Source organism: Elephantulus edwardii, unplaced genomic scaffold, assembly GCF_000299155.1.
Source record: "Elephantulus edwardii isolate Elephantulus edwardi_28Jun2011 unplaced genomic scaffold, EleEdw1.0 scaffold00077, whole genome shotgun sequence".
Taxonomy (NCBI): Eukaryota; Metazoa; Chordata; class Mammalia; order Macroscelidea; family Macroscelididae; genus Elephantulus; species Elephantulus edwardii.
This window is the reverse complement of record NW_006399827.1, coordinates 13,990,624-14,125,275: the sequence shown is the minus strand read 5'-3', so window position 1 is coordinate 14,125,275 and position 134,652 is coordinate 13,990,624. Positions and strand designations below refer to the sequence as shown.

General features: G+C 46.6%; 5 protein-coding genes across 7 annotated transcripts; 2 read left to right on the top strand and 3 right to left on the bottom strand.

The window, feature by feature from the left end:
• Positions 1–4,697: 4,697 nt before the first annotated feature.
• Positions 4,698–15,497, bottom strand: IGFBP4 (insulin-like growth factor binding protein 4). The gene is made up of 4 exons (XM_006889419.1): positions 14,862–15,497; positions 7,532–7,689; positions 6,573–6,707; positions 4,698–4,832 (listed from the first exon to the last, which is right to left on the bottom strand). Exons 1-4 carry the CDS (start codon positions 15,208–15,210, stop codon positions 4,698–4,700), a joined length of 777 nt encoding a protein of 258 aa, XP_006889481.1. The 5' UTR covers positions 15,211–15,497.
• A 14,228-nt stretch (positions 15,498–29,725) lies between these two features.
• Positions 29,726–63,113, top strand: TOP2A (topoisomerase (DNA) II alpha 170kDa). Its single transcript, XM_006889418.1, is given in 35 exon segments — positions 29,726–29,746; positions 31,917–32,072; positions 32,525–32,615; positions 33,632–33,695; positions 34,586–34,731; positions 34,831–34,928; positions 35,377–35,589; positions 36,013–36,186; positions 36,364–36,465; positions 36,885–37,022; positions 39,832–39,970; positions 41,297–41,454; positions 41,731–41,856; positions 42,180–42,290; positions 42,428–42,533; positions 42,618–42,727; positions 42,906–42,998; positions 44,638–44,752; positions 44,849–44,970; positions 45,589–45,737; positions 49,093–49,324; positions 49,483–49,617; positions 49,771–49,971; positions 50,161–50,356; positions 53,029–53,120; positions 53,218–53,382; positions 53,517–53,600; positions 55,044–55,226; positions 55,452–55,542; positions 58,853–59,018; positions 59,122–59,244; positions 59,341–59,384; positions 61,863–62,024; positions 62,436–62,638; positions 62,985–63,113. Coding segments are annotated over 35 exon segments (4,638 nt in total).
• Positions 63,114–67,993: 4,880 nt separating this feature from the next.
• On the top strand, positions 67,994–68,911 carry GJD3 (gap junction protein, delta 3, 31.9kDa). Its single transcript, XM_006889480.1, has one exon. It carries the CDS (start codon positions 67,994–67,996, stop codon positions 68,909–68,911), a length of 918 nt encoding a protein of 305 aa, XP_006889542.1.
• A 4,073-nt stretch (positions 68,912–72,984) lies between these two features.
• Positions 72,985–118,437, bottom strand: RARA (retinoic acid receptor, alpha). Of its 3 annotated transcripts, XM_006889415.1 has the most exons (9): positions 118,347–118,437; positions 97,362–97,911; positions 80,795–80,943; positions 79,497–79,638; positions 77,439–77,599; positions 77,011–77,187; positions 75,626–75,830; positions 74,400–74,558; positions 72,985–73,747 (listed from the first exon to the last, which is right to left on the bottom strand). In XM_006889415.1, the coding sequence occupies exons 2-9, from the start codon at positions 97,540–97,542 to the stop codon at positions 73,530–73,532; spliced, it is 1,392 nt and encodes a 463-aa protein (XP_006889477.1). In that variant the 5' UTR covers positions 97,543–97,911; positions 118,347–118,437; the 3' UTR covers positions 72,985–73,529. The 3 variants fall into 3 exon arrangements, with proteins under 3 accessions (XP_006889477.1, XP_006889478.1, XP_006889479.1); XM_006889416.1 differs by lacking the exons at positions 97,362–97,911; positions 118,347–118,437 and adding an exon at positions 85,823–86,332; XM_006889417.1 differs by lacking the exons at positions 79,497–79,638; positions 80,795–80,943; positions 118,347–118,437 and having other exon boundaries at positions 73,530–73,747; positions 97,362–97,542.
• A 5,707-nt stretch (positions 118,438–124,144) lies between these two features.
• On the bottom strand, positions 124,145–134,466 carry CDC6 (cell division cycle 6). The gene is made up of 11 exons (XM_006889414.1): positions 134,292–134,466; positions 133,001–133,279; positions 132,673–132,872; positions 132,261–132,436; positions 131,790–131,896; positions 130,712–130,851; positions 129,908–130,008; positions 128,705–128,769; positions 124,843–125,045; positions 124,566–124,706; positions 124,145–124,234 (listed from the first exon to the last, which is right to left on the bottom strand). Exons 1-11 carry the CDS (start codon positions 134,464–134,466, stop codon positions 124,145–124,147), a joined length of 1,677 nt encoding a protein of 558 aa, XP_006889476.1.
• Positions 134,467–134,652: the final 186 nt, after the last annotated feature.

The window sequence follows — 134,652 nt, the reverse complement described above, 5'->3', positions numbered from 1 at the left end:
CCTCAGACATACAGGGGACAGGTCACTCTGTCAGTGAGGATCTAATTAGAGACCCTTTTCTGTTGTCTTAGGTGTATCCAAATCTTGGTTCCACTCTCCCTCCTCCACTTACCATCCCCACTGTGTCCATTTCCCTCCTGCCTTTCTCACCTTCCTCCGTTGTCTTTCTCCCCTGATTCACAGATCACCCCCTTCCTGCCCTTCTCCTTGTGACAACCCAGTCAGCCTCCCAGGTCCACACAAACACGCCATCCTGGGTCAGAGGTGAGATTGCCATAGCAATTTGGAATGCAGGGGGAGTTTCTCCAGTAAAGAATGTTTCAGGGTCATTTATCACACAGCCATATACCCCCAGAAAGGGGGCTAGAGCTGGCCCCTAAGGCCTGCATACCTCAGAACATTCCTGAAGCAGTTTGATAGCGAATCTGACTCAGAGGGCAGAGGGTATTAAGACAGCAGCGTTTTCCTGGAAGGAGTTGAGGGGACTGCAGGGGCCAGACTTCCGAGGCTTAACTGGACAAGGTCCAGCTCTCTGGAGATGGCCCTACCTGAGTCTGGACGTTGGAGCCAGTCCAAGTCCCCATCTCTCTGTCCCACCCTCAGCCTGTCTTCTTGCCAGTGGAAAACCCAGCCCCCAACCCTTAGCCCACATCGACATCGGGGCTCAACCTCCTCTAATGAGCTGGGAAATGGAAACCAAATGCCGGACGTAGACCAGCACCACTGGGCTAGGGGATCCTGGCAGGTTGCCCTCTTCTCCCTGTTCTAGGCCACAGTGTGGGGGAACGGCATTTCATGCAAAGGCAGGGGAGAATGGTCCAAAACTTCAGTTCTTAAGTTCATCCAGGTGTGACGGTCCCATCAGAACAAAAGAAGTTGCTTCTCCTCCCTCCCATGTCTACCCCTGTGGGAGTGAAATTGACCATTCAAAAATATTAGAGGCCAGAGCAGAAAGGCCTAGATACAAGCTGGTCCAGCAATTATCTGTCTGGAGCCAAGTCTTTCCTGGGGTGAATCTACTGGAGACACCTCCAGGGCAGTCCACGTCTTCTGACCTGGAAGAGGGTGTCCGCATGGACATAGAGCTGCTTGTAGTTCCTTCTGTTTTGACCTTAAGATCCTGGGCTCTGTGATCACTGAGGGCAAATGGCAAGGGTGTGGTCTGTTTCTGGGGGACATGGAGTTCCTCTCCCAAGAGCACATGTCCTCTATTCTCTGCTGCTCTCCAGCTTCACACACTCGTGCAAGTGAGGTCCACCCATTCTCCATGGAGAGGGAAACCGGTACTCGTTGAAATGTCTGATTCTCTCCTCACATCACACCGCACACATAGAGGAATGAACCCTCCAGAGCACACTCACGTAGATGCCACCAAAGATACGGCTCATCCACAGGCATCCAGACTAACATATCACACCTAGCAGCGTGCATGCTCTGCAAATGCCACACTCGTTCACATTTCGGTTCAGAACTGGTTCCAGCACGTTAACAACAACAACTTTGCCACACACACTCCGCACATAATGTGTTTGTTAGATGTTTGAGTGTGTGTGTGGTAAAGTGGCATGTGAAATATGAAGAAGGAGCACCTGGATATACACAGAGGCACATGGAAGGTAAAGGACCTCCTATTGCCAACTCCACATAGAGAACAGGGCCTGGGGGCCTGGGAACAGAGCGACTCAAACTATTTCCACTGCCTTTGGCTTGGGGACCTAGAACTTAATCTTAAGCCTGCACTCAGCTCCCGCCCCAAACAAGTGCCTTGGCCCGGAGCCCAGAAGGAGGGCTTCATGAAGCCAGCACCCTCAGGCTGAGGGAACAACCCTCAGAGCCACTTTGTTCTTTATCTCCCACCTCTGGCAGCAGCTGCTGTGCCTCACAGAGACCAGATGGCTGCAGGATGCTGTCGCTCCAGAACTGGAGAAACGGAGAGTGAGGCCTTCGATTCAAGATGCAGACAGCACAGGTGCCAGTGAAACGGAGAAGTCTGCAAGTGCCTCTGGAGCTGGAGAGGGGGGCCGAGAGGAAGGAGGTGGCCAAGAATCCAGGAACCGCTGGGCAAGAATGGGCTCCCCAGAGGGCAACACACAAGATGTACAGTCTCCAGGCTTCTGGGACTTCCAGGAAAGGGACCCCCATTCAAGAGACTCAATATCCCCCAACTTGTCATAGAGGTGGGGGTGACTTCTAGATTTGCTAGGAATTCAGTCCTATTATATGGACACAAATCTTGAGATGAAATTGGGCTGGCACTGACAGCGAGCCCAACACAACAAAATTCAGGGTGCCCCCCACTCCCAACCCCTTAGAATAAAAATATCAACACAAACCGCCACCCCAGGCAGGAATCTAAGGTAGTCAGAGCTATGGAATGTGCTGGAGAGCTTATCACTTTCCCCCAACACCAGGCAATGCCTGCCCATACACACAAAGTTAGCAAATCAAATCCAGATACAAAGCCAACTTTCGGCAGTCCTTTTACAGCTGGTCGCGGGACCAGCTCTCACCTCTCCCATATGCCCCCTTTCCTCCCATTGTCTGCCCACCAGGGGTTTGAGGGCAGACAGCATAGATGCAGGCAATGGGGTGCTCCCTCGGAGGAAGTAGGCTGCCCAGGAAGAGTGGGTCTGCGGGCCCACTGCAGCCCTTTGACCAAGCAGAGCAGCTCGACAGACCACAGTGCGTACCTTCTCAGCTCTGTGCCTCCTCTCCACCTCTGGGAGATGTCTGTCTCTTTTTGTTTTGTTTGCTTGTGTTTTGGTTTCCTTTTGAACACTTGATTGCGGTTTGGGTGAACGTTTACCTAGCAGATTGATTTCCCATTCAACAATGGATCCACGGTTTCTTTCCTGACTTGGCTTGCAATACTTTTAGTGTAACAGCACTCTTCCTACTTCCTCCCTGAGTTCCTCATCTCCACCCACCCATCTTTCCTGACCTGCCTTTCTTCTACACTTTGTTGTCAGCAAATGATGTGCGTTGCTTGATTGATTGTTCTGAAGAGACATTTCCTCACAGGTGTTACTGTTCACTATTTAGGCCTCTCTGTCGTTTGGTTAGAGAACCTGCATGACCTAGTCCATAGGCAGTTGTGCTACTAACCCAGAAGCTGTGCCTTTCCGGTGGTTTGAATCCACCAGCAGGTCTGAAAGAGAAAGATGGGCCATTTACAGCCTCCAGAAAACCCGCTAGAGGGTCACTTATGAGTTGGCTCTGACTTGAGGGTAATGAGAATGAGTGAATGATTTGGTTGAAAGGTGATCTCCACGAGTGGGTTCAGTTCTAGGTTTCAAGAATGTCTAAGGGCTATCATCTTGGAGTTCTACCAGTCTTAATTGGACAAGTGAGTCTGGTCCTTTCTTGTGATTGTGAGGGTGTTGTGTTTTGGTTGGTGTTTTTGTGGTATTTTGGGGTTTTCCTACATTTTTCTACCACTTTGTCCAGGACGTTCTGTTGTGACACTAATCAAAGCCGTCAGTAAAGGTAGCTTGGCACCATCTAGTTCTTCTTCAGCTAACAGAGGCTGTGGTGTGAGTGAGCCAGTCCTTTGCACTTATAGTTATTCTTGCCTCTTAATTATAAATAAATTGACAAAACGCAATTGTCTTAACATTTTTTTTGTTTTGTTAAAAAAAAAAAGAGAGAGAAAGAAAAGACATCATTTCCAATTGGAAAATCCCTATGTTTCTTTCCATCCAATCAAGCCAGAAAATGCCCAAAGGGCAGGGAGACCGGGGAGGAAGGTGCGCAGGGCACAGGTGCAGGAGGGAGGCACAGCCTCAGGTGCCACAGGTAATGACCTCATCACTGTGACCACAAGTGGGGTAGGGAGCAGGACCCCAAGTACCTCAATCCCCAACTCTGTGGGGCTTCTACTCCATCAGGCATATGCAGATGACCTCATTCTTCCCTCCAGCCCTACCTGGTCAAAACTATGAGCCCCCAGCCCCCCAGCCCTCTGTCCCACAGGTCTTCTTCTGGTCCTCTTCCCTCATCTTCCCCAGAGTCTCAGCTATCAGGCAGCTAAGCAGATGGCACATCGCCCTGACCCTAAGGTAGGCTTAGCCCTGCAGGTCCTTCCACCTGGAGGGATCTGAGGAAGAAGAAACGTGGAGCCTTAGCTTTGAGAGGGAGTCTGGATCTTGTGACCACTGACCCATCTACCACCTCTACAGACACTATCCTCTGACTGAACTGAGAAGAGTATTAACAGTCAAGAAATATATCTACTCTTCTCTCCTAACTCTAGGAATAAGAATTTCATCCCACAGGTCTGCACTCCCCTTATAGGAGCATCCCTCTCTTATCAAAATCAGAGGAAATCAGAATAAGAACCCTCAGGACTGAAAACTAGAGCTGACATATAGTATAAGATAATAAATGTTTTCAGATTGCTGGTTGGCTGGCTAATTGAATGAATGAATGACCAATTTGGAAACACAACAGGGCTCCTCATTGTCACTCTCAGACTTCTCAGGCTGCTTAAACCCAAAGAGGACACCCTCTGGCTCTGGCTCACCCCAAGGGCACACTCAAGCCCATGAACACACACATCCACACATACATAAACCCTAAAGAAAAATGTCTGGGCTAGAGGCAGAACCAAGACTCAGACCCAGGTTCTGGATCAGCTCTGCAGCCCCCAGGGGACAGGGGTAACAAGGGGCACTGAGCTCCCTGCCTGCAGGCAGGGCTCACTTGCGGAAACTATCAGCCAACTGGTGGCAATCCAGCTCCCCCTTTGGCTCCAGGCCCCCCGGAAGTTTCACTCCTGTCTTCCGGTCCACACACCAGCATTTGCCGCGCTGCCCATCCAGAGCTGGGTGGCACTGCCAAGACAAAGGTATTATGGGTCAGTTCCCAGGTAGGAAAAGAGAGATCTCAAGTAGCCTTCCCCAATCCCAGTTCAGCTCCCAAGACAGTTGCTCTAAAATGACCTCTGAAGGCCAAGTCTTCCTGACCATGTGTCTCTGGAGCTTGCTGGAGAAAAGACAACTTGGCCAAGAAGGAAAAGTCCAGAGGGTTTCTGGGAAAAGAGCCCTGAGAAAGTTCTGCAGCCCAGCTAGGCAGAAGCATAGATCCATGGGATTTAAGGGTACATCTGCATCTGAAAGCCTAGGGTTTAGGTTGGAGCTATTTCAAGACTGTGTTCTGACTAGGTTTGGAACTTTAAGAATGGAATTATTGTTGAAAGTAGGATCCAAATGAAAGTTAGGATCAGGATATGTCTTACAGTTGAACTAGGAATTATGACTAAAACTGGAGTGTGGTATAGGATGTAGATTAGAAAAGGAATTAGGGTAAAGACTGAGGTCAAGGTCAAAACAACTGATCCTGTTGGACTAATGTTTGAATTTGGATTAGATAGAAGAGTGAGAAAAAGTAAATCTCGGAATCAAAATGAGAGTTGGTACAAAGGTTGAGTCAAGGGTCAAATTGGTCTAGGAATTGAGTTAAGTGTCAGAAATTTCACTGAAATAAAAATTGAAACAAGGATAAATTGGAGTTGAGACAGAAGTTAGAGATAGGCTCATCACTGGTTTAGGGGAGTCCTCTCTGTTCCTCCATTCTTTGCACAACATCTTCTACCCTCCTCTCCTGCTATCAGGAGACATAAAGTCCTGGAGGCAGCCTTTGTCCTTCTAGCTCCCCCAATGTTAATTCAGGTTGTAGATTTGTCTGTAAGGCATGAAAGGTACACTGTGTGGGTCTCTGGCCATGAGGATCTAGCAGAGGATATCTGGCCCAGGGTTCCCCAGGCCATATTCTGAATGAAACACCTGCACACAATGTTTTGAGATCGTGTCCTTCAAGTGACCCCATTCTCCCCAGTGGTCTAAGGGTAAGGACTTGATACTGACTCCATTGGATCCAATTTTGAAGGGCCAGAACTAGGGTTTGAGCTTGCCAACCCTGCTGAACATCTTGGCCTCCTGGGAATGTGGCGGGGCCCAGAGTACTGAGTGTACCAATAAATATGGACATTGCTGCCTTCATGTTCTCTCCATGCTCTCGCTTCTTCCTCTGTATCCACCCAAAGTTCCTGTCTCCAGCTCTTGGATCTGATTTCACCTCCATCTTTACTGTGCCCTAAGCAATTTTTCTGCTCAGTCTGGAGAAAGGGTCAGGTCAAGCTTCCTTCCTGGTTTCTCATGATTTAGTCCCTGTATTTCCAGACATTCAGTGGCTATGGAGAATTACTCATAGGAACTGAGTAGAATGAGTGTTGGGAGAAGAAATTGGCAGATGTGTTGAGATCTAAACTGCAGACCGTGAGTCCAGGCAGAGGTAGTGGAAATAGCACTAGATGGGAAGGCAGGATAATCAGGTTTAGTCTTAAGTCACCACTAACTCACTCCATGACTTTGGGCCCAAATTTACCTCTTATTTGGGGCTCAGTATCCACTAAAATGAGATAGGCAAAGGGAAGGGATGTTCTGAGGCTCAGGAAGGACTTGAAGATGTTTGAATTGTGGAGGCTTCCTTTCCCTAAGATCTCCATCTTGGACCACTCTGTAGATTAGCTAGGAATGACCCTGTAGCTGGGCCAGCAGGAAAGTAAGACCCACCTGCTTGGGGTGGAAGTTGCCATTTCGGTCGCAGTTGGGGATGGGGATGATGTAGAGGTCCTCATGGGTGCGGCTCTGCGAAGCGGCCAGCCGCTCCAGGGCCCGGTGCAACTCACTCTGGCAGGAACCCTGGGGCTTGGAGAGAAGATAAAACTATTCAGCAGCGGGGAGAGAGGTGGAAAGACCAAACCTGAGAGTCAGAGCTAAACTAGAAGCAAGAAGTGACAGGACCATGTGCTGAAAGATCATGAGAAACCCAGTGGAAGAGGGTGAGGAAAGTGTGCTTTCTAAGCTGGAGGGTTAGACAAAATGATACTTTTCATAACTATAAGATCCCAGATGTAGACGCCTCAGGGAACGCTGTAGCGCAGTCCTCAAGGAGTTGTGTGGCCAAGCCATAGGACACAACTATCTCGTGGCTCAAATCCACCAGGGCTCTATGGGAGAAAGATGGGTAGTCTCCTCTCTCTGCAATTTACAGCATCAGAAACCCAGTGGAAGGTCACTATGAGTTGCAACCAATGCAACGAGGATGAGAAACAAGCTCAGTCCTTCAGAAGGGACATTCATCAGATGTGGGGGAAAGTTCCCTAGGTCTCCCTGCTATGGCTACCAGTTACCCTCTAGTTCCTGAGCTTGTCTGGAGTGAGAGACTCAAGAAAAGGGCCAAGTAATACCAGAGGGATCAAGGCAAGTGTGGTTTCTCAACCGGCACTGAACTATTGCAATACTTAACAACTGGCTCAGCAGTACTGATGAATATAACTAATGAGCAGGAAAGAAATGAAGGCTCTCCTTGGGCCCAGAAGATACATACAATATGCATCTCACACACGGTAGGCATCCAAAGAATGTCTACTGACTGAAGTATCTGGATCTGGTGAGGTTCAGGGGAGTATGCAGGTGTGTGTGAGCGCAGCAGCCTGTGGCCATGCACACTAGGGCTCAGAGGTCCTCACCACGGGCCGGACGTCTTCCCGGGCAGGCCCGATAACTTTCATCTTGCCTCCATTGGTGTTCCGGTCTCGCAACTTGGCAAAGTGCTTCTGTAGGCACCTGCGGTCATGGGCACTGCAAGGGCTGAAGCTGTTGTTGGGATGGTCACCCTCATCCTTGTCTGTGGTAAGGTCGAACAGGGAAAGGTCAGTAGGAGGGAAGGGTCAAGCACTATATCAACATCAAGGCCCCATTATCTTGGGAAGCTTACACCCTAGCACTGGAGAAGAGTGGAGGCCACTGAGGGAAGGTGATGAGAGCAACCCCCATCTCCCAACTTTCTTGGATCCCTTCAGGAGAACGTTCCTCTTGAAGTTCTTGACTTGTCCCTGACTCCACCCAGTCCATCCCTCAGATGAGTCACCAGCTGCAGCTGCCCAGATGGCAAGAGGGTCCCCTGGGTCCTTTACGGAGGTCTAAGGCAGGAAGTTGGCTCCTGATCTCCTCCCTCCTCCATGCAGCTCCTCCCACCACCACCCCTCTCTCAGCCTGCCTCTCCTTCACTGCTCTTCTCAGCATCTGGCTGAGCCAGTCAGGGGATCCCCTACAACTGTGGGCTCTGTTGACCCTCTTCCAAATGACCAGAATCAGAGTTTTCATGGTGACGTGAGATCTGTCCCAGAGGCTCTCCCTATTGGCTGGAAGGAAGAGCACAAGTGGGAGAGGATGTTTCCACTGGTCTATGAAAGTGTATCGCTTCCACCTCCCCCCCAGGTCTCCCCTCCACAGACCTTAGACCCCACTCAAAGTCCTTATCGGTTGTTCAGAGGTAGGAGGCAGGAGGTGGCGGTGGTGAGGATGGACCCTCACCCTCCTCCCTGGGATCTCCGGAAGGCCATCTGACATTCTAAAAAGAACTAAATCATCTAGGAGTCTCAATGGTAACTGTAGCTCCTCCCTCCAGGAAGCCACAACTGAAATACAGGGCTGAGCTAGGGCAAAAGGCTGGAACACCTCTCTGCAGCTCAGAGCCACCTCTGAAATGCTCTGTCTCGGCAACTCGCTCCAGCCTGAATGCAAAGCCCCTGCCAGCTTTCCAGATGTTGGCAGCCAGACAGGAGGCTACATCTGGTTTGCGTCAGGATTTTTTTCCTGAGGAGTTAGCAGGTTCCTCCAAGCATGGCAGCAGTCCCAGAGCCGCCTCTGGGTCAAATGGTATTTTTCCGCCTAGCCAAAACTGGAGGGGGGTTGGGGGGGGTACTTCTCTTTTTATTCTCTAAATGTCAGGGGTATGGAGGAAGTATGTGGGTAAAGAGAAATGAGGCAAGGAGAACTCTAGACCTTCAGAGAGTCTTTGTCAAGATTCCACATCACAGGTTATTTATAAACTTGAGTCACCACAATTGGGAAGAAAGTTTTGTCACAAGTAAAGGGCTGGCTTAGAACGAAGGATCAGAAGGAAGGAACAAATGGAGCAGACAGATGTAAGCATTCCTTCTGGACATGCAGCTCCTCTGAAAGGACAGTCCACAGATGACATCAAATTCCTGAGGGTCATCCAAGGAGAAGGCAAGTTAATGAGATCTCTTAGCTGAGATGGGTGACAAGAAAAGGGGCAGATGACCTTCCCAAGTTCAAGACTGACCCGAGAGGACAATAAGAAGATGGAGAAAGATCTCAGATTCCAGCTCTTCCCTGGAGACCCTTCCAAAAGGCATTTCAAGTCAAAAAGACTCCCCCACTCTCCTGATTTGCATAAAACTAGGAAGCTTGTGGGTCAGGACAGCATTTCTGGGGTTTAGGCTAGCGTTGAGGAAGGGAGAGAAAGGGGAAATGGAACAGCACAGGTTGAGCCAAGAAGTGAACACAGGCTCCACCTGAGTTACCTGGGAGGGTTGGAGGAGACTAAGAAGCCTGTTTGCCATAGTCCAGCAACTCACTCTATGGGGACATTCTTTGAACGTGGAGAGGTTTGCTTTGGCTTTTTTGGCTGTGTCTGGTTTTGTTTTCTATTAATGACCAAAAAGGCACAGTGATAAATTTGCACTCTTGACAAATGGGCAGAATGTTTTTTGGTTCAAGAAGTAAGGAAGAAGGGGAGCTCTGGTGGCCTAGTGGCAAGGAGCTGCAACTACAATCCCAGAGGCGCATGGTTCGAATCCACCAGATGCTCTGCCGGGTAAGGAGGGACAATCTCCTCCTGTACCAGTCAGATCTGATTTGACGGTACACGCACACAAAAATAATAAAATACAAATAAAAAAAAAAGAAGTAAGGAAGAGCGTCCTTGCAGACAGGGATGCCTCAGGAGGTAGACAGTTGCCCTTACAGAGGTGGAGAATCCAAAGGGGAGCCAGGTCTCAAGAATATAAAATCATCTGGACTAGGAAGCTCACCTACAACTCTACTTCCTAACGGTGCCAACCTGAGTGCTTCAGGGACTAGTCATGGATAGTTGAGATATTCATCCCCTAAGTTAGTTTCTACTTGTCAGCTGCTACCAAGTTGGGCACCAATTCATGAGACCCCCCATGCATGACGAGATCAAGCTACTGGGGTCTGCAGGATTCACATGGCCTGGTTTTTAGAAGTAGAGTATGAAATCTTTGTTTCTAACCTGTTTTAGAGGATACCACTAAAGAGGAAACCTGGGCAGTGTGGACGTAGCAGGAGCCTGGAAGCACAGTTTATGCTCTCATTAGTATAATATATACACATCTACCCCATTCTCCCAGTTGCATAGAAGCTATTCCAACTCCTGATGACTTTATGTGTGTCAGATTCGAACCTGCTCCAGAGGGTTTTCTTGCAAAGAGTAAGCAAGCAGCTTGTCTGACCACCCCCTTTATTTCTCTACAGTCAGGTCTCTTTATTCCTAGTTCCTAAGCTTAGAGTAGAACACAGTAGTTTGAGAGAGAAGACTCCTTCTTTACTCTCAGGAGGACGCATTTACAGAGGAAGTTTATTTATACCAGCACAGTCAGACAGGCTGAGTCTCAAGAGTCACAAACATATACAGATAATCGCGTGTCCAAACACACACTCACCCACATGTGCACACCCTGTGACCTCAGGCGAGCGACCCTGGGTGGACTTACAGACCTACGATAGGATTTTGCAGTTCCCGCTGCTCCCTGACTTATTGATTCTTCCATTTAATCTGCAACTTTTCTTTGTCCAGCCTTGTTTAACTGGCAGACTGAGGACCTGCCCCAGGATCCACCTGTAGCCATTGGATTAGAGACAGTGAGGATCGTGGTCACTTGAAATCATTAACCTTCACAGTTCAAAAGCTGGTTAAAAGCTTGCTGTCGCCGTGCTCAATTCCAACTCAAGACAACTTTGTGTATCAGAGTGCAACCATGCACCAGAGGCTTGCGTTTAATGCTCATGCAGGTAGTGTGTGTCCTCTCAGATTTAATGCTGCTCACCCAGGTAGTAAGTGCCCCCTGGAAAACCTTAATCTCTCAAGCCTCTGAACAGGAGTTGGAGTGGGGCCTGACACCTTGAAAAGTCCAATTTCTAAAAGGTTTGCTGGGGGAGTAGTGTTCACAAGGTAGACCAGGTCATTTCCAGGGGACCCCTGCTTGGAGCTAGGCCAACAGACAGTCAGCCATTGGGAAACACTGATCTCTACTCAAATAGCAAGGGGGGGAAAGAGCCCAAAGAGAGTAGATGTTTCATAACGTTAGTACCATTTTTGAAAAATTCCTGGTTAGAAAAGGAAGATTTCCTCTTTCCTGCTGCCTACTTTCACCTCATGATTCCTCTTTAACCACAGTCCTTGCTCCCCAGAAAACTCACAAGGTTAGAGTGAGAGTTGGATAGGTCTAGCTACTCAGTCACAGCCTGGAAGGTCACCCACTTGCCTAGCAAGAAAGGAAAGGCCTTTTCCTTTTTCCCTGAACTCTGACTAGAGAAGCCAAGACATGCTAAATGGGAGGCCCAAGGGGTGTCGCTGTTCACTGAAATGCCATCTTGCTGACCTTAGACTAAGAAGTCACATAAGAAAAAAACAGGCCTGTCTTTCCTATGGTTACAGCCAAGAAGCACCAAAGTTCATCCACCTCTCTCAGCTCCTCTTAATGCCCCACCATCCTCATCACTGCTCTCTTTCACTGAGTTTTTACTCTATGCCAGACACACAACCCTGAAGGCCAAGTCCTATAATCATCCCATTTTACAGATGAAGAAAGACCCTGCACTGCAATCCTGAAGGCATACGGTTTGAGGCCACCAGCTGAATAGGCAATTTCCTCCCATGCGATTAAATGTCTCTGAAAACTCGCCAGAGGGTCAGCTATGGGTGGGTTCCGACTCGATGGTACACAACAACAAACTGAAGTGGAATGGATGGAGAAGGAGGTCAAACTAATCTCTGCAGTCTGTCTTTAAGGGGGGAGGGAAATCCTTATTTTTAGGCATCAGCAATCCGAACTTTGCTGCCAAAACTAAAGAAAAAACGTCAAGCAGCCATGCTCCTCCTTTCCCCTTCCCCCAAGGCGCAACATTTCTGGGAAGGCTTTGTTCCCATGACACGACTGGATTCCCAGTATTGAAATAAGGGGAGATAATATTTGCTGCATTGACTAAAAATTAACCCAGCCTGTATGCTATCTAACCCTGTCCTGGAGGGACCCAGACAGACCACAGTTAAGGAGCTCCTCAGTCTAAGCACTGTATCCACTCCCCCTGCCCCAGCTAGATCCCACGAGTTGAGGGTCAGCACCACTGATACAACATTTGTGGAATTCTGACACACAATTTCCATCCCCCCCTCGCCTCTGGTGTCCTCAGCTGTGTTAATCCACAACCTGGCTGTCTGGCTCAGGATGCTGGGGACAGAAGGACCAGTGGAGGAGGGTGTGATCTGGAGAATAAATGGAGAAATCTGACCCCAGGGTCAAACAGGAGGTCAGGCCATAGTACATCAACAGAGGAGACATGCCAAGTGGCCACCTTACCCCAAACCACCTGCTGAAGCTCAGCTCCAAGAAGATAAGGTAAGGGAAAAAAGAACCTGACACCCTTACCAAACCATTCCTCGGGCAGGAGGGCCTAAGCCTTGGCCCGAGGAGGGGCAGTGGCCTATATCAACAATGGAAGGCTAGACAGGTTGGTAGACAGGGCAAAATTCTAGCCATCTTGCCTCAGAAAAGATCTTGCAAGGTTGCCGCACAGCTCTAGGGGGCGCCCTTTGCATGATGCAATGTAACAGAGTCTATTCCTGCAATAACTACATGAGAGGGCATGGGCAGAGAAGGTCAGGTAGACCCTTCCAGATTTTCATGCTTCCCCGTCCAGCCCTGCATGGGTGGAAGACAAGGCAACGAGGGAAGGGAAGGCTTGTTAGAGACCTTTGCTCTGTAATCCAAAGAAGAGCTAAAAACACCCTATTCTTAGGTGTCTATATTGTCCACAGGGCAACAACAAACTGCGGGTGCCATGCACTCCAAACACCCCAGAAATCAAATTTTCCTCCACTACAGGATAGGGTACACCTATCTAGTCAGATAAGAAAGGGTACCCTCTAGGACTCTTCTGACCCATTTAAAGTTGGTAAGAGAGGGTGAGGCTACCAGCCACCTTTATCTGGTGCCAGATCTCATTGGTCAGTGGAGAATGGAGATACAAATGTAAAGTGGTCCATTATACCAAATGAACTTGGTCCTCACTCCCAGCGTGGTCTGGTATCAGTGACCCTCCACTGCCACTAGTTCTGCTCCAGGATAACTGTTTACTCTCCTCTAGAGACCCCCACTTTCAAACGTGCTGCATACCAGGCTGGCATTTCTTCTAGAATGTTTTCTGCTGACCCAACTTCTCCCTGCCCAGGGGCAGGAAGGGTAAAGAGGGCAGAGAGGCCTGAGGCCTAGACTCCTGGGGTCCACCTCCTTCCTGTTTTCCCTGCATCCTTCAACTAACAAGCTGCAGAGGATTGAGGAAGTAAAGCGGTCTGGGACGCAGGGCAGGAAGCTCGGGCCAGAGTCCCAGCATCCGGACTGCAACAATGGAAGCTTCAAGCACCAGGAAAAGAGACAGACGGAGGCACGGAGAGAGCAAACCAGAGCCAGTGGTAATAAGAAACAGAGGTGGAGATATAGAAGGGAAATCAACAAGAGAGCCTCCCAAAAGTGCCAGAGAAAGAGAAAAAGAACAATGGCGGAGACACAGAGAGAGTAAAGTGACAGAAGTAGAGTGACAGAAAAAGAAACACGGAATAAAATCATGTTAAGAGAAATAAAAAATTAGTAGATTATATTGTGGGAAAGAGACCTCAAAATTACTATTAATCAAACTAGAGGTTATAAAACAACTCAAGAAAGAACCAAAGAATAAGAAAAAAAGAAGAAATAAAGAGGAAGATGATAAAGAGAAACTAAGAGACCCTGGGAAATGAGAAAAGAAAGTCTCATAATGAAACCAGGGCAAAGGGTCTTCTAAGTAGGTGTTTATGGTTTGGTTTCGGTTTTTTTACTTTTATTGGTTTGCATATAATCATATACATCATGTTTTGTACATATACTTTGTGTTTTATACTTTCATATACATTGTGTTTATACAATTACCATTGCTCTATGCTCTAAGGTTTTGCTCCTTTGCTCTCTTTCTCTCTCACACACACTCTTTCCCCTTCTCTTTCTATCTTAATCTCCCTCCATCTCCCCTTTCTGCTATTCCATGTCCGTACTAGTTTCCTATACTTCTGAGCTGGGAGCCAGGACTGGTTTGTCCTTTGCCACCTTGAACGGCACCTGCAAAGAGAAAGGGGGGGGGGGGTACCCGTGCACCAGCGCAGGCAGAGACCCCTGTCTTCTCACTAACTTTCAAATAGTTAGCTGAGCTGCCATAAAGCTTTGGGATAGGGCAATTCTGAGGTACCTCTAATATGCACAGCCCACTCTACCCCACTCCAATGTCAAAAGCTGGCCCATAACTCCTCAGGCCCCTGAGGTTTCACTCACAGTGGGGGTGAGGGGAAGTCCCTGAACTGGGAAGGCTGTCACCCTGTCACCCTCAAGACCACTGACCTGCATGCGGTTGGCTGGACCAGGTCACTGAATTTGCCACTCTGGCACCAGCAGCCAGGCCTAGCTCTTCTCAAATAAGCATTCCTGGTAGATATGAGATGAAAGGAGGGGGCAGAGTTTTCTCTGAGGGTGGCAACAGGCTGCTGAGGACTCAGCACTAGTTTCCTCGGCTGAGCCTGCCCCATGCTACTCTGGCCCTTCACACGTACTTGGCTTCAGCGTCTTAAAGGGCCTTCCGGGCCAGCTAGAACAGAGAAAAGGCTGCAGGAAGGAAGGCAGCCTCGATTGGGCATGGGTGGGGCGGGATTGGGGGTGCCCTTACCGGAGGGCTGCAGGCTTTCCTGGATGGCCTCGATCTCCGCCAGCTCCATGCACACGCCTTGCCCGTGCATCAGCGTGTGCAGGGGCTTCTCCACCCCTCGGGGCGGGTAGCAGCGCAGGCCCGTGCCGCAGCGGGCGGTGTACACCCCGCAGGGCATTCCCTTGCCCAGGGCGCAAGTGGCGCAACAGCCGCAGCCGGGCTCCCGCACCAGCTCCTCGCAGCCCACGGGGGGGCGGCAGCGCGCCAGCTTCTCCTCGGTGCAGGGCGGGCAGTGGATGGCTTCGTCGCCCTGGCTCGGGCCGGGCCCGGCGGCCAGCAGCAGCGCGGCCACGAGGCAGAGGGGCAGCATGGCCGGGCGAGGACGGGGCGCGGCGGGGAATGTGGGCGCGCGGGCTGGCGGCAAAGGGGTACACAGCGGCAGCGCCTGGCGCACCTGGAGGACCGGACCCGGAGGCGCGGGGAGACGGGGCGGCCCTGCCGGCGGACGGGAACGGAGCTCGGGAAGTTAGCAAGCGGCCCGGAGGATAGCGAGCCTGGCCGCCGAGGAGCTGCGCTGCATCCTCGGCCCGGCCCAGGCGGGAGCGGCAGGGGGGCAAGGGACTGAGCGACTGCCCGAGACTGGCTCCCCCGGACTTTATACCGGCCCCTGGCCACACCCCCAGCGCCTTCCCAGAGGTGGGGAGCCCGGGAGGGCGAGGGGGAGAGGGAAAGGGGGAGGGGGCGCTGTCCTGAGTCCCAGGCGCCGCCGCTGCAGCCACTACAACATCTCAAAGTCCCTCCTGCCAGAGCGAGCAGCGCAGTTTAAAAGCCTTGTTAGGCGCCAAGATCCGGCCCGGAGGGAGGGAAGGCAGACGGGGGACGCAAAAGCGCTGCTTTGGGGCTCCCCTCCCTTGGAGGATTCCTCCCCAGCTTCCCAACACTTCCCGCTGTCCCCACACTAAAAATGAGAGGACCTAGTCGTGACTCTCGGCTCTGCCAATTCGGTCCCTCTGAACAGAGAGCTCTTTGCACCCCACTCAAGTGTTTCCAGGCTTGGAGACCCTTGGAGACCGAGCGAAGCAGACAGGGGAAAGGATGCAGACCCTCCACGAGGGGCAGTGACCCTAAGGCCTGGTGACTCCAAGACCTTACTAGATTTAGTTGTACCTTCCCATTTCTCTTCACTTGCTGCTCCCCCCTCCCCAGCCCGAAGTGGCCCCTACCTCTTCAGGACTCACTTGGGTCCTAACAGGGAATGGACCAAACTTCCAGAGGGGAGGCTGTCAAGACCCTGCTTTCCTGGCCAGACCCACTTCTAGTGGGAGACTGGCTCTGGGAGATGCCCCTTCGGTATTCAAGTTGCTCACTGCCCTCTCCAGGGGACACCATTCCTCCTTAGATGTGTGAAACTGTTGAGACCATTTTCCAGCGCATGGCAGTCAAGAGTTTTGTGAAAGGTGTGTCTCTTTCCAATTCACAGGGTCACTACTGGGCTAATACTGGGGTTATCAGTCCTTCTTTGGGATCCCTACTGGGGTCTCATACTTTAATATTTCACAGTGTCCCTGGGATTGAGAGAGACCCTAAGTAGCATTAGCAGCCAGGACCCAGCTCCCCTCTCAAAACTGGTTGCCAGTGGGTCAACTCCAGCTGGTAGTTACCCCATGTGTGTCAGAATGAACCGAGCTTGTAGAGGTTTTCAATGGCTGGTTTTTTTGAAAGTTGATCACCAAGTCTTTCAGATTCTCCTGATAGTTACTCATTCACCACCACAAAAGCGTCTGCTGTTCTGCACCAGGTTTCAGGGTGAGGGTGCCTATCCAGGCATAATTGGCAACCTATGAGGTGGGGTTTTTTTCCCCGTTTTGGGGGTTTTTAGTCTTTTTTATTTTCTCAACTTAACCTAGAAACCTATGAGGCAGCAACTGAGGTGTGGATCAGTGATCCCTTCCTGCTTCCTCTCACTAGGCCATCGCTACTCCTTTCTGCATAATTCAGATGGCACAACCTTGCTTGCTAAAAGTGAGAAGGACTTGAAATGCTTGCTGCAGAAGAGCAAAGACTAAGGCCTTCAACATGGATTGCATCTCAACACTGAGAAGACAAAAATCCTCACCACTGGTCCAAGGCACAACATCGTGATAGATGGAGAAAAGACTGAAGTCATCAGTTATTCCATCTTACTTGGATCCACAAACACCACCCTTGGTACCAGCAATCAGGAGAGCAGGAGATGTACCGCATCAGGCAAATCGACTGTTAAGAACCTCTTCAAAGTACTGAAGAACAATGATGTCAATTCGAAGACTAAGGTGTGCCTGATCCAAGATATGGTCTTTTCCATCACTTATTATGCATCTGAAAGCTGGACAATGAATAAGGAAGAAGAATCAGTTCCTTTGAGCTGTGATATTGGAGAAGAGTATTGCATATTCCATGAACTGCCAAAAGAACAAAACAGTTATATCTTGAAAAACAGATATAAACAGTTATATCTTGCAGCCAGAATGCTCCTTGGAGGCAAGGAGGACAAACTTTTGTCTCATATACTTTGGACATGTTCCTAGAAGATGCTATTATTCCTTGTAGAAGGACATCATGTGTGGAAAGGTGGAGGAGGATCAGTGAAAGAGAGGAAGACCCTTAACCAGGTGGATTGACAGTGACTGCAGCAATGGGCTCAAGTGTGTCAGAGTTTGTGAGAATGGCATAGAGTAAGGACAGAGTTCAGATCTATTGTTCATAGGTTCGCTGAGTTTTACTTGACGCCACAGCACCTGACGACAACAACTTCTTTCTACAAGTGCAAATTGATCAAGTGAAGTGATAAAGGGAGACCTAGCCTGGAAACAACCTCTAGGGACAAGATCAAAAAGTTGCAAACTGGCGGCACCTAGTGGCAGCCATCAAGACTGCACAGGGCAAGGGACAAGGTTCTGGGATTCCCTCAATTCCAAGTCCTTTCAGCATTGAAGAAGGGGACACAAAGCCAGGTTCCTCAGGTTCTTGAGGGAAGTCCAACCTGTCCCTGATTCAGAAACTTCTTCCAGCTCTTTTTGATCTCACCCCATCATTCCTGAACACAGTTCTGACACCAACTCATTGTGTGAATTTGGACACTGCTCCCTGGGAGCTCATGTCTCTATGATGGAGACAGATCCTTCACATTTAGCCTACTTCTTGAAGCCTTTGTGAGAATAAAATGGAACAAGGGAAAATGAATCTGATTCCAAAGCCAGGCTTGTCCCCAGGCAAACCTGAGAAGGGTAAAAGGAGTAGAACATGAAGAGATTCATTCAAGAGAAGCAGCAGGCTAGACAGAAACCGAGGGATATGACTGGGATGAGTGTGGGAAGTCTGGAAAGATTTCCAGGTGAAACAGAGACCCACATCTTCACCCTAGCACCTCTCCTCAGCCCCTGGTGTTCTTCAGCCCCTCCCTTTTTGTCTAAAATAATTCCAGGGAGGCAGGGTGATTACCTTCCAGAAACCTCTCCACCATCTACGTAACCTTCATCAACTAACAGTAAATGTAAAACCTGTGAATATTGGAAATTGTATAAGGCATAAAGAAGCCTATCAGAGCAGGAAAACTTTGTTAATAGAGTAAAACTGCATCTTGTCACAGGCAGAAAGCTTATAAGGCCTGGAAAGAACCAGTCTCCTTAAGTTCTAACTTTCACAGGACACGTTCCACTGAGTAAACCAGGTTTTGTGCTAATTGCCAGGAGTATAAGAATTCCCTCAAGGAGCTCACAACCTAGTGAGAGGAGACAAGTCCAAGAGATATGCCAACTCCTTGGAAGATATTTAAATAAGGTAGTGTGGAGACCCAAAAGTACAGCAGTCCATTCTACACAAAGGCATACACTCCTGATTGAGGAGACCTTCAAGCAAGAATCTTCCATGTGCCATCCTGACCTGGGTTCTAATCCCAGCTCTGCCAGCAGGCTTACTGGAAAACCTAAAACAAGTTACTTCAGATCTCTGAGCTTCAGTTTTACCATCTATAATATGGGGGAGAGATGAAGAAGGAAATATATTGAATTATAAAGTCCTTTCCAGCCCTGGCATTCTGGGACTCTAGTATTTCTGATGTCCATTTTCATGGTCCAAAGCCCCATGCTGGCATGGTTCCCCACCCTCCAGAGTCTGCCCTGTTTCCAGACTGTCACCAACAGGTCTTCTCTCTGTCATTAAATGGCATCTGTCTGTACAGAAGATAAGCCAAGTCAATGGTGTTGATCACTGTGAAAGAGAGCTCTGCCATCGCTATGCATAGAGATGATGAGATTCACCCAGGGCCACACAGCCAGTATGTGACTGAGCCAAGACTTGTGCCAAATGTATTTTCTGCCTGCTATGGACTTGGCTCCCTGCGTCATGCTGGCTAACCTGCCAGATAGAGCCACAGAGCACACTCTGAGTAAAGAAGCTAGATATTAAAGACTGTTTACTGCATCGTCCTCCTGACACCTGATGTGTCAAAAAGCAGGGTACCTATTTGTCAAGATGTCTCTGAACCTGCCAGATTAGGAGGTGAAATCAGAGCAGACCCTTTGTCTTTCCCCTCCCTCCCTGGAAGTCCTTAACTCTGTTCCTGTACAGAAAACTGTGGGCAACAGAGTGCTATCTACCCTTTGTTGTTGTATACCGACCCACAGCTGACTCTTAGACAGATAGGAGAAGATTACCCATCTTTCTCCTGCAGAGCAGTTGGTGGAGTCAAACCACATGTCTTTGGGATTGCTACACAGCTTGTTACCACTTGAGTTACCACTAAAGTTCTCTATTCGTCGCTTAGAAAATCCAGAGACTACACCAAGGAAGCTCTGATCCCAGAGAGATCTTTGAAAGGGCTCTAGACTTAGACCCCACAAAGGAATCCTCAGATTCTGTAAAACCCCACAGAGAGGGGCTAAAATCCAATGAGAACCCAGTACACACACACACACACACACACACACACACACACACACAGGTTCTTATTCCCCAGCTCCATGCTTCTCATTTTCTCCATCAGCACTAGGATTTCACACACAGCATCAATCTGCATTCTGCTTATTCAGACTTCTCTTTCTAGACTCGTCAATTCCAAAACTAGGTTCTCTGGATCATCACTCCAACCATTATCCCTCATCCCCTCTGCTCCACCTCAGCCTTCCTCCTCCTCATACCTAGAGGACATCCTAATCTGTGGGAATCTCCCAACCTTGATAGTGACTGACCCCTCTCCATCCGAGAAATGATAAGTCACTTGCAGAACTGGAAAGAGAGTACCTCCGAGTATACCTTTCCTCATCTATGAAATGGGATTATAGTAATACCCAGATCATAAGATTGATGTAAGACGTTGCATAACTTGAGGGTTAAGAGTTCTGGCTTCCAGTTACATATCATTTTTTAAACGTACATAAAAAATATAAAAGGATACCACTACACACCCACCAAACTGTTAAAAACTTTAGCTACAATACCAGAGGTTGGCAAGGATATGGAATAAGGACTCTCTTAGAATGCTGGTAAGAAAACAAATTTGTAGAACCACTTCAAAAACACCAGCAGTTATATTCCTAGATACTAAATATATGTCCAACAGATATGTGTGTATGTATTTCAAAAGATATATACATAGCAGCATTATTCAAAAGAGTAAAAAATTTGAATCAGTAGTAGAATATAAAAAGTCCATGTGCCTACCATGAGATACTATGATATGAACAACAAAGACGGATCATACAAATGTAATATTGAACAAAAGATTACTGCTAGATAGTATTTCTATTAAATTCAAACTCATTCTTTCACTGTCACTGAGTTGCAACCAACTCAGCTGATGCTCCAGGGGATTTTCAGAAGCTGTAAATTGCGTGGGAGGAGATTTCCCAACTTTCTCCAGTGGATTCGAACCACCTATGGATTAGCGGTATGGCACCTACAGACTACACCACCAGAGCTCTTAAATTCAAAGGCAGGCAAGAATAATCTATGAATTTAGAAATCATGGCAAAAGTTATCATTAGGGGAAAGGTGGAATTAGTGACTGGTAGAGGTCTTACAGAGTACAGGTAATATTTATTTTTTATTACATAGATATATTTACCATGTGAATATTAACTGAGCTAAATATTTCTTATTACTGTACTTCTCTGTATGTGCATCATACTTCAATTTAATTTTAATTTATATATCTCTCTGTGTGTAAATATATTTATATCTGTCCAGAAAACAAAGATTCTTACCACTGACCGATAGGCATTGTCATGATGGATGGAGAGGAGATTGAAGCTGTCAACAGCTCCATCTTGCTTATATCCACAATTAATACCCTTGGTACCAGCAGGCAGGAAATAAGGAGATACAGTGCACTGGGGAAATCTGTACCTAAGGACCTTTCCCAATTATTGAGGAATAGTGATGTCAGTTTGAAAACTAAGGTGCATCTGATTCAGGCTTTCCGATTACTAGCTATGCATCCAAGAACTGGACAATGAATAAGGATGACGGAAAAAGAATTGATGCCTTTGAGCTGTGGTGTTGAAGAGCACTAAACATCCCATGAACGGCTAAGAGAACAAACAGAGATGTCTTGGAGAGGATGCAGCTGGAGAGCTCTTTGGAGGTAAGAACAATACTTTGAGCATGTTGCAATGAGGTGCTATTCCTTGGAGAAGGACATAATGCTGGGAAGGGTGAGGGTCAGTGAAGAGAGGAAGACCCTCAAGCAGGTGGATTGAAACAGTGACTGCTGCAATGGGCTCTTAGGTGCAGGAAGTGCGGAGACGGTGCAGGACAGAACAGGGTTCAAATCTTTTGTTCATCGGGTCGCTATGAGTCATGCTTGACTCAACAGCACCTACCGACAACAATAACAACAACATAAGTCTATATCTGTGTGTAAAAATATATTTATAGAGAGAATTTTGGTGACCTAATGGTAAGAAGCTGTGCTGCAGTACCAAAGGTACATGGTTCAAATCCACCAGCTGTTCCATAGGAGGATGGGCACTCTCCTCTGTGTGATTTATTGCCTCTGAAAACCCTCTGGAAGGCCAGCTATGTATTGGTTCTAACTAAACAGCACACAACAACAAACAAAGAGCATATGTGTGTGTGTGTGTGTGTGTGTGTGTGTGTGTGTGTGTGTGTGTACGCACGCACACGCATGCTGACTCACAAGGCAACTGCCTGGCCTAGATTCCTGGCAGTAGATTTGTGATGAGTTATCACACCTTTTCATGCGTTGGTGTCCTCATCTCTCATATTAAATGAATATTATATAGGAAGTCATGGTTATTAAATGAATGGATTTCTATAAAGCACTTGAAAATGTGCCTACCACCTATTAATGCCCAGTGAATATTAGTTATTAGCCGTGACCAGCCAAGTGGGTCCAAGAGTCCTAGGGCCAAAGGGCCAAAATGCCTGTCCTGAACACTCTGGCTTTCCCATTCGCTAACTCTGTAGCTTTGGCCAAGTGGCATCTCCCTCTTACCTTCACAAATGCTCAGATGTAAAAAAGGAATAATACTGGCCTAACTTGATCGAGCTTTGTGAGAATCTGCAGAGACAGTGCATTTAAAGCATTTATCACAGTGTTTGGCACAGAGTAAAGCGCAATATAGATTAGTTGTTATGAGGACTGATCCCCCAAGAAACCTTATAAACCCATTTTATAGATGGGGCCCCAGGCTGTAAAAAAAGACTAGCTTAAGCTCATATGCAACCAAGTGTGATCCCAACTAATTTCTGGGATGTTAGAGCTTCTGTTCTCTCCAAGTCCAGGCTAGGGCCCTCTACAGATTCCAACTGGCACCCCCACCCCACCTCCAGAGGCACCACAGCCTTGGAGACTTTTCCCTAAATTCAAACAGCATCTTGCCCCTGCCAAGCTGCCCAGCTACTGCTGAAGTCTTACCATCCCTTCTCCAATGGTCAAGGCTCCGTGCGCCCAGGAGCTGTTTTGTCTTCCTACACGCCCAGCTCTAGTGCCAACCTGAGGGTTCTGCTGGCCTCGTTCAGGGAGTTGGGGGTGCTGATTCTACCCAGACTCACTCCACTAGCACACGTGTAAGCAAGCTTGGTGAAGGAGGGAAGAGTCTCCAGCCCGAGGAGGGAAGAAGGTCAGGAATGCAGATGGAGGCTAGACAGACACACTCAGCAACCCCAAACACTAACTGTCTCTTTCAGGATTCCACCTCCAGCCAAAGACCAGTTTCAGAACTGGCAGGAAAGTGACAGGTCCACAACAGCTGGAGATGTAACTGGACTTCACACTCCATCCCCCAGGTTCTCTTGTGGTCACATTACAGTCATCTGCAGAGACGCCTTCCTCTGAGCCTCAGTTTCCTCATCTGTTTGAGGAGGTTGGACTTAGTAATCTAAGAGCCAACGTAGCCCACATCCCTTCTTCATGTCCGTCCCACCTTGCTTCCTCATGCAACCTTGTAGGTACGACTACTCACTAGGCCCCTGAATGTCAGATAAGTGGCAGCCTGGTGGAGAAATTCCCAGGGGCTTTGAAATCCTACCCAGGGGCAGGAGGGTAGCAGAGTAGAAGACTGGGGAGCTATGAGCTAGAAAGCTCTTACCCTTACTCCCCGCCTCATCTATAGATCTATCTGCTATTCATTTCCTTGCTCTCTGGCAAGGGTTTTCTAGACCACAGGGTGAAAAAGAAGAGTTTGTTAGAAGCTTGGAGGACTAGAGGCTTGTCTTCAGTAAAACTTGCTGCCAGCAAGCCAATTAAGAGTCATAATAACCTTCTAGGAAAGAATAGCCAATAGGTTTAAAGACTAGAAACCTTTACAGAAACAGATTGTCTCATCTTTCTCTAGTGGAGCAGGTGGTGAATTTGAACCACCAACCTTTTGGTTAGCCAATTTTTCAATCTGTGTCAGTCACCAGGGTTCCAGGGGCTCTTCAGAAATTCCTGGCCTCCAAGCGCGACCCTGTGGCCCAAATCAACACCCCCCTTTAGGGGAAAGGCCAGATAAGAGGTGAGGGGTGAAGAGTAAAAAGTGTGTGTGGATAATGAATAAGGTGTAGGGTGAGAGGAGGCAGCAGGTGAGTGGGGCTTGGGTGGGTAGAGTGGAGCAGGATGCCGCTTCCCTCGTCCCTTCATCATAAGTAACAGGCAGAAGGGATATTGAGGGGCAAAAGGGATATTGAGGGCTCTTGGTGCCAGGGGCCTGGGGTGAAAGTGATGACAGGAATCTCAAACTATGAACCCAGTCTCCTTCTGAAGCATGTTCTTTATTCAGATCCAATTACTGACTTCTCTCACTATCCAAAATTAGAGCATTCCTCTGAAACCTTCTTTAAGCCGAAAGGTGTAAAGCAAAGAAGAAATTGCCATTCATGTATAAGGGGAAAATATTTGACTCAAAATATCACCAATCAAATCATACCAACTAACATGTAAAACTTAAAATAACACTGACACCCAGGGTTTACAGGCACAGTTCCAAACTATGATGCCTTGAGCATAACTCACAGGGATGCATGGGATATGTAGTTCTTCTTTACGGGCTCGTCGCAAAACAAAAGCTAGACATTAATATTGTTTTCATCTCTTTTCATAAAATTGAAAATTCTCTTCAGACTTAAATCAGCAAAAACAAGTGCTAATATAGGCCTTTAAGTAAAATAAAATGGTATAAAGGAAAAAAAATTCATGAGAATGCCTGTATGGAATATGATAGGACTTGGAACCTCATAGACAATAACTGACTCTATAGGTGACTTAATCAGAGCCATAGCTCTAGCCGCAGGACCATCTTAGATGTCCATAATTGACTTCAGGGTCAAGGGCACTTTTCACACACATACACACACTCTATTTCCCATCAGTACTCTTGTCTTTGCCCTACTGTCCTTCCCTACAAGTTTCTCAATCTTAAATGCATTCTCACCTCTATGGTTCACCTCTGGCCCCTTTACCTCTCCTTCCAGGCAAGATGGAATTGAATCTCCTGGTCCGTCAGTTGCCTGGGATGACCAGGACCCAAGGATCTCAGGACTATCTGGCTTTGAAGTGTTCTCAGTACCATTCAGGAGAAAAGTAATACACAAAAAGGGGTTTCTGTTTGTTGTTATTGTTATGTGCTGTCAAGTAGCCTTCGACTCACAGCGACCCTCTGTACAGCAACTCTGAAGCCTGCCCTGTCCTGAGCCAAGTCTCACTGATTCCGACACACCTAACCTCATAACCCCAATTACTGTATCAATCCATCTCATCTGGGAACTTCCTCTCCTGTGCCATCCCTCCACCCTTCCAAGCATGATGTCCTCCTCCAAGGACCTGTCGCTCCTGGCCACTTGTCAAAGTATGTGAGACAGAGCATCAGAATCCTAGCCTTCAAGAAGAAAGTTGATTTCACCCTCTCTAAGACAGTCCTATTTGTTTCCTTAGCGATCCATGGTATATCCAAGACTCTTCTCCAGCACCACAACTCAAGGCCATTGATTCTTCTGTCATCCTTAGTCATTGTACAGCTTTCCGATGCATACTAGTAAGTAATTGTGAAGACCATGGCCTGGATCAGGTTCACCTTAGTCTCTAGACTGACACTGTTGCTTTTTAAAACTCTGAAGAGGTCCCTGACAGCAGATTTTCCCCAATGCAATTTGTCTCTTATTTTCTGACTGCTGCTGCCAAGACAGTTTATTGGGGAGCCAAGCAAGCTATAATTTTTTTAATTTATTTTAATGAAAGTTTACAGAGACTTTGGATTTCCATTCATTCATTGTTGCACACTTTCCTCCCTGCCCACCCCTCCCCCATTGGCTTTTCTTTTTGAAAAGTAAAAAAAAAAAAATTTCCTTGTAATATAATCTCCCCACCCAGTCCACTCCACTATACAGCTTTCATTCTGGACTCTTCTCATGACAATAATACCTAATGACATATTCCTCCTAAACAGTTCTCTCCCTCACCTGTTTCAATGCAGTATACATTATCCCCTCTTAGATCCTCCCCCCAACTCTGATGTCAGACCTGCTTTACAACGTGGCATTATGCAGTATTTGTCCTTTTGTGACTGAGATATTTCACTAAGCATAATGTCCTCCAGGGTCACCCATTGTGTATAATATTTCATGAGTTCCTTGTTTTTCAATGCAGCGTAGTAGCCCATTGTGTGAATTTACCACAACAAGCTATAATTGTTAACAACCTCAATTTCTTCTCCACTGTAATTAATTAATTATATTAATCAATGTCAATTAATGTTATAAAAAGTTTGTTAATGATTATATGAAAATTCATTATGATTTGTAAATCTTCACTCAAATAAATAAAAGTACTATCCTGGATACCCAAGAACAGAAGAGCTCTTAGGAATACTAGAACTCCTGGCCTCTGAGGCTACCTTGTCCCTCCTGGACTGCCAGGCCACATGAGTGCTCAGGTGAGCTCCTCAAACACAGGAGCCAGTGGGACCTCCTGCGTCAGTCTCTTCCAGGACAATGAGGCCAGTTCTGTGAGCCCTCTTCTCTGCCCCCTACTTCCCAGTTCAAACCCTCCTAAAGCCTCCCTCCACACTCCCTTTTATTTATTCTCAGAAGACCTTTCGCTTGTCATTGAGCTTTCTAGCTACCTTTTCTCCTGCTGAAGGAGCTCTGGCTTTGTAGTAAGTTAAATGTTGAGCTGCTTTCAGTTGAAAAGTTAGCAGTTCAAATCTACCATCTGATCCATAGCCATTGGGATTTGGTTTGGGTTCTCAAGGCGACCTGTTATCACAACTTGAATGTTAGATGCTAGACATGGACAAATGTGTCTCCTTTTTGCTTTATTGCTCTAGTCTCTCCTTCCTTACTTTTTTTACCCACTCATCCTTCCCTGTGCCCTTTCCTACAAATAATGCTATTCATATGTAAGACACTGTGTCCTACATTTCATGGTGTGGTCTGAAACTAGTGCTTAAAAGACACTCAGTAATACTTGTTAGTTCACCTCATTCCTGTTCTCTCTTAGGTTTAGCCTCTGGGCCTAAAGGGATCACCTTATCTCATGTCCTATCTCCCTTCTCAGCTCAAAGTCTAAGGGAATAAAGTCTCAAATCTCTAACCCTTCTGATCCTTACCTGGTTTATAAGCATGATAATTGGGTGTTCTTGCTTCTATATGACACGTGCCACCCTTTAAACCTTGTTACAACATAAGTACATTACCAGTCTGATGTGAATTTAAAAAAAAAAAAAATTCCTAACCCCTGAAAGATGTATCAGGCTTGACTGGTAAGAGAGGCTTGGATGGGCTTCCCAGAGCCCTGGATGACTTGGAAAAGTGACCTACACTGAAGTAGGTCTCTCTTACAAAGCAGAAAAGACTAGAGTCTCCAAACTACTGCTCTCCTACCTCATGGCCTTTCTCACCACCTTTTCTTCTCCAAAACAATATTCTCAAACAAGTCTCTTTAATCTCACCTCCCATCTTTAGCTTTAAGGAGACAGTGTGTATCACTACTAGACTGGGAAGTATGTAATCTTGAATGCATTAACTTATTTGTCAAGGAATCCTAGAAAAACATCTCTCTTATCTTTAGATAAATAATTTCAGACACCACCTCACTTTCTCTTTTCTGTTTGCTCAAGATTTAATTTTCCATTTCCCCCATTCCTTCATCTGCTCCATTTCCCCATAGTTCTCTGGTGATGCTTTCCTCCTTTCTTTAGGCTGCCTCTAGTATCTCTAGTGCCATCACCTCCACACCTTATGCCTCCAGGTAGTTCCCAGAGAGTTCAAGTAGCTTCTTGACAGAAAGGGGGGAGGGAGGGGGCATCTACAAAAGCACCCCATGATTTCCCTGTCTCCACTTTCAGAGCAGGATCTTAGCCTGGTTCCCACCTCTCAGCTCAGAGATCATGAGGATAGGGCAAGATAGGACAAGGTTCTGATCTATTGTTCACAGGATCACTTTGAGTCAGAGTTGATTCAATAGCACCTAAGAACAGAGAGATGCTCAAGTGGCCTAATCTTTAAGGAATTGTGCTGCTAACCCGAAGACCACATAAGTTGGGTGTTTCAAATTCACCAGGGACTATATGGGAGAAAGATGGATAATCTCTTCCCTGCTATACTACAAGCTTGAAAATCAGAGGACCAGCTCAGATTTGGTTTCTAACTTGAAAACAATGAGCTGCGTAGTGCTGAGCTGAATGAGAAGAGGTGGAATTAGAGGGAAGAGGGAGCCGAGTGAGAAGGACTGTCCTTAGATTTTTTTTTTTCCCAGATAATGAGGACAGGGATTCTGAGGCAGAATTCTGACTTAAGGCCTTTTGGCACCACAGGGTTCTGCTTCTAGGTTTTGGGAACGGAGACCCACAAACTATGTGCCTCATAAACATTTTGGAAAGAGTAGAACAGTCCCATAGGGTTCCCAAAGCTGTAGATCTTCAATGAGATGGACTGCGTCTTCTTTTTCCCACAGAAGGATACCTGAAGATTTGAACGGCTCTTCTTGGATCTTTTGGTAGGAAAAAAGGGAACAAATATGTTCTGGAAAAAGTGCAACCAGGGAGGCAAGGACGGCGAAGCCTCATCTCACATATTTGGGGCATGTTGTTGGGAGGGGCCAGGGGGAAAGGATGTCATGCTTGGAAAGGTGGACGGTCAGCGAATAAAAAGGAAGACCCTCAAGGTGATGGACTGTCATAGTGACTGTAACACCGGCCTCAAGTACATCAGAGATAGTGAGGTTGCAGCGAGGGTGAGCCGGGTTCAGCTTCGTCGTGCATAGTGGACTCAATGGCACCCTAACAGCTACGGTCAGCAGGAAGCTCTGGAGACCTTGTCTGTAGGGAGTTACGCTGCTAACCTAAAGGGAAACACTTTTAATCCACCGGCTGCTGAGCGGGAGAAAGATGGGCAACCTTCTCCCGTGCGAAACCCCGATGGAGGGTCAGCTAGGAGTGGACACAGAGTCCGAGAGACCATGGTCAGCAGCCACGAGCTTTAATCTCTTTACCATTATAGGTCTCCTTAGCTCATGACGAGGTGATTTACTGGTATTTTTTTCGATTCATCACTATCAGGTAATTTATCAGTCTAGTACTGCTATACTAGGGGAGGAATTGAATGATGTCCTCTATTTTGCATGACCCCTCCATGTCCAGTCCTTCTCGCGTAGCAAAGCTCACTTCCCTGGAGTTAATTCTGACCCAGGACCACTTCTCGCTGTTTCAAAGCTTGTGGATTTTAACTCGAGGTGACTGCTCATCTTTCTCCGGTGCAGCGTCGAGCTGCCCACTCTTCCGGTTTGCAGCCCGATGTGTTACGCACTACAGCCTGCGCTCAGTTTCCTCAGGAAAATGGACCTAAGACTCCTGTTCCTGTCACTAACAATCTGGACACAGTCTTTAATTTGGGGAAGATCAGAAATAGGTTGGTAACGCTGGGAAATAAATAAGCTTTTGCATTCTTTTTCGGGGCCCAGAAACCACCTCAGTCAAGACCATCCCACTTCCACAGCTCTTCGCCTCTTCAGAGCTTTCCTTACTGAACAAAAGAGACTCCTTTTCATTGGTTATATTCCCTGCCGGTCTCTCCGCGAACGACCTGGAGTGGTTCCTTTTGAAACGTTAATCCCGCCTCTCTCGTCTAATTGGCTTATTCGAATAGGCCTCCGAACAACTAAGCCGTTCATAGGTGAATAGAAAATACCAGCAATGATTGGTTCCTCTTGGCGGAGCCGGAAAAAGAGAAACAGCGATTGGCTTACCTCGTTTGAGCGGGCAAGAGGAAGGTTCAAATAGACCCGGTCGAGCGCCCCTAACCGACGCGTGTCTGTGGAGAAGTGTTCTGGTGGTCGGTCTTGTGTCACCCCGTGACTCCCACAGGTTTAATCGCCTCTGGAGATCTCGTGGCCGTTCACGACCGTCACCATGGAGGTGTCCCCGCTCCAGGTACAGCTCGCGGAGGGGCCTGGTTGGTGGACCTTCAGCGCGGTCTGGGATTTTTCTGACGGGCGGCGAGGGGTCAGGGTTTCTGGGCCGCGGTGCGGCCTGCGGCGGGCGCGGAGCCCCAGTTCTCCTTCAGAACTTCCCGAGGGGCTCGGAATCCATATCCTCTGTGGAGCTTCCTTTCGCGGGCTCTGGGTGGTGGTGCGCGGGGTGAGACCCCTCTGTGGTGCGGGGATTAACAGCTAAACGGGCTCCCCGGAGGGAGTTTGGGTTGGATTTTGGAGGGGCGGGATTCAGTTCGCTCGGGACGAACCGACTGCCAGTGTGCGACTTAGAGCACTTAGGCGCGCTTTCCTCTCGATTCTGGAAAATGGGGTTGAATGTCTCGGGTCCTGGGGAGATGGTGGGTCCCCATTGTCCAGCCTCCAGTTAGGTGTCCAGAACGCTAGTTAACGAGGCCAGAGGAGTGAAACTAGTCTCTGAACGGCTGATCTGAGACCTGTTATGTGGTGGGGACGCTCAGTAGAGCTTTGTGGAGCAGATGTTGTGTTTTTTGGTTTGTTTTTGTTGTTGTTGTTTTTTGGTGTGGGATTTTTTTTTTTTTGTGCGTGTGTGTTTTTTGTGGATGTGTTTTTGTTTTGTTTGGATGGATTTCTGGTTTTGTGGATGTGGGTTTTTTAAAAAAATCCATTTATTTTACAGTTTGAAGATTAAATTTTTTTTTATTTTAATGAAAATGTACAGAGACTTTGGATTTTTATTCATTCATTGCTGCACTTTTCTCCCTGTCCATCCCCTCCCCCCAATTCGCTCTTTGAAAAGTAAAAGAAAAATTCTTTCATTGTTATACAATCCCGCCCCCCGAAGTCCACTCTACTATGCAGCCTTCATTTTTTACTCCTGTCATGGCAATAATACCTAATCACATATCCCTTTTAAACCGTTCTCTCCCTCATCTGTTTCAATGCAATATACATTATTTATCCCATCTTACTCAGTTTCCCCTCAACTCCAATGTCAGTCCTGTTTTACAACAGTGGCACTATGCCGTATTTGTCCTTTTGTGACTGAGATATTTCACTCACCATACATAATGCCCTCCAGAGTCACCCATTTTGCATAATATTTCATGAGTTCCTTGTTTTTCAATGCAGCGTAGTATTTCATTGTATGAATATACCACAGCTTCTCTATCCGTTCGTTTGTTGCTGGGCGCTTGTGTTGTTTCCAATTCTTTGCTATTATGAACAAAGCTGCAATAAATGAGTGTGCATATATCTGCTCAGGTGGTCGTTATGGTTTCCTTAGGGTATATTCCCAGTAGTTGAATTGCTGGGTCAAATGGTATTTCTATTTGCAACTTTTTGAGAAAGTGCCACACCGCCTTCCACAGTGGTTGCACCATTTTACACTCCCACCAACAGTGAATAAGCGTTCCAGTTTCTCCACAGCCTCGCCAGCATTTGATGTTTGCTATTCTGGTAAATTTTGCCATTCTTAACTGGGGTGAGGTGATATCTCAATAGTTTTTTATTTGGATCTTTCTTAGAGCTAGGGATTTTGAACATTTCTTCATGAGCTTGTTGGCCATCTGAATGTCTTATTTGGTGAAGTGTCTGTTCATATCCTGTGCCCATTTTTCATTTGGGTTATTTACCTTTATCTTGTTGTGATGAGATGTGGTTTTTTGGGGGGAGGTTGTTGTGTGTTTTTTTGTTTTGTTTTGTTTTTTATTTTTTAATTTATTCTTTTTATGTGTGTACCATCAAATCGGATCTGACTGGTACAGGAGGCAATTGTTCCTCCTTCTTCATCAGAGCATCTGGTGGATTTGAACCGCACACCTCTGGGATTGCAGTGCAGTTTCCTGCCACTAGGCTACCAGAGCTCGCCTGGTTTTTTTATGGGATGTGTTTTCTTGATGATGATCTAGAGCGGAGGTCAAGGAGAGTCCATGCCCAGAGCATGTGCAGCGGTATATGTCTGTTTCAATTACCTGTGGCTGCAGTGAGCATTAATTGCCACATTTGCACAGAACTAAACACCAACCCCTACTTAGAACCTTGCACTTTGGCCCAGTGGGTTTAAGTATAGTTTTTGGTATAGGTTTAGGTTAAGAGTGTCTAATCAAACCTATGATTAACAATTCTTTTCTGTTGTTTGGCATTGGCAGCCCGTAAATGAAAACATGCAAATCAACAAAGTAAAGAAAACTGAAGATGCTAAGAAAAGAGTGTCTATTGAAAGAATCTATCAGAAGAAAACTCAACTAGAGCATATTTTGCTCCGCCCAGACACCTATATTGGGTCCGTGGAATTAGTGACCCAGGTAAAACCAAGCTAAGGACATGCAGTTCTTTAAAATGTGGGCTTTTGCAGATTAAGTTTATGTACTTGATATAGTTTGTCACTAGTTATCATAGCCTTGGCTATCATACTTTGGTGTTAGAAGACTATGGAGCATTATGCTGAGTGAACTAACTCAGTCCCACAAGGATAAATATTGTATAAAACCGTTATTGTAGAATGAGTATATGGATCCAGGAGAGGTGGGAGAGGCTGGAAGCAGAGGGATAGGGATGTGCAGGGGGAGGGGGGACTAATCATTGGTTTGTATAATTTGATGAAGGGGGGGTGTGAGGGAAATTGAAAGAAGAATTTGTTAGAATTTGTATTCGAATTTTGTAAATAAACTAGTGGAGGGGGGAAAGACTACGGTAATCACTAATTAAGTAGCATTAATTAGTAAAAAATAACAATATTCCTTTGCCTTGTTTCTAGCAAATGTGGGTTTATGATGAAGATATTGGCATTAACTATAGAGAAGTCACATTTGTTCCTGGTTTATACAAAATCTTTGATGAGATTCTTGGTGAGTAAATTCTTTCACTTAAATATCTACACATCCACTTAAGATCTACATGTCAAATCATTCTTATCAAATATTTGTAGCCACAGCTACTACTTTTTTTTTTTTTTTTTTTTTTAAATTTTTTAAAAGTGTGTGTGTGTGTCTGTGTCGTCAAATTGGATCTGACTGGTACAGGAGGAGATTGTCCCTCCTTTCCCAGCAGAGCATCTGGTGGATTTGAACCACACACCTCTGGGATGCAGTGCAGCTTCTTGCCACTAGGCCACCAGAGCTCCCTGTACTACTCTTATAAATAATATTTAATAATTAGTAAAATGAGACGGTCTCTCAAGGGCCCAGGAAATTGTTTGGGTTTTTTGTTTGTTGGTTGGTTGGTTTTTTTTGTTGGTTTTGGTTTTGGTTTTTTTTGTTTGTTTGTTTTGTTTTGTTTTGTTTTTTGTGTGTGTGTGTTTGTTTTTGTGGGTTTTTTTATGGAAATTGTTTTTTTTCCAATAAATAGTTTTGTGGACAAAAATTGTTTCGTTAACACCTTGTTAATGCTATTTTGATGCCGTTTGGGAAATTTTTATTCTACACCTTAGAGTGTCTTCCATGCTTTCAGCAGTAGTTAATACTAAAATTGGAAAATACAGAGGTTAGCAGGGCCCACACACCGGGATGGCATGCAAATTCATTAAGTGTTCCATATCTTTTAATATCATATTGAACTTGTGTAAATATATGAAAAAAAAAAAAAACTCAAACTCATTACTGTCAAGTTGGAACTAACTCATAGTTGATTCTCCAAAGGGTTTTCTGAGGCAGTAAATGGCATAGGAGGAGAGAGACACCCATTTTTCTCTGTCAGAACAGCTGGTGAATTTGAACTGCCAAAGAGGCTCAAACTTTGGGTTAGCAATATAACTCCCTACAGACTATGCTACTAGAAGTCCCCAATTATATGAAAGAGGAGGGGTAAAGACTTATTTTGGAAAATACTTAAATTTCTTACATATCACTATTTTATTGTCTTTCAGTCAATGCTGCAGACAACAAGCAAAGGGACCCAAAAATGTCTTGCATCAAAGTTACAATTGACCCGTAAGTCTTATTATTTAGCATTTTGTTTACTATATCAAATTGTTAGTATTCTTAGTTGTACTTCATTTGCTTGCTAGTAATTTGGTCGCATTTTCAGTCAAAAGTTCAGAAAGTATAACATTTAAAATGAATACCTGTGGTATTTCCCCTAGATCTAGCAGTTCTCAGCATTTTTGTCGATTTATCTGATACATATTTTTTTCTGAATCATTTCAAAATAAATTCTAAGTATAATGACACTTCATCCCTACATATACTAAGAAGTGTTAATGGTTTTTCTTCTGATGCTATTCAAATAATGGGCCAGCAGGTGGTGGTAAAGAATAATTTGATCTTAACATTACCAGTTATAAATGTTGGTGTCGCCCTTTATTCCCGGTGGTTAGTACGGAGTGTGTGCTCCAGGCTCGGAGCACACATTTATTATTTAAAAATAAATAAATAAATGTTGGTGTTCCTTTGTGGTGATCAGAATGATTGTTTTACCTTATTGTATGTAAGTTTGGTAACTTGTGAAGTAAATTACATTTCAAGCTCTTTTTTGTGTTAATGATGAAGTATTTGGAGACCCAGGAAATTGATATGATTGTCTTTCAGGAAGTGTTGAGTTAATTTTAACTAGTCCTTTTCTTTATAAGTGATTTCATACACTTTAAATGTTGTCAGTATCTGCTGAGATGATGGTAAAGATTACTTTATCTTTCCTATGATAGATACTCCTGAAATAAAATGATGTAAAGGTAGTTCATGCTGAATTTCAGAAGTTATATATGAAAAAGTTATGAGAAATTGAGATTTGTGAATTTATTCAGGAAAATATTGAGTGTTTTTTTTTTTTTTTACAATTTGCACTATAATCTGTTTTCTTTGGGGTTGTTTGTTTGTTTTAGGGAAAACAATTTAATTAGTATATGGAATAATGGAAAAGGTATTCCTGTTGTTGAGCACAAGGTTGAGAAAATGTATGTTCCTGCACTCATCTTTGGACAGCTCCTAACATCTAGTAATTATGACGATGATGAAAAGAAAGTAACAGGTAGAGTATTGAGAGAAATTAAAAATACATTAGTGGGGGGGGTACATTAGTTACTAGGGGAAATCCATCTTATAAATTATTATCTGTTTATTCACCCAGGTGGTCGAAATGGCTATGGAGCCAAATTGTGCAATATATTCAGTACTAAATTCACCGTGGAAACAGCCAGTAAAGAGTATAAGAAAAAATTCAAACAGGCAAGTAAATAAGTATCTTGTTCTTTGATTCTAATTTTACCATAGCTATTTATGGCACTAATGGTTAATTGGAATAATACTGCTTTTGAACTATTAAATAGTCACAAAGTATTCTTCAGATTCACTATTAAGTCATTTTATAGAACCAAGAAAAAACTGGCTGCCACTCAGTAGATTTTAACTCATAGCAATCCTATAGAACAGAATGGTACTATCCCATAGAGTTTCCAAGGCTGTAAGTCTTTATCAGAGGAGACTGCCTTATCTTTTTACCTCAGAGCAATTGGTAGGTTTGAACTGCCAACTTTTAGGTTAGTAACCTGGTGGTTAATCTACAGTACCACCAGCACACCTAGTTCTTTTTGTAAGACTTACAAATTTGTGTTATTTATTTCAAGTTTGTGGAATGGCTTGAGTTATTCACCTTTCCTATTTTGAACTTCGACAGACATGGATGAATAACATGGGAAAAGCTGGCGAGATGGAACTCAAGCCCTTTAGTGGAGAAGATTATACATGTATCACCTTCCAGCCTGATTTGTCCAAATTTAAAATGCAAAGCTTAGACAAAGATATTGTTGCATTGATGGTTAGAAGAGCATATGATATTGCTGGATCCACTAAAGATGTCAAAGTCTTTCTCAATGGAAGTACACTCCCAGTAGGTATTCTCCTGGATGTTAGGGGTAATGAACTTAGCCATTAAGTAAAAAATTTCCCTTCTCATCTTTTTCTTGCTCCTTCTCACATATGTTCTAAAAAAAAATCAAACTAAAAACCTTATTGCTCTATAGTCTGTAACTGATTGATAGTTCACCCTCCAGCAAGTTGTCAAAGGCTGTATATACTGCACAGAAGGTGGTCCAACTTTCTTTTCTATACCATATCATTAATCATCTTATTTTAAACTTCCTATTATGGTTTCTTTTTCAAAGAAACACCTAAATAAGTCTTCTTAAGTTCTCTTTCATAGCTAATCAATGACCACTATTTATTGCTCTTTTAAAAAAATCTTCATAATCTATTTTTTTACTCTACTTGTCTATCTTTATTTTCAATACCATCTCCTTTAATTCCCACACAGGTAAAAGGATTCCGTAGCTATGTGGACATGTATTTGAAAGATAAAGTAGATGAAACTGGCAATCCACTGAAAGTTATTTATGAACAAGTAAACCACAGATGGGAAGTGTGTTTAACAATGAGTGAAAAAGGCTTTCAGCAAATTAGCTTTGTCAATAGCATTGCTACTTCTAAGGTAACTTTATTATTCCGTTATTATGATTACTCTTCTCATATAATTGTTACTGATGTTAATATAGAAAATGAACTTAGATATTTGACTGTTTTGATATAAATGAACTTGTTAGTTAATGTTCATGTATTCTAACTTTGAGGAACAAAGCTTTTGAATTTTGGGATTTTTCTTCATTAGGGTGGCAGACATGTTGATTATGTTGCTGACCAGATTGTGAGTAAACTTGCTGAGGTTGTGAAGAAGAAGAATAAGGGTGGTGTTGCTGTAAAAGCACATCAGGTATGATATTTTAGCATAATTATTATTACTACTACTATTTGTGTACCATCAAATCGGATCTAACTGGTAAAGGAGGAGATTGCCCCTCCTTTTCCAGCAGAGCATGTGGTGGATTCAAACCAGGAGCCCATGGGATTGCAGTGCAGCTTCCCTGCCACTAGGCCACCAGAGCTCAAAGTCAAGAGAGAAGAGAAAAGTTATAACTCATGAATAAGTGTTTAGTGATTTTTTTTATTACTATTAATTTTAATGAAAGTTTACAGAGACTTAGGGTTTCCAATCATTCATTGTTGCACTTTTCTCCCTGCCAACCCCCACCCCTCCAATTAATTCTCCTTGAAAAGTAAAAGAACAACTCTAATTGTTATATAGTCCCTCCCTTCAAGTGTTTAGTGATTTAATAACAATTTTTATTCCAGGTGAAAAATCACATGTGGATATTTGTGAATTCCTTAATTGAAAATCCAACCTTTGACTCTCAAACAAAAGAAAACATGACTTTACAGGCCAAAAATTTTGGATCAACATGCCATTTAAGTGAAAAATTCATCAAAGCTGTGAGTACTTAGAGGGAAATAAAAATAAATATGCCTTACTTTCTTTACCATTGCCTTTCTTGTTTAAAAAACAAACAAACAAAAAAAAGAAACAGTTCTTCGCACACTGCAGTTCTTCATTTTATCCTTCACTCACTCATTATTGTCGAATGAATTCAGACTCCCAGCAACCCTGTAGGACAGAATAAAATTGTCTTGTCTTTCCCCTTCAGGTGGATCCAAATTCCTTTGGTTAACAGTTCAATACTTAAATGCATGTGCCTCCAGAACTTCTTTCCTAATTTATACTGGATACCACGAAATTTTTACCCCACTGCTGGTCTTATAGGAATTTAGTTAACTTAGCATTTATGTTTTCCATTTATATTATTCAGCTCATAACTCTCTGAACTAAATTCATCTATTTACCTATCATATCTTCACTTGAATATCCTCCTATTGCTGTAAGTCAATACAAAACCAAATTGTTTTTATATTTAAAATTTATCTCTATTTAATGAATATCCCAGCATACAAACTATTTCATATAGTAAGAGGAATCCCGTGCAAATAGTTAATTGGCTCTGCTATTAACCAAAATGTTGGCAGTTCAGTTCTACCTAGAAGGCATCTCAGAAGAAAGGCCTTGCAATCTACTTAAATCAACATTTGAAAACCCTATGAACATAGTTGTATACTGACACACTGTGGTTGCCATGAGTCTTAATCAACTGACAACTGGTTTAATTTTAGTAAAACTAAATAATTTTAACTAAATCTAGGAACCTTCTGTTAACACTCCCTACCCCAATCCAACCAGTAAGAATTACTTGAATACATTAATAGTTTCCTAGGCCGAACTCACTCAGAATATCTTAAGCTCAAGGAACTGAAGAACAAATTCAAACCTCGAGTTGCTATAATCAAGGATGCTTTCGGCAGAATGTTAAATGATCCAGGAAGTATTAAAAGAAGATGGAAAGAATATACTGAGTCACTGTATTGAAAGGAATTGGAAGACACAGAAGAATTTCATGAAACAACATATGAGCAAGAGCCTATGGTGATGAAAGAAGAAGTTCAGGCTGCTTTGAAGGAAATGGCAAAAAATAAGGCTCCAGTAATAGATGGTATACCAATTGACATATTTCCGTTAACAGATGCTGCCATGGACATGCTCACCAAGTTGTGCCAAGAAATCTGAAGAACAACCACTTGGCCAACTGACTGGAAGAGATCGATATTTGTTCCTATCCCAAAGAAAGGTGACACAACAGAATGTGGAAACTACAGAACAATCTCACTGATTTCACATGCAAGCAAGATTTTACTGAAGATTATCCAAAAACGACTGGAACAGCACATCAACAGAGAACTACCAGAAGTCCAGGCTGGGTTTAGAAGGGGTCGTGGTACTAGAGATATTGTAGCTGATGTTAGATGGATCTTGGCTGAAAGCAGGGAATACCAGAGGAATGTCTTATCTGTGTTTCATTGACTATGCAAAGGCATTTGACTGTGTAGATCATAACAAACTATGGCTGACTCTGAGAAGAATGGGAATCCCAGAACACTTGATCGTTCTAATGCGAAACTTCTACTTGGACCAGGAGGCAGTCGTCAGAACAGAGCAAGGGAACACTGTATGGTTCAAAATTGGGAAGGGCGTACGCCAGGGATGCATCCTATCTCCATACCTTTTCAACCTATATGCAGAACAGATTATCTGGGAGGCTGGGCTCTATGAGGAGAAATGTGGGGTCAAGATTGGTGGACAATTTATCAATAATCTGTGTTATGTGGATGACACAACCCTGCTTGCTGAAACTGAAGAGGACCTGAAGCGCCTGCTGCAGAGTGTCAAGGACTGCAGCCTCCAATATGGATTGAGGCTCAATGTCAAGAAGACAAAGATTCTCACCACTGGACCAATTGGCAGCATCAGGATGGATGGTGAAGAGATTGAGATTGTACACAGCTTTAGTTTGCTTGGCTCCATAGTCAACACTCTTGGCACCAGCAGCCAGGAAATTAAAGGGCGCATTGCCATGGGAAAATCTGCTGTTAGGGACCTCTCCAAAGTACTGAAGAGCAATGGTGTCTCTCTGGAGACTAAGGTGCGTCTGATACAGGCCATGGTCTTCACAATCACTTGTTATGCATCAGAGAGTTGGACAATGACCAGGGAGGATAGAAGGAGAATTGATGCCTTTGAGATGTGGTGCTGGAGAAGAGTATTGAGAATACCATGGACTGCTAGGAAACCAGATTTGTCCTGGAAAGGGTTAAACCGGGTGGCTCCTTGGAGGCAAGGATTCTGAGGCTCCGTCTAACATACTTTGGACATGTTGTGAGGAGTGACTGGGATAATTGGGATGGGAGTGTCAGAGACAGTGCGATTGGCACATGACAGAGCAGAGTTTAGGGCTGTTGTACATAGGGTCACTATGAGTCACAAGCGACTCGACGGCACATAACAACAACAACCATAACTTCTTTCCTAATATACTATAAAATAGGTTCTTAATCTTTATTTTCAAGAAAACCCTGCTGTAAACAAACTCCTGCCTATGGCACCAACTTCATCTCATTATATTATTGCTATATTGTCTGAGTTTTCCATTAATAATTCAAACACTTGGGTTTTAAATCATATTTCTTTAGGAAAACTTTTTACCTTCCACCTCTCTGTGTTCTAATTTGGTTCCAGTATAACACTGTATGTATTAAATGCAACACGCTTTTCACTTATTTCTAACATTTATGTGGGTGTGGGACAAAGACTTAAAATTTATATTTCTGATCACATCCTTGAATCTTTTTTTTTCAGGCAATTGGCTGTGGTATTGTAGAAAGCATACTAAACTGGGTGAAATTTAAAGCCCAAGTCCAGTTAAACAAGAAGTGTTCAGCTGTAAAACATAATAGAATTAAGGGAATTCCCAAACTTGATGATGCCAATGATGCAGGTACACATTTAATAATGGTTCTGAAGTCTAAGTCTTACACTTCTACTTCAATTATTTGTATTTTTTAAAACTTATATAATTGTTTGAAATTGCCAAAGTATCATTCACTATAGGAAATACCTAATTTAAATCATTCACTGTTGTTGATTTGAAGCGCTTTAATATTTTCACTGTGTGTGTTTAAATATTAAACACTTGAAGAAAAAATTTTAATCATCTGCAATAGATTGAGTTTTGCTACATATCATGAATTTTTCCTTTGACATTTACTATTCAGGAGAATCCTGTTAACTGAATAATTCCCTATTATTGACAATCAAAAAAAAAAGCTCTAGTGAGGGAGCTCTGATAGCCTAGTGGCAAGAAGCTACACTGTAATCCCAGAGGTGCGCGGTTTGAATCCACCAAATGCTGTGCTGCAAAAGGAGGGACAGTCTCATTCTGTACAGATCAGATTTGATGATGCACAAAAAAAAAATAATAAAATTTTTTTTTTTAATTTCTAGTGGCATAGTTGGTTATGTGTTGTACAGAAGATTGACAGTTCAGTTGTTGTAGTTGTTTCTCTCCCCCCCACCCCGCCTGTATGTGTGGTACAATTACATTTTAAAACAACCAATAGAACGATGAGATTTTCAAATACAATATAGCAGTTGTGGAATTCTTACTATCCTTACGAAGCTTTTGATTTTTAAATAAATTGATAATAGACATAAAAAAAAAGAAGATTGACAGTTCAAATCTACCAACCAATCCTTGAGAGAAAGATGATAGTCTCTCCCCATCAGGATTCCTTTTTCACCTGGTGAAGGGTTATCATGAGTTATACTTGACTCAGTTGCAGAGTTACTATTTTGATCTAACTTTGGCTGTTATAAACAATGGTGCTGTGGTGGTGGTATACCATCGTGTCTGGAACTGACCCCATAACTGACTCTCCGTTTAGTTTTCAGAGACAGTAAACTGCAGAGGAAGAGTTTGCCCCTCTTTCTCCTGTGGAGCAGCTGATGGATTCAAACTGCATGCCTTTGGCTTGACAATGTAATTTCTTACCACTAGGCCACCAGAGCTCCTTAATCTAAATAATATTTTAGCATAAAATCAGATAAATGTTTAGCAGCAATATAAATCCTATTAGAAATAAGTCTTGAGAAATTTGGTTTTTATTTATTTACTGTGAACTTTAATATGTATATTCATTTACTGCTAAGTAAACATTCTGAATTATACATTAGTGTTTTATCATAAAGTTATTAACATGTCTGAGTTAATATAGTTGGGTTTGAACTAAATGTACTGATATTAATTTGTAGTCTTTCCTTTTAGGGGGCCGAAACTCTACTGATTGCACACTTATTCTAACTGAGGGAGACTCAGCTAAAACGTTGGCTGTCTCAGGCCTTGGTGTAGTTGGGAGAGACAAATTTGGGGTTTTCCCTCTTAGAGGAAAAATTCTCAATGTTCGAGAAGCTTCTCATAAACAGGTAAATATAAAACTATGTTTAGTATCTAAATAGAGTTTACAATGCAGGACTTCATGTTTATAACTCATTCTTTCATTGGGTACTTTGCCATATAGTTTAAACAGGTTTTTTTGTTGCTATTTTAGGAAATTGTGTATATTTTATCATTAAAAACCTTCATGTTTTTCTAGAATATAAAAACTGAAAATACTGTAGCACAGAAAATCCAAGTAACTTACTCTTATTTTATTTCTTTGTTATTTTTAAAGTTGTAAATAACACTTTTTCTGGTTTCAGATAATGGAAAATGCTGAAATTAACAATATTATTAAGATTGTTGGTCTTCAGTACAAGAAAAATTATGAAGATGAGGATTCATTGAAAACTCTTCGTTATGGGAAGATAATGATTATGACAGATCAGGTCAGATTAGTTGTTAGATATTTTTTAATTTGTGTCTTTTTTTGTTATTCTATAATTATAAGTGGCATCCACTTTCTAAACAACATGCCTCTGGAAACTATGAACTTTGAGAAATGATGATAGAAAGGCTTCATTCAGGTCTTTTATTCATGAGTTATGCTCGACTCAATGGCAATAACAACAACCAGTTAAATTAATCTAAATTTAAACAGCCTTTTCTTAATCCCTGTATAAAAAGTTTTGAGAAATTACTAGAAAGTCACTCAATGATAATTTCGTTTCTAAGCAATTCTTTTATACTTTGGCTTTCCAAATATTTCTAGGACCAAGATGGTTCCCACATCAAAGGTCTGCTGATTAATTTTATCCATCACAACTGGCCTTCTCTTCTAAGACATCGTTTTCTGGAGGAATTTATCACCCCCATTGTAAAGGTAAGCCGCTTTCCAGATACCATATGGGATATATTAAGATTGCTTCTCAGGCTATACCATTTGATCCTAGAAATGTATGATAGCAGGAAGGAGGCCCACAAATACGGAAAGCCAAAACAATGTATTCTGTGCTACAGGTATCTAAAAACAAACAGGAAATGGCATTCTATAGCCTTCCTGAATTTGAAGAATGGAAGAGTTCTACTCCGAATCATAAAAAATGGAAAGTCAAATATTACAAAGGTTTGTGATGAAACTAACTGAAAATTTCTCCATGTTCTATCAAATAAGGTTATATGGAGTAAGCTTGGTCTCTTGATTTTATAGGTTTGGGCACTAGCACATCAAAAGAAGCTAAAGAATATTTTGCAGATATGAAAAGACATCGTATTCAGTTCAAATATTCTGGTCCTGAAGATGATGCTGCTATCAGTCTGGTGAGTTTTGAATTATATTTTAGAAATCACTGCTTTAGCTAGTTAATTAAAACATTTAAATGTGTTAATGAATATTTTATATGTCTAGTAAGAATATAATGGTAAAAGAGGCCAGATGTTTATTAGAATTATTTTGGAAACTATTAATACTTTTGTCATCTTTTTCATCTTATTTTAGGCCTTTAGCAAAAAACAAATAGATGACCGGAAAGAATGGCTAACCCATTTTATGGAGGATAGAAGACAACGAAAATTGCTTGGTCTTCCAGAGGTAAAAGTTTGAATATATCTCACAAAATTTACCAGTCTTTTTTTACTGACTTTAATGGATCATAATATTTGCCAATTAAAGTCAGAGAATAGTCATCTCTGTAATAAAACTTTAGTAGGCTACCATAAGAATATTTTAGTCTTAGGACATTTTACTTTTTTCATTTATGATCTTAATGTCATCCCACAATTCATCTAGTCTTTGGTCATCAGTATTTAATGTTTTAATTCTATTTTCAAGAGAATTTTGCAATTCAAGTAAGATAAACTCAAGGTCCTATTCTTGGATCGGGTTTGTTCCACTTTCAGCCCCTCCCCCAACTTTGCTCTGATTGGAAGAAATGCAACCAGGGTCCTTTTTAGAAGCAAGGATGATAAAACTTTACCTGACGTACTTTGAACATGTTATCAGGGAGGCCAGTCCTTAGAAGGGGACATCATGCTTGGAAAGGTAGAGAAACAAGACCCTTAATGTGATGCATTGGCGTGATGGTAGTAGTGATGGGTTTAAGCACAACAGATATGTGAGGGTGTTACAGGATCAGAAAAAGGTTTTGATCTGTTGGATGTACCGTCATTATGAGAGAGTATCAATTTGACAGCGCTTAACAACAATGTAGAACAATTTGTTTCCGCTACCACGTTAATGTGTTAAACCTAAAAAAGATGATAAAACCAATGTACATTTTTTTCTTCTAATTGTATAACAAATTTGTTTTACCTTTCTATAAAATATTTCTATATCAAGTTGTTAGGTGCTGTTGAGTATGACTCACAGAGACCCTACAAACAACAGACCTGAGCCCTGCCCTATCCTGTGTCATCCTTATTTCTGGCACACTTGAGGCCATTGCTATAGTCACTGTCAGTCAGTCTCATTGAGGGTCTTCCTCTCTTTTCACTGACCCTTTCCAAGCATGAGGTCCCTGTCCAAGGAATAGCCTCTTCCAGCAGCATGCCCTAAAGTATATGAGACATTAGGTTCCATCAATTCAGTTCTAACTTAAAAATATCCTACAGTCCAACTGAATGAATCCTGTCTGATCCTCACAATTTCTGCTGCACTTAAGTTCATCATTGCAGTCACGGTGTCATTTATTGGAGTTTTCCTCTTTCACTGACCCTTACATTTTCCATGCATATTATAGAATTTTGACTTTTTTTCTTTTTAAAAAATTTTTGTGTGTGTGTGTGTGTGTGTGTGTGTGTGTGTGTGTGTACACTGTCAAATTGGATCTGACTGGTATAGGAGGAGATTGCCCCTCCTTCGCTCTGCTGGATTCAAACCATGTACCTCTGAGATTGCAGTGTAGCTTGTTGCCACCAGAGCTCCCTAATCCTTTATTATTTAGATACTTAGTTATCATTTAAATTCTAGGTCTTGAGAGGTTTGTGTTTTTTTAAGACCAGTTACCTTTTTTACCTTTTAACATTTTTAATTTTAGACTTTTAAGTTTACATTCTTATTTTGTTGATGCTATTGAGAATATAGGTTACCAAAGCATATACCAAGTTTCTACATGTACAATTCAATGACGTGATTAAAGTCTTCAAGTTATACAGCTATTTTTCTAAGTTGTTCTCCCAGGACCTGTTTCTTTATTTTAAACTAGATCACATAATATTCTTTGGTCCCTCAGGATTACTTATATGGGCAGGCTACCACGTACCTAACCTACAATGACTTTATAAACAAGGAACTTATCCTGTTCTCAAATTCTGATAATGAGAGATCTATCCCATCTATGGTGGATGGTGAGTTCCCATTTACTTAGTCTTTTTATCAAAAGATAGATTTCAGTGCCTAGAAATTGTTAAATTTCTGATGTTTGCCATATTTTTCTATTTAAGGTCTGAAGCCAGGTCAGAGAAAAGTTTTGTTTACTTGTTTCAAGAGGAATGACAAGCGAGAAGTGAAAGTTGCCCAGTTAGCTGGGTCAGTGGCTGAGATGTCATCTTATCATCATGGTGAGGTAAGCACACTATAGATTTCCAAATAGCACTATAACAGAAACCCTTTTAAAATCATAACTTTGTAATGTCAAAATTTAGGTATAAAAAAAATCTCAACCGTTTAGAGAAGTGTTATAATAAATTATGACACATCAGTGATGTAGCTTAAATAAATTTGTATGTACTAACATTTAAAAATATTATCTATTGTAAAAAAAAAAACAACATACTTAAAGAAGAATTCCAGGAGGATATATTCCACATTAACTTTGGTTATTTTTTATAATTGGAGAAAGCAAATTTTACTTTATATATGTTCAAATCATTTGATGACTTTACAAGAAATGTTTTTGCTAATGTTTTCTTATTATCAAAATGCTTTTTTAATTCATTTTGTAAAACTTAACTGTATTATTGGAAGGCAAGATCTTCTGAACTTGGAGCCAGAAGTCTTAAGTTTGGGACTGTTTTGATGATAGATAGATAGATAGATAGATAGATAGATAGATAGATAGATAGATAGATAGATAGATAGATATCTAAACTTTATAAAACTTCACAGAATTACAGTGTCATTTGTATGGATATGCCTTTTTAGAAGCTTATAAATCATATTAAGCCGTTCTTCCTCCTTCTAGATGTCATTAATGATGACCATTATCAATTTGGCTCAGAATTTTGTGGGCAGCAATAATTTGAACCTTTTGCAACCTATTGGTCAGTTTGGTACTAGGCTGCATGGTGGCAAAGATTCTGCCAGTCCTCGATACATCTTCACAATGCTCAGGTTAGTATATGTTGAATTTCTACTGAAATGACTTTTTTTTTAATGAAAGTTTACAGAGACTTTGGATTTACATTCATTCATTGTTGCACAATTTCCTCCCTTCCCACCCCTCCCCCCAGTTCGCTTTTCTCTTTGAAAGGTTAAAAAAAATTCTGTCATTGTTATATAATTCTCCCCCCACCCCACCCCCAGTCTACTTCACTTTGCAGCTTTCATTCTGGACTCTTGTCATGACAATAATACCTAATCATATCCCTTTAAAACAGTTATCTCCATCTATTTAAATGCAGTATACATTATTTATCCCTTCTTTTCTTAGTTCCCCCCGCCCCCTGCAACCCTGATGTCAGGTCAGTCCCGCTTTACAACAGTGGCATTTTGTACTATTTGTCCTTTTTGTAACTGAGATATTTCACTCAGCATAACGTCCTCCAGGGTCACCAATTTTGTATAATTCATGAGTTCCTTGTTTTTCAATGCAACATATTATTCCATTGTGTGAATATACCACAGCTCTCTAGCCATTCGTTTTTTGATGGGCACTTAGGTTGCTTCCAACTCTTTGCTTTGTGAACAAAGCCACAATAAACATGGGTGTTCATCTATCTGTTTGGATGGCAGTTCTGATTTCTTTAGGGTATATTCCCAGTAGTGGAATTGCTGGGTCAAATGGTATTTCTTTTCTTTCTTTCTTTCTTTTTTAAATTTAAATTTATTATTAATTTCAGTAAAAATTTACAGAGACTTTGGATTTCCATTCATTTATTGTTACACTTTTCTCCCCTCCCATCCCTCCCCCCTAGTACACTAACCTCTTGGAAAAGTAAAATTCTTTCATTGTTTTACAAACCCTCCTCCAGGTCCACTCCACCATGTAGACTTCGCTCTAGGCTCCTGTCATGACAAAAATACCTGATCACATATCCCTGTTAAACAGTTTTCTCATCTGTTTCAATGCAGTATACATTATTGAACCCATCTTTCTCAGTCTCTCCCCAACCCCAAGGTCAGTCCTGTTTTACAACAGTGGTACCATGCAGTATTTGTCCTCTTGTAACTGAGATATTTCACTCATCATAATGTCCTCCAGAGTCACCCATTTTGAATAATATTGAATGAGTTCCTTGTTTTTCAGTGCAGCGTATTATTCCATTGTGTGAATATACCACAGCTTCTCTATCCATTCGTTTGTTGACAGGCACTCAGGTTGTTTCCAACTCCTTGCTATTGTGAACAAAGCCGCGATGAACATGGCTGTGCATATATCTGCTTGGATGTCAGTTATGGTCTCTTTGGGGTATATTCCCAGTAGTGGAATTGCTGGGTCAAATGGTATCTCTATTTGCAACTTTTTGAGAAAGCGCCATACCGCCTTCCACAGTGGTTGCACCATTTTATGCTCCCACCAACAGTGAATAAGGGTTCCAGTTTCTCCACAACCTTGCCAGCATTTGTTGCTTGCTGTTCTGTTAAATTTTGCTATTCTGATTGGGGTGAGATGATATCTCATAGTTGTTTTGATTTGCATCTCTCTTAGAGCTAGAGATTTTTAACATTTCTTCATGTGCTTATTAGCCATCTAAATGTCTTCTTCAGTGACGTGTCTGTTCATATCCTGTGCCCATATTTCTATTGGATTATTTACCTTTATCTTGTTGTGGTGCTCAAGTATTTTATAAATTCTGGATATAAGTCCCTTATCTCATATGTCATTACCAAATACTTTTTCCCAGTCTGTGGCTTCCCTTTTTACCCTGTTGGAGGAGTTTTTGAATGTACATAGGGATTTGATTCTTAGAAGATCCCATTCATCTACTTTATCTTCTCCTGGTTGTAAGTCAAATGGTATTTCTATTTCCAACTTTTTGAGAAAGCGCCATACAACCTTCCATAGTGGTTGCACCATTTTACACTCCCACCAACAATGACTAAGAGTTCTGGTTTCTCCACAACCTTGCCAACATGTGTTGTTTGCTGTTCTGTTAAATTTTGCTGTTCTTCCTGGGATGAGATGATATCTCATACTTGTTTTGTTTTGATTTGCATCTCTCTCAGAGCTAGGAATTTTGAACTTCATGTGTTTGTTCGCCATCTGAATGTCATCTTTGGTGAAATGTCTGTTCATATCCTGTGCCCACTTTTCAATTGGATTGTTAATCTTGTGGTTCTGAAATGGCCATTTTCAATTTGAAGCACTAAACGACTTAAGCTCACTAAAAATTTACTTGTACACAAAATGTACTTTCATGCAAATGCTTGAGTTACTAATTATTTTGGGATTTTTTTTTTCTTTGTGGTTTAATTGCGGTGGCTTTATGCTTTAAATCAGATGTAAAAATCCTACTTCAACTTAATAGTCATCGTCTTTGTATTCCTTAATTGTTTTGCTACACTAGAAACATGTTCATTTCTTTTTCTTCTCTCTCTCTCTCACTCTCCGCATAAATAAAACAATGGTTCTCAAACAGAATATACTTTTCCCTTATGTCTGGATACATTTTTTATTGTCATAATTAGGAATATCAGTATAACATCAATAGCATTTCATGAGCATAGGCACATGATAATGCATTCTGTAATACATGGGAAAAGCCAGACAGCAAAGAATTATTTAGTCCAAAATGTCTAGTGTAAAAGGTTGATAAATAATGTGTAAAGAGGATATTAAGTCTTAAAAACCACAAGTGAATTTTTTCTTATGAAAAATCAATGGACGGGGGGAAAAAGTCAATGGAAAGAAAGTATTGTTCTCAGTGATCAGTTTTAAACTCTCAGCTTAGTCAACCTTTTGGCAGTATTCAGCACATTTGATCGCTCCTTCCTTTTAGCTGTTCTCCTCTCAGACATCAGGCTAGCTAGCCAGACCATTTATGATATGCACTCTCACTCCCATATCTTGAATTTCATCTCATTGCATCTCTGTCCAGTCACTCTGGCTTCTTATGTCTATTTGTTCAGTCTTTTACTTAATGGTCCTCTGCCTGTTTTCCCTAATATCCAATGATTTATTCCCTCAGTTTTTTTCTCCCTACTCAAATAGAATCCCATCAGAAAGTGCATACCTTTCCTTAACATTCTTTCAATTACTCTTACCTTGTTTCTTTTTCTTAGTATGTATGCTGCCACTGATTATATATTTATTATCAGTCTCTATGTAGAATGTGAACTCTTTGAGAATTGAGACTTCTGTAAATTCTTTGTTGTGTTTCCTGTGCGTTTTTAATATTACTGAAAGCATATTACTTAGGCTAAACTATGGTAATTTTCATGTACCTAGGGGATAACATGCCCTTTCTACAAAAGTTAAATGCCAAAGCTAATATTTTTTTAAATTAACATCTTCTATCTTATTTAGTCCTTTAGCTCGGTTGTTATTCCCACCAAATGATGATCACACATTAAAGTTCTTATATGATGACAACCAACGCGTTGAGCCTGAATGGTACATTCCTATTATACCCATGGTCCTGATAAATGGTGCTGAAGGAATTGGTACTGGATGGTCCTGTAAAATTCCCAACTTTGATATTCGTGAAGTTGTAAATAACATCAGGAGACTGATGGATGGAGAAGAACCTTTACCAATGGTAACTATTCAGAGTACCTTAGTTTCTCTTTGATTTGTTAAGAGGACACAAAAGTATTTCATATTTTAGTATTAAAAGTATTAATTAACACTGTTGTAATTTCTATACTATTTCACATTTAGAAAACATTGTTTTATTTGTTTTTAATATCAATTTAGCTTCCAAGTTATAAGAACTTTAAGGGTACTATTGAAGAACTGGCTTCAAATCAGTATGTGATTAGTGGTGAAGTGGCTATTCTTAATTCCACAACCATTGAAATCTCAGAGCTTCCTATCAGAACATGGACCCAGGTACGTAGTTGGATTTCTTTCTCCCTGAGTGATATTTGTGAAGTTGTAAATAACATTGATTGGAGGAGGGAGGATTTTTTATTTACTATTGTTTATTAAGTATTCAGGAACCTTTGTTTTAGAAATTTATGAAAGAAATCTTTCTTTCTTTAGACATACAAAGAACAGGTTCTAGAGCCCATGTTGAATGGCACTGAGAAGACACCCCCTCTCATAACAGACTATAGGGAATATCATACTGATACCACTGTGAAGTTTGTTGTGAAGATGACTGAAGAAAAACTAGCAGAGGCAGAGAGAGTTGGATTACACAAAGTCTTCAAGCTCCAAACTAGTCTCACTTGCAACTCGATGGTATGTCTCATAATGTGAGAGATACATGTTTCTGTGTTTATGAAAGATTATATCCATGTAAAATTTTAAAAAAAAACCAGTATCATAGACTACTCTTCTGTTTTTTTAATGAATAAAGTAATTTCTCTGAGGCTATTTTAGTAAAGCTTAACCTACTAACCTAATCCTGGCTCTAATCTTGTTTTCTAGGTTCTTTTTGACCATGTAGGCTGTTTAAAGAAGTACGACACAGCACTGGATATTCTAAGAGACTTCTTTGAACTCCGGCTTAAATATTATGGACTACGAAAAGAATGGCTTCTAGGAATGCTTGGTGCTGAATCTGCTAAACTGAACAATCAAGCTCGATTTATCTTAGAGAAAATAGATGGCAAAATAGTCATTGGTAAGTTTCTGGAATAATAACTGCGTATTAAAACTGTAAGCATGCTCAAGTTTTTAAACATTTTTTAATGTTTGTAATGGAGAAAAGGCACAAAATACATTTAATTCAACTGATTGCTTAGATTGATATCCTTTTCAAATACATGATTAGATGGTAATAGTTTGAGAGAGATTCGTTTTCTTAGATTCATCATTTTGAAATTTAAATAGGATTGATTAAATAGTTGATATTTAAAAAGGAAAATAATTGAAACTAGAAGAAGGCCCTGTCTCTAATAGAAAGGGAATAAGGGAGAAAAGATGAGGATCAGTGAAAGAGAGGAAGACCCTCAACCAGATAGATTGACACAGTAACTGCTGCAATGGCTGTAGTATGTCAGCAAGTGTGAGGATGGCACACAATCTATTGTCCATATATGGGTGCTACTCAACTCAGCAGCACCTAACAATGAGAGGCAGAAAAGATTTTAAGTGGCTTTAAGTAAATTATATCCTCAAGGCTGGAGAATCTAATGCCTTAAGGGTCTTTTTTAAAAGAAATTCTAGAGACAATTAAGAATTAAGTCATGGTTTAACTGACCAGGAAGCAAATAGTTTCGCCTGAAGCTGAGGTAAAAGTAGATTTTCAAGAAATAGCTCATTTTGCTGGCAGATGTCAGCCTAAGATGTCATACCGAAGGCGAGAAGATGGTAGCGGCAAAAAAGATGAAAAAGAATCGACCAACTTATAGCTTCCAACTTGTCATAAGTGGAAAATACGTGCTGGGGTACAAGCCTACTCTAAAGATATCAGGCAAGGAAAAGCCAAGTTGGTCACCCTCACCAACAACTGCCCATCCTTGAAGAAATCTGAAATAGAGTACTACACCATATTTGTCAAAACTTGAGTCCATTACTACAGTGACATAATACTGAATTGGGCAGGTGATTCTGTTGTTAGAAATGTGCTAAAACAGATTGGTGAAAAATAAATCATGTAATATTTTTCTTCACTAAAATTGGTCAGTTTGTTTTGGGTTTTGTTTTGGTTTGGGTTGTGTTTTTTTTTTGTTTGGTTTGGTTTTTTAAAGAAATAGCTCTGGCTAGGGCAAACTAAAGAAATAGGGAAGCTAGATAATTTTTTTTTATTTTGTATGCTGTACCATCAAATCAGATCTGACTGGTACAGGAGGATATTGTTCCTCCTTCTCCGGCAGAGCATCTGGTGGATTCGAACCGTGTACCTCTGTGATTGCAGTGCAGCTTCTTGCCACTAGGCCACCAGAGCTCCCTGGAAGCTAGATAATTTTAATGGTTATGGTAACACAAACTAAATTCACAGCCATCAAATCCAACTCATAGTAATTGTCCATCACCATGAATTTCTGAGACTATGAAGCCTAAACTAGCTTTATCTCCTCAGAGAAGCTTATGAATCTAAACCACCTTTTTCTTTTTTCTTTTAAGTTAAAACCTTTTCATTAGTATCCCAACACATAGCAATATACCATCAAGGTTTCTGAAATGCATGTTAGTGGTAATTCCAGAAGAATTTTATGATACTTCGTAACATAACTACTAATAGTTAAATGTTACAATGAAATATTATGGATCTTTTAAAATTACTACATTAACACTCTAATTTTACAGATATTGCTTAAGGTAAGGGTAAAAATGAGTGATATGGAATATGTCTCAAAGAAAAAAGGTAAATGTACTCAATTGACTAGAATTTAGGAAACATTAAACTTAACAGATACCTATGAACTAAAAGTCACCTGTGTGACTTGTTGGTGGTACTCTTTCTATAATTTCCTGTTGCCATTGAATCAGAGTTGACTCCAAGCAGGTTTTCAGAGGCCATAAGTTACGTTAAGAGGAAATTGCTCATCAAATTGGAACAACCTGCCTTTGGGTTGACAGAGCGACTCCTTTTCCACTAGGCCATCCATACTACATTCAAGTCATTATATTCTCAAGAAATATTGGAAGTTCTAATTCTCTATAAAGGGCGCTCTAGAGGTATAGTAAGAAGTTGTGCTTCTAAGTTCAAATTAACCAGCTGCTTCACAGGTGAAAGTCGACATTTCATGCAATCGAGGCCTCTGAAAACCCACTGGAGAGTCAGCTATGATTTGGTTCCTACTCTATAGCAATGAGTGAGTAGATATTGGAAGAGTTCGTTCCCACAGAAATGAGAGTGAGAATTTCATCAAAAGAGATCTGGTTTTGGATGGATAACACAATTTTGTTTAGTGTTATCCTGTCAAATCGGAACTAACCAATAGCCAACACCCCAGTGATTTTTAGAGGCAAGAACTCACAAGGGAGGAGATTGCCTGTCTTTCTCCCACGGACAGAGCAGCTAGTATCTTCAAACTGCATGGCTTTGGTATTGCAGCGTAGCTTCTTACCACTAGGCCACCAGAGCTCCCTAAAATCTAGAAAGTATAACTGGTAGAGTCATCTTTTCTTAAAAACAATAAAGCTTTTAATTGAAATCCTTTAGAGTCTTAACCTCATTTATGATGTGACTGCCCCTTTGTGGTGATGTCTGTTTGTCAGTGTCTTAGGGGAAGGACCAGGAAGTAAAACAGAAAAGATTTACTTTTCAATTTTAAGTGAATACAGTAAAACCTTATTCCTTCCCTCAAATTCTGCCATAAACCATTCTGTTTACATTTTTTTAAACAGAAAATAAACCTAAGAAAGAACTGATTAAAGTTCTAATTCAAAGAGGGTATGATTCGGATCCAGTAAAGGCTTGGAAAGAAGCTCAACAGAAGGTAATCCTTTGGCTAACATTTTTCTCTGTTGCTAAACACTGCATAACATAACATCTCTGGTATCACATTTCCTACTAAAGTTATAATTCTCCTGTAGGTTCCAGATGAAGAAGAAAATGAAGAGAGTGACAATGAAAAGGAAACTGAAAAGAGTGGCTCTGTAACAGATTCTGGACCAACCTTCAATTACCTTCTTGATATGCCACTTTGGTATCTAACCAAGGAGAAGAAAGATGAACTGTGTAAACTAAGAAATGAAAAGGTAAGTTGTTGCATGCCATATGTTGCTTCCTTTAGTATTCAAATAGTAAAAGTAAGAAATGTAGTCCTACTCTGTATGAGAATGCTATTTGGTACGTGTACATTAATTCTTATGTTTCTTAATATCTTACAAAGGAGCAAGAGCTGGAAACATTAAAAAGAAAGAGTCCATCAGATTTGTGGAAAGAAGACTTGGCTGCTTTTGTTGAAGAACTAGATGTATGTAGATTTTTTCCTTTTGAAGTAACTTGTTCTAGATTTCTACATTAATCTCAGGAAATTTCATGTTTTGAAACACAGAGTGCATATAATAGGCATCAAATATAGTTAGAATACTAATAAATTATACTACCTAGAAATTTTTTGGCCAAGGAAAGAATAGAAATTGTTGATTTTTTTTTTTTTTTTCACTAAGAGAAGGATTCATTTGGACTAAGAAGATAAAGTATAAACATGGAGGAAAACAACTCCAGTTCCTCGAGTTAACTTTTTTTAATTTTTTCCTCATTGAGGCATTTATTTGCACTGTATATTACATTCCTAGAAAAAGAATTCCAGAATTTGTTTTTCCTGTGTATCTGCAACTGATTCCTCGTGGTCCATGATACAGTGAAACCAAATAGACTGGTGGGAGCAGGTGATTCTGCCACTTTTCTACATCTTTGAGTTGCAGTTGCACATCAAATCTGGGACTGATAATGTCACATATGTTTAATCTGCCTGTGAGATTAAGAACAATTTTCCCCACTGTCATCATCAGTGATGTCAAATTTACCAATGTTGTCATGCTTCGACTTCACTGTTAGAAACTAAGCTATGACTTTGGAGCCTGTCCTGGTGAGATCCTTTTGAGAGTGTTAACCAGGACGTTCATGTGCACCATTGTGGTGGCACAGAAAGATGGCTGAAAGAGGAAGGGAGGAGCCAGCTCATGGAGTTACCACCTCAAGTCAATTTTAAAAAGAACAAAGCCAACTTTGGAGCTGTTGTTATTGTTGTTGTTAAGTGCTGTCGAGTCGCAGGCAACACTTGGGTGTCTTTCATCCTCTCTCCATAGGGTTTCCGGAGGCAAGCTATTATGGAAGTGGATGCCACTCCTCCTTCCAAGCTTGTTTTGGGGAGCTCCACCCCATTCTCTGTCCACATTGGGTAACCGACCATTAATGCATTTGACACATCAGTGTCACAGAACTTTGGAGCTAGCCAATCATATTTTTGGAAGATCTTTAATTCCCTAAATTTTCTTACTAGTGTTTGTTAATATATTTTAATGTAAGAAATAGCATTTAATTTCCCAAATTAAGCCACAAGAGTTAAGAGACAAATTCATATTGGCATATTTTATTGTGGATGTTCAACACACTGTGTGAATTGGTTGAATAACTGTACATTACTGATATCCTTTCTTTTATGAGTTTTCAAAAAATTACTTTTCTTCATTTCCCCTTTCTATTCTCAGAGAAGCTAAACAATAGAAACTCCCCTTTTCAGAGTATATTTTATTAGATCTTCATAACTAATAGACCTAGTTATGGGACAGTTAACAAAATTATCTACAAACGTAATATGATGGATTTAATTCTTGTCTTCTATAAAGCAATAGTAATTATTTTGATATCTTTTTTACCTTATAAGCTTGCTTTCCTTATATCCCCTGCGTAGATTGTTGAAGCCAAGGAAAAACAAGATGAACAAGTTGGAATTCCTGGAAAAGGAGGGAAAGGAAAGGGGGAAAAGGCCCAAATGGTTTAAGTTTTGCCTTCTCCATCTGTCAGAAGAGTCATTTCCCGAGTGACTATAGAGATGAAAGCAGAGGCAGAAAAGAAAGTTAAAAGGAAAATTAAGGTGATATTCTTGAAAATATTATATTTAAAATATTTTAAACATCTCCATTTCAAGTTGGACTTTTTTTATTTAAAGGTATTCTTGATAAAATTAGGAATTAAATATAAATTATCTTATCCTAAATAAATATACATATCTCACACATGTACATACATTTGACCATATATTAATGCTACTCTAAATATTTTGACAAAATTGGACCATTTTTGTTTTGTTATCTTTCAGAGTGAAAATACTGAAGGAAGTCCTCAAGAGAGCAATATGGAACTAAATGGTCTGAAACAAAGATTAGAGAAAAAAACTAAAAGAGAACCAGGTAATTTAAAACATTTTAAGGAAAACAGTATAAAAATGAGACTAGATTGTTGCCTAATACATTTTACATGGGTGTTCATTACGTTTTTCTTGAGTACCTTGGAAGTAGGTTATGCCTAACAAATGCTTGAGCCTCTCTAATGTCTATGATCTTTGATCCTTTTCAGCAGAATTTACCTGGTAATTAAATGGTTTTCTCAGTAAATTAAATAGAATTAACCATTCTGTTAACAGTTGGGTGTTCCTTTATTGTGTATCTACTGATTTTTACTCAGAAGGTTCTGGTGTCACCTCTGTAAAAGCAACCATTGTAAACATTTAGTACAGTTCTACACTGACACATGGAGTGGCCATGTGTCAGAAGACTCATTGGTAACTGGTAATTATTTATAACATCTTTGCTGAGAAATCCGTTCCATAGCATAAAATTTACCAATACTGTATTGTTGCCATTTTTCATAACACATCACCCTACAGCCTTATACCTAACAGTCCCCGTGCTCAAATCTCAACTTCCCTTTCCACCAACCCTCGATGCCTAACCTAACTTTTCTGTCTTTATAGATTTTTCCTATTTTTTTCCTATTGTGAATATTTCATGTAAATAGAACTGTTCAATATGTGGTATTTTTTGACTGATTTCTTTCATGTAGCATGTTTTCAAGTCATCTGTGTGGCACTGTATATGTTGTGTTTTATTGACAGATAATATTTCTTTATTCATATTTACTCATTCATCAGTTAATAGGCCTTTGTGTTATTTCTACTTTTGGGCTATTATAGAATGCTGCTATGAACATTTGTGTGTGTATTTTTTGTGTAGACTTAATTTATCTCTTAAATATATGCCTAGAAGTAGAATTGCTGGATTATATGATTACTCTATTTAATTTTTTTTTCTATTTAACTTTTTGAGAGAAAAACTGCCAGGCTGTTTTCTAATGTGGCTAACTCATTTTATATTCCTATTAATAATATTTGTGGGTTCCAGTCTCCAACACCTTGTCTATTATATGGTAGCCATTTTAATGGATGTGAAATGACATTTTCTTGTCATTTGGATTTTTAGGTCTCTGTTATCTAAGAAAAATACTGTAATGGTTATAAACACTCACTGTTGATTGAAAGGTTAGAGTTTGAATCTAGCCATTCCTAGAGGAAAACTACAGCTATCAAGTCCATTCAAACTCAGCAAGCCTCCACAGGGGCAGATCTTTACAGGAGGAGACTGTCTCTCTTTCTCATAAAGCAACTAGTGGATTCAGGCTAATGACATTAACAGTGTTACACATTATGACTATGCCACCAGTGAGGTGGTGGTAGGACCAGGCGATAAGGTCCCATTAAGGCTAAAATTGTGGCCATAGGCGCACAATGAATCAGACCCAACTTGATGGCATACCATAGCATTTGTTAATGAGGTTGAGTATCTTTCTATGTGCTGCCTATATGTAAGTCTTTAGAGAGTTTTCTATTCATAGTTTTTGTTCATTTATTAATTGGTTTGTCTTTTTATTATAATAAAGTTCTTTATGTTTGCAATTACTTGCTATGCATCAGAGAGCTGGACAATGACTAGGGATGATAAAAGGAGAGTTGATGCCTTTGAGCTGAGGTGCTGGAAAAGATTATTGAATAGCCCATGGACTGCTAGGAGAACAAGCAAGTTCATCCTGGAGAAGGTGAAACCAGCCTGCTCCTTGGAGGCAAGGATTCTGAAGCTCTGTCTGACATACTTTGGACATGTTGCCAGGCGGGATCAGTCCTTGGAGTGGGATGTCATGCTTGGGAGGGTGGTGGGACAGCGCAGGAGAGGAAGACTCTTGATGAGATGGATTGATTCAGTCACGGAGTAATAGGGATAGGTGTGTCAGAGGCAATAAAATTGGCAAGGCATAGAGCAGGGTTTAGGGCTGTTGTACATAGGTTCGCTATGAGTCGCAGGCGACTCAATGACACATAACAACATTTGTTATCAGATACATGATTTACAAATATTTTCTCCCTTTTTGTAAGTTTGGTTTTTGTTGTTTGCTCATTTTTCAGCTTTTCAATTCTTGTATGTATGAGATTTGAATGAAAGTTTACAAAGCATGTTAAGTTTTCACTAAACTCTTCATATATATCTTTTATAATATTAATTTTCAATACCTACAGTGTACCTTTCCCATTTTCTCCCCTATAATTCTGATTTCTATTAAGCCTTCTATCCTACTCCTACCTGTTTTCAAGACTTTATCTTTGGCCAAAGGCGTCTCTTTTTTGGCGCTATTCAGTTAGTCATTCTAAAGTGTAAATGACTCCTTGGTGTTATTGTTCACATAATAGATCTCTCTGTTGTTTAGCTGAAAGTTGACCCACAAGAGTGAGTTTTGTACTAAGAGCCATAGTCTTGAGTTCTAGTGAACCAGTAAACCTAGAACTTTTTTTTTTAATTGTCCTACATTTCCTCCTCTCTGTCCAGTATCTTCTACTGTGATCCACTTTGGAGTGGTGAGTGATAGTATCTGCATCATCTATTTTTCTGATCTCTGAGTTATCTTTTCACTTAATTGATAAGATTCTCACCACTGGGCCAACTGGCAGCATTATGATACATGGTGAAGAGATTGAGGTTGTTAACAGCTTTAGTTTGCTTGTTCCACAATCAACGCATTTTGAGGTACCAGCAGCCAGGAAATCAAAAGTTTAATTGCATTGGGAAATTCTGCTGTCAAAGACCTCTCTAGAGTACTGAAGGGCAGTAACATCAGACTGGAGATTAAGGTGTGCCTGACCCAGGCCATAGTCTTCACAATTACTTGCTATATATCAGAAAGCTGGACAATGACTAGGGATGATAGAAAGAAACTTGATGCCTTTGAGCTGTGGTTCTGGAGAGAGTGTTGAATATATCATGGACTATTAGGAGAACAAACAGGTTCATCCTGGAGATGGTGAAGCCAGGCTACTCCTTGGAAACAAGGATTCTGAGGCTTCGTCTGACATTCTTTGGGCATGTTGCGAGGAGGGACCAGTCCTTGGAGAGGGACATCATGCTTGGAACGGTGGAGGGACAGAGAAAGAGAGGAAGACCATCAATGACATGGATTGATTCAGTGACTAGGGTAATGAGGGAGGAGTGTCAGCGAGCGTAAAGTTGAACACAGGATAGAACAGGTTTCAGGGCTATTGTACATGAGGTTGCTATGAGTTGCAAGTAACATAGTTGACAGCATGTAACAATAAAAACCTTTGAATTGTACAACTCTTACTCACTAGACTACCAGAGCTGTTAAGAATATATAAATATTGATTCCTATCTCATCAAGGTACCAAGACTAAGAAACAAACTACCTTGCCTTTTAAAGTCATCAAAAAAGGAAAGAAAAGAAATCCCTGGTCTGATTCAGAATCAGATATGAGCGAGAATGAAAATAACTTTGAAGTCCCTCCACGAGAAATTGAGCCACGGAGAGCAGCAACAGGTATGAAAAAGTAATGAGTATGCCAGTTATGCTACAATATATATAAAGTCTATGGATCAAGTGTTTTTCCTACTATCCTCTTTGATTCTTTGCATACATGTTTTAACAGCAAGACCCAAATACACAGTAGCTTTGGACTCAGAGGATGATGTCTCAGATTTTGATGAAAAAAGTGAGGATGAAGATTTTGTCCCATCAGATGCTAGTAGTCCACCTAAGGCCAAAGTTTCCCCAAAGTGAGTTAATACTGGATATATTCTTTGTTGCTTGACACATTTAGACATGTTTGACATTTAAACTGTAAATAACAATATATTATTTTTCTGTTTCAGACCTACTAAAAAAGAACTGAAGCCACAAAAAAAGGCCAAATTAGGTATGTATTTTACATGAGAGTCGCTATGAGTCAGCTGCGACTCGATGGCACTTAACAACACCACCACCTGCTTTACTGAGGCATTCAGAGCACAGACTGGATTCTAATCCTTGTTACATTATTAATTATGTAACATTAGGCAAATCACAGCTGTCCTGGGGCACATTTTTTTCATCCTTAAAATGAGAAGATGGTAATATTAAATGTTCCACATTGATTTGGAGACTAGATGTGCGGGATTCCTGGTAGCATAGTGGTAAGCGGTGCTGCCAATCCAAATGCAAATGGTTAAAATACACCAGCTGTTCCATGAGAGAAAAATGAGCAGTCTCCTCCTGTACTATTTGCAACCTCTGAAAACCCACTGGAAGTTTAGCTATGAGTCATTCCTAACAGTGCATAACAATACATGTGTTTTATAGTTAAAGGAATTGGCAGGTTTTCCCGATCAGTCATGTATTCCAGGAAGGCCATGTACAAGAGGAAGTATTCTGCCACTAAGTCTAGGTTGAAAAGAAGGAGAAAGTTTTTGCTGCACTGTCACAAAAACCACTTGGCACAATAAGAATAGTAGCACCAAAGTCGTGTAAACTTTGCAAAATACCTAAGTATGAAGGCCTAAGCAGCTTTTGAGCCACAGCAAACTTCAGTATGCATGTGAGAAAGCTGTGCTCTAGCATCATTCTGGGCACATTCTGATCATCCTCACAGGGTACACAAAGACCAGAGAGTTGTTTTCCCAAAGCAGCCAGAATAGTGACTTGCTACTTGTGGTTTGGCCTCTGACCCTGAATCAAGTTTCCCTGCAGAAAACACACAAGAAATTTTTCATTGCCACCTCCACTAAAGTTGACATCAGTGGTATGAAAATCTTAAAATATCTCACTGATGCTTACTTCAAGAAGCTGTCAAAGTCCACTGACACCAGGAGGGCAAGATCTTCGACATAGAGAAGGAGAAATAAATTACAGAGCAGCACAAGGTTGATCAGAAAGCTGTGGACACCCAGTTTTTGCCAAAAACCCGAGCCATTCCTCAGCTCAAAAGCTGCTTGTGTTCTTTATTTTCCCTTATCAATGGAATTTATCCTTGCAAATTGACATTCTAGATTTCTTGCAAAGGAGTTAAAGAACCCTTGAGTTTAAAAGGGGGCACTGGTGGCCTAGTGGCAAGAAGCTACACCTCAATCCAGAAGGCACATAGTTCGAATCCACCAGCTGCTCTGTGGAAGAAGAATGAGCAACATCAACAAATTAAAAATAATTCTTGGACTTTTACTAATTTTGATCAAATTTTCAACTTAAAATTTTCTATGATAAGAATATTAAGGATTATATCTCACCAAAGAAGACATTCAGATGGCCAACAAACACATGAAGAAATGTTCAAAATCCCTATTCTCTAAGATATGCAAATCAAAACAACTAAGAGATATCATCTCACCCCAGTAAGAATAGCAAAATTTAACAGAGCAGCAAACAACAAATGCTCATTATGTTACAGAGAAACTGGAACCCTATTTATTGTTGGTGGGAGTGTAAAATGGTGCAACCACTATGGAAGGCTGTATGGTGATTTCTAAAAAAAGTTGCAAAATAGAAATACCATTTGACCCAGCAATTCCACTACTGGGAATATACCCTAAAGAAACTATAACCGCCACCCAGGCAGATATATGCAGATCCATGTTTTTTGCGGCTTTGTTCACGATAGCAAAGAGTTGAAAACAACCCAAGTTGCCCATGAACAAATGAATGGATAGAGAAGCTCTGGTATATTCACACAATGGAATACTACACGCTACATTGAAAAACAAGGAACTCATGAAATATTATACAAAAATGGGTGACCTTGGAGGGCATTATGTAAAGTGAAATATCTCAGTCACAAATATTGCATAGGGCCTGGCCACTGTTGTTAAACAAGACTGACATTGGGTTTGAGGAAAGACTGAGAAAGGGGATAAATATACTGACGAAACAGATGGGAGAGAGAACTGTTTAAAAGGGATTTATGATTAGGTATTATTGTCATGAGAGTCCAGAATGAAGGCTGCATAGTAGAGTGGACTTGGGGAGGGATTGTATAACAATGAAAGAATCTTTTATTTTTCAAAGAGAAGAGCAAATTGGGGGGTGGGGCAGGGAGAAAAGTGCAACAATGAATGAATGGAAACCCTAAGTCTCTGTAAACTTTCATCAAAATTAATAATACAAAAAAGAAAGTGGGGGGGGAAGAATATTAAGGATTATATCAAGTCAATAAGCAGGACTGTCCTTCCAAGATGATAGAAAGAGAAACCGTTTTCTACTAATTTTCCAAAATACTGCTTTTGAAAGTAAGTGTAGGTCCTAGCTTTAAATATTCCAGACAAGTCAAAGTTGGTCTTTGAGTAAGAATTCAAAGAACAGAACAAATAAAGCAGAAAGTTTGTTTTCATATTTAATTTTTATGTACTATTTTTCTTTCCATCTGGAGGAATGGACCTTGATGATGATGATGATGATGACGACAACAAGGACAAGGAGAGTGTACCACTTTCTTCAAGCGAACCTGTTGACGTTGATTTACCAGCTGAAACTGAAATTATAAACCCAGTCTCTAAAAAGAATGTCACAGTAAAGAAGACAACGGCCAAAAGTAAGCTTAAATTTTTTGAGATGGGTTAATAGTAATTGGAGTTGGAATAACTACCTGCCACAAATCAATTTTAATTTTTTTATTCCTCAAATTCAGTATTAGTGTTGAAACTAAATCATTACAAATAAAATCAATTCCTTTTACATAATTGTAATCAAAACTGATACTTAGAACATCTAAAACTACCATGTTTCTTAAAAATGCAAGACATTTAAGTAGATTGAAAAGATTTAATATAAAATATGGGTCTGGGGGATGGGTGGCTGCTTAGGAATATTCTTTTTCTACTTTATTTTCTGCTGTATTAGATTGTCTTTTACATGTCAAATACAAACAGCAGGTTGATCAGAAAGTTCACATTGAGAAATTCCATCTAAGAGTGGTAATGATGAATACTTGTGTGACTTGCAGGTCAGTCTTCCACTTCTGCTACAGGCATCAAAAAAAGGGCTGCACCAAAGGCAGCCAAAAAAGATTCTGGCTTGAATTCTGACATCTCTCCAAAAAAGCCTGGTCCTGTCAAACCCAAAAATCCTCGCAAAAGAAAGCCATCTACTTCTGATGATTCTGACACTAATTTTGAGAAAATTATTTCTAAAGCAGTGACAAGCAAAGTGAGTATCCTATTCATCCCTTTTTTTGAACCACATAACCAGCCTTTGTTGTCAATAATTGGGCAGACTTTTAAAGAAAATTTTCAATTTCATAATCCATTAGCTTTTAGTGTAGTAGTAACAAAGTTTAGTATACCATTACTTGGTCCATGGGGAAAAGTTGCCTAAGATTTCTTTTTTTTTTTTTTAAGTGTTTAAATATCTTTATTATTTTACAATTAAGTCAAAGATTTCTTAAACTACTTAGTTACAGGTAAGTTCTTTGAACTGTACTGGTGATACGTTTTTTTATATTCAAATTACACTGTCAGATTTACAAATCCCTTGGGCATTTTTTCTCTTTCAGAAATCCAAGGGGGAGAGCAGTGACTTTCAGGTGGATTTAGACTCAAATGTGGCTCCTCGGGCAAAATCCGGACGAGCTAAAAAGCCTATCAAATATGTTGAAGAATCTGATGAAGATGACCTGTTTTAAAATGTGAGATGATCATTTTATTTGGGTCGTCTCGAACCCAATCTTGGTTTTAAAAAGCTGTTATTTTCACCCTTCTGAGTTAGTCTGGAAGATATTTTCTTGTCTTGAATCATCAGAGTGGAGTAAATAGAGCCCAAGTTACCCTCATAATATTTTTTAATGTTGTCATGTATGTAAGGACATTAACATTGTGGTTTTTTTCTCTCTGCTAGGTCTGTTTTTAGTCTGTCTGTCTGTCTTTAAAATCTGATTGTAAGTTCTAGACTAGAAAAACTTGTGTGCTTACTTCAGCTAGTTTGTTTATTCATTATTAAGATAAAATTGAATTCTTTGATTTAGCATTGGTCCCTTTACTACTTTCAATGTGCAAAAAATGAACACAATCAATTCTCTTTTATCTTACTCTTTTAAGTAGTTCTTCATTGGGTAGAACATTGTAATTCTGATACAAATACTCCCTGTTCGGAGTATAGTGTGCTTATGAAAAATTGCTCATAGCCTTCAAATATTATAACAAAACCCACCTTGATTCTACAACATAGTCAATAGAATGAGGTAAATTGGACCTATCATACGACTCTCTCAACTCTTGACTTGTCCCATTGGGCTGCCTCTAAATCTACTAATTCTTGAAGAGCACCAGATTACAGAATAGTGAAGAATTATTAATTGGCACACTTTTGCTATCTTCTCTTGGATCTTACATTTCCCATCAATGTCATGCTCAAAAGTGAACTGTTATACCCATCTTGTGACATCTCCATAATTCAACTTGTGAATCTTAAGACTGTAACTATATTGTTTTATATGTAACTTCAGTGTTATCAATGTTTTTGTAAATATGTACTTTGTTTTTTTCTATTTGTATCATTCCAACAATTTTGTACTTAAATAAAAGGTAAAAATTATAACTCATTGATTGTCCTCCTCATTTTTTGTCCCTGTAATGTACCCTTTCCTTACTCCAAAATAAAGCTTTCTCCACTTCATATGTTCCTTTTAAATTCTAGTGGGCCTGACAACCCCTAACCACAGTGATAGGTCTGAGAAATGTGCACTATAACCTAATTGAGGCCAATCAGGTTTGTCTGAGATTTTGTACATGTGTAAGAAAAAATTTTTCCTTTCAAAATGTTTTACATATTGTTATTCTAAAATCCCATAAACAGAATTTTCTAGTTGGTGTTAAATGTTTGTCAGCTCAGTTCTAACTCAAAATATCCCTATATAACTATCCTGTACCATCCTCAGCACAGCTACTATCTCCTTGAGGGTCTTCCACTGTTGCTAATCTTCTACCAAGCATGTTGTATGTCCTTCTCCAAAGGCTGAGTCCTCCTGATAACCTGCCCAGAGTGCAGGGGATGAAGGCTTACCATCCTCATACTTCCCAGCATATTTATTTCTTCTTCTAGATTCCACAGAATATTCACTTCCCGTTGCCAATACCATAATTCAAAGCATCATCTTTCCTTATTCTGCATAGCAGGCAACTAAAACTACCATGGCCTGTGTCATGTGCATCTGAGTCTTCAAAGTGACATCTTGGCTTTTCACATTTTAAAGAAGGCGTTTACCGCTACTTGCCCAATGTAATCATGTCATATGATTTTCATGGGAGTCCAAGTAAAAGTAAATCTGATTCTTTGATATTTGTATTTGTCTAGTGAGGATTTCTCTTTATGTTGAGATGTAATCCACACTGAAGTTAAAATAATTGGTATCCATTATGTGTTTAGCTCCATTTTTTAAATTCATTCATGTTGTATGCATGACTGGCCATCTATCTATCTCCCTTCTTCAGAGAGCTGATGGTGTATTTGGAATGGCAAAGAGGCAGGGCCTTGGGTTTAGCAGCACAACTTCCTATGGATTACCCCACACCAGTTTTTCACTTGTTGACTATTCTATTGCATGGACTTGTTTATCCACTCACCTGTTCATGGGGAATAAAGGAAGCTCAATCCATAGGTGATTGGTTTTCTGTTCCCAGTAACTTTCCAGGGCCTTCCCCCATGGCAGTCCTTCAGACCCAGAAATATTAGTAAGGGGGGGGGGGGAATAGAAAGGAAGATAGAAAATAGAACTTTTCTTTATATGTCACCAGTGTTAACATACTAGGAACAAACAAGTATGTGTCTGCACTTGTCCATCTGTGTTCAAATGACAATGGCTGCAGCACAACAGGCAGTTGGAAGAACCAGGGTGAGGTGTCTAGGACAAAGTCTGGATGTGAACCAGGCAAAACAGGCCTCAACCAGGCTTCAGGAGTAGCCAAGAAGGGGCCTATGTCCCTGCCAGCTCTGTAGAGCATCAGTGACACCCTCTTAGCACTATCTGGAGAGAAGGACAAGCCCCAGAGACTGTAGTCTCCTGTGCAGGGCCTTGTGGCAGCAGGAACTGAGAACAGTAAGGAGCGACTGTAGGCTCTCCACCCATCACCCACCATAGCCCACCACTCCCCTCTTTCTAATTTCACAGTCACACAAGCCTGATGGTGTTTTTCCAGGCTGGTTGGCCTGACTCAACAGGAATTAGGGCTACAAGGGTGGGGACAGGACCATTCCTGGGCAAAAGATAGATGCCCCTGAACCCTCATCGCTGAGGGCAGGGAACAGTTGTCCGGAATATGGAGGCAGCCACCCCACATCCTGTTTTGGGGGCTCTAGCACGTATTCTTTTGTTTGGACTTTATCCAGGGTAGTTCCCCACCCCTAACCCACCAGTCTCACTCCCAAGAGAACTCTGCATGAGGGACCAGGCTGGGGAGGGGTTCCCTGCACACCCAGTAAGGATTTATTTAACCTAATTTTTCCATGTTGGAAAGGGCTCCTTTGCCATGGGAGGTGATGGAGCACACCACACTCCTGTAGCTGAGATGACGTGTTATCAAGGTGGCAAGGCCTGGCCCTTTCCCTCAGGGAGGGCGGGAATGGCTGGCCTTTCAGCACCACCCCCCAGGTGTGAGGCAGGACCAGTTACTTACTGGCTGTATACAGGGACAAGAGGCTTAGACTGTGAGACTCAGTTTCCCCAGCTGAAGGCTATTAAGAGCATTCAATTCATTTGTGTGATAGCTCAACACAGCCTGGTTCAGAGCAGGTGCACAGGTGAAGGGGCAGGACTGTTCCCGTTGGGCACATGGAGAGTCAAAACTTCCCAACCTCAGAGGATCCCCTTCCTGACCACTCAGATTGCCACTGGTCACCTTAAACCCCTCTATAGGGTAGAGTCCACCATGTAAGACAGTTATGGGTAAAGAATTCTGAACTTTGAAGGGTCTTTTTCTAGTTAATTTTCATTATAATATACTCCATACTCATAATACAATACATAGGGAAACTAACAGAAAAGCAGGAAGAAGCAAGTTTTCATTTACCCATCAGGGCAACCACTCTTGGTACCTTAATATTTCCATATGGAATTTTTTTTCTGGGTGTGGGGTTTTTCCCTAAATGGCACAAACAATTCATACTGGGCTACTAATTTAAAAAATCAGCAGTTCAAGTCCACCTGGCGAGACCTCAAAAGGAAGGCCTAACAATCTTCCATTAAGAATACAGATAATATCCTTAGCATTAAGACTGAGCTGGAAGGAAATCAGGCAATCCAACCTTTTCAGTTAGCAAATGAGACTCAGGCCCAGAAGAGCTAAGTGGTTTCCCAAGGTCAAATTAGAGGCAGAGCTGGAACCAGAGCCTACTAAATGTTGAGATGCTTCTTAAAATAACAATGCTCCTAATGTCAGCGCTGGACCTCCTTCCAGCCTGTCCTTTGGAGAGGACAGTCAGTTAACAGAGCATCAGACTTCCCAGTTTGGGACATTTATTGGGAGCAGAGCTTCCATGCATGAACTCTGAGGTGCTCTGAATGTGGTCCTGGTTAATCCAAACCCAGATGGACACAGCCATAGGGTGGAGATGGATGAGAAAGGTTAGCAAAGGTTGACAAGGGGTGTGCCCTGTATCTATCCCCTAGGGTGGAGCCAGCTAGCTGGGTCACCCTGTCGCTTTAAGAGAAGGGGGAGAGCTCTACCCCCGCTCTGCTATCCCATCCTGTCATCCATCCCAGCCAAATCCGAAAGGGAAAATGAAAGAAGACCAGGAGGGTCAGGTCCCAACCATCTCCTGAGTCCCAGCACTCTACTCTTGATGCCCCAGACACAAGCAGCAGGTGAGTGCAGGGAGATGAGGGTCTGGGGATAGCAGGGCTGTGTTGACCTGTGGGGGGAGGGATGAGGGAGACTAGGGGGACTCCAAGAAGGAGATGGAAGAAGGCTGAGCCCACATTCCCACCAGTGGCTGGGACTCCTAGGAAAAAGGATCTTAACAGACTTATGGGACAGTAAATTGTGGCTCTACCTGTGTCAGCCTCAGTCCTGAGAGTTCATTACAGTAAGAAGAGCAAGAGAAAAGGTCAGTGGAGAAAAGCGGTCTCCTGGCCAGCACCCTCCCAGAGGCATCAAGTTGTGGGGGTTGGAGCCCTGGGATAGTGGACAGCATCATTGAGCACATAGTAGTCTCCCCTAAGCGTCCACTTCCACAGTGAAAGTCAGGGGCTGTTGATGTTGGCAATTCCTTCCTCAGAATCTGGGATTGGGAATCCCCGGATCTAACCAAGCAGGCCCATGGGTGTCTACTAAAAAGTCAGGATGAGGCTTCTCGGCTCCTTCAGGAGTTAGGGACCCACATTTTACTATAACCTCGGAGCCTCTTACCCCATTAACACATTGGCGCACACAAAATCCCTGCTAGCTGACCTCCCTACTTCCCACTCCCCCTTTCGCCCCGAAGTTAGACGTGTCACTCCGAGAGCCTGGGCCGGGGCCGTCTCTGCTCTGTCCTGGTTCCTGATTTCCTGCGCTGCGTGTCCCCAGCACCATGGGGGAGTGGGCGTTCCTGGGTTCACTGCTGGACGCTGTGCAGCTGCAGTCGCCGCTCATGGGCCGCCTGTGGCTGGTAGTTATGCTGATCTTCCGCATCCTGGTGCTGGCCACGGTGGGCGGCGCGGTGTTCGAGGACGAGCAAGAGGAGTTCGTGTGCAACACCAAACAGCCGGGCTGTCGCCAGACCTGCTACGACCGCGCCTTCCCGGTGTCCCACTACCGCTTCTGGCTCTTCCACATTCTGTTGCTCTCGGCGCCCCCCGTGCTGTTTATCATCTATTCCATGCACCAGGCTGGCAAGGAGCCGGGCCTGGCGGAAGCGGGCGGCGGGGTCACCGAGGCAGGGCCGCCGTGTGCCCGCGACCGCCCGGGGGGTCCCTGCGCACCGTGCGCTCAGCGCGCCCACCGCGCGCGCCGCTGCTACCTGCTGAGCGTGGCGCTGCGCCTGCTGGCCGAGCTGGGCTTCCTGGCTGGCCAGACGCTGCTCTACGGCTTCCGCGTGGCCCCGCAGTTCGTGTGCACCGGGCCGCCGTGCCCGCACACGGTCGACTGCTTCGTGAGCCGGCCCACCGAGAAGAGCGTCTTCGTGGCCTTCTACTTCGCCGTGGGGCTGCTCTCGGCGCTGCTCAGCGTGGCCGAGCTGGCCCACCTGCTCTGGAAGGGCCACCCGCACGGCCAGGCCCCCGGCCGCGCGCCCCACGCTGATGAGTGCGACAACCGCTGCAACCGCGCGCACGAGGAGGCCCAGAAGCTCTTCCCGCCGCTGCCACCGGCTCTGCCCGCCCCGCGGCCCGGCCCGGTCCCCTGCGCCCCGCCTGCCTACGCCCGCGGGGTGCAGCAGAACGACGGCCAGGAAGGCAGCAGCCGCAGCAAGGCGTCCTTGGCCTCCAGCCACCAGGACCTGGTCATTTAGAAGCAGGATGCCACCACCCTCAGAGCAGAAGTAGGAAGTGATCTACCCAAGATTGTTCTCAGGACCCTGCCCTTGCATTCAGGCTAGCAGCATTCAGGCCCCCTGAGCAAACAATGAGCCAAGGCTGCTCCCTGGCACTGACCGGGATGCAAGGGAAAGGGGCAGCAGGAGCGCCTGAGAGAGAAGAACAAGAGGCAGAGCAGAGGGAAGCGGGGAGGACCTCGCTTTCCTAGGGACAAAACCTGCTGTGATACCAGCATCTTGGAGTTACTACCTATTCAGACAGGCATGGACACGTGCGTCTCTTGGACGAGGAGCTCAAGTGCGCACAGGCACCTCTCTAGCGCTCTGTGGGCTCTGGGTGAGTGCACGCGGGCACCTCTTATCAGCTCTGTGTTGTGTGCGGTCACTTGCATGGCCCTATGAACTGTGTGATCTCTGCTGTGCACCACGAAGTGGCCAGAACCCCAAGCCAACAGCACCCGCAGCGCCTTCCCTCGGTCTGTACTGGGCAAACCCGGTGTATCTGAGGACTTTCCAGAAGAGCTTGCTGGTCCAGGACCCCACACGGGGACTGGGCGGGTCTCGAGCCTATAGGGTCTGTGAGCACCATTCACTCTCCACCTTGTGTCCTTGGAGGGAAGCCTCCCTTTCCATTAAGATGACTGGGATGGGAGGGAGGGCAGGGCATTCCTCCTTTCTCTCTGCCATCTGTATCTTCCTGTCTTGCTGTCCCCCTAATCTAAACATGATTATATCCCTGCCATCCTCAGCAACCTCCCCACAAAACATAAACTCTTGACCCTGCCTCACCCTCCGGCTTACCACACTCTCCCCCCAGACATCCAGAGTGGTCTTCCGAGCGCCTCATGTCCTTGTCCCATCTCCTCCTCACCTCATTTTTCAGTCACTGTCCACCTGCACCTCTGGTCACCAGAGCCACAAGAGCTGGTTGCCACGCTCATTTTCGCCCACACCATCTCCTCTGTCCCCTATCACAAATGCCTCTTCCGTGGCTTCCCTCCTTGTGCTTACACAGCAGACAGGGAACCTTTCTAAATACGTCCACTAGATGAGTTCTGAGACTCTTGATTCACAGCAACTTTGTTTAAAAAAGAAAAACACAACAGAAAAGAACCTGTTCTTTCCCACACCATTGTGATCGGTAGGTTTGGTCTAATGCTGGGGCTGCTGTGTCAGTCCTTCTAAGGATTCCTTTTGCTTTCACTCTCCCTCCCGCAAACATGACATGTTTTCGGAGTTTGATCTTTCCTGAAGAACACTGGAGTCTTGCCATCCACATATTCCTAAGGAAATCCTGACTGTGGCCCAAATGGTCAGTATTGCAGTGCAAAGACCTGCTCTACAGCAATGAATGTCCAACAGGGAGGCAACCTCCTACCCAGACGTCCCATGGCACCATTCCTAGGTGGTGCGTTCTAGCCATGCTCCCTGTTTACACCCTCTGACTGACCATCGTACATAGAAAGACAACAAAATTCAGGGAGCTGGCTGGTCCTTAGTGGGCAGGGGCTAGGAATGCCAAGACATCTGCTGCACTAACAACACCTCGCTGGAAGATTTAGAAAGCTCTGGTGCCCTAATGGCAAGAAGCTGTGTTCCAATCCCAAAGGCACACAGTTTGAGGCCACCAGCTGCTCCACAAGAGAGGCTAGACAATCTCCTTCTGTGCTTCTAAAAACCCACCAGAGGGTCAGCTATGGGTTGGTTCCATGTCAACAGTACATGCCACTAACACAACTAGCTACCCAAACAGTATAAATCCTCTATTTCATTACCTGAGCCCCAAACCGGTTTTTTTTATAAAACTCTAAAATTTGAGATGCTTTGATGGGACAGGCTCAGGTTCACTCTCCATTGTCCAACTCATTGTCATCAACCCAGAATAGATTCATAACTGACCCTCCTCCAGCAGGTTTTTAGAGGCTGTAAATTGCACAGGCCATCTGCCTATCTTTGTCCCTCAGAGCAGCTAGTGGATTTGAACCACCTATCTTTGAGTTGGCAGCACAGTTCCTTACCCACAGGCCACCATAACTGCCTTCACTATACATTGGATGTACCCAGTTTTAAGTTTACAGTGCCCACCTACACCTCTACTCTTAAAATTCCTAGAATTCTTGTACAGAATGAACTTCAACTTCTTTTAACACAATTGTATCCATTAAAAATGGAGCTAGGCCTCCAATTACTCCATCCTCCCTGCCATGTCCTTGTGCCCAAGTATTTACATATTTACATTATCAAGTACTTTTAACTCTCCACAACACTGATTTTTGAGAGCACGTGTATAGGTAAGTAGTATTAGAATTTTACTTGATATTGTTAAAGAAGTTATTAAAACCCTATAGAAAACCCCCTGTAACACATGGGGTCACCTGAGTCAGAATCCGTGGACAGCAATGAACAAAAAGAAAGGGGAGGAAGGGAAATTAAAAAAAAAACAAACCCAGACTAGGGCTCCCTCCAGTCTGGGGAAGGTGAGGCTATAAGCGAGGAGCTGAGGCCACCTAGTGGCCAATAGGGAAACCACAGGCAGCCTCACCACGTGCCCGGATCTCAGTGCTTTCAATGCTTCTTCTGGACTGGGTGCTCTGGCGGCTTAGTCTAAAGGATTGTGCTGGCAATGCCTCATCACCTATCCCCACCTGCCACTGACTTAATACTGTGTGCCTTCGGACAGGGGCACTGCCTTCCCTGGGCCTTGAGGTGCAGCTGAGGTGCTGGAGACACTAGCTGGGGCCCCTCTGCACCTCCTGCACTCACTTGTCTCACAGGTAGGTCCTCCTGAGCTCCACCCTCTTCGCAGGCTGCCCACGGGGTGGCCCTGAAGCAAGGCAGACTCTCTGAAGGCAGGAGGATGGATAGTCCAGACCAGTCCTGTGAACTGGTTAGACAGCCACTAGCCAGGACCCCTTCCCCATGCCCCCACGGCTCCACACCAAGAAGGCCAAGTCTAGGGGTCACTCCCAGACTCAACCTCAGGCTTCCCAAGGGCCTAGAGTTCTCCTCTCCTGTCCCTAGACCGATCTGTTAAAACCCAAGACCCCAGGCTTGGCCAGGGCAGACCTGCCTCTGCCCAAAAGCTATCTGAATACCCCAACCCAGAAAGGCAGGCCCAAAGGCAGTGTGGGGGTACAGTTGTCAAATCCTCTGCCATCAGTGGCCCAGAGCCCACTAGGATGGCCCCCATCCCTAGCCCCCTGCCCAGACGCCGAGAAAAGGGGCCGAGGCAGCGAGGATCCGAGGCGCGTGTAGAATAAATATAACTTTATCCAGTAGATCTCAGCGGAAAGTCCAACAGTAACAGGTGCACCACCGAGCTCTGGTGGGGGGGGGAGACTCCAACCCTGAGGGGGGCAAGAGCAAGGCAGAGCCAGCCCCCCACCAGCCCAGGAGTGCAAGAATGAGGGAAGGAACCCCCCCTACAGGCCCGTCCTGCGGGGCAAGGAGGGGTATGAGTGTGTGGAGACAGGGCTGGGCCAGGGAGATAGAGGAACTAGGGCCAAGTGTCTGTCAGCCCATGCGTGGGTGTGCGTGTGTGTGTGTGTGTGTGTGTGTGTGTGTGTGCGCGCGTGCGCGCGCGCGCAGAGGGGCCTGTGTAGGGTGCTGGTGGCTGTGAGGCTGGCGGAGGGGAAGCTCCTGGACCCTGGGCTGCGGGGGAGCTCCTAAGTGGAGACAGCCCCCTGGGAGACCAGGCAGCGAAATCCCCTATGCTCCTCAGAGCCCCATGTGTGAGCCAAGGCAGATGCCAAAGGCCAGGGTCTCCGCCTTCGAGGGACTTCTGAGAACTGTCCACACCCAGTGGTTAGGCTGAGGGAAAAGGGGGCTGGCTGCTTCCCTAGCCATGGAGGGGAGGGCAGGCCTCGGAAATTAGGACTTCACAGTTTTGAAGAGAAAACTGAGGAGAAAAATGCTGAGGAGAAGTGAGGGGGCACAGGGGCGTGGAGGGTGAGGGGAAGCCCCTGTGAGCCACCCCCTCCCCCAGGTCCCGACCCCTCCAGCTGTGATCTGGCTCCCTCAATACACAGCACAAATTCCTTCAGTATAAATGTGCTTAAAATGAAAAGTCTTATTAAAAAAAAAATCAAAACAAAAAAATTAAAATAAAAACAAAACCAGAGAGAATTAATACCTGGGGGTTGGTATGGCAGGGTATGTACAGGGGGGCGGCTCCCCACCCCTGGCCCACCCCCTCTGTCACCAACCAAGGCAGGGGGGAGAGGGTCCCCAACTGGGGAGCAATGGCTTGTGAGTTCGGAGGATGGGGAGCCAGGTCCTGGCATTTGCTGGTGATGAAGATGTGGCAAGGTGGGCAGAGGGGTGTCTTGAACACAAGGCCCCCCGGCGTCCCATCCAGAGGCCCAGGACCGGGGGTGCTCACTCAGTTCACCGCCTTGCCCTCCAATGCCAGCCCATGCAGCAGGAGCAGTGGGTCCATCACACCCAGGGCCTCTGTCCCAAGAGTCACAGCCCCTCCCACCCGCCCCCAGGGAAGGTCCCTGGTTCTGTCTGGGAGGACAGTGGGAGCAGGGCTGCAGGGTCACACGGTTGGTGGAAAGGCAGAGAAAAGCCAGGGCACGGGGCACACAGGTGGTCACGGGGAGTGGGTGGCCGGGCTGCTTCTGTTTGAGCTGGGGCTGAGGCTGGGGCTGCAGCTGCCTGGTGGAGGGGCCAGGCCACCCCCGTCCCGTCCCCTGCCCCCCTGCTGTCCACCCAGGGTGTCCAGACCCTCTGAGTTCTCCAGCATTTCCTGGATGAGAGGTGGCATGGAGCCTGGGATCTCCATCTTCAGCGTGATCACCCGCTCAGCTCCTGCAGGAAAGGAGGAGGCAGAGGTCAGCATGCCCACCCCTCCCAAGCCCCCAGGGCTACGAACATCTGCTTCTATCACACGCCTGGCTCTCTGACACAGCCAGATCCTTCAGACATCTTAAGTGCCCAGAGCAGTGGGATAAGGTGGTTCAGACTGTGGGCACCCAGGTCAGACCAGCTGTGTTGCTTAGCCTACTGGTTTGTCCCAACAATTCCAGACACCCTACGACCATCCTCACAGCTCAGATGAACTCACTGCAGGGTCACATCCTTAAGTACCATGCCACAGTGACCGTGCCTTCCAGCAGGCAAGCACAATGTCCCCCAGGACCTGGGGGCTCTCTGGAAGCCTTTGGCCTGGGCACACATAGCAATGTGTCTGGTCCAGAGGAGCTGGACATTGTCCTGGACACAAACGTGGTGGCTCAGATGCTGAGGGGCACACAATGGGCAGTGGTCCAGGTTTGGGGCAGCTTGCCCTGACGCCAGGTCAGAGTGCTTTTCCTTGGGCATGCACAGGGCCGCTGGTACATACACACAGCTTCAGTCCAGACACACACACACACACACACACACACACACACACACACACCCCGCCATAACCCCCCAACATCACACACACACAGAGGCTTCAGTCAGGCAGACACCTCACCTTTAGCACTGATGCTTCGGAGGTCTGTGATCTTCATGAGCATCTTGGGGAACATGTGTGGGCGGCTGGGCCTCCGTTTCCGCACATAGACCTTCAGTGCCTCCAGCAGTGGCTCCTGTAACATGTCCACCCTGTCTGGCTGCTCCAAGTCCTGCCGATCTGGGGACCAGAGACCCTTCTGAGTAAGCTGCCCAGGTTACGTGGGCTAGGACATTACTGCACTCCCAGCATTGACCACTAGGAGGAGCGCCTGCCCAGTCAGACTGGGCGGCCAGCACAGCGGGCCCTCCCCACTCGGCCCTCAGGGCTCCCACAGCTCCCGCACAGGGCATTTGAGGCGAGCTGTGTGCTGCAAGTGGGAGCAGAGATCGAGAGGCACGAAAATAAAGAGTTCCTTAAACGTGAGCTGAAAATGCTGGGTTCCCAGAGATCTCCATAAGGGTCCAGCTGAAGACCCAGGGACCCCATACACATAAGCAGCTATAAGGAAAGATCTGCAGAGGGGTTCGCACTCCCACTTGTCCGTAGCCTGAAAAACCAGTGTGCTATGACTGAACCAACCCTCACCCCAACAACATTAATGGTAACAGAGGCCGACTCTTAACTGGACTTGACCCAATGCTGTCGTCAGGTGCTATCAATTACCACTCAGTGCGACCCTATGAACAACGGATCCGAATCCTGCCCTATCCTTTGCCATCACTGACCATCTCTGACACGTCAGGCCAACCGTCAAGAGTCACTGTGTCAGGAGATCTTGTTGAGTCTTCCCCTTCTTCGCTGACCCCTCTACCTTCCCAAGCATGATATCCTTTTCCAGGAACACGCCCAATTAAGTATGCCTTAATTAAGTATACCTGAAACGGCAGCTTCACCTGGTGAGCACTTTTATTGGCTGTTTCACAGAAGCTGTGGCTCAGAGACGCTCAGTCAGCTCAAAGTCACACAGTTGGCTGGGACCTGGACATGGCGGGCCTGACCTCGCCGCCCACACCCTCAGCCCCTGTTCTGGGAGCGCACATTCATCACTCACTAGGAATAAGGGGGCAGTGTTCAGGTTCCCATCGCCACTCTCTTGCTGTGTGTGGTTGGAAATCAGCTCCCGCTCCTCTGGGCCTCAGTTTCCCCTTCTAAAGACAGGACTGACAGCAATCTACTGACCCCTTAGCTTTTCCCTGGGCGAGGTTCTGGGGGTCGCACCACCAGACCCAAGGCCTCCTGCCCACCTCCACAGATGAGGCAAATGGCACTGAGCAGTCCGGTCTCAGCATCATCCATCTCCAGGGGCAGCAGCTGGTTGGCGAAGGCGAAGACCAGGTCGGTGAGGGGGCCGAAGCCAGCGTTGTGCATCTGGGTCCGGTTCAGGGTCAGCCCATCTGAGAAGGTCATTGTGTCCTGCTCGGGGGTGTACCGCGTGCAGATCCGCAGGATCTGGGTGCAGAGGGTGCTAAAGTTCAGGAACTTGGCCCCCACACACCTAGGCCATCCCGGAGGACCACCTGGCAATGCTGTCCACCACAACACGAATGTTCTATGTCTGTTCAATTCAGTATGGTCGACACTAGCCACACAGGAAGTATAATGAGCTCAGTAACTCCATTTAGCTCTATTTAATTCTAATTGCGATTCAAATTTAAACGGCTATACACGGCTACTAGCACCACACAGCTCGGATCTAGATCATTCTGCCTCCAAGGAGAGGAATGTGGTGAGAAGGAAAATTCCCAGGAGTCAAGAGCATGGTGGACTTGGGGCCAGATCCCCAGGGCTGGACACACAACAGGTGCTCCCTAAACAAGCGCCTCAGTTTGAGCTGCATGCAGCCAAGTCTGCCCACCCCGTACATGGAAGGAAGCCTGCCCTGGAGACAGCACACTGCAACCTCTCCCCACCCACCACCCTCCCGACAGCCTGGCATCCCATCAGGAATGGCCAGTTCACAAAGAATGGTGGCCCCCACAAGCCCCAGGACCCCACTCTGGAGGTGACCAAGAGGAACAATGGGGAGGGAACTTCTCCTTCCAGCCCTGACTCTCCATTCCAGGCCACACTCCAGCCCTACATCCCCCCACCCCCACCCCACAGTCCCTGAATCAGCAGGGCCTCACAGCAGTAGGTCCTCAGTTACACTGCCCTCTCTCCTGCTCCCTCTAGCTCATAGGAGCCACTCCCTCTGGGACTACTCCCCTGGGCCCCCCACTTCCAGCAGCTGTGACCTCCCTTCTCCAGACAGCCTTTCTCTCCAGCTCCAGCCACTTAGCACACAGCTTTGCAAATCGACTTTTCAAAAGAGAAGGACCTAGTGGTGTTTCCTTCTGCCTTCCTGGCACGCAGTTCACTGCCTGACCAGAGAGGGCCCGAGGTGAGTCTATGCCTGGGTGAGCAGCAAGCAGAGTGCTTGGATAGAAAGTTAAGGATGGCCGGATGGATGAGTGCACTGGGACTGGGGGACCCTGCACACAGAGGTGGACGGGTGAACATTCAAGGAAGGGGAAGTGTTGGACAGACAGGACTTTGGGGCTCAATTCCAGATGGGTGATCATCTGAGTAGCCATTCATTCTTCAAAGGTAGGGGTGGCGATGCCCAGGCGGGCAGGATGTGGACCCTCACCAGGATGTCCAGGCAGGCCCCCTTGAGGAGGGTGATCTGGTCGGCAATGGTGAGGGTGGTAAAGCCGGGCAGCTGCTTGGCGAACTCCACAGTCTTAATGATGCACTTGGTGGAGAGTTCACTGAACTTGTCCCAGAGGTCAATGTCCAGAGAGACACGTTGTTCTGAGCTGTTGTTCTGAGGGGAAGGGGGAAGGATGAGGGTTTCTTTCTCCCTGGCACCCCTCCACAGCCTGGTTCCACCAACCCCTTGGGCCTGCCCTCTGCCAGCCTTCACTTGTGGAGAGCTCTTTGGGAGGGGGCAGCAGGACGGGGGGGCCATAGAAGACCAGGCAGGGGTGTAAAGGGAAGGGTGCCAGGAGGGTGCTGGTATGGGGGTCATCCGTGGCCCCTGGGTGCCCCCCACCCCCAGGCCGGCGGGAGCCATACCGTAGTGTATTTGCCCAGCTGGCAGAGGGCGGGGAAGGTCTCCTGATGTGCCTTGCGCACCTTCTCGATGAGCTCCCCCACCTCCGGCGTCAGCGTGTAACTCTCGGAACATTCAGGCTTGGGCACCTCCTTCTTCTTCTTATTCCGGTCGTTCCTCACAGCTGTAGAGAGCACAGGCCAGGCTGCTCCAAGGGAGGTGCTTGACCCACCCCTGGGCCCAGCGTCTGCCCCTCACTCCTCCCACCAGACAAAGAGCAGCTGGCTGCTGAGAGCACCATGGTGGGCATACACAGCAGGCCTGGTATCAGCTCCCAATCCAGCTGCCCCATACAATCCACGCCCCCAGCTGGGACCCATCCACACAGCCCGTGTCCCATCCTCTCATGCACACACTCTGAGGGGAGAGAGAGTATGTGTATGTGTGTGTGTGTACATGTGTGTCTGAAAGCACAGAAGCACTAGCTCAGCTCCCAGTCCTGTGCTCAGCCTCTTCCCTTCCCCCAGTCCCTTCTGTTCCCAGGACAGACCTGCTTCACCTCCACCCCCCCAAGTCCTATAACAGCAATCTCCATGCATCTGGGCCTGGCTCTGAGCAGCACCCCAGGCACACAGGGTGGGGGAGCTGGGCTCCCCAGGCCAAGGTGGGGGCGCAGGCAGGCAGGAGATCTCTCGGCCCATTAGCTGGGGAGCTGACAAATCACCAGGGGCGCTGAGCCGCACACACCACTCGGCTTTAAAGAAGCGATGGGGTCGTTACCAGCCGATTATCCCAGACACACAATCACTCACAGGGCAGTGGTGGTGGCTGCTGACGCCAGAGGAAGGCAGGGTGGGGGTGGGGGGCCCCAGGGAGGGGGCAGAGGGTTGGGGGGAGCTGGCATAATTTGGAGATCACTCATGTCGATTCTGCAAATTCAATAAAGTGCAGGGGAGAGAAGGGAGAGGGAGAGGGAGAGTGGGGGGATAATTTGGGAAGAGAAAATTGCAGCCGTGACAAGACGTTTATCATTCGGAAGCTTTAATTCTATTGAAATGGCAGCTGCTCAGCTCCAGGGCACAGAGCAGCCGGGAGAGGCGAGAGGGAGGGAAGTGGGGGGCTAGTGGTTTGAGGGAAGAGGGGTCCCCAACTCTGGTCCTCCTGTGCCCAAAAGCTCTGAGATTGGAAAACAGTGGCTGCATAGGTAGAGGAAAGGTGGGACCCCCAGACTGAGGGTCCCAGGGCTCTAGGTTCCAAGTTCTTTCTGACTGTGTAGAGGGTTAGGGGGCACTGCCTCCTGGGTTTAGGGTGAAGGGTTCTCCAGACCCTGGAGGAGGGCAAGATGTTGAGCATCCTCTCCACTCTTGGGGCTCCTCACATCCCAGTTAGACTCATTCCCTCCTCACAAGTCCCCTCCCTAGTTCCCTCTCCCACTGCCCACCCCACAAAGGGCTGGGGGGTGTCCCACAACCCCTCCCCCAACCTCCATCCCCCAAGGCTCAAGCTCCATGGCAACGGCCACGCAGACAAGGAGGCGTCTGTCAGCGTCATTTATCTCTGACATCATCAATCACCGGTCACCACGGCAACACCCATGATTCAACACAAGAGGGTCTCCCTGTCCGGCCCTTCCTCCCTCCCTCTAGCCGGCCTCAGCTGAGTCCTCACTGGAAACCCCCATTCCTCTGGGACTGGGGAGGTACCAATTCTCTCTTCTAACTCCAAGTCCCAGACTTAACCAGACAATGGTTTCTGGATGCCTGCAACAGCCCCTACACATAAATACCAAGCCAGCCCCTATCAGAGTTCATGCCCCTCCCCGTGAAATGCAAGCTCAGATGGGACTCAAGGATATGCCTGGGAGTCCCATTCTAAAGCTAGACAGCCAGACACCTGTGCACACGTGTGAACACAGCCAGACACAAACAGGAAGTGAACACTCAGGCACCAACACACACAGGTCCCTGCAGCTATCCACACACTTTCACACCCACATGAACGCACTGTCACATTCTTCCACACCCAGCAGCCCTGTGTCCTCAGAGCCCACCTCAAGTGTGGCAGGCTGGCCCAGCACTCACATTCCTTGGACATGCCCACTTCGAAGCACTTCTGCAGCCGGCAGTACTGGCATCGGTTCCGGGTCACCTTGTTGATGATGCAGTTCTTGTCCCGGTGACACGTGTACACCATGTTTTTCTGGATGCTGCGGCGGAAGAAACCCTGGCAATGGGGGGAGGGGGATGGGAGGAGTCAGGTTAGCCACAGCTTTGAAGCGCAGAACTGAGGGTAGAAAGGACCAGGACAGTTCCTGCCCAGATCCTATCACCTATCAGGGCTTCAAGCCAGCCATGGTGGGAGAGTGGTTCACACACAAGGACCCTCCACAAGAAAACTCAGAGCCTGCCTCAACACTGAGTGACCAGAGACTCCCCCAGCTGCACCCACATTCCCGGTCTTCGGTCTTCTCCCCTCCAGGGGAGAAAGAACCCCAGGGCTATTCATGAGTCAGGAGAAGAGGCTGCATGGGTGAGCTCAGAACACAAGAAAAGTCAAGCGGGAAGGGGCCAAGGAGGGAGCTGCATGTGCTGGCCAGTGAGTGGAGACACATGAGCATGAGCATGTGTGCCCATGTGTGTGTGAGCTCCACAGCCACACAAGACACACAGCTGGCCAGACAAACCAATGAGAGACAGATGACTGGACAAGGGCTCCACACCGAATAACCAGACAGGACAAAATCGAAACAGACAGGACAGCTAGACACTGTGTGCGGCTTTGCCCTTGACCTTTGCCTCATACTTGAGGGGTGGCATATACCCCACTGCTGTGTGGCTCTTGAACCCCAGTCTCTGTGGGGGTGAAACAACTCAAAGACTCAGGGCCTGGGAACAGAAGGAGAAGCGGGCCAGGGAGACTGGGAGGGTGGCAGTCACATCTGCGCCCCAGAGCCCAACCCATGAGTGGGGAAACTTGACCTGACACTGGGGAGCTCACAACCTGGGCACCTGAAGGGGAAGATGGGGCAGGGAGCCTGCTATTAACTGTCTCCTGCCAGGCAGCCATGGCGGGGCCACTGGGGGCAGGCCTCCTGGGTCCCCAGCCAAGAGCCAAGCGGCAGCCAGCTCACCATGGCAACCTGGGCAGCGATGGCAGCAGCGGGCGTGCGCCTTGCCAGCTGGAGGAGGGAGACAGGAGAGGCGCTCAGATAGAGTGGAACGGACCTCTGGCTGGGAAGAACCCTCACTCCCATATGGGGGGGTTTCCAAGTGCAAGCCACCTCCCCCTTCTCCAAGTGCAATTCTCTAGGATGTGACAGCAGCGGGGACATCTCCTTCTCTGTTCAGGGCTGTCCTTCCCAGTGACCCTCTGCACTCACCTTGCAGCCCTCACAGGCGCTGACCCCATAGTGGTAGCCTGAGGACTTGTCCTGGCAGACAAAACAGGGCTTGTAGATGCGGGGAAGAGGGGGCGGCGAGGGTGGGCTGGGCACTATCTCTTCGGAACTGCTGCTCTGGGTCTCAATGGCTAGAGAGAGAAAAGGGGAGGAGGCGTTAGAGACCTACAGTCAACATTAACACCCTACCCAGCATCAGATACCAGAAAGGACTTTAACTCTGGAGGTGGGACAGGCCACCTGGAGTGCTAGCACTTCCCAGAGAGACCCCAGGAAGGCCTACATCACCTAGGCCCCGCCCTCAAAACCAGAAAGCCAGAATTCCAATTGCAGCTCTGGGGGCATGCGCTACTTCGCACTTGGGAGTGGAATGGGGGTTCTAAAGCCAGGCCCCAGGTGACTAGGCAGACCCGTTCTCCCCCAAGTAAGGAAGGAGTTAAGAATAGAAGAGGAGGGAGGGAAGAGGACATAAGCTGGGGGCAGAGGAAACTGGGGTCAACAGGATATTCAAAGCCGGCCACTCCCCCGCCCCTCTGCTTCCGCTCCCCCTCTGCCCCCTCTGCCAGCAGCCACAGCCCCTCCTCCACCCAAACAGTCCCCTGGCCAGGGACCCAAGGCGGGGGGGTGCACAGAGGAGAGCTGCAAACGTCCTGCCTTCCTGCTAAGAGGCGGCGCAGAGCTGGTGACTCCCTGAGATGAGCGAGGGGCGGGGGTGGACCCCTTCTGACAGGGGGAAGAGTCCCCTCGGGTTCGGCAGTCCATCATTCTGGGTGCCCCCAGTCTGGGGGAGGCAAATGACAAAGGGGGTCTGTTCCCATCAATGCTCTGTCTGTCCAGTGTCAATACTACGTCCGGGTTGCTACCCCCTCCCCTACCGTGATTCGGCACCAAGAGGACAGTTAGGAGGGGTGACCCAGGCAGCGGGGGCAGTTCCCACTAGCCAAATCCTCCCAGCGCCTGGCTCCATGCCCCTCACCCCAGGCCAAACAGGGTTGGACTTGGTGGGGGCTGTCTGTGCCCAAATTCTAGGAGGGTGGACTGTGTTGGATTTGTACTGAAGCAACTCCAGTTTCCCAAGGGGCTACGCAGCAAAGCCCACTTGTCCAGGGGGGGGGAGGAGATACCTGACCGGTTATGCAGATCCCTGTCTATTCTCACTTCCCAGAATCTAACCTGACCTCTCTTAACACAGGTACAAGATCTGGCATTCAGAGACACCCAAAGGTCTAGGCCCAAGAATCTTACAACCAGGGCTCAAGTGGCCCCAAAGTGCAGGGAAGGTGCTGAGACACAGGGGGTCTGCTGTACAGTACCCCCTCTCTCCTTGCCAGCAGACACATCAGGAGCTGCCTGGCTGCAGGTCTCAGCATTAGGCCAACAACCTTGGCAGGGCTTCCCTGGATGCCACTTCCCTGATGCCCAGCATTAATGCTCCTCTGTCCAGAGTAACTTGGAGCAAAGGGACAGTCAATGGCCACATCCCACCAGTACAGCAGAGACCACTGCCTTCTGCTGCTCACCCAAACACCAAACTGATACCCCCTTCGCTGTGTTTCTGAGGCTAGACAAGTGAAGCAGACAGACAGGGAGGCCTAAGAACAGCTGCGGGGGTGGGGGGGCTGAGGGGGGTAAGGGCCTGGGTGAGGCAGGAGGCAGAGGGTGAGCGACAAAGGAGCCCTTTGTTGTGCTAACTTTTTCCAAGACGTAAAAGTGGTAACAATAGACAATCCAGACTGGTGGGGGGGTATCAAGGACAAGGGGGTATGGGGAGGGTGGGGGGTGCCCATGGCCTAGAATCCTGGTTAGCATTCCAGCAAGCTGAGGAAGAAGCCCGACCTCAGGGGAGGAGCTGCCCTTTGCCCAGCCCCACCCCCAGGGCCCCCCTCTGAAATGGGGCTGACCGGAGGTAAGCTGGAGTGGAGGGAGCATTAGGGTGGAGAGTAGGGAGTCTAGAGTGATCATAGGCATGGGGAGACAGAATACAGACATGCGGCGGAGACAGCGCGGAGAGCCAGGGATGGTCTGAAGGGGAATTTGGGGCCTAACACAAAGTTCCGAGGGTGTGTATGGCCCTTAAAGAATGTACTTTTTAAAGTGGTTTTCTGCCAGGACCAGGGAGATGACCCAGGTGGGAAGGGTGCACGGTTTTAGCTGAGACCTCATTGGAGGTCGCTCCAGTGTCTGGCTGCCTTGAAGTTGTAACAAGCTCTGTGCCCCCAGCGCCTGCACATCACCACCTGTCACCCAGGTAACTCAGCTCTGAGGTTTGGCGCTCTGCCCTTTGAACCCAGAGCCTTGGCGCAGTACCGATCTCCTTGGTGGGAGGGCCCAGGTGAAGGTGAAGCTGGGATAGCGAACCCCCTCAATGCCTGAGAGTTAGGGCACTAGGCCGCAACTCTAACTCCAGGCACCCACGGATCGGCCAGGGGGATTACGACTGAGGGAGGGACCATCGCGGCCTGGCCCCTCCCTCCCTGAGGCCCCAGCGCGCAAATCTCCCCCCTCCCTGCAGGGCGAAGCAGCACCACACCTTCTCAGCTCAAAGTTCCAGCACCGGGCGGAGGGCGGGTGGGCACGAATCCCAGGAAGCCCGGCGTCCCTCCCAGCGAGGTTGCCAAGGCTCCGTCCCTGCGCCCTCTCCGGGCGGGGCCCACAGCGGAGCGGCTTCCCCACGCCCCAGGGCTGGTCGCAGGCTCGCACAGGGGGCCAGCTTCCTGGAGAAGGCCAGCAGGAAATCGGCCGGGCCCCTGGCCAGCAGCACCCCTCCCAATCAATCCAGCTGGCGCCCGCTCCTCCGCGGCTCTCCTCGTAGCCCCTGGGGATGGGGGGCCCCCCAGAGAGCGGGTGGGGGTGGCTCTGGGCGGAGCTGGGCCAAGGAAGGCCCCCAGGCCCAGAGGCAGCAGATAAGCATCTCTCCCCTCCCCCCCTCTACACGCACCCACGTGCTTCACATTCTTGGACGTCTGGGAGTGGGGCGGTGGCGTGAGCGGCGGGACTGGAGGGGATAGATGGGGAGCCACATCCGGTGCGCCCCTTGCCCTGCAGTGGCCCTTGAAAGGGAAGCAAGGTCCCAGCGCCCCCCGCCCCGCCAAAATCCATAAAGTGACTTCCTCCCGTGGCCAACTTGCCAATTCTTCTCACCTGTGGTTCAAGTGGCAGGAAAGAGTAGAGAACTCTGCTTGAAGCGGCTGGGGCACACCTCCCCACACACACAAGGCAGTGACACTAGATAGGGTCTGATCACCACCCCCAGCCCTGTTTCTGCCTCCAGATCAGATCATGCCTGTGCCTCAGAACAAACCGTCCTAATCCACCACTCCTCACCCGTAGCCTGGGGCCCCAGGCCAGTGGTACCCCAGAAAACAGCAGACATACCTACTCAGGGCACTGGGTGTCCAGAGCAGGTTTGAGAGCACACCAAACATGTGTCTATTCAACTGGACCAGGAGGAGTGGAGCTGTCTTTCCCAGAAGGAAAGCTCCCAGAAGGAGCAGGAGCCCACGGTTTCAAATCCCAGCTTCTTCTCAGTTAATAGGAAAAGGCTATCAAGGACTCACAAGGGGTGATCCCAGCAGACTGTCCGAAATATTAGCCCCAAGGTGTAAGGAAACTTCCTCCAGGGCTGGGAGACCAGGAAGTGGGCTGGTCTCACACCTGTCATTCCTGCCTGCTTCCAAAGTCTTCCTAAGCTCACACCTTCCCCTTCAAGTTCACACCTCTGGCTACCTCTCAGCCAGGCTCTCGGGAAGCAAAGGTCAGGGGGCAGAACAATAGGAACGACAGTACTGGGAGAGGAGGATCCTGAGGCAGAAGTGGGTGCCTCTCCACTTCCAATCTCCTTCTAAAGAGGGGCTGGGGGTGTGCACTTTGCACTTCAACCATCCTCCAATTTGCCAGATCCCCAGAGACTGGCTCCTCCCCCTCCCCCCCCCAGGTAGACAGCAAGGCCAGGGGGCTGGGAGAACCTCCTTGGAGAACTGAGTCCCAAGCTGGATGGGGGAAGAAATCTGAGCCACTTAACAATAACCCCCTAGCGCCAGCCTCTCCTACCCAGGGTTATGCCTGGGTGTGAATATGCCCAGGTGTGCAACCCCAGTCCTAGGAGCCCCATGATGATGCCCTGGGCCCCTCCCTTCCAGAAGAGCCTAAGCCCAGACTGGGCAGCAGGTGAACAAGGTGACCAAGCGCAGGACTCCAGGGTTCTTTACAGCTTCCCTCCTAGAACTGACTGACTCTACCCTGAGTGTAGACAAGCTTAACAAAGACATGGCAGGGTTAGAACTCCTCAATTCCTCTATAGTCCCAGACCTATAAAACTAAACTTCTCCCCCAAAACACAAGCCAGATTAAGAGAGAAATTGTTCCCACCACAGTAGCATTTCCTTGACATTCCTGCGACAGGAGTCTCAGACGACAGCTAAGTGTCTGGGGCTAGGACAATCTCTAGATGGACAGGTGTAAATTAGTTAGGATAGCAGTTTAGGTCAAGTTCCTCCTTCTGTCACATCCCGCTGCCAAGACACAAGCATTTCTCTTGACACTCATTCTTAATATGTAAAGAGTAGAGGTTGGGACAGGAGCTGTCACAAAGGAGGGCTTTGGAAGGGGTAGGACCTGGGGAAGAGGGCCCTCCTCCTCCTCGGAGACCAGCCCACAGATAGGATCTCATCCCACCCTCCAGAGCACGAGAAAGGACCAAGGGTCGCTTCCCTGCAAAGGATTCCAAGGAAGAAAATACAAGCTGGGAGGAAAGGGCTTCATTTCCCCTGATGTTGAAGGAGAGAGGAACCAATGTTCCCTGAGAAAAGGAACCCCAAAGTTCCTCAGACCTAACAGAACAGAAACAGCGCCTATAGGGGTAACGGGTGGTGTCTCGAATTATCCAGCTAGGGCACTGGTGGCCATGAGCCACTACCGTCCGCCAGGCCCCTATCCTGGTGAAGGAGCAGGAGGTCCTCCGCCCACCCTGTTCTCAGCTCCTACAATTGGAGAGGGGAGGCCGGTACGTACAGTGGTTTGAGCCATTCCAAAGCGGAGTCCGGAGCGGGGTGGAGTAGGGGCCGGGAGCAGGGAGCCCCTTCTCCGGTAGCAAACAGGCCCGGTTCTGGTTATAAAAATCCACTACTAGAAAGGGGTTCGGAGTAGGGGTGAGCCCCCCCACTTCAACACTCTCGTACATCTTCTCCCGCGATGACAGGAGGTCCGGGCGGAGAAGTTCTGCACACAGCCCCCCTCACTCAGCCGGCAGCGCCATCGGCAGAGAAAAGGTGGGGGCGAGGGGCATGTCCCCCCACCCCTGCTGGTGGTCGGGCAGGGGGCCGCCCCCTGCCCTGAAGTCCCCGTGTCCAAGTCCCCTGGCTGCTCCGTCAGTCCCAGGTGTAAAGCGGGAAGTTGTGCGTGCTGGGGGTGGGGGGGGTGGGGAGCGTGTCCCCCGCTCTCCCAGGGAACGCCCCCGACCTCGGGCGCTTCACCTCGAGGGGGCTCCTGTCTCGAGTCCGTGTTGTTCGCAGCGTCCGAGGCCGTCAGCTCCCCAGGCTGCAGGCAGGGGGCGGGATCGGCGCAGGGCGGCGGGAAGGGGGTCACCGAGCACTTCCTCCTCCCACCGGCGCTCCCGGGCTTCTCCCGGCGCAGGATTCCTGGTGGGGGTGGGGACCCGCACGCTCCGCCTCCGCCGCCCCACGCTCACACGCACCCCTCCTTCCCTGCTGTGTCCCCCAACCCCAGCACCCAGCACGGCTCGCCCCCTCCCCGGCAGGCCCCACCCCGCCCCGAAGCCCCGCCCCCGCACAGGCACCGCCCATGACTTAACCCTTTCTGGGCGGTGGAACCCAGAGGGAGGGGTGGGATGCAGCTCGGAGGGGAGGAGGGAGGCTGGGAAGAGGAGAAAAGATGGAGAGAAGAGGAGCGGAAGAGGGAAAAGCACAAGGAAGTGCAGTACAGAAGGCTGAGTACAAGCAGGGGAGGGGGAGGTGGGCGGAGGCAAGGACAGAAGAAGGAGGGTCTCCTTCCAACCACCCTAGTTCCTGCGCCCAGCCTTCCCCCGCAGCGAGGCCAGTTCCTTGCAAAGCAAAAAGGGGGGCTAGAGAGAGTGGGGTGGTCCTGGTGTCCTTCCTCTTAACACACACCCTCACCTAGCCGGGCCTCATTTGCCTAATATAATGCGGCTGAACTCCAGAGCTGCGAATCACCTCCAGATGACCCACCCACTGCTGTCCGTGACATCACCCGCTCGCCAGCCTGCCCGCGGGGCTCGCCCTCTGGTCCCCTGCCCAGCAGGGCCTGGCCAGCTCTTGCTTACACTGTGAGAGTAGCCGCGGAGGGGAAAGGGCCGCTGTGTGAGTGGCCAAGGGTTAAGGCCACGAATTCAGAACGTTGAGTGCCCTGGGTGTGACATTGTGCAGGCCCGGCGCAGTGTCGGAATGAGGCACCAGGCTTGTGTCATTGTGTGTGACATCATATGTGACTCCGGGCTGCACGCCCGCCAGAACCTTTCGCTGCAGAGCGGGGGCTGCTGGCGCGCGCGCGCGCACACACACACACACACACACACACACACACACACACACAGGGAAGGGGGCTCCCCGCCTGCAATCTGCGTGCTTCCTTCGCCTGGGGTGTCTCCCAGGCCTGAAACCTGGATCAGCTACCACCTCACAGTCTAGCCGTGGTGAGAGAAAAGGAGAAGGCTGGTGCCTGCTGGCTGACCACTTCCTCCCAGAAGCCCTGAACTGCCTGCCTGCTTCACTGGAAGAAAAAACCCAAGCTGAGTAGCTCCCTAGAAGAAGCTGATGATCATGGAGGAGAGGGCATATTACCCCCCTCTTACTCTGCCACCAAAAATTAAGGAAATGAGAAATTACAGGTTTCTCAAGAATATTCTTCCAGAAACTAGGTCCTTTTTATATATATTGTCATCTAATCCTTACAGTAACGGTGAACACTACTCCTATTTTACAAAGAACTAAGGTCTAGTTGTCCAAGGTCACATCGTTAATAAAAGGTGTAGTTAATATTTGAACTTTTCTGCTGCCAAAGCCCATGTTCCCACCAATTTCCTATAGCTAATAGAAAATTAGCAATGCTAGGCTTACAGGAACAATTGTTATGTGGATATGCTGGTGAGCAAATGTCCCTGACCTTGTAAACCTTTATAGAGAAACAACTGAGATACGACTATGCCATGGACTGCCAAAAGAACAGACAGCTATGTCTTAGAGAAAGTGTGGTCAGAGGACTCCTTCAATGCAATGATGGTGAAGCTTTTGTCTTACATACTTTGGGCATGTTGCTGTTAGTTATTGTGTGTCATTGAATCAGAAATGACTCATAGCTGACCCTCCAGCGGATTTTCGGAGGCAGTATATCACACAGGAGGAGACTGCTCATTCTTCTCCCATGGAGCAGCTGGTGGATTCAAACTCTGTGCCTTTAGCATTGCAGCCCAGCTTCTCATCATCAGAGCTCCCCTGGACATGCTGTTAGGAGGGACTACTTCTTGGAAAGGGACATCATGCTTGGAAAGATGGAAAGGTCAGTGAAGGAGAGGGAGAGCCTCAACTAGATGGATTGATACAGTATCTGCGGCAATGGGCTCAAATATGTCAGAGATGATGAGGATGGCACAGGATGGGACAGGGTTCAGATCTGTGTTGCTATGAGTAGTGCTTGACTCAGTGTCACATAACAACAAAGACAGACTACATAAGGGGAATACAGACTATATATAATGCAAACTGTGATGAGTTATTAAAACATAAACATAGTATTTTGAAGGAGAATTAATGGTGGTACCTAATTTAGGTTGCAGAGTCAAAGAAGGCCTCAAACAAAACTGAGACTTATAGAATGAACTGAAGTTAGCCAGGCAGTGTAAGAAGAAACACAGCTCCAGTCAGAGCCTGTGCAAAGGTCCTGAAGTGGTGAGTTCATTTGAGAAACTGTTAGTTGAACAGAATGGTCAGAACACAGAATTCAAAAGAAAAAAGGGCGTAAGATCAGAGAGATTATAAGGTGACAGTAAGGCTTTTGAATTTTATCTTGAGCATAATGATAAGTCACAGAAAAGTTCAGGGAGGGTAGTGGCAAGATCTTATTTACACTGAAAAGGATCTTCCTAGTAGCAGTGTGAGGCATGGGTTGTAGGAAGGCAAGAGAGTCCAGCTGGAAGCAACAGCAACAGTTTAGGCAGCAGATAATGGTGACATGGCCTAGGAAGTTAGCAATGGTGATGAGCAGAGATGGAGCTGCTACGATATGTTTTGAAGGTAGAAGCAATGAGCAGACGGTAGCAGAGAGGGCTTTCTGGAGCCTGATTTATGCAACAGCAAAGTTCTGAAGATAGCAAAGAAGAGACATCTACTAGTCTGATGACAGGGGGGTGTGGTGCCCAGAAGTGAAGCTGGCTGCAGATGGATTGCTGGAGTCTGAGACAAGGATGCAAGCCTTAGAGCTGAGGGGACTGCAGAGTGATCACAGACACCCAGTATCTTTCCTCCCAGATGATCTAGCTCTGGGGTGTCTGGTACGTTCCAGACTCTGTGTTCCTAACTACAAGATGTTAAGGGACCTAAGACCCTCTCTCTGGCTTAAAAGGTCCTATGGTTGAGGAAAGGCCCCCAAATGATTACCACTCACAATAGGAAGAAGGTAATAAGTCAGAGGAATAAATGGGACGCGTGTGTGATCTGAGGAAAAAGTAAGGACCCGCAGGCATGCAAATGAGGGGGACACTGTGGCAAAGAAAGGGGAATATCAACAAAGGTTTCTGGGAGAGGGCAGCATTCAAGATGTTCCTGGAAGGATGGAGAGGATTTCCGGAGTGGGGCAGGAGGAGAACAAGAGGTGAGATGCCTGTTCTGGATGAGGGCAGGGCATGCAGTAGGTCAGAACAGAACACGGTGTCCCAGGGCAGTGGGTGAGGAAGGGATAAGGCAGGCTTTGGCCAGCCACACCCCTTCAGTGGCTGTGTGCAGGCCTGCAACCAGTCTCAGCCTGGCTCCTTCTCTAGGGCTTTGCACTTAACAAGCCCTCAACACATGTAGACTGAGCTGAACTGGCCAGCATGTGACAGACTGGATTCCCTCTTGTCCCCAATCTCACCTGGAGGGGTAACCACCAGGAAGCGATAAGGAACAACACTAGGCAGACACTGGGTTCCAGTTCAGGGTGACTATTTCCCAGGACAACTTGTGGCCCTGCCCCATCACCACTGCACTTGCTGCCAACAAGGCCCTCACCAGTAAGCAAGTCACAGGTCACAGGAGGCTAAGAGCCACTCAGAGCCAGGAAGGGATGTAAAGAAAAGGAAACAGCCTCAGAGAGAGGTTGGGTGACCTGCTGACGGCCAAACAGGAAGAGGTATCATGTATGACTTGTGCCCCATGAAGACACAGATGGGGGGAGGATTGTGTGCAATTAACAGCAACCCAGAAATCAAAATGAGGAGGGGAGGCCTCTGTTTCTGACCTAGTCAGGGTGGTACCCTAGCTTCTAAGATGGGGAGGGAAAGGGAGCCAGGGGAAAGACACCCTTAAATGATTTGGAAAAGGGAAGCACTTCCTCTTTCCTCAGATGTCACCCCCCCAAAGACAGGCAAAACCTGCACTGGCAGAGTCCCACAGGCACATGTCGCCTGGCATGGGACAGGCCCTGTCCTCACTAAGAGGAGGTGGGAGGGCTTCCTTTCCTTTGTCCTCCCGCCTCCCCCCCCAGCTCATATTAGGATCCTACTATAAGGAGATAAAAGATGAGGGGCCCCATTTTCATTCAAAACCCCAGGTCAGAATCTTTTCACTGACTCTGTATTTTGGAGTCTCTGGGAAGTACCCCTCCTCCTGGGCTGTCCCTCCTATGGTCCAGAGGCAAAGAGTGAGGAGAAAGGGGGAGGAAGGAGGAATATGCAGACAGTTGGCTTAGGAATCTCATCAGACACTGTCCTCTAGGACGACTTTTCTGACTGCAAAGGAGAGGGAATGACAGAGAAAGGAGAAAAGCAGAAGGCCCATTCAGGGACCCAGCAGTGTTCATTCCCCAATCTCTGTGCACACAGACCAAGTCTGTGAACAGTTAAGCCTTGAGCCATCATTTTGGGGTTCCCATCATCAACCTTCTCTAGGGAGTGCTTCTAACTTTCCTGCCTCACTGGCAAAATTGCTACAAAGAAAAATAGCTCTGACTTTTATATTTGTGTGTCTGTCTGCAGGGGGGTGGTGCCCGTTGAGCTCTGCAAACTCCATGGGCTGGAGTGGGCAGATTCGGGGGGTGGGGGTGGGGTGGGTATGGATGTGAACAGATTGGATCTACAGCTTCCAAGAAGATAGGAATCTGGCCCCAGTCTCTTATCTCTCTTTGCCTCCAGCCTCAGGATCCAAAACAGAGAAGAGGGGGATGTGGTCAGTGAGGGTTTTCCCTGCGCCCCCTACTGGGGAAAGCTGGGGGTCAGATAACAAAGCAGGGCTTCTACCATGGGGAGCAGGGGTATCAACAATGGCACTGACACTCCCCCTCCAAGGCTCTCAGTACACTGGAGTGCCCTCCATAAGCCCCTCTATCAATCCTACAGACCCTGTTCTGTGGTCATTTCGCCTCTGCCAACCCTGTTTCTTCATATGTCAATAGGGCTCAGGCCCCTTTCCCAGGACTATAAGGATTAAGGTCTGTAAAACATATCCAAAGGAGCTCTGGTGGCTAAGTGTTAAGAAGTTGTCCTGCCAACACGAAGGTACACTGTTCAAATCCACCAGCTGCTCTAAAGGAACAGACTAGGCTAATCTCCTCCTGTGAGATTTACTGCCTCTGAAAACCCACTGGAAAGTCAGGCAGCTGTGAGTCGGTGATAGTACAAAACAACAAAACATATAATAAAACATATCCACATATCGAGCACACAGGAGGTGCTCCCCCCCCCCCCATCAGCTTTGTTCTGTCTGGTTCCCACATGGAAAGGTCTAATTTCCTTTTACTTCTAAGCTGGGCCCCAGCATCTACCACACAGAAGGTGTGCACCTAACTGCCTTATGGCCATGCTCTTGCTTAATTCCCACCATGAGAGGCAGGTCCTGCTAAAATCCTTGTTATACACTTGAGGAAACATGTTCAGAGAGTTTACCAGCACGAAATAAATACCAAAGGCAGAATTCTAACTCAGAACCAGCACCAATAGCTAAACTCAACCCAGAAAGCCATGCGACCTATTCTGCAGCCTCACGTCTGACTTCTTTGTCTCTGGAGTTCCGAGGATGAGTAACAAACAAGGCAGCGTAGTTTTCCCTTCCAGCTGCAAAGGCAGAGAGAGGCCCTTCCCTCTCAAACACACAAAACAATCCACAGACCACTCCTCTACACACTCAGGGCGCTGAGCTCCCACCGCCCACAGCACACAAACAAGTTAAATGAGACCCCCGCCCTGGTGCTCAGCTTGATTCTTCAAAAACACATTCAACTCTCTGACCTTCCCCACCCAATGCACACAAGCTGTTAAGTCTCTTCCTCACACACAGACAACCTTGACCCTCTAACCCCTAAAGTACATATAATCACTCTGTACCCACTCCCCAAACACACACAACCCTGACCTCTCCACAATGCACACAGAATCCCAAAGCTCCAAGGTAAATACTAGTCCTCAGGGACCAGTACCATCGAGCTAGGGGCTGGTCTAGGTTGGGTCCTACCCCATCTCTAGGGCCTACCACTCTGGCTCCCTGGGAAACTAGTAGCCAGACAAACACCCACCTCGCCCCAAAAAATCATGCAGAGAACCAGAGTATACTACTATTTCCCCCGAAAGGCCAGCACTCTGAATTTGGACTTCCAGCCTCTTAAATGTTGAGAAAATAAATCTGCTTGTTAAAGCCATTCACTTGGTATATTTCTAGAAAACCAAGACAGAACTTTATATTCAAAGAGCAGGGTACTAGTCTATTAGATACCTAAACTACTGAAGTAGCTTCAGAATTGGGTAATAGGGAGCAGCTGGAAAAATTTTAAGATGTGTAATTGTAAAAGAAGGCTCTCTGGCGGATTAGTGTTAAGAAGCTGCATTGCAGTCCCAAAGGCACATGGTTCAAGTTCACCAGCTGCTCTGTAGGAGAAGAACAGGCAACCTCCATGCAATTTACTGCTTCTGAAAACCCACTGGAGAGTCAGCTATGCGTTGGTTCTAATTCAACAGCACAAAACAACAAACAGTAAAAGCCTAGATTGCCTTGAAGAGACTACTGATGGAATTACAGATGTCAGAGGCAATTCTGGAGTATGCTGAGAAGGAAATGAGCAGAGCTTTAAAGGAAGTTTGTATCATCTTAAGAGAATACACATGGCACCAGCAACATGCATGGCATCTAGCAAAGAATGCAGCTAGATAGGTGGACATTAAACACACTTTTAATATGACTTGAAAAGAAAATTATGCACATGATTAAACAATGAAGGAACGGCAATTAATTTTATGCAATGGCATAAACCTTATCTGAATTATGTTCAAATATCTGGTAGAAAAATTTATAAGTAAATAACTTAGAAATTTGGCTGAGAAAGTTTCTATTTAACCCCCATTGAGTGCTGTGTGGTTTTTTTCTCGTTGCTTCAACCTAAGAGGAAAAGATGGACTTAAAAGTGAACTCTGAAAAATAAGAATGGAACTTAAAGATTTGGAACAGTCTGTTGATAAAGTAAGGACATACAGCCGAGAATGTTTACCAAGGGCATGGCTACACACAATCTTTTGTTGAAAAGATTTAGCCCAACTGATGGATATAATCCACTATCACAAAAGAAAACCCATCCGTGTACAACTGAAGGGGACAGAAAAAGAAGGAAAGAATATTGTCTGCCTTTCGCAATTCTACAGACAAAAAAAAAACAACCCCAAAACAACAGGCTAAAGGAACTATACCTATTTTCTCCAAGAAAGTAAAAGAACCATACCATGCCTATGAAAAACAAAACAAAAGGACTATTCCTGGAGCATTTGGGTGATCAGTAAAATTGCTGGAAGCAGCACTTGAAACAGCCTTCTGGGTTTCAAAGGGTGGGGCCATGGACTCCTGGATCTCAAAGACTGGGGCCACTACCTTGTAGGTTTCACAGATTCAATCTTGCCCAACGCAGTTCCAGAGTGTGAGGCTGCTGTTCAGTGTGCCAGGGGGTGTGACCACTATGCAAAGCTGAAGAGGTGGACATGCTATGTCCAAGGGGCAAGGACGGGGCCACTCATATGGACTAGGAGAATGGGGGTGTCTAAAGTCAAAGAGAACTGCTCTACCAGAGGGTCTGGAAGGTAGAATGAAAGCCCCAAATCAAAGGCCTTCTACCCGGAATCCAGGGGCAATGACTATCACATGGAATCTGGAGGGCAGGATCTTTACATAGATGGCTTCAAAGAAGAGAGGATTTAAAAAAAAAATTACTATTATTATTAAGTGTGTGTGTGTGTGTACTGTCAAATCGGATCTGACTGGTACAGGAGGGAATTGTCCCTCCTTCTCCAGGAGAGCATCTGGTGGATTCGAACCACACACCTTTGGGATTGCAGTGCAGCTTCTTGTCACTAGGCCACCAGAGCTCACCAAGAGAGGATTATTTTTAAGGCCCGAGAGCTAATATAATTTGTTCTTTGGACTTTGGATGTACTTGGTGCCTTGTACCCTTTCTTTTCCCCTCCAATGTCTCCCATTTGTCATGGGAATGTCTACCTTGTGCCTATTCAATCACTGAACTTTAGAGACCAAGAACGGCACTCTAGAGTCCACAGGTTCACAAGAAAAAAGGCGTTTTTTTTACCCCATGATGGAACATGTCTAAAATATCACTCATACTTTATTGACAAGAATCAGAGGATGAGATTTGGGACTTGGAGTTGACAAGATGCTGGGGATGGTGTGAATGTGTTTTGTGACAAGGACATGAATGTTTTAGGGGACTAACCTTTTATGTCTGTGGTCATAATCCCCTTTGGGAATGGACTATCTTGGTTATATTAGAAAGGGAGGATTCTTATAAGGTATATCTTTAGTCAATATAAAATATTTTTATACCTCTGAGAGAGAAAAGACATTAAATAAAGTAGATGGGGGAACCTTAATGCCAAGACATAAGAAGATCTCTAAGAAACCAGGAAGCAAAAGCTGAAAAGACAAAGCCCTTCCTCAGGGACACTGAAGTAGCCACTGCACTGAATTCAGATTTCCAGCCTCCTACACTGTGATAAAATACATTTCTGTCTGTGAAAGCCATCCACTATGGTATTTCTGTTAGAGCAGCACTAGAGAGCTCAGACTGAGGGATACCTATTTCCACCTTTCTAGAAACCCTCTGACCCCTGACACCAGTCCCAGAGGACAGCAGGGGAGGTGAAGCTGCCTACATCTCCAGCGCTCATGAATTTTTTATCTACCATGCTTGGCTGCCCTCAGCTGAGGAGCTTCCAGTGACCAGGCACCCCCAGGCCCGCTCAAGCAGGAAAGAGCGGTCTGTGAGCCTTCTCCCTCCAGCCTCAGGCCTTGAAGCTGGTCCTAGAAAGGGGAAGGTCAGGGAGCTGGGGGTCAGAGGAAGGAGAGAAGTTGTTGTTGTTTACTAGGGAGTGAAGAGGAGATGGGAAACCAGCAGGCTGGTGGCTCACAGGAGGGGCAGGAAGGGGGTATTGCCCAACCTGGGTGGGGACAGTCAGAAAAGGCTACACTTACCCAAAATGTGGGTACCCCACCCTTGCCCCTGCCCTAGGGGAGAAAGTTACCAGGGTGGGAAGTGGAATGAGGAGGGGGTGGAGACCCGGAAGCCCTCCCCACCCACCTCTAAGAAAGAGGAAGAAACTTGCAAAAATTCAGGGGAGAGCAAAGTATTCCCTGGGTCCAATACAAGACTGGGCAAGGGTAGGAGCCGAGCTCCAGCCACCACTTCCCAGGACTGGCAGTCAGGAAGCGTGTCTAAGAGCTCTGCTCATATCACCTGGGCAAAAGTCAAGCTGTCCACAAGCTGCAGGCACTGGACTTCTCCCCTCCCCAAAATTCCCACCTTGGCAAGAAGCAGGCACTTGTCCAGTATAAAACATGAATCCTAGTCTCTTCAGATGCAACAAATAATCTGAACTGATACCAGAAACCACAGGCACATCCTCCCATTCCCCAGAACCCCTGAACTCACTGGCCTCCCTGCATCACCTAAAACAGGCCAGAGTGGGGACTCTCAGACTCCCACCTGCCACACCTACGGAAGGTGGAGAAGAGTTGAAGATCGAGCTTTGAGACAGAGGAAACTGAGGCTGCATTTGCCTCCTCCAGCGAAGAGGCCCAGCTCCTAGGTGGCCAGGGAGGCTGGATGGGGGGGCAACTTTAGAGCCAGAGGAGGTTATCCAGGAAGCAGTGGTGGCAGTGGGCAGGCGGCCAGTGCGGGCAGTGAGACGCCCTGCCAGGGCCTGCCCCAGGGACAAAGACACTCCCTGGCTCTGGGGAGAGAGCACTGCCCCCACACGGAGAAGGGGGCACTGACCCAGCCCAGCCAAGCATACAGGGCAGTGGTGCCAGGCAGCTTGCCAGCAGCCATGGGGGGTGGGTACCCAAGGCATGGTGTTGAGTGCCTGCGGCCAGGAGAGGTGGGACACGTTTTCCAGGTCAGCAGCTGAGTGGCCAGCCGGCCAAGCCATCACCCATCCTACTGCTTCCACCCCTCCACCCCGCCCCAGGCCCCCGGCTCCCTCCTCCTCCAGCCCTGGCCTAGAGCCCAGCTGGGCCCTGGGGGCCAGAGTTACTGTAAGCGGCCTGGCAGGCCCTTGGCGTGGACTCTGCCAGCTGGCCATAGCCACGGCCACCTCCCACTACCTGGCTCAGCCAGCTAAGGGAGGACACAGAGACCCCCACCCAGCCACAGGCGACCCCTGTGACAGATGGCAGAGTTAGGAAGAAAATACAGACTCCTCCAAGACCACAGGAACTTCCATGGCCAGAGTCCTCAGGGGCCACAGCGGCCCTCCCCCCCACCATCGAGGCTCCTGCTGACCACCAGGCCTGCCCCAGGGGGCCTTCCCTCTCACTTGCCCTCACCACAAAGGCAAGCACGTCCTAGCATGGCCTGTGGGCGGCACTGGCAGCAGGAAGGAGGAGCCAAGCCACCCAGACTCCCTCTGTCTACTCCTCCCTTCAAGTCCTCCACTTAAAGCCCTTTCCCTCTGTCTCCTGTGGGGGATACTACTCAGTACTGCTACATTTTCACCCAATGTCAAGAGGTTTGTTTACCCGCCTTGGGCCTCTGTGTCCAGTCCTTGAGCTATTTATAAGGCCCTCAATGACAGCACAGAAGAAAGGCGTAAGAAGCACAGAGAGCTTGGAACAGCATGGCTTCTGCTACCCAGCATTGAACACAACTGCCACCAAGCAGCCCACAAACTCAGGGCTCACAGCCACGAGCCACACGAGGGACAATCCACCTCTCTTGGAGAGGTCCTCCAGGCTCCCTGTGTCCATGGCAGGAAGAGATGTGCCCAGAGTCTAAGCTCTGAAGCCCTGCCACCCTCCACTGTCCCCTCCCACTGGGCACCCATCTCACCCCAACTTACTGGCTGGTGATGGTGTGCTATAGCTGCTGACTGGAAGCTGGTGCTGGAGAGTGGTCAGGGCGCCCGGCGGAGAGAGTCCCCCCAGCATAGGGGGGAAGAAGAAGGCGTAGGGGGGCGGCACCGGGTACCCACTGAGGTGCCCGCCCCCAGGTGTTGGGCAGGAGCTACTGTTGCTGGCCATGCCAAGCAGCCACAGTCAAAAAGGAGGCAGGCAGTCTGCTGGGGGCTCTGGCGGGCTTCAGGCTGCCCCTCCTCGGAGCATGGGGCCTGGGCCCAGAGGGGGCTTGGGTGGTTAGCCCAACCCCCCTTTCTGTCCTGGCACTGCTGTCCAAGGCCAGTGGGCTGATCTCAGCCTCTTGGCACCCCTGCCCGGGATGGGGGGCAGGTGTGCTGGGAGACGTCCCAGGTGCTAGATGTTTCTTTTGTCAGGCAGCTCTGTGGGCTGGCACTTTCCTGGGAGGGTCCAGTGCTGGCCTTCACGGTGCTGAAATGACGACTACTCCTAGATGGGCCCCGGAGAGGTGGCCAAGGGGGGCCATGTCCTGTGGCACTGCAGAAAGAGGACAGACAGGTGAGTAGGCACCGCGGGACAGGCACACAGGCATTCCCGCCGGAGCTCCCCAACCTGGGCGGCCGGAGATTTTCCCGTGGCACCCGGCTGAGCAGACAGCTGGCACCATGCCTTGCTGGCTGAGACGGCCTGGGAGCAGGGCCCAGACACTGCTGGGGGTGGCAGAAGAACACAGCCAGGCTGGAGAGACAGGTCAGAGCCCAGTGCTGTGGAGGGCCTCTCACCGCAATCCTGCAGGACAGTCCAAGGTGGTACCCCAAAGGATCCCTGCCGTACTAGCCAGCAGCAGGCCCTCCTCCCCCAGGGAGGGTTACCTGAGGTCAAGATGCAGAGAACATGCTTCAGAGAGGAGGGAGGGGAGGAAAGGCCGCTTCCCTAAAGCACTGGCACTTCTCAGAAAAATGACATCTAAACCAGAGGGCCCTCTTACACCACTTCCCCCCCAAATCCAAGGCCCAACACCCCAGATGGGTCAGTTTCTCCCACAAGAGCTGGGAGGAGGTCCGTCGACATACACACAAATGGGGAAATGGACTTCAAGGACTCCCATTACCACCCTGACGCTTGACGGCCTGGACAGGCCATGGGTGGGCAGGAGTCAGGGCTTGCCCAAGATGGAGCCCTCCACTCCTAGGCAATGATGGGGTGGAGGTTTCCAGAGTTCACCCAGCTTCTTCTATCTGCAAAAGCAACACCCCTAGAATAAGGGTAGGAGGTGGGCAGAAGATGAAAGGCCTGATGTCCGTCCCCTCCTCCGCCTCGCTCTGGCCACTGTGTACATAGATCCACACCCTGTTTGAACAGCTGGGGCTGGTGGATATGCACAGATAAAACCATGGGGTAGAGGGAGGCAGAGATGAACCCTGAGATTCCATGACATAGGAAGTGATAAAAGGATAAAAGCAGAGAGAGAAAAAGAGAAACAGATGTGAAGGAGGATGCTTCGAATCCACTTTGAACACAGGAGGTTAAACAGATACAACTATCTATGTGTATATGTATTTACATGTATATTAAACAAAGAAGACAAAGAGAAACATGACCAATCCAAACCACAAAGAGATGCCACTTCACACCTACCAGGATGGCTATAATCAAAACGACTGATAATGACAAGTGCTGGCGCGGATGTGGAGAAACTAGAACTCTCACTCATTTCTGGTGGGAATGCAAATGGTTGAGCTGTGCTGGAAAACAATTTAGTAGTTCCTCAAAATCTTAAACATAGGGTTACTAAATGACCAAGCAATTCCACGCCTAGGTGTATACTCAAGAGATATGAAAACTTAAGTTTACGTAAGAACATGAACAAAAATGTTGACAGCAGCATTATTCACAAAAGCAAAAATGTGGAACCAACCCAAATGCCCATTAATAGATGAGACAAACAATATGCAATACACACACATTGGAATATTATTCAGCAATGAAAAAGCAAAGTGCTGATACATAATCCAACATGAATGAACCTTGAAAACATCATTCACATAACAAATGGCGACATTTTATACAATTACATTTTTTCAAATGCCCAGAATGGGTGAATCTATGGAGCTAGAATGTAGACAAGGGGTTGCCTACAGCTAGGATGCAATGGTTAACATGCTGGTCTGTAACCAAAGTCAGTGGTTCAAGACAACCCGCCAATGTTCAAGCAGGGGAAAATGCAGTAAAGATGTACTTCAACAAAGATTTACAGCTTAGAAAACCCTCTAGAAGGGAGCTCTGGTGGCCTAGTGGCAAGAAGCTGCAATGCAATCCCAGAGGTACATGGTTCAAATCCATCAGATGTTCTGCGGGAGGAGGGGCAATCTCCTCCTGTACCAGTCAGATACAATTTGACAGTACACACACATACAAAAATAAAACAAAATTTAAAAAACTCTTTAGGACAATTCTACCCTGTCACACTGGGTCACTAGGAGTTGAAATTTATACTAAAATCTACAACAGCTGGTGGGTAGGGTTTAGGGAAATGGAAAGTGAGTACTAATGGGTATGGGGCTCTTTAGGTCGATGAAAATGTTCTAGAAGTTGACTGTGGTGATGATTGCACAACTCTGTAAACATACTAAGACTGTGTACTTTAAATGAGTGCATTCTATAATATGTGAATTACATTTCAATCAAATTGTTCCAAAAGAAGGGGGTAGAAAAGATGAAAAAGGAAAAGGCCCCAAATTAGGACTACCTTGCTTTCTGATGCTCCCCTCCCCTGGAATGCTCAGGCCACCACACCAGGTTCCAGGCTCCAGGCTCAGACCTGGCATCCAGGGGACATGCACTTGGCCAGCATTTGGCTGAGGACCAGCCCTGGGATTGGAGGAGTTCCTGCCAAGGCCACTGTGGAAGAGGCCAGGGCTTCTGGGCCCAGCTGGGCAGGCCAGCCTGTGCTGGGCTGGGGAAGAGCCGGAAGAGAACAGGTACGTGCTAGGGAGAGGGAGACTCCCCCAGGAGGAAAATCTGGACCTTGTTAATGACTGTGATTTTTACTGTTACTAATTATGACTGCCTCGTCCCCACATGAGGTGCCCCTTCCCTCCCCAGGCCCCTGCTGATTCCCTCTAGGGCTGAGAAGGCTGACAAGGGTGATGTCAGAGGAAGGGGGCCCCACCCAGACCAGCTGCCACCCCGGCTCCCCCACTCACCCCTGTGGGGCCCCACACAACGGGAAATCGAGCTGGGGGAGCCAGGCAAGGGAAGGAGGGGCTGACTGAACTGCATCAGTGTTGATAGTCAGACCTTCATACACACACACACACACACACCCCATTTGCAGAAACCATTGCATCTGGGTGGGCATGAGCGCGCTTGCACGTCCCAGTCCATGTGTGCAGGCACGCACGTGAGGAGAGGGGAGGGAACCAGAGATACCATCTCTCACACCTGGGCTCCGCCATGATGAATACAGCTCAGGGCACACAGCCTCACACAGTGTCCCAAACTGCACACCGTCTGGCCCTCACACACGACAAGTTCTCCCTGTGGGCCCTGCCCATATGCAACGCCTCCCCCCCAACATACACAAAAGCCAAGAACAGAGAGATACAGCCCCTAAAAATCTCACATGGATTCACACCTAGGCCGAGTGGACTCCTTTCAGAAGTGAGGTGCAGGAAGCAGCTGACTATAAACAAGGCCCCCTGAGCCAAGGCTGAGACCCAGAAAACCATTAAACTAAGATTCCAGACCCTCTGACTTTGCTCTGGGGAAGCAGGTCAGTTTGGGTTGTTTTGGGGTTTTTTTTCTGGGGGGGTATCTCTCCAGAGAAGAGAGAGCCACAGTTATCTTAGAATTAACATCTGAGGGACTAGTGCCCCTGAAGGACTCAAAATCGGAAGAAACTTCAAGCACCCCCATAGACATACCCCTCACCCCATACCAGAGGCTCCGGCATGCCTGGCTCAGCTCAGCCTGCAAGCTTTAGTGCAGTTTCTCAGCTCCCTGGGGAGGACACTGAACTTCGGGAGGGGATAAAGGTCACAGAAATGGGCCAAGGGCCAGGCTGGCCAGGGAACAGGGATGGGCAGAGGTAGGCACGGTGGTGGAAGGGGTAAAAGAACACAGGCTCTGCCTTCCAAGATCCCATAACCCCCAGAACGAGGTCTGGCCCCAGCCCCCTGCACTTAGGGGTAGAGAAGACATCATAAAAGAATCGAAACTAGCCCCAAAGGGAGGGAAAACAAACTACCCACATCCAAACTCCACCCTCTCTGCCACCTCCACTGCCCACAGACACCCTCCCTCGAGGGAGCAAAAACCACAGGCCTACACCTCCAAACATACTGAGATAGCCTCCATGCAGCCGAAAAGGGGAGGGCTGGGGTGTCGGCCACCAGGCCCTTTCCCAGCCCACTGTGGTCTCCCTCACCTCTAACATGGGTCAGAATCTCTCCCCAAGTGGCAGGCGTCCCCCAGCTGCCCACTGATTCTCTCCTCAGAGCCACACACACACACACTTAGAGAAAAGGGAGAGAACTGGCTGAACTGTGAAGATGAAGAAATACCCAGATGTTTTAAAGATCAAATCTCAGCTCTGCCACTCCAGGTGACCTTAGACAAGTCACTGAACCTCTCTAGGTATCTGTTTGCTCCTCTGTGAACTGCCTACCTCAGTGGCAGGGTGTGTAACTGGAGAAAAATCCTAAAAAGCACCTAGCACAGGGGGTAACTGTACGGCCCTCCTAGCATCTCTTGCCCCCAGCCAGGCTTCAGCAGTGGTTTTTCACCTCAGCTCCAACATCTGCTGGTGGAGTGAGGAGAATTACCATGCTTTGCAGGGTCTGCTTCTCCCCAGAATGACAGTGATGTGGGGAAGAGGGATACTTGGGGTGAGGGTGGATGCCTGATCCCAATCCTTTCCCAAATTCCCTTGTTTCAGTTCACAAACCAAAAAAAAAGGGAAACCTTTGGATTTGGGGAAGGGAAGAAAGAAAGAGAAATGGACTATTTTGTCTCCTGTCCTCAGGGGAGAGGAACCAGGGACCTCCAAACCCAGCTGGGTTCAGCGTCCATTCATTCTTTCATTCATTCATTCCTCTTCTCTGATACTCAGCTCCAACCTGCCTGAAGTGGCTCCTACAGAATAGGAAGCCCGCAGGTACTTTCAGGAGGCACAGAAAGAAGGGGACAAGTGGGAGCTCAAATAGGGGGAGCAGGGGCTTTCCTAAGCGTTCTAGAAAGCCAGTGAATCATATGCAAATGACACCGAGAAATCAGACTTAACTGGGGGTGGGGGCTTGAGGGAGAGACGTCAAGCTGGCAGAGAAACAAAGACCTGCCCCCTTCAGACCCCCACCCTGCCAGGAGCTGACAGGGCAGGATGGGAAAGAGCAAATGTCAAAAACTAGAACAGTGGGCTACACTATTTATAAACTTTCCAGGAAAACACACACACACAAAGCCAAAATTTCTCTCTTCCTCCTTCTTCCTCAGATCTCTTAAGGAGGTGGGGGTAGGGTGTGTGTATGGTGGGGGTGTCCACTGCTCTTTTTTTCCCTTTTTCCTGGGGGTTGCCCTGGCCAAGGTTCTCATCCCTCCCCAGCAAGCTCTGCTTACATTTTCCTCACCAGGGTCTGGGCTGAAGGCGGCCAGGCACCCAGCATCTCAAGGACCAAGTAGCCTTCCACCCCAGGAGGGCTGAGGAGGATCAATCACCTTGGGGGTTGAGGTGTCTGGGACAGGTGAAGGGTCCCTCTTACCGCCACACCATCTAGTTCCAGGCCTGCCTCAATATCCCTAGGGCCTGTCTGAAAACCTGCCCCAGGCACACACAGGCTCTGAGCAAGTCCTCAGAGGGAGTGAAGTTCAGGCCCTCCTCTCTGGGCGCTGCACCCACTCCACTGCTTTGAGATGCAGCACCCAGAAGAGTGGGTCAGATCCCCCCTCAACTTGGGACCTCCTCCTGTCCCAGTTACACAGCCGCCTAATCTCCAGGGGCACAATCTCAGCAGCGACTGAACATCAGGCAGAAAGGACAAGTGGACAACTCAAGTTCAGGACAGGCTAGGTTCTGGGAGGAAGAAGAAAGTGGGGAGTGGTCTCTGTCCAGTAAGGCAGTGCCCCCAATTCCTCCATCCCAAAGAACACTCAGAACACATCTCAGAGCTTCCAGAACGACAAGCTCTCCACTTCCAAAGACGCTTACAAGACTCTCATCCAAGGTTACTTTGAAGCAGAAAGTAGGTGAAAGGGCAGGGGGCAGCCCAGGCCTCAAGGAGAGACTAGCCCACAGGGAAGGAAGAAAACAGGAAGAGGAAGAGATGATTCCAATAAAGTGACAGACCACAGGACTGTGTGGACAGTACAAAGGCAGCTCTGTCCCAGGGTGGGGAACCAAAGGGCCAGAGACAAAAGGGGACCACCTCCCAGCCTGGAAACCACCACCCGCAAGCCCAGACTGGCACGGGGCTTTCCCCACCCTCACCTTGGCAGCTGCCCCCCTCACCACTGCCTCCACCTCCCACCATGCAGGCAGCATAACACCGTCACAGTGGAGAATGGAAGCACACTTGGAAGCTGGGAAGAGGGTCAGGGTGGAGGCTATTCCTCCCCGCTTCCCTCAGCTCAGCCCCAACCTAGCTGTGGTCTGAGCTGACTTCTAGAATGGTCAGTTCTGACAGGACAGTCGGTAGGCCTGGACTCTGCCCCCAGCCCCCTCCCAGGACCTTCCCTGGGGACGTGGGCTGCAGGGAAGCAGCCTCCTCCTGCCTCAGGATATCCTTTTGGCTCTGACCCCAGAGCAGCCTGACTCAGACTATGCCCTGCCCATACCACCCTCGTCAGCGACCCCCCAGGAACTTCCTACTCCACACCCATCTACTCAGCTGGGGCTAGAATTAGGGGGATTCTCTGCACTCTTCAAACCCAGGTAAACAGGGAACACATGGTAAGAATGGCTGCCTTCAGTAACAGGGGCTGTAGGGTCATCAGAGAGAGGCTGGTAGAAGCTTTTTGTGTGCAGGAGAGGACAAGGTCAGCCCGAGGTGCCAGCCAAAACACACACAATCAGAGGTGTCACCGGAGCCCTTCCCCACTCAGCCACAGAAACTTCCTGGGAGAGGTAGTTTCCATCTGAACAAGGATGCAGAATGGTCCAAGGAGGGTAGAGGTCCCATGGAATTGGCTTCCTTGCTTTTGTTGTAAAGGGATCTGACTAGATGGACGGGAACTTGCAAAATCAGTCAAGACTCACAGTCACAGTCACAGTCAAGCACAGCCAGATGTGGTCACAGTCTCCCAACAGTCTGAGTAGGTGGCTGTGACTCCTTCCCACAGACAGAAGTCTGGGGGGCCGTGGGGGCCCTTGAGACATCAGAGACCACACACAGTCAGCCTGAAGCGGCCCCCTCCCCAACTGTGGGCCTTGGGGGCGGTGCTGCTCCCTCCCCACAAAAACCAAGGGTAGTGCCCACGGCAGCCATCTCTATGGCAACCAACAACAAACAGCCCTGGAACCACAGTGGGACAGGAAGTAACAGCCACGTGACAGGAAGACATTTTTTTCAATGTTAGGGGGGTTATGAAGATTGTTAGCAGCCCCTAAAAATCAGCTTTGCCCTCCTAGATTCCTCTGTTGAGAGCTGGAAGGAAAGGGGGCGTGGCCAGTGGCAACTCCTGCACCAGAGTGAACAGGGACTGAGACTGACAGGGCCCTCCCTGCCTGACCGCCTGCCACTCACGGTCCCCCCCATTTGGCCCTCCTCCCCTCCACTTCCTGCCGTGACTGGAGATCAGAGAACTCCCCACCGCAGCTTCCCCTTCTCAAGTCTCGATTCCTGGACTGAAGGTTTCATTTGGGGCAAGGGACACAGAGTGAGGACGGGGACCCATTGTAGAAGCCTGGGGCAGAGGCTCCAGGGGGAGGAGTCTGGCGGGAGCCACTCCAAGGTAGGTGTGTACACACTGGCACACAGCGACGAGTGGGTCATGGTGACACACTGGGTGCAATGACACACAGGCGGGCCGTTTGACCTCAGGCAACTCTAGGGGGAGGGGAAAGGATCCTCCAGGGCCGGCCAGATCTGTGCCCAGCCCCCTCTGCCTCTCCTGCATCTTTTGCGTTAAGGAATCCCCCTCCCTGCTCCAAGGTGCCCGCCCAGAGGAGGGCACCTTGGCCCGAGGTGGGGGGGATGGAACCTCCCTCCACCCCCTCCCCTTCTCTGCAGATGTCCCAGACTATATTTAGCCCAAACCGGGCGGCCAGCCAGACCCAGACTCCCCACTGGCCTGGAGCTGAGCTCCCAGTTTTTATGCAATTAAAACATTAACAGAGAACCACCCCCATCCACATTCTCCCCACATCCCCAACCCTGCGAGGACAGCAAATCTCTGAAAACTAGAAAAAGGACAGCCCAGGTCCCCAGTCATTGGGGGTGGGAGGTGGTCATCCCACACATTGGGCAGGGGATTGCAGGAGAGGTCAGGCTGACACTTGGAAGGGGGAACAGGTTCTCCTCATCAGTCCGGAAGGGAAAGGCATACCCAGTGGTGAGGGGGGGATAGCAGGAGGGGGGATTGCCTCACTGCAGAAATTCCACCTGTCACTCTGCAGCCCCCTCCTGACCAGCTCTAGTTACAGGGCTGGGGGTTGGCAACAGGTGCGGGCCAAGCTGGCAACAGCTTAATCCCCTACCCCCTCCCCAGGCTGACAGTGGTGCCTGGAGGTCGGCTAGGGCCCTGGGTGAGGTGCTGGGCATCACTCCCTGGCGGGGGGGGGAGGGCAGCTCCATAGCCCTTTCATCAGACCTGGCTCCTGGCCTCCCTAATGTGTGAGGGGTTTGGGGAAGCCAGGGAAAGCTTAATTCCATAGCACTTATTTCCTTTTCCCATGATGCCAGGCGGGCGGGCTAGAGTGTGGGAGGTCTGTCTGCCTAACTCTTCCTCCTCTTCCTCTCCAAATTCCAGGAACAGGCAAGGGAGGCTCCAGTTGCGGGGGAGACAGAGCAATGGCAGGCGATCCCAGCTTGCCGGGCGGGCAGAGGGGTAGGGGGAGGTGGCTGGATGGGGAAGCAAGATTCACACACAGCAAGAAACACACCGGAGCCAGATGAGGGACAGACACACCATGCTGACACATTCTCACACTGTAGGCCAGGTCCTTGCACACCGCCCACCCTGCAGAGACACCCAGACACCCTCAGCCAATCGTGCCAATTCCCAGAACATTCCCTGGACACACACAGAGATCCAGGCCCGCCCACCCATCAACCCACAAGCCCTGTGGGCTCCAGACAGCCAGCGGCCGGGCCGGAGGGTGGAGAAAGGAACAGAAGGAGGAGAGGCAGCAGGCTCAGAGAGGATGGGCAGCCAAAGCCCTGGGAGTTAGGGGTATCAGTTGCCACAGTCTTTTCCCAAAACCCAGTAAATCAAGACAACCCTGGTTATCTTGCCAGAGACCCTGGCAGTTTCCCATACTCTTCAAACCACCATCACCAGGGAGGGGTGGGGGTGCTGATCAAATAGAGATAACCTGTTTATCCATCACAGGGAAGGGATTACCTTCCCCAAATGCCCAGTTCCCCTAGAACTTGGGCAGTTTTCTCAATAAACCTCATAGAGATCCAAGCACATCCACTCTCCAGCTCACGCCTTCCAGAGGACAGGAACTGGGAGTGAGGCTTCCATCAACCCTTACATCATCATGATCATCTGGGCATCATCTCACCTGAGGATATAATGACACAGAGTGAGGGGCGGCAGTTGTCCCAAAGAACCAAAGAGTAGGGCCGGTTTCTGAGACCAAGTGATTCCGGGCAAGGGGTGCTTACTCCCTGGGGTCTAGGTCAGTGTCCCCAAAACAGACCTAAAGGACCACTCAAATCTTGGCCTCTCCCCAACACTAGACAGGGTGGCAGGAACCACGTCATGGCACGTGTGGGTGACTGTGCCCAGCAGGGGAAGCAGGGGGTAATCAGGATGGGGCAGCCCACAGCTAGCTTCCTGCCAGGCTGTCACACAATTTGGAGTGAAGGGGCATTAGAGGGATGTCCCAGAGTGGTAGCAGAGGCATTGAGGCTGAATGAAGGAGCAGAGATTTAGGTTACCAAACGAAGTAGCCAGGATTAAATCATAGCAAACCCAGGGTTTCCATAGAACTGTCACTGTGTCTGCACTGTCCTGGCTACCCCTACAGTGACCACTTACACACCCTTTGAGGTCCCTCTGAATCAAAGATACTCAGCTCTCGATGACCTAGAGTCTGACCCTGGCGACCTCTCAGTCTCAAGACACAACAGGGCCCAGACTCCCAGGCCATCCTAATGTCCTTGAGCTTCCCAGCACACCAACATCCTCCACAGCCACAAACTGCCCTGACTCCACAGCCATCCCCTTCTCCCTCTAGGAAAAAGGAGAACCACACATCTAGCTCCAAGTACACACTCTCTTTTCTCACTCCCAGATTCATGCCCCTCTTCCCTCCCCCCTCGGGGAAGCCCCAGAGCTCTAAGCCACCCCCAACTCCAACCCGGGGCTTCCCCTGCCCAGCCTGTCCATTAAGCACAAACCCCTGAAGGAAGAGTTTGGGGCCCAAGTCCCAGTCTCCTGGCAAGACCGGGGGTGAGGGTGGGGGTTAGAGAGTCTCATGCCTGCACCACATCCCCAGATCTAGCCTGCAGCTAGAGAATGGGACCAGAAACATCTGGAATCTACTAACCAGGTGGTTAGTAGATTCACTGGAGAGGGTGGCTGGGAGTAAGCAGGGATGGGATAATGGGAAGAGGGGGTGAAGGGACAGGAGAGAGTGAGTATTCTCAGGAACAATTCCTCCAAGAACATATAAAGACAGGCATGTGCACACAGCCAGAGTCAGAAGATATTCAGGTTTAGATAGCGCAGGTACCAGGTGGAGACTGGGGTACCAGCATACTGGGCATCTTATCCAAGGCAGGGTGGATAGCAGAGACAAGGCTAGGGCTCTTATCTGATTCTCACTCCCTGCCTAGCATACTAGAGCCCAAGGAGGAGAATGACAATAGGGCAGTGCCCAGAGGAGGGGAGGGGACAAGACCCAGCCAAGCTGATCTCCCCTTCCTCTACACACACACACACACACACACACACACACACACACACACATCTGGCCACCAGCTTCCCTGCCTGGTGGGTGGCACTAGGTCCACAACACCCTCAGCAGAGCAAAGAGGGACAGTCTATTCCATCCTCCTCTGATCTCCAAAACTTCCATAACCCCACGGAAGCACCAGGTCCAGAGACACCCACGCACACACTGCATTGACTCCCACACCTCATTCTGTTCTGTTGGTTTCCCCTCTTTCCATGGGGAGCACCAGCTGAACGAGCCCCGCCCCCAGCCAGATTTCCTCTAGTGGGGTGGGCCCCCCAGACTGATTCTCCCCAAACCACAGGGCAGCTCAGATAACAGGAGAGAAAGAGGGAGGGGGTTAGTCTGTTGGGCATCCGATCTCTCCCCAAACAGGTTTGAAAGTCTTTTTTGTTTTGCTTGTTTTTGAAGAAAAAAGACACAGCAAGAGTTCCCAGGGGTAGTTCTACCACAGCTCAGGGGATCAGGAACACGCGCGCGCGGCAGACAGTCCAAGACGCCTCATGGAAGCATTGAACACCCAAGAGCAGACAGACATAGACGGGGCTCCCCCACCCTGGTCAAGACGACGACAGGTTGGGAAGCCCTGAAAACCCCGGGTTCCCATGTTAAACTCCGCCTGGCACCGCGTCCCAGTCAGTAATTCCTATCAGGAGGGAGCCCCTGTGTCTGTAATGCCAGTGGGAGTTGGGGGCTCCCCAAATCCCCGAGAATTTACCTTGCAGGAGGGCACAGTTGTCTGCGGCGAGCTCAGTGCCTGCCTTGAACCAGCGCCTTGGTGCTGCCTGGCTTGGCGTCAGGGGTGCAGGGTCCTCTGAGAGGAGCCGTCTGGGGGGCCGCGGCTCAGGGGCACCGGGCGACGGCAGCAGCGGCCATGGCGAGTCACGTGCTAAGGCTGAAACTTTACCCGGAGCCCCAGACTGGGGAGGCGGAGGGTACTGAGAAGGGGGGAGGCCCTCTCCTTTCAGGCCCGCCCCTGCCCATCCTCGGACCAATCAACAGTATGAGGGCGGGACCACAGACACACAGATAACACCCCCCATTCCCCTAATAAACCTTGCGAAGGGGGGGTCTTAAAGGAACAGCGTGTAGTAGAAGCCAGGACCGTGGGAATCTGGAAGAATCCTCCCTCAGTTCCAGAAATGGAGACTCAGCGAGAGGAAGGAGTGAGGATCTCATGGAAAAAAATGGAAAAAGAAGTTGCTAGAGAGAGAACTGTGGTGTGTAATAGCCTACACTCTCTTCACAACAAATACACAAGGGCCTAGAGCAAACCTCCCCATACACTTAACCAAGGAAGAAAGGCGGTGGGAGCATTATGTTTAAGTGAATAATAAAAAAAAAAAGACGTGGATTCAAGGGACATAGTTTTTCCATAAGTATAATCTGCTGCCAAGGGCAAGTTTGAACTGAAAGCTATGAGATCTTGAAAAAGTCGTTTCTCTCCTGTGCAACGTAATTTTCTCCCGTGCAAAAAAATAAATGCAGCAGTAGACATTCCATATACATACTCTTTCCTCGCTTCCCAAATTTCACTAACTCGTGTGGGATGTGGGCCAGGGAAACCTTGCACCACCTCCAATCGCTCGGCTCCTAGGTCTTCAAAAGAGCCGCGGCTCTAGGATGTTCCAATAGGGGGCGCCCAAGAGACCACCCCTCCCCGCTTCTTGCTAGACAGCTCAAACTGAAGCTTTTCCTGGCCAAGGCTGGGACAGCCAGGAAAAGGGGAATGACGCTCCAGCTGGGCATATTCTGAACTACCCTCCATCTGCAGAGCCTGAGTCCCTTCCCAGGAGGCTGCCTTGGGGAGAGACCCTGTAGAGTCACCTCTAGCAGTCTACTGAGGGGAGAAGAGAAGCGGAATCACCAGGGAACCCTTCCCCCACACCTTTCCCTGGCAAGGCAGAGAAGTGACCACAAGTGCCCCCGAAGGACTTCCCACTGGAAGGGGAAGTGCCACACTTCCAATCCCCCACCCTAGTGAGTACTCGCTCAGCCTGACTCGCCTGGCAGAGCTCTCGGATCCACTGGTCCAACGACCACCACTTTAGAAAAAAGGAAACAGAGGCCTGAGCAGTAAAGAAAGGGTTTATCCACGGTCGCACTGGCTGCAGAGCTGGGTCTAGAAATTATGGTAGCTCTTGTCTCCCTCTTGGTTTAGCCTCCTCCCATATTGTTATGAGAGACAAATCGGGGAGCCATACCTCCCCATGAAGGCTGGGGGCTTGGAAGGAGGCTGAGCCCCGCAGTCGGGCGCTTCGGGGAAGGGTGCTCGTGGGTAGCAGACTACAGTGCTTCCCCAGATCCCTCCCCGCCCACTGGGCTGGAGCTGTCTCCAGCTCCCGTCTGGATTTCCGTTGTCCCTCCGCTGGTGCGAACCGCCCCCGCCCGCCAGCCCGCCCAGCCGGGCCCCTCCCACCCAGCCGGGCCCTCCCGCCCTGCCCCGTCCAGATCCATCCGCAAACGTGCGCTCAGCGGGCAGGAATGCGCCAATGGCTCCCAGATGTGGACTCCGATGCTTAACCCCTTCTCCTCCAGCCCACGCTTCCCAATGACCTCTCAGCCGGATCCCAGCAAGCAACAGGGGGCGCCGCCGCCAGCGTAGGGGTAGAGAACGAGGGCTGAGCAGCCTGGGAGGGGTTCAGTGGCCGCTCTCACAGGCTCCTCCAGGGTCTCGATCCTTCCAGTCTTAACTTCTAGCTGAGGCTAGATCCTGAAGAATCTCCGATACAAAAATGATCGCCGATACAAAAACGCAACCGTGTATACACAAAGCTCCACTGCCTCCCATTTGGGATGGGTAGGCGTGCACACTCCCAGGCCCTCCTACCTGCAAGTACAGTGCAGGAGCTAAGGGCCACTCCTGCACACTGAGATTCAGGCCGCAGATAGACTCCCCTCCTTGCACAGCACACACGTGCAGTTTATGGGTACATCGAATAAGCCTTACAAGATGATTATCTGTGCACATACAAGAGCATGAAGCAGTACAGGGTGCACCCCTGGGCAGAGTGAAGGGTCCACAAACTCACTCCCCACAGAGGGATCAGCCACACAAGACTGACACCCAAGTGCACAAGGAGCAAATAGTCCAAAGTCCCAGTGTTCCTTGGCTAAAGTCCAGTTCTGCTCCAGTGTGACTCTAGGAGGTAAAAGAACGTCCAGGTTGGGGGACAAGGACGAGGGGAGGGGCTGACATCTTAAACCTGCAGCAACAGTCGATGCCCAACTATACTGGACCCCTAACAGGGTCTCCTCCTCCTCCCACCAGAGACCCTCCTGCAGGAGGGAGGAGTAAAGAAGAGGTAGCAGATGATGGGGGGAAGCTTCAGGCCCAGGGGCTCCTCTCTTTTAGATACCGCCTCCATGGGGTCTACACCCTCCTCTTGCACACAGAGCTGAAGGAGCAATCCCAGCCACTGGTTTCCTATAACAAGGAGATGCCCTGCAAGATACAGGAGTCAGTGGCAGCCCCTAGTAGTCAAAGAAGATACAAAATAGCTTTAGACTCCAAGGAGGGCCAATACCACTAACAAAAACAAAGGCTCTCTTCTCCCTGTCTATGGAGAACTTCTGAAAAACAGTATCACTGGGAGTCTGATCCCAAGTGGGAAACAACTGGCTACCCCTGCAGGTCTGCTTGGCTGTGCACCTGGTGAGGGAGGCCTCCTGGAAACTACCCCAACAGACTTTTCCCTCCTGTCTCCTACCAAATCCCTCATGTTGCCCCACCCCACAGATTCTCACAGTCCTGAGGGGAATGTGGGGCAAGGTTCCTGTTTTCATTTTCCAAGATGAGGAAACTGAGGTTCAGAAAGGAAAATGCCTGTCCTAAGGTCATACACCTTGCCGGTGGCAGAGCTGGGTTCAGCTCACAGTCCTGTCCTCTCCTCTCCCTGTGCCTCTTCTGTTCCAAAGAGAATATATTTCCTCTCCATTTCATGCCCTGCTGTCTCTACCTTTGTCCTCTCAGTGGGCACCTGGGAGCACACCATCCTGGCAGGCTCTGCAGGTTTATGGGTGGGGCGAAGACAGGAGACAGATCAGAGGAGCCACCGGAGGCTACACACATAACCCCTCCTCCAACATGGTGCCCACCTCCCCAACAGGCACAGCCGGGTGACTCAGCTTCATCCGGGGTAGATGCCAGGGTAGTGACTCACCTACCGAGAAGAGCAGCCTGGCACTCTGCCAGCCCCAGGACAGCAGTGACTTAGTCACAGGGACTTCGATGCCAGGCAGGCACAGCCCAGTGATTGGGAGACAGGGACCGGCTAAGTCCTCCAGAACAATCAGCACCCTTTGGTAAAGATCAGACTTCAACATCCTGGGGAAAATCCTAGTTGTGCCTGTCCTGCTCCCATCACTCCCCATCCCCATGGTGCCAAGGCTCAGCTCTAGTATAGACAAGTTTGGTGAGACCCCTGGCCTACCTTGCCTGCTTGTAGCCTGCCCCCTGTTCATCATTCACCACCCACTCTCCCACAAGCTCCACCTCCTCCTGCCACCCAAGTTGTACCCAGGCTGTGAGTCTCCTTTAACATGTCCTGGCAGCACCCCCTGCCCCCACAGCCCCTCTCACCCCACACACATGCACTCATATACACTCTGCCAGCCCAGCTTCTGCCAGCAGCTGCTGAAATTGTCAGCAGGAGGGGAATAGAAGGGTGGGGTGCTGGGATAGAGTTACTAGAGGCTGATGGGGTGGGCTGTCACCCAATCCCTTTCCAACTAGTCCTTCCTCCCCGGCACAGTTTCTCTCATCCACTTGTCTCCTTTCCCACCTCTAACTGGTAGTCTGCTGTCCCTTAAGCCCCTTGCTCCACCCAAGCTAGAAAATAAATGTTCAAGAGTATTTATTTGTCATACGAAGATCAGCTTAGTATATGAGAGAGAGAACGAGGGAAAGAAAGAGTTCCTCTGTTCAGTGTTCTGGCTACAACCACTAGGTTGTATATGTATGATGTTGGGCCAGAAAGGGGACTCAGTAATCCCCAGGTCCCAGGGGAGGCGGCAGGGACCAAGGGGAGTCGACAGGCTGAACAGCCTCAATCCATTTGCGCTATTGATTTCTCACACACTGCAGCAACCTTGATTGGGGGTGTGTGTGTGCATAATAAATCCACCCCCCAGAGACACAGGAACTGAGTGGAGAGGGGGAGGGGCTGCTTGCTACAGTGTGTGCCCTTTGAGACCTGCTTGGTGGGGAGGGATGGGCAGCAGAGGAACAGGGGATTTGGAGTAGCAGGAGACCCAGTGGGAGTAAGGATGTCAACTTAAGGGTTATCTGAAACACCTCCTTCCAACTGGCTCTGAAGCTGAGCTGATTATCTGAAGCAAGGTGAGGGACAGATGCATCACATTTGGTGATATAAATAGGGCCTTGAACAACTCTAGGGGATGCCAACCATGCCACAGAATGGCAGCTCCTATGGCTGTGCAACTTGGTGGCTCTGCAGATGAGGCTGACAGAGGAGACAAAACCCAGCCTTGATCCTGAAAGGATCACAGTTCTCTACTGTACCCTCTCCTGGGCACCCCTTAACTCTCTTCAAATACCTTCTGTGTCCAGGCCTCAGAAGCAGCCCACTTCTATTTGGAAACTTAGGATGATTTCTTTTCCAGTTCTTTTTTTTTTTTCTTTTCCAGTTCTGATCTCTTCTTTTGTTGAGACTGGTAAAAAAACCTTCATGACCTGGTCCTGGGTGTGACAGGAAGGAGCTTACTGAGGGGTCTGAGGAATCCAGGTTTGAATTTAGTGTGTGGCCTGTCCCAAAGTTGGCCTGGGAGCACCACTCATATTCCAGCCCCTAGAGCTGTGCAGGATGGTGGCTCTGGGTGTAAAATGAGGGAATGGGACCAGAAGCCTCTTCTGTAAGGGACCTCCAAGTCCTGCAGCTCACTGGCCTGCACACCTGTTGGAATTTGCCCAGCACCTCTATGTGCAACAGCAACTACAGGCCACCCAAACGAAGCCCAGTCCCAACCTTCCAACCTGGAGACTTAAAAACAAACCAAGCCAGGGTTTACTGGAGACCCTGCACAAACAAACAGAGATGGAGGCTGACTAGGCGTGTCTGGCTAGAGATACTGCTACACAGGGCAGGAAAGCACCACCAGGTATGCTGCAGGACAACAGGAAAACAGATGGTGTAGACAGACTGGGTTCAAGTCCCAGTGCCGCCAACAATTGGCTACATGTATGAAGGGTAAGTCATGTCTCTGTTCACTCTAGGCCAGTGTCACCCTCTGGAAACAGTGAGTGCCTAGGGAGCTCCAAGGATCAAGTCCAGTGAGACTGAGCCTTGGGGTCCATGCATGTACTTAAGTTGTGGCCCCTCCACGAGTTCCTGCCCTGCCAGGAAGCCTCCATCATCTACTACCCCTCTGGCCCTTGCTCTCTCTATGCCTGCCTGCCTCCCCTCACCTTGGCCAGCCCCTCTGCCTGCCCCGTGCTTTTCTGCACGTCCCTCCTGCCAGGGGACAGACCAACTAAAAATAGTCCCTGCAGCCTTTCTCGCCCACAGCTGCCCAAAGAGCAGGAAATGAGGGGGGCAGGGAGGCCCATGTCCTGCCTTCCCCCAAAACTCGCAGCTCAGAGCCATGTCCAGCACTCCAGTCTGGGGCTAGCGCCAACTTGGCCACCTTAGGGGCAACCCACACCCCTTCCCTAGGAGGAGGCCTGCCCATAAGTGCCTGTAATCTCAGAGCTGCCTACCCAGTGGGAGGAGGGGAAAGGAGGCAAGCGGTCTAGAGGGAAACCGTCCCAATTCCTGACAAATCAGTGCCAACCACATTGTGGGCACCAAGAGGCCAGGCCTGGCTCTGCTGGTTGGTCTTTTGAGGGCAGAGGGAATTGGCATGGGGAAACTTATACTGGCCCAGCTGGAGGGAAGACAAAATAATGTCCGAGTCTCAATTATGCTATTCCTCTGCTCCCCAAAATGTGTGGGTACAGACACAGGGGTTTCAATAGCCTCCTCCAGACACCATGGGAAAAAGCTACAAAGGATAGCTCAAGATTCTGGCTAGCCACACAGTAAAGATGGAAGCCTGGAGGCAAGACCGGGCCATGCTGCCAGGCTGGGCAGGGCTGCCAGTCCTACTGTCAGCATCTGCTGCCCCTGAGCTGAGTCAGAGGCTGGGAGGAAGATGGGATGCAGCAGTGCCAGGGGTTATCAGCCCCCACTCCTATCCCACCTGGGATTCCTAACACCTCCCAGCCCTGGGAGAAGGCCCACCCCACACAGGAGGAAGGAAACCCGCTTAGCGACTCTCTGGAGGCCTGCAGGGGAGCCTGGCACCATGAGGCAGGCGGGAAACCCAGGAGTCCTGGCACCCAGCCCAGAGAGTGAGTGAGAGAAATACCTCGGAGGGGAGGAAACAGCTCAGTAAGAGGCAGACACATGGCGCCCCCAGCAGCTCCCAGATGTGACCCATAAGGAGGTGCAGGCAACAGGGGCCGAGAGGAGGGTGAATGGGCTTCTGAACAAGAGGAGAAAAGTGGGGCCCTGGGGATGGGGAGGGGACAGGGCCAGTCTGGCTCTCACCTCCCTGTCTGAGTTGAAGATACCGCCAACAAGGCTTATCCAGTGTTCTCCCCCCAATCTCAAAACCCCAGCCCATCCATTCCTGAGCTTCCTCTGGCACCCCGTCCCCAGAGCCAAATGAAACCAGTCAGCAGGCCCAGGGTGGCATTGGGAAGGCCCAAGCAGTGCCAGGGGCAGCCCTCATACCATCCTCCCACTGGCTTCTCTCCTGCCTGCTCTCAGCCGCCACACATATCTCAGCTGTCCAATCCGATTAAGGCTCCTGCCCAGTGAGCCGGACAAGGAGGCCACTGGGCAGGGGAGAGACAGGGACAAGGACGCTGAGCAGGGATGGCAGAAGGAAGGTGAAGACAGGGCTCAGGGGAGGAGGCGTGGAGCCCCAGAGGGAAGAAGGACTTTTCTGACCACAGGCACTCTGATGACAGCCGCAACCTACATTAGGGGAATTCTGCACCCCCCCTGGGTGCCAGGTTCCTCCGTCCTGAAGCTGGGAAAGGTTGGGGGAGGAAATCAAAGGAGCAGAGCTTGACCTAGATTTCAGAGTAAGAGATCCCCCCACCCCCAGCTACCACCAATATTTGCACTGGACTTTTTAATTTACATTATCTTGCAGGGTCTTTAGAAGCCCTGATTAGTACAGTGGTTAAAACATCCAATTATGATTCAAAAGGCCAGGAGTTTGAAACCATGAACTGATCTGAGAGAACGCTGTGGCAGTCTGTCCACTAGAGTAAAGATTCAGTCTTGGAAACCCTATGGGGCAGTTCTAATCTGCCCTATAGGGTTACTATGAGTTGGATCTATTTAACAGTAGTGGGTTTGTAGGGCCGAGTTTGCAGCTAATAGTCATTTTTACAGGTGATGAAATTGAGGCTTACACAGGGAAAGGAGACATGTACATATGCACATCTCTAAGTGACCAAAGTCTCAAATTCAGGCCTCTTAATCCCTGTGCACTGCTCATACTCAGAATCTCAACTTTACCCCTGGGGAAGGGGTGGAGGAAGTCAGGAGCAGAAGTCCCGAACCAGTCCTTTATCCACCCTTCCCTCCAAACACAACCTTGAGGAATCATGAGGAGCTACGGAGGACTCCAGAGTACACTTGAACTTAGGTACCTGAAAGGGCTCTTGATAGAGATGTGCCCATCCCAACCTCACAGCTTCAGGGGTTCCCCCAAAGTGTGGCCATCTCTTCTATCACTTCCCTCCCCAGGAGCACGAGATACTCTGATACACAGTTACTCAGACAAGTCATGCACCCCTCCTGCAAACCCACCAAACCAGAATGAGATGCCCTAGATCTTCATAGGAAAGAAAATGAAGACTCTCTAAACAGTAGATGCCGTCCAGCCCTCATCCAGGGAGGGAGGGATGCAGGAGGGCAAACGCTTTAGGGCCTTCCAGCTCCAGGGTAACACCAGGAGCCCAAAGCTCTGGAAGCCAAGGAGCCCAGGGAGCTGGCATGGCAAGGCGGCCTCCCCATCTGGTCCACACCCCCTTTCCCAGCCATCTGGGCTGAGCCTGTTCTGGCTAGGGCCATGCTTTGGGATCCCTCCCCTTCAGTGCATGCAGTCACCTCTACCCAAAGCTTATAGGTCCTACAATCACATGTTCTATCTCCACATAGACATAACCCAAGGGAGGCAAGGGGACAGACCATGGTGGACTCTGCCATAGATCTTAAATTGTTGGCAGGGATGGGGCTCAAGGTTGAAAGAACTTTCCCTAGGGGAAAAAAAAACACTCAAATGCCCATGACCTCCACCACCTACTAGCAAAGGCTTTAGACACTCAAGTGTGAGATGAACCTGGAAGGGGACATTAGTTCTCCTACAAGGTGAGTTGGGAGTTGGGGAAGGGGAGAGTCCTGAGCAATTTGGGTTAGAGAGCAGAGAGGAAGTGACAGTCTCCTCAGATCCCTCTCCTGTTCTAACCCCTCTCTGCTACCCCAGTGCTTGCCTATTCTCCTATCTAGGTGAGGTGGGGGAAGGGGTATTAGGTACTGCAAAGGAGGGTACTGGGTGTGGGGCCTGGCAAACCTTACCCCAGTTCCTAATCTTATCTAGAGAACATGGGATAACTCGGTGGGAAATAAAGGAAGGGCCCTGGAAGATACAGAAGCTCTGAGCCTTCACACACCCGGCTGTTCCCAGGCTCCTACCTCCTAGGACTACAGAGCGATGGGGGAGGAGGGATGGGGAAAGCCTGAACTGGCGAGAGCCGGGCAAGATCAGAAGCTGATAGACCCCGGCGGAGAGCAACCACGAGATAATTGAGAGGGGGTGTGCGTGGTCCTACCTGCTCAGGTGTGTGCCGGCGGGGGGCGATGGGGTTCCCAGGAGAACCGGGGAAACCCTCTCAGCTCGATTCAGGATTTCCCCCGCTTCTGGGTTAGGCTGCTGCAAGAAGCACAGGTTCCCGTTGGGTCCTAAAGCCTGCTCTGCTAACACTTGGTTCTCTCCACGCCCTCTTCTACCAGCTCTGCCAGGGGTCAACGGGTACAGAAAGCCACCAATGATGGGGGAAGAGATAGAATCCATTGGAAGAAAAACAGTGGTCTGAATCGGGCTGGGGAACAGTCCCTGGTCTCAAATCCACAGCTTATGGATGTTTTAGCTGAGCATAGAACCAGGGAACAGGAGGATAGGCATTTCTTTCCAGCTGCCCTGAGCAGACAGGACTTTGGTGTTGAGAGATGGCCTTGAGTTCTTTCCTTACCACTCTTTATTAGTGGGAACTTAGGGAGGGGAACGTCTTTTTTGGGAAGTACTCATATGCAATCTCCTCCTCACAGACCCAGACAGATCCCTACTATTTCTAAAGGCCTAGAAAGCTACCACAGGGGGAGAATGATTTCCATTAAAGAGGGAAGGGTGATTTGAATAACAGAAGCTGGTAGAGCTTTATACCATTAGACTAAGGTACCTGTTTGTGTGATGGGGAACAGAATGTGTGTGTATGCAAATACAAAGATACAAGTGAAGGATGATCACGTGGGGGGATGGGAGAGAAAGGACTTTCTTTCACTTATTACCAGAAACAGCAATTGTCAGTGGAAAGATAGTCTAGAGGTCAGCTAGTACGCAGGGCTCCATGGGGTCTTGAATCTTTACCAGAAGGAATAAAGAAAATATTTTTATTTACACAAGCAGAGCACCTTCAGGATTCCTGTTTAAGGATGGCCAAACTCAGTAGTGGTAAAGGGCAGACTCAGTGTTGGAGGGCAGGTAGGTCAGGGGAAGGAGGATGGGAGTCTGCAGAGGGCTGGACTAAGAACATTTTGCAAGAAGAGTTGCGTATGTCTTCAGCAACAGAGCAAGGAGGGGAAATGTCACAGGGCGAAGGGCCAGGGAAACTCAGGGACAGACTTAAGGAAGAGGGCAACAGCATGGCCTCTTTCTGTCTGCAGGAAGACCTGAGGTAAGGAGCTAGACATAAGGATGGAGAGCCCCAGGGTGGAGATCATGGGTGAGCTCAGGTCAAGCCACTCACCCTAATGTGCCTCAGTTCTCTCCCAGCTGTTAAACAGGGCTCTTGGCTCTTCCCAGGCAGAGTTAATGAGTGTTTACAAAAGGACTTGGAGATCCTCAGATCTCAGCTGGGCCACCACTACTGTTATAAAGCTCAATAAGAGTTGAGTGTTATTTGGGGACGGGAGGAGTAAGGGAAGAGGGAAACAGACTCTCTTACAAACTAAGCTAAAAACCAAGCTCCAGAGGAACACAAGCCTCAGCTGCCACAGGATATCCTTGTGCCCAAGGATGGAGGTCACACATCCCAGTACCTCTAACCACCACCAAAGGCTGGCCTCCAGCTAGCTGCAGGCAGAGCCCAGACTAGCAGCTGGTCTTCATTAACTCCAGCTTTCTCACCCCCCACTGTGAACCCAGTTTTGTACAGGCCTAGGCTAGAGGGGGCTGCCCTTGCCTGACCTTGCAGCTGATTCTAGAGTGGGGGGCACCACGTGAAAGGCCAAGTTACCAGATGAAATGAAAGTTGGAGCAATAGTTCCTTTTCCCATTGGGAGCAAAAGGAAAGAAAGGAGTGTGGGGGTGAGAGGGTGGAGGTGGGGGAATTTAGGGCAAACAGCAGGCAGTGAAGTCAGCTGGACTGAGGCCCAGAAACCCCCACACCCTGGGGCTAAGTCTTACTCTAGCTTTGCTTTCAGCTTGAGTCTTGGCTAGGCCCCAAAATAGAGAAGGCCCTGGCTGCCCCTTTCCGCCTCCCTACCCCCACCCTTATTAAATACACATTTTATCTCTCAGCATCTTCATTATCTTAACTGAAGGAGACAAGCAGAGGATGGCGGCAGCAGAGAGCGTCAGGAGAGGGCGGGCGGGAGCAGGCGCACCCTTGTTATAAAGTGCTGATCTAGCTCTTTCAGGCAGTGTGGGAAACAGAGAAGAGATCAAAGGGAGTAAGGCTGATTCAGAACTCAATTAGAGCTTTTTAAAAAAGGACCTTGCTCTCTCCTTTTGCCAGGCTTCAGACAGTCTTTACTCAGGCCCCTTGCACCCAATTAGCTCCTACTACCAGTGCCTAGGGGTTGGGGTTGAAAATCAAAGGGGAGGCCAGAGGGCATGCCTTCTCCCCCTACAGACATACCTCTTCAGAGAAGGGCCTAGGCTGTGGTAGCTTAAGAGAGAATACATTCAAGAGGGCACTTTATCTTCTCAGCAAAAACTTAAGATCACAACTTGCCATAAGTTACAAAGCTGGGCAGCAAAGGTAGGCTCCCCCTAATGCCTTGCCAACTAAATGCAACACAATGCTTCTGACCAGATGCTAGGTAACACTCCTCAGGTCTTTGGCTGGATAAGATTCTCTGTAGCAAAGGCTTCCCTAGAGCAACATGGAAGTGGCCTTAGGCAAAACATCACTATTTCAGAGGGAGTCACTTGGATGCCAATAAATCTCCTACAACTGTGACAAGACACATTTTATAAAAGGGTGCAGGGACCTGCTCAATACTTCTGTGCAAAAGCACCAGTTATGTTTGCCTCAAAAAGGCAACATCTTAGCTGGTTCATTTATGCACTCACTCAACATATACAGAATACCTACAACTATGGAACCTAGGAGGTCCTTAAGAGGCACACTTGAGATCTGCTCAGTGGTGTAGCTAAAGGTCTGGCAATCTATTCCCATAATTATAGCTAAGAAAACTTGTCATGGAACAGTTCTACTCTGGAACACACAGCTGCCAAAGTCAGAATTCACTATAATAGTGGATCTGGGTCTTAAGCTTCCTGGGTTTATGGATTCCAAGGAGCATAGTAGGGGAGGTACTGGAAGGCTTGAACCTCTTTTCCAAGAGAGAGATGGACATCTCCCCACTACGGTTAAGATTTACAGCCTCATAAATCTAGAGGACTGCTGAGTCAGAATCAACTTCGACAGTGCATCTAGGTTCACAGTGGTCTAATTAGGAACCAGTTATGAAGACGGCATATGACCAGGCGGTATTTGTGGGCTTGTTATGAATTCAGGGAAGGCGGGGCACAATTAACTCAGGAGCAGGTACCACCCACCAGGTACCAGTGCTGAATTCTGGGGACAGATACAAATAATGACTACAACCTCAATCTTGATGTATTTTGTTCAACAGGTATCTTTAAAAGCTCTAGGCTGTATCTCATTTCCACTTCTCTGTTCTTACTGTGGCATGCTAAAGGGCACTTAAGGAAGGCAGGGAGTGCTGAGGGCTTGAAGAGAGAATAGGACTCTACCAACTTTTTTGATCTCTGGGGAGTTTGGACCTCACACATTCTTGCCAGTTGTGTAGCCACAGGCAAGACTTCATTGAGCCAGCTCTGAGGCTGAAACCCACACAAGCTTCATTGTATCTATGTTCTTACCATGGCAATATCTACCAATACGCCAAAGAAATGAAATATTTTTTGGGGGGTGGAAGGGGAGAAACTGGGATAGAGACACACAGCCTTCAAGAGAAAAATGTAGGTCAACATCTTTGCCACTACTCCATGTGAAACAGTCTATGATCCTGGCAAGAACTAGCAACCACAAAAGCCTATCCCATCCCACTGAAAGCTCCACCTCCTTCCTGTAGCTCAGCTTTAGTGAGAAAAGCCAGCAAGGAAAGGACTTTCTTCCCTTCTCAAGCTGTTCCCCGGCTGTCTGAATTACACTTAAGACTTCACCAACACACATCAGTTTTTGCTCCCACAAGGGCAGCGGAAGCCAAGCAGGGACTCTAGTCGGCTTCACGCATCATTGACAGAACCAACCCTGTTCCAATTGCTTAAGTCTTAAGAGCAGCAATGACCTAGAAATTGACAGTGGGGGAGAAGCAGAAGAAACTAACATACCAATACACAGAAAACCTTATTTCCAAATACCAGGAGAAAGGGAAGAGAGAAGGTAGAGGGAAAGAAATTTGGCCCTTTCGAATTTGCAAATGCGATCCTTGGCTGGAAGCCATAGAGGATACTTAGCAGCCCCACTGTGAGTCAAGCCATGCTCCTGACTCAAGCCCACAGTTAAGAGGAAGGCGCCAAGCCTCAAACACAGCGAGGTGGGGAGGCTGCTCCTTTTTGGGAAGGATCCTACTGTGGACGCAGAACAGACAGCAGCTGCCCACAGTGTGGAAACAAACTGTAAAGCAGTCACGTCTCTAAGGCTGCAGCATCCAATAAAATGTAATTTAAATCAAGCCTCGCATCTGTTCTCAATCCCATTCAGACTCTGCTTTCCGTCAGCTTCGGACAATCTTTGCAAGTATGCTTGTTAACCCTTACAACCCCAGACACTTTCCAGCCTTCCAGGTCTGCAACTAAGCTCTCCATTTGCAAATGACCTTCTGAAGGGATGCATGGTGTCATAAAGGAAATGTTAAGAGTAGAAATGGCATTCAGATTTGGTCTACACACAAGACACAGTGTTCAGCTCATTCTTCTAGCCCATATACCACCTGCTGCAGCCTAGATCACATTGCAGAGATACAGTGGGCAGCATGAATGAAACAGTGGCTAACAGATCATTTGTACACATATCAAGTTCTCAAACTCAAGTCCGTTTCAGGAAGGGAGAAGACTAGCAGAGCTGGGGGAGAAGCAAGGACTTGGATACTGGCTTCTCAGACCATTCACGTTGCACATGGTTTGTATTCCAACCATTTACTAGAATTAAAAAAGTATAGTAATTTCTCACCAGAATCAAACTGTAGTACATTTCTACCCTTTCCCCTAAAAGTACCCCAGCTTCAAGCCTGCACTTTGAAGACAATCAGTGTTGTAATGGTGCCCTCTGGTGTCCTACTCCTAAATTGCCATTTACGGCTAGTGGAAACCAAAGCCCAACAAGGAATCTTGAGTAAACAAATGGATTAATTTATCTTCAAAGACGTGCAGAAAAATACACTTTTTAGATCAAATTCCAACTGTAAACTAAGGCATCTTGAAATAAGTGGCTCCATGAGAGGGCAGTGAGTGAGCATTTTTACACTGCCTTCTGAGACCTGGAGCTCTCTTAAAAAAAATGTGACTTAAAAGAAACACAGAATGTAACTTTAAAATAAATATATTCACAATCTGCAGCATTACGTTCTCTTTAGCCACCCCACAACCCGGGGAGTACCCAAGAAACTTAATGAGTCTTTAAAATGTCACAATGTGGTAGCCTCTGCAATGTGAGTTCAGAATACCCCCAAAGAAAGAAACTCTTTGATCAGTGTGTCCTCCAAATCTCCATGTGGACTTATTTTTCTGGGCCATTCTTTTTCATTCTTCTTATTCTGACTCCAAAATTCCTAACAAAATACACTGGCATTTGAAGAAACTAAGTAGTAAATATATGTACATTCCACAAATTAAATCACTATTACTTACAAGCATACTGGTAGGAGACACATAAATGGCAGAGGTAGTGAAAGTATTAAAAAGGGTCCACTTACTAGAGTTAAAGCAAAAAGACCCAAAGATACTATTCTGTGCTTATATTCATGAATATGTAGGTTGAAATTCATTGTTTTCAAATAAAACGGTCATTATTTCTTTCAGATTTGAGAATAAAATACTAAAATGAAGACTGTAGCTTTCTAATGCCAGCTGGACACTTGTGGATGGGAGAAAGACAATTTAAGGCAATCCAGTAGTCAAGATATTTCCAATTAAAGCTCTGTCTTTCAGAGCATGCTCTATGTCCTTCTCTTCAATCTTCAAAAACACCTGCAAAGGAAAGAAAAATGATTTTCACAAGAGCAAAGGTGCTACTACACAAACTTCTACAATGTAAAAACTTCTCAGCAAGAGGCAAACAAGTTAAGATTGCCTTCTCTGCTCAGTATAGTGAGCTATTTTGTCCTGTGGGATGTAATTTAATGTCAGAGACAAAAATCTGGGGGTGGGGGAAGTCATTCACACCACACACCACTCAGCCAACAAAACTCCAAATAGCTTTAGATAACTGTTTATCTAATCTTGATTTTAAACAAAGAACAATATGCTCTCCAGACCAAGACAATCAAAAGCACCATCATAAAAAGGCAGTCAGTTCTACCTTTGTGAATCGAGTTTCCTTGTTTTTCTTTAATCCTAAAATACCCCTGGCCTCCAAGAGTCCTGCTAGTGACAAACACTCTGACTGGTCCACAGCTGCCACCTGCTGTTTTCGACAGATGTTACTATAGGCTTCATATAACTGTGAGGAAATAAGGGAGAAGAAATGTTGCTTAAATGTCTTGTCTCCTGTTATTTTAATTAAAAAAAAAAAAGTCTGGACTTGGAAGCAGATTTGCATCTTTACACTGTTCCATTAGTGGAAATTCCCAACTTACCTTCCCCAGAGTGACCTCTTTGATTTTCAACTGCCTTGTCAAGAGCAGCATAGAACAGACCAAGATCTTCTGTTGAAGAGGGAAAGAATCTTGTGTTCCTTCCTGGCCCACAGTCATCCTGTTACCATCAACTTCTGAAAGAACTTGGGAGATGTGACTAAGACCAACTCGCTTGGGAACTGGTACCTCAGAGGATGATTTACCTATTAAGTAAATAATCAAGCTTAATTAAGATTTTGTATGTGTGTTAAGACCAGTGATACTAAGTTTTAGCTACAACCATGCGATGGCAAAGGAGAGGTTCCAATTTTCTGGGAGTCAAAGGGTAAAAAGGAATACTGGTGTGAACGGAATTGCGTCCTTTAAAATTTCTTGAAATTCTAACTACCTCTATACTTGTAAGTATAAAGAGTTTGGGAAATGGGAGGGAAGGAGGAGTGGTAGTTCTTGTGTTATATTAATGGAGATGTAACAGAAAAAGGTGGGCCCGAAATCTAATCTTTTCTGAGTGGCATCTTTTGCAGAATACACACATTCAGAGGGAGACTGATGAGAAAGGCATTTATAAACAGCAAAGGAATACCAACGATTATGACAGCCACAAAAAAACAAGAAGACAGACCCACAGAAGGAATTAAGTTTTAGACTTCTGGCTTCTAAAACTGCGAGAAAATTATTATTCTTTGAAGCCACCCATTTGTGGTTCTGAGCAAAGTATTTGTCTTCTCCTAGTGCTATCACTAGGAGAAGGCAAATACTATGCTCAGAAGATGTCAAAAGATGTAGGAGGGCTTGGAAAGCAGAGTAATTCTTTTTCTAGTACAGTGTAGTATTTTATTTTATGAGGCAAAATGTCCCACAGAAAGAGTGAAGGCCAGGTAGAAAATGACTGTATTCTGCCTTGGGAATTCTTTTCAACTTTCCCTTCCGGTACTTGTTGACTATCGGTCTCGTGCCGGTATTTAGCCTTAGATGGAGTTTACCACCCGCTTTGGGCTGCATTCCCAAGCAACCCGACTCCGGGAAGACCGGGACCCGGCGCGCCGGGGGCCGCTACTGCCCTCACACTGTCCACAGGCCCTCTTGAACTCTCTCTTCAAAGTTCTTTTCATTGCCTTGGGAATTCTTGATGTCTCAAAGGCAAAGAATAGAACCTTGTAGCAAAGATTAGGACTATAGCTGGTGATTAAGAAGGGAATGTTAAAAATTACCCAGCCCTTTGAGTGAAATAAGGGGCACTAAATGTGGACTATAAAGTCAGTTCCATACTAGTCCTCCAGACAGCCTTCCCAAATGACCTGTGAGGTTTGGTTCACTTGCCCAAGCTGATCTGTAGTCGAGTAACACTTGAAAAAAGTGTCATTGGATATCTTAGTAGACAGCAACATCTCAAAAACTGGAGGCTGAGAAATTGCCAAGAACCAGCACAGAACTATGGCCTCATTGTTTGGAGATCCCCGAATCCCAAGAGGAGGAGAGGTGTGCCCTGTAACTATCTCTGCCTGAAGTGACTTCCTGAGACTATTTTACAGTTCCTCCACAAGTTTTCTACTTCATTACAACAAACAGGATGCAACGAAGGACTGGTAGCAATAAAGACTTAATAGAATCTTTAAGCTGAAAGAATTTGGAGGTCTATTCTTGTTTCCAAACAGACAATGGAGTCTCCTCTAAAACAACCTCAAAGGTGGACATCTAGCCATCTTTTGTTTGTGCACCATCAATGCTAGGTAACTCACTATGTTTCAAAGATTCGCAGAGTTCTACTTATAAGAAAGTTTCTTTTTTTATTCAGTCAAATTCAAATCTCTGGTTTTCTGGAACCCTTAAAAGTCAATTCCAGGTGCAACCGCTGTGAAAGGCGGTATGGCGCTTTCTCAAAAAGTTGGAAATAGAAATACCATTTGATTCAGCAATTCTACTACTGGGAATATATCCTAAAGAAACCAGAACTGCTACCCAAGCAGATAAATGCACACCCATGTTTATTGCTGCTTTGTTCACAATAGCAAAAAGCTGGGAACAACCCAAGTGCCCATCAACAAATGAATGGATAAAGAAGCTGTGGTATATTCACACAATGGAATATTATGAACTGAAAAAACAAAGAACTCATAAAATATTATACAACATGGGTGACCATGGAGGACATTATGTTGAGTGAAATATCTCAGTCACAAAAAGACAAATACTGCATAATGCCACTGTTAGAAAACAGGACTGATAAGGAGGTTAGGGGGAAACTAAGAAAAGAGGGAATAAATAATGTATAGAACATTGAAACAGACAAGTGGGAGAACTATATAAAAGGAATATATGATTAGGTATTATTGGCATGACAAGAGTCCAGAATAAGAGCTGCATATTAAAGTGGTGGGGAAACTGGACGGGACTGTATAACAATGAAAAAACTTTTTTTCCAAAGAAAAAAGCAAACAGGGTGGGGAAAGGAGGATAGGGGGTAAATGTGCAACAATGAATGAACGGAAATCTAAGTTCTTTACAAACTTTCATTAAAATCTTAAAAAAAAAAAAAGTCAACACCACAATTAAGCTTAAAAATTTATGTTTGGGTCAGGTGCACTTAGTCCACAAAGTGATTTCTATATTCTTTAAAGGAGTTATAGTGCTGGTAAAGAACAGCAGATATATTATGAACTACCAGAATAACAAACTAAATCTGACTTAGTAGTAATGCAGCTGGAATACTCTTTAGAGGTAAGGATAGTGTGACTTCATTTCACCTACTTTTTGATACTTCTCCAGGGGAAAAAAGTAATCCTTAAAAAAAAAAAGGAAAAGGCAATATTTCCTACTGTTGTACTTATGATTGCTGAGTTGGAACTGACTTGATCAATAGCGCTTACCAACAATAGATAACCTATGCCAGCAAGTTACTGCCTTTTACCTATATGTATGTATGTTTATGTAGGCCATTGACAAGTCCAAATGTTATTAGAAGGGCAAGAAAAGAAAAAAAAATTTGGAAAGTTAAAGAAGAAGAAACCAGTGTCGAGTTTTTTGGGGGTTTTTTTTAATTATTTTTTTTTCCAGTGTCTAGTTTATATATTGGCATATATTATCTACCATTAACCCAACCATTGAATCTCGCAACTTCTGAAATATTTAAACAAGTTAATAAAAAAGGAAAATTATTTTTGTCTTTAGACTAGTCTACAGTTTACTGTAACAATGATCTTTGTACCTCTCTTTTTTTTTTAAATTTTTTAAAAAAATTGTATCTTTTTTTAAATTTAGTTTATTTTTCATTTCAATGAACATCTACAGAGATTTTGGAATTGCATTCATTCTTTGTTGCACCCTTCTCCCCGCACAAACCCCTCCCCCCTCTCCCCCCCAAATTGTATCATTTTTACGTGTACTGTCAAATCAGATCTGACTGGTACAGGAGGAGATTGCCCCTCCTTCTCCAGCAGAGCATCTGGTGGATTTGAACTGCATACCTCTGGGATTGCAGTGCAGTGTCTTGCCACTAGGCCACCAGAGCTCCCTGTGTACCTCTCTTTTATGTAAGGTTTACTTTCATTTATATCAGACTCAAAGTGCACTCAACATAAGCACACAAAGCAATGCAAATCTGATATTGTCTTTAGTTCTCTTTCCTAGAGCTTGGAAAGAAAACTTTCTTTATTCCAGTAATGTAATGCCCTCGGGAACTCATTTCCAGTAATGTATGGAATATGTAGTAATGGCAGGCAAGATAAATTAAAGTTGATGAAACTGACCACAAAGACAGACATACATATCAAAACGAGTGGGCAGGTTTTAACCACGTTCATTTCATCTTTCAGAAAAGTTAAGCTTCCAGTTATAAAGGAAGACAGGAAGGAGATAAACTTACATTCAGACAGTGGTTTGAGGATAGTCTGGCTCTTGACACTTGACTCTACAATTTCAATAGCTCGCCTTAAAAAAAAAAGTTCTGAAATTAACTTAGGCTGAGCCAAACCAAACACCACACCATCAAGCTCAAAACCAAGCACACTATAAAATTTTTTAAAAAATTATTATTTTTTGAATCCCCAAACAAAACTGGGCTATGTCTTAGCTAAAGGGCACTTAATAGCCTTGAACTAATTTATGGATCAGGAAATTCAAGAAACTTTTCCACCACATGGTTTTTTCTTAGAGATGCCAAATAGGTCATCAAACATGAAACCACTAACATTTTGGATAAGGAGAAAATGTCACGGAATAGGGAGTGGAAACGCAGTGGTGACTAAGGAGAGCACAACTCCTGTAGACCAGAACTAAGGGGGAGTTCTGAGCCATACCTACATGGGATACATGTAGGCGAAATCACTCCAGCCTACATGTCTACAGCTCATAGCTGCAGTCTATGCAGGAGTTTGCTGGCTTGGGGAGACTTTCGAATCTAGGGTCATGCCTAGCAAGAGGAAGAGCTCACTCTCCCACTGCTCTCTCCAAAGTACTTTGCCCACAGGAAGTCATAAGCCAGACCCAGTTCTTCTGAGAGACAGTAGGGGGAGGTAGGACCAGCAGGCCAACACAGCAAGTATCATTTTAATGGACCCAGTGTTCCTACTGGGAAGGAAGACATTTCATCAGTCAGCACGGGAGGCTTTCCCCAGCAGGAGAGGCAGGGGGATGGGAAGAGAGGGCGGCCTGGGCTACCACTGTGAGGACCACCAACTGGAGAGAAGGGGTGCTCACAAAAGCAAAGGAAGGGAAAAAAGTCTAAAGGCAAAGATGGTTCAGGTCCATAAATAAACCTGCTTGAGACCAGCTAATGGAAAAGTAAACTGGAGTCTTTTTTAATACAAATGTAATTAACCAATCTATAATCACCACAGGGAGTGCCAGCAACATCTCATTTGTTTCTCCCTCTGTAGGTAATGGACTGATAATGTTTCAGACATTAACACGGTGGAAATGCAGAGCTCCCCACTGAGAAACAAGTCCTCCTTTCTGAGCATAAAAAGTCACAGAATGGAGCCTCTTAGGCCATATTCACTTGAGTTACACGAGACAATTAACAGCATTTCTTTTTTTAATAAAAGCAACCAACAGTGTCATAACTCACCTGCAAACATCTAGAGCTTTTCGAACGTCTCCTGACACAGCTGAGACTTTTCGAGCACAGAAATTAATTGCAGCATTATCCAGAACCTGATCGCTAGACACCTTCAGATAACATAGAAAAGATGACAGTTTTAAACTGTAAGATTTTCCTTCTCTGGGATTTAAGTCCCAGTCATCACCTTCACAGTTAAATCTAAACTTGATTGGCCTCCCTGTGAGGTAGAAGAGATATTTTTTCTGGTCACAAGTAAATGAAGATGTTTGAGAATGAGTCTGAACACATTTAAACATTTAGGAGAAATATGGTACAAGTTCATAAATAAGCAAAAGCAATTAGAACACAGAAAAAAAAAAGGTTTTTATAGGCCTTATTTTTAAGGGCTAAGGAAGCACTTGAATGATTCTTTTAATTATATACTTTTATTTCAATACTGAGGCAGCCAGTAAGTAGAGCCATATGTGAAATTCATATAAGTGTTCTCACCATGACCATAAGAACATCCCTAATAAACCAATTAATGCAAAATATTTTAGAAACACTGTAAGGTTTTCCCCCAAACTGCAGTGGTGTTATAGTTAAAGCACTGTGCTGCTAATCAAAAGGTTGGTAGTTTGTTCCAGCCAGCTGCTCCATTAGAAAGACGAGGTAGCCTGCTTGTGTAAAGATTTACAGCCTTGAAAACCTTCTGAGACAGTGTGACTGTCCTATTAGATGACCATGAACCACCAAGTTGACAGTGGTGGGTTAGGTTTTCCATCAGGTGACCCAAAAAAATATGTATTTGATACAATGGTTGGCACTCACCTGATTAAGTCGATCTTGCAAGATAGTGGCTATCTGATTTCTGGTATAAGGCGGGAAATTCAATAGTTGGGGTGTACATTTTTCTCTAGCTTGAAGCCTAGGTAGAATTCTGTCTGTCAGATCCAAGGTATTAGCAATCCCTGAGGAAGAGAAAGGTAGTAATAACAACTGGTCAAATCATTCTAAAAAAGGAAAACCGAAGTGTCTGTAAGCTAAATAAAATTCTCAGTCATGATCCAACATTCCAGTTGTTTCTCATTTGGTCCTTAAGAGGAGTCATTAATTAAGATGTGCAAAGTCACCATAAAATGTAGTTTTCTTTTTTAAAAAATTTTATTTTACTTTTTCTTTCTTTTTTTTTTTTGATAATACCACAGTTTATTTGTAAACATGTTGTAAGTGTCAATAATCAAATTGACAACGAATTCATACACTTCATTGTATACTAGGAACATCATACCAGAGAACAATGTCACTGTACTCAGTTACAGTTTCCATACTTTAAAATATTTAAATACAAACTGTGTTTGGAACACTGGACGCAAACAGAAATGAGTGGCAAGGAAAACTGAAAACATTGAGAGAAACTGACATTCCTCCCCCAAAGAAATGCAAAATCAATTAATCACATTAAAAAAAATAAGGAAATCAAATGACCCTACTTTTAAAAAATGAAGTTAAGAAGCACTTCTGTAGACACACTTGAGAGGTAAAATTGTACCATATTAACATCCCCATGCTTTTTGATGTTCTTCTCTTCTTTTTCAAATTGAAATTTTAATGAAAGTTTATAGAGAACTTAGATTTCCATTCATTCACTGTTGGACATTTTCCTCCCTGCCCACCCCCCTAAAATATAGTCTTCAAGTTACCTAGACAAGGTACTCTAAAAATCTACTCTTTAAAATGTGCTGTTCCTTCTCTTCCAACTTAAAATTGATTTATTTGCCTTAGATGAAACTCACTATTATTTTTACATGAAAGCAGGTTTTAGAAAAAACAGGCAATTAGTAAGCTGAATAGAAATAATGGAGAACACTTTAGAACTACCATGTAACAGTAACAATAGAGTACTAACCAATCAACACTAATCGAGAGTTCTTTATCCAGGGCCATTCAAACAGGGTGTATAATACATCCTGCCCTTTGCTGTCCAGCTGGTCCATCTCATCCAACACCAGCACACTACATATAGGGAGAAACAATTAGGATTCAGGTTCATCTTCTTACACCACCAATCTATTTGGTTTACGAGGACTTAAGGTCATGCATAAAACTGAAGCCAATCTGAAATTAACAATCTTATTTCTACTGACTGTTAAAGTGAACTATTATAAACAAGTCACTATCCCAGGATATACAAATAGTTTTTAGAAATATAAGCTGTAGATGTATAGAGGTATACTTTTCTTATTTCCCTAAAGTTTGTGAAACCACTTCTCATATGTAAAACGTAGGGAATGTCTTTTATTATTTAGAAGAACATGAGTTTGTGGATAACTGATCATGCAGCTTTTTCATGAGTAACATGTAGTAGAACAAGACTTACATAATGGGGCCCTTCACTTCAGTCATATGTTTTTCCAACTTCCTCATCAGTTCCTTCCCAGCTGGCCTGGCTTCTCCTTCTTGACAAATCTCCTGAGCAATAGCTGGGAATACAGCCTGAGCATTCCTCAAGGACATGCAGTTCAGTATGATAGTTTTAAAGCCTTTCAGTTCCTTCTAGAAAAATACAAACACAATGGTCTCAGATAAAAATGTGATGGAACCTGGAAGGTCTCTGAGGAGCCAACAGTATGTAAGACCTAAAGCTCCACTTTCATTTGCAAAAATAGAAACATTGAAATTAAAAATGCCCAATCTTGGGGAAATGTTCAATCCTCTTAGTACTTCTTTTAAGCTTCAGTAACTATGTTTCATTTTTAGCAAAAGGATCATATTTCAGATCCTCAATGTACCTTCAGGTCTTGCAGAATTCGGCTTAAACATGCAGTTTTTCCAGTTCCAGGAGCACCAGAAAGATAAAGACTTCCAGCTTTTTTCCCACAGATGTGTTCCCTCAGGAAATTCCTGATGACATCCATCTCCTTTTCCCTGGCAGGCAACCGATCCGGGACAGCTGTATTCAGAACCAGCTTTGCTTGCTGGTAGCAAGTGCCTGTGCCAGACATGAAGAGACAATTAGACATAACAGAAGGTAACTAAGAAGACCCACTGGGTGTCATCCAGAGTCATTAGCCTTGTTGTTTATAAGAATGCATTAACAGCTGTCATACATGAACGAACCTTCTTGCTTGAACAGTCTTATACATGTAGATTCTTCCTCCAGTGGACATCTCTGATCAGAATTTGTTGTGCTCTCCTGACATTTCTGAACTGAGGGAAGTATTTTGTTTTGTTGAACGCTGCTTTGTTCTCTTTTAGTAGATTTAGTTGTTAGTGAATTATCAAATACCAATTTTCTCCCCTTAGTTGCATATGAGATAGGGGGGCCATTCTCTTTCTTGCCTTGCTTTGGTGGAGAACAGCAAGGTATATGGGGAGTGTTGCACAGGTTATCATCACCTGAAACAAAGGAAAATCAAGATTCAGTCATTTATAGTAGTAGATAGTTAATGACTCCCAAAAAGAGATTAATTTCTTTCTGGGAGGGAAGTACCAGAAGATAATGTGTTATCATTTGAATTAAAATAAATGGCCACCAGATGGCACCATTGAAACTTAAGACCCTGGGAGAAACCAAATGGCTTTTGCTCTCACCTACCCATTCACTCACTGCCATACAGGCTCATAGCTTACCCTCCAGCAGGTTTTCAGTCTGTAAATCACAAAAGGAGACCGTCTGTCTTCCTCTTGCAGAGCCCCTAGTGGATTTGAACTGCCCATCTTTAGGGCTAGCAGTGCAACTCCCTCTCTATTCACTAGAGCTCCCTAACTAGGCTTGAGGGAGTCTGAATGTGGAAGGTTGTTGGGCTAAACTGATAGAGTTTAAGTTGCTTAGAGTGATCGGATTCAGTGGGAAGAATTCTACTATTTCTCACAGTATTTCTTAACTTGGGGAGTTCTGGTGGCCTACTCAGTCATACTGCCAGTTTGAATCTACCAGCTGCTCTTCCGGAGAGAGACACACAATCTCCTCCCATGTGATTTACAGCCTGTGAAAATCACTGGACTTTCAGATACGAGTCAGTTTTGACTCAATGGCGCTAAACATCACAATTTCTCCATTCGGGCACCACTACCATCTTGGAATGGATAATACTGTCGTAGAGGGGCTTTCTTGTGCGTTGTAGGATGTTCAGGAGCAGTTCTGGCTCCTGCTCACCAGGTCAGAAGCACTGTGTTCATTTCTGTCACAATCTTTCAGTTGTGACAATAGAAATGCCTCCATATAATGCCAGGTAACCCCTGTGTATTAAAATCAGTTGCTCTAAAATAAGAGACAATTGCCCACCACTGTTCTCTTATCTGCAAAATTAAGGAGGCAAGTTTCAAAATACTATGTAACTGCAAGGTGAGAGCTAAGGAGCTGGGAGTTACTAATCCAAAAGTTGCACCTATAAAACAGAGAGCTTACCTAGACGTTTTCTGGGGCTGAGAGGCAGAATTTCTTCACAAGGAGGAGATGTAGTCTGGATATTTGTTGATTCTAGTTTGACATCACTACAATTTTTAGCTTTGTCCAAGGGCCGGGACAGCTTCTTTTTTTGAAAATTGATTGTAGCCTGTGACTGGGACCGAGTTCGAGGCATATTGGTAATACAACTAAAAAAAATGAACAAGACAACAAGGAAGTAAACGGAAAAGAACACGCAATTTCTTTTTAATTTTTTTCCCCTTTTTTTATTTTTGTGTGCGTGTACCGTCAAATCAGATCTGACTGGTACAGGAGGAGATTGCCCCTCCTTCCCCAGCAGAGCATCTGGTGGATTCGAACC

Excerpts from the sequence above, each read along its gene's own strand:
- IGFBP4 (XM_006889419.1), bottom strand. The coding sequence starts at position 15,210 with ATGCTGCCCCTCTGCCTCGTGGCCGCGCTGCTGCTGGCCGCCGGGCCC. Across the intron at positions 6,708-7,531 it reads GGGAAGACGTCCGGCCCGTG|CCCCAGGGTTCCTGCCAGAG; the intron begins GTGAGGACCTCT and ends CTTCTCTCCAAG. Across the intron at positions 4,833-6,572 it reads GCAACTTCCACCCCAAGCAG|TGCCACCCAGCTCTGGATGG; the intron begins GTGGGTCTTACT and ends TTGTCTTGGCAG.
- GJD3 (XM_006889480.1), top strand. The coding sequence starts at position 67,994 with ATGGGGGAGTGGGCGTTCCTGGGTTCACTGCTGGACGCTGTGCAGCTG.
- RARA (XM_006889415.1), bottom strand. The coding sequence starts at position 97,542 with ATGGCCAGCAACAGTAGCTCCTGCCCAACACCTGGGGGCGGGCACCTC. Across the intron at positions 80,944-97,361 it reads TAGCACACCATCACCAGCCA|CCATTGAGACCCAGAGCAGC; the intron begins GTAAGTTGGGGT and ends TTCTCTCTCTAG. Across the intron at positions 79,639-80,794 it reads GCGCCTGTGAGGGCTGCAAG|GGTTTCTTCCGCCGCAGCAT; the intron begins GTGAGTGCAGAG and ends CCCCATTGCCAG.
- CDC6 (XM_006889414.1), bottom strand. The coding sequence starts at position 134,466 with ATGCCTCGAACTCGGTCCCAGTCACAGGCTACAATCAATTTTCAAAAA. Across the intron at positions 131,897-132,260 it reads GAAGTGAAGGGCCCCATTAT|TGTGCTGGTGTTGGATGAGA; the intron begins GTAAGTCTTGTT and ends CCCTATATGTAG. Across the intron at positions 124,707-124,842 it reads AAGAGGTCACTCTGGGGAAG|TTATATGAAGCCTATAGTAA; the intron begins GTAAGTTGGGAA and ends ATTTCCTCACAG.